General features: G+C 37.4%; 1 pseudogene across 1 annotated transcript; it reads right to left on the reverse strand.

Moving 5' to 3' along the window:
• Positions 1-3,466: 3,466 nt before the first annotated feature.
• On the reverse strand, positions 3,467-95,266 carry LOC308610846 (coiled-coil domain-containing protein 150-like; annotated as a pseudogene). Its single transcript has 13 exons — positions 95,109-95,266; positions 93,554-93,773; positions 93,254-93,432; positions 91,358-91,426; positions 85,956-86,072; positions 84,791-84,910; positions 81,952-81,995; positions 80,358-80,450; positions 75,307-75,429; positions 74,886-75,063; positions 74,264-74,332; positions 12,750-12,833; positions 3,467-3,481 (listed from the first exon to the last, which is right to left on the reverse strand). The product of its transcript is annotated as a coiled-coil domain-containing protein 150-like (transcript).
• Positions 95,267-144,179: the final 48,913 nt, after the last annotated feature.

The raw sequence follows: 144,179 nt of genomic DNA on the forward strand, positions 1-144,179 counted from the left end.
ATAGAGATTCTCGATGCTTTCATCATGATGATGTCCCCTATGCATGCTCACAATACAATCTATTTTGTTTCTGAAAGGCATAACCTTCTATTCTATAATAAAGTCTGCCGAGTACATTCCTAATCCTGCAATTAGAGCATGCAAGTTGAATGTCCCAATACTGCTTCAGGCATCTTTATGAACTCTTCTGTGGTTGAGTGGAACCTTGTACATCGAGGGTGTTTAAAATATTTTTGATAAATTGAGTCAAGTGAGAGAATATTCATCTTTCTGGGATCATACGGTGAGGTGGGGAGAAAGTCACCAATTTCTTAAAAGCTAATTAAAACAACATAGAAGCAATCTGTTTTATAGCTATTAATCACACCTGAGCATATTTGCCCTCTAGTGCCTTATTCAACTTGCGTAGATGGTTGTTCTGTGAACTGGTTTCAGTAAAAGGATGTAGTTGTTCTTCTAGCTCCTTAACTTTTGTCTAGAGGGAAAACAGAAGAATAAAAAAACAAGTCTCATTAAAGAAATATATATATATATACACACACACACACACACACACACACACACACGCCAAAACAGAAAAAAAAAGATGTCACAAGTTTTGCAGAAAAAAATCACAGAAAATCCTTAAAACTTGTAAAAAGCGATCCTGTTTTTCTAATGATGCTATTTCAACTAAAATAGCTATTTCAACAAATAAAATAGGCTATAGCCCTATACATGTACTGAGATAATTCATTTGGTTTATAGCATTTATGGAAACTCCAAATTAACATGACTCATGAATATAACAGTGAGACTTTGTGGGTAAAATATTTCAATTTTAAAGAAATTGTGGTATCTAGTATTCAAAACCCTTTCTGAGTACGGATGATTAGAATTGTCAATATGTAAGGAGACAAGAGTCTTGTGTTTACCCACAGAGAATTACACAAGTTGAATTAACAGAATTCTTATAGGCTGGATTATATTTGAAAACTAACTCATAAAGCTGACTACTCACATCTTTCACTTTAAAGAAAAGATGATTTGGGGGAATAAAATCATTAATATTTACTCACAAATCTCCAAATTGTGTGTTTTTCTACATTTTCTTCCTCTTATTCCCAACCCTCTCAATACAAATCGACACTTAACATTACTGAGCTTATCTCTGAATCAGAAAAAAAATTCATCCAAAATTTTTAATTTAAATCAACCTTTTCCTCTCTCAGTATCTTTTCTTGTTTCCCACCTCTGAAGGGCAAACTCCTCTTGGTTGTAGCTACTGATTGTTTTCAAGAACTGTTAAAATTTGAGTGCTAATACTTCATTTTTTTTAGAAAGGCTACATGAAAACACATTTTGTCTTAGCAAATCTCTCTTGTTCCATCAGCAGAATCCTTTTTCTCATCTTTGCCTGTTTCTGGTGCTCTTTTCCACAGTGTACAGTATAAAACATGTTCCGTGGCTCCCCCTTAAGTGTATTCACTTAAGGTTCAGAATTAGAATGGCTGCCTCTAAAGAGAGGTATTGATGCAACACTTATTCTCATTTTAAACGTAAGCAAACTGCTGTTAACCTTAGAACTCAGTGGAAAATACTGATGAACACTCAAGAATTTTCGATTTGCCTCTCTTCAAACAAAACACAGAATATCCTTGTTCCACAATATTTCTCAGGTAACTTACGCTACCCCCAGCCTCAGAGTACTCAATAAAATGCCCTGAAACTTGTCAGATGGCATGTTCTCATCTATAAAGCACTTTACTTTTTATACTGGGTTTCTTTTTTGGAAGAATTTCTAATTCAGGACACTGGAATGGGGAAGAACACAGAAGCAAATAAACCCTGCTGCCCTCAGAGATCTGATGTTCCTGTGTCATTAAAATCCAAGTAGCTTCCACAGCTAGCTTACCAGGCAGTCTCGGAAATACCAGTATTTAGGTCAAGGTCATATCCTCCTACTGTTTCAAATGATCTAAATATATATAGATACATATTTTTAAAAATTGAGGTAGAGTTGATTTATAATATTATGTAAGTTTCAACTATACAACATAGGGATTCACAATTTTTAAAGATTATACTCCATTTACAGTTATTATAAAATATAAGCTATATTCCATGTAATGTACAATATATCTTTGTAGCTTATTTTATACACAGTAGTCTGTACTTCTTAATCTCCTACCCTAATATTGCCCCTTACATATATTTTCTAGTATAAAACTATAAAAGCATAACACTATAGAAACTGTGAGACACCTAAGAAATGGATGAAAAGGAACTGTGTGTGTGTGTGTGTGTGTGTGTGTGTGTGGTACGCGTGCCTCTCAATGTTGTGGCCTCTCCCATTGCGGAGCACAGGCTCCGGACACGCAGGCTCAGCGGCCATGGCTCACGGGCCCAGCCGCTCCGTGGCACGTGGGATCTTCCCGGACCGGGGCACGAACCTGCGTCCCATGCATCGGTAGGCGGACTCTCAACCACTGCACCACCAGGGAAGCCCTTCACCATTTTTTTTAACCTGCATTCATCTGTGTATGCACACATGCACATAGCTCTATGTAACTGGACCCCATGCACATATTCCTGTGATCACGACAACCAAGACACAGAACTGCTCCACTGCCGCAAACAACTCACTTGTGCTACTTCTCTGTGTTCACACCCTCCCCCAAACTCATCCCATGCCCCTGGCAACCAGTAAAAAGTTCTCTATCGCTACTGTTTTTCTCGTTTCAAGAATGTTATTTTAAACATTTAAAAATAATTAATTTTAGTATAATACATTCACATTTTTAAAACAGCCTTACTGAGATATAGTTGAAATACAATAAGCTATGTATATTTAAAGTGTACAATTTTGATATATGTATAAACCATAATCATGATAATGAACACTTCCATTATCCCAAAAGTTCCCTTATGCCTTTTTGTAATTTCCCCCACTTCTATATCTCCCTGTTCCTACACATCCACCCAAGGCTACCACTGACCTGTTTTTCTGTCACAATCAATTCACTTTTATTTCCTAGAATTTTATAGAAATGAAATCATATTTGATGTACTCATTTTTGAATGATTTTCCACTCAGCACAATTATTGTGAGATTCACTCACTCTTCTTTATATATCAATACTTCTTCCTTTCTGTTGCTGAACAGTGTTCTGCTGAACACTGGAGTTGTTCCAGTTTTAAGCTGTTACAAGTAGAGCTGCTCTGGGCAGTTGTATACAGATCTTCGTGTAGATATATGCTTTCATTTATCTTTGGTGAATGCATAGGAGTGGACTGGCTGGGTTGTATGGTAGTAGTATGTCTCACTTTTAAAGAAACTACCAAACTATTTTCCAGAGTGGCCGAGTGATTTTACATTCCCTTCAGCAATGTATGAGAGTTCCTCCACATCTTCACTAACACTTGGGGTAATCAGTTTTTCAATCTTAGACATTCTAATAGCGTGTGGTAGTACCTCACTGCAGTTTTAATTTGCATTTCCCTAATGGCTGATGTTTAACGTCTTTTCAGGTGCTTATTTATCATCCATATATCTTTTTTGGTGAAACGTGTGTTCACCAAATAAATAAAATACTTTGCGCCTTTTTTTCCCAGATTGTTTTTCCTTCTTAGTGAGTTTTGAGAGTTTTTAATAAACTGTGGAGACAAGACCTTTATCAGATATGTGATTTGAAAATGTTTTCTTCCCCCAGCCTGTAGCTTTTCATTTTCTTAACAATGTCTTTGAAGAGCATACGTTGTCAATGTTCCATTTTTTTCCTTTATGGATCATGCTTTTGATGTCAAATCTAAGAAATCTTAGTGTAATCCAAGATCACAATGGTTTCATCCTATGTTTCAGAAGTTTTACAGTGTTAAGTTTTACCTTTAGGGCTTTCATCCATTTTGAGTTAATTTTTATATATGGTAAGAGGTATGGATCAAAGGTATTTTGTTGTTGTTTTTTGTTTGTTTCTGCATATGATACCCAATTGCTTTAGCACATTTGTTGAAAAGACCATCCTTTCTCTACTTTTACTTCTGTTGAAACTAAAATGTTCATAAAATTTTTCTGGATGGGTAGCACATTCACATTACTCTTAAGGTACAAAAGGATAAAGTGAAAAATCTCCCAGCCACCCAGGTTCCTTCCTCGAAAATAATGTTGCCAATTTATTACGATTCATTTTAGAGAGACTCTATTCAAAAGTGAATACATATGTATACTTCATCGCCCCAACCCTTTTGCACACAAATAGTAAAATACTCTGTATGCTCTTCTGAACCTTGACTGTTTTAACCTAATAATAGATATGTTATGATTAAGATAAATATATCTTCAAACAGTATTCCAAACTATGGATATACCATGATTTATTTAGCCAGCCTCTTACTGATGGACTTTTGGTTGTTTCTAGTCTTTTGCTAATAACAAACAATACTTCAGAAAGTAACCTTGTAAACATGTCTTATGTACAAGCTAGTGTATCTGTAGGAAAGAGTACAACTGTGGGTGTAAAGTGATAAACAAAGCCAAATTGTCCTCCACAGGAAAAGGGCACTCCAAACAGCAGCAAAGAAGAATGCCTTTTCCCCACATCTTCCTCAATATTATACTTCCTTATAACTTTTAACCTGTAACGTTAAAAATACTTTAACGTCTTCTGTAAGGATTCAAGAATAGTACAAAAGATGCTAACTTATAAGGTTTTGAAAACCTATTGGATTTTGTTCTAGAAAAGCACATTAGGAAGAATATAGTTTGTATAATTTTACCAGTGCTTATAAATTATTTATAAAAATGAAAAGGCCACTAGCAAAAGTGCTTACAGGAAGGGTCTAAATTGTAGTTAACTCTGGAAGACAAGCTATAGTACTTTCTATTTTTAAATACCAAACAAAGATGGATGCTCTAGTCAGTTTTCTTTGGGAAGTATTTTCCAGTGTTCAAGTTCTCAGGGCTTCTATTTATGTATTTCTACTTGAAAATCAGGCTTTCCCCATTTTACTGTAAATGTTAAGACTATTAGCATTAATTTTTAAAGTGAAAATTAGATTAAAAATCTCAATGGTTACTCTTAAGCCAAATATGACATTTCTGTGTCCAAATCAAAAACTAAGTATGCAATAGCCAGAATGATGGTTTTGATCTACATCATCAGTTTTTGCTGTTTGTGAAGAAGTTCTTTCCTTGTTGTTACTCACACCTCCGAACGTTATCTTTCTAGATGTTACTACTTTTCTTCATTGTCGTATAAATCTGAAATTTCCTTATGATTTAATTTGTGGCCTTCACTTACCGAATCCCGGTGAAGAAAATTTGGGGACTCATCATTTTTTAATGGTCTTGAGGCAAGAATGTCTATTTTACCTTCCAGTCTTCCCTCCATGGTTTTAATGGCATTCAAAAGAGTCTTTAGAGAGATCCCAGAGTCTCCAATCTCCTGAGAAGACCTCACAGAAGTCAGGGTAGGTGCAAAGGTCACATGGTGTGTAGGGTTTGGCCTAACACTGGGCAAAACAACTGATGAACTTCGTTCCTTTACAGTGTTGACACGGGGCCTATGGCTTTAAAGTAATTTTGAAGATGCAGGCCTCTCTGGAGACTTCCTCCTTCTTGGAAGCATCAGCAATTTAAAAAGACAAAATCAACTAAACCTAGAATTATTTTTCAGTGAGTGCCCCCTTTACTATGAGACACAACACAACGTTCTAAATGAAGCTGGGATGGAAAATATACTTTAAAATGTGTTCCTTTGCTTTCAGAATGAAGAAAATACTAGTGTAAAGTATGTCCTCATGAAGAAACAAAGCAGATCTAATGAGGTCCCCTTTACCAGTATAGTCAGATTGTTAGAACCCATTTGAAGACACATTCTAGTTGCTTGGTTACCAAGGGTATACATACACAAACGTTATAGTTAAAGAAGTTACACATGCTTACACTGTTAAAAATTCAGAATAAATAATGTCATAAATTTGTAAATCATTGTTAATAGTCTCAGTAGTCTCAGTCTCAATAGCCACCATGCTAACAAGTAAGCACCTTCACTACTAATACCTCCTTCAAGTGCACTATTGCAAGTATATCTTGTTGGCAATGAGTTCTGCATTCGCCTGTAATTAAAAACCCCAAGATACTTGTTCCTCACCTCTGCCAAAAGTTTTAAGGTTCAAATTAAAAAAACACTTCCTCTATGATAGAGATTCTCGATGCGTTCATCATGATGATGTCCCCTATGCATGCTCACAATACAATCTATTTTGTTTCTGAAAGGCATAACCTTCTATTCTATAATAAAGTCTGCCGAGTACATTCCTAATCCTGCAATTAGAGCATGCAAGTTGAATGTCCCAATACTGCTTCAGGCATCTTTATGAACTCTTCTGTGGTTGAGTGGAACCTTGTACATCGAGGGTGTTTAAAATATTTTTGATAAATTGAGTCAAGTGAGAGAATATTCATCTTTCTGGGATCATACGGTGAGGTGGGGAGAAAGTCACCAATTTCTTAAAAGCTAATTAAAACAACATAGAAGCAATCTGTTTTATAGCTATTAATCACACCTGAGCATATTTGCCCTCTAGTGCCTTATTCAACTTGCGTAGATGGTTGTTCTGTGAACTGGTTTCAGTAAAAGGATGTAGTTGTTCTTCTAGCTCCTTAACTTTTGTCTAGAGGGAAAACAGAAGAATAAAAAAACAAGTCTCATTAAAGAAATATATATATATATATACACACACACACACACACACACACACACACGCCAAAACAGAAAAAAAAAGATGTCACAAGTTTTGCAGAAAAAAATCACAGAAAATCCTTAAAACTTGTAAAAAGCGATCCTGTTTTTCTAATGATGCTATTTCAACTAAAATAGCTATTTCAACAAATAAAATAGGCTATAGCCCTATACATGTACTGAGATAATTCATTTGGTTTATAGCATTTATGGAAACTCCAAATTAACATGACTCATGAATATAACAGTGAGACTTTGTGGGTAAAATATTTCAATTTTAAAGAAATTGTGGTATCTAGTATTCAAAACCCTTTCTGAGTACGGATGATTAGAATTGTCAATATGTAAGGAGACAAGAGTCTTGTGTTTACCCACAGAGAATTACACAAGTTGAATTAACAGAATTCTTATAGGCTGGATTATATTTGAAAACTAACTCATAAAGCTGACTACTCACATCTTTCACTTTAAAGAAAAGATGATTTGGGGGAATAAAATCATTAATATTTACTCACAAATCTCCAAATTGTGTGTTTTTCTACATTTTCTTCCTCTTATTCCCAACCCTCTCAATACAAATCGACACTTAACATTACTGAGCTTATCTCTGAATCAGAAAAAAAATTCATCCAAAATTTTTAATTTAAATCAACCTTTTCCTCTCTCAGTATCTTTTCTTGTTTCCCACCTCTGAAGGGCAAACTCCTCTTGGTTGTAGCTACTGATTGTTTTCAAGAACTGTTAAAATTTGAGTGCTAATACTTCATTTTTTTTAGAAAGGCTACATGAAAACACATTTTGTCTTAGCAAATCTCTCTTGTTCCATCAGCAGAATCCTTTTTCTCATCTTTGCCTGTTTCTGGTGCTCTTTTCCACAGTGTACAGTATAAAACATGTTCCGTGGCTCCCCCTTAAGTGTATTCACTTAAGGTTCAGAATTAGAATGGCTGCCTCTAAAGAGAGGTATTGATGCAACACTTATTCTCATTTTAAACGTAAGCAAACTGCTGTTAACCTTAGAACTCAGTGGAAAATACTGATGAACACTCAAGAATTTTCGATTTGCCTCTCTTCAAACAAAACACAGAATATCCTTGTTCCACAATATTTCTCAGGTAACTTACACTACCCCCAGCCTCAGAGTACTCAATAAAATGCCCTGAAACTTGTCAGATGGCATGTTCTCATCTATAAAGCACTTTACTTTTTATACTGGGTTTCTTTTTTGGAAGAATTTCTAATTCAGGACACTGGAATGGGGAAGAACACAGAAGCAAATAAACCCTGCTGCCCTCAGAGATCTGATGTTCCTGTGTCATTAAAATCCAAGTAGCTTCCACAGCTAGCTTACCAGGCAGTCTCGGAAATACCAGTATTTAGGACAAGGTCATATCCTCCTACTGTTTCAAATGATCTAAATATATATAGATACATATTTTTAAAAATTGAGGTAGAGTTGATTTATAATATTATGTAAGTTTCAACTATACAACATAGGGATTCACAATTTTTAAAGATTATACTCCATTTACAGTTATTATAAAATATAAGCTATATTCCATGTAATGTACAATATATCTTTGTAGCTTATTTTATACACAGTAGTCTGTACTTCTTAATCTCCTACCCTAATATTGCCCCTTACATATATTTTCTAGTATAAAACTATAAAAGCATAACACTATAGAAACTGTGAGACACCTAAGAAATGGATGAAAAGGAACTGTGTGTGTGTGTGTGTGTGTGTGTGTGTGTGGTACGCGTGCCTCTCAATGTTGTGGCCTCTCCCATTGCGGAGCACAGGCTCCGGACACGCAGGCTCAGCGGCCATGGCTCACGGGCCCAGCCGCTCCGTGGCACGTGGGATCTTCCCGGACCGGGGCACGAACCTGCGTCCCATGCATCGGTAGGCGGACTCTCAACCACTGCGCCACCAGGGAAGCCCTTCACCATTTTTTTTAACCTGCATTCATCTGTGTATGCACACATGCACATAGCTCTATGTAACTGGACCCCATGCACATATTCCTGTGATCACGACAACCAAGACACAGAACTGCTCCACTGCCGCAAACAACTCACTTGTGCTACTTCTCTGTGTTCACACCCTCCCCCAAACTCATCCCATGCCCCTGGCAACCAGTAAAAAGTTCTCTATCGCTACTGTTTTTCTCGTTTCAAGAATGTTATTTTAAACATTTAAAAATAATTAATTTTAGTATAATACATTCACATTTTTAAAACAGCCTTACTGAGATATAGTTGAAATACAATAAGCTATGTATATTTAAAGTGTACAATTTTGATATATGTATAAACCATAATCATGATAATGAACACTTCCATTATCCCAAAAGTTCCCTTATGCCTTTTTGTAATTTCCCCCACTTCTATATCTCCCTGTTCCTACACATCCACCCAAGGCTACCACTGACCTGTTTTTCTGTCACAATCAATTCACTTTTATTTCCTAGAATTTTATAGAAATGAAATCATATTTGATGTACTCATTTTTGAATGATTTTCCACTCAGCACAATTATTGTGAGATTCACTCACTCTTCTTTATATATCAATACTTCTTCCTTTCTGTTGCTGAACAGTGTTCTGCTGAACACTGGAGTTGTTCCAGTTTTAAGCTGTTACAAGTAGAGCTGCTCTGGGCAGTTGTATACAGATCTTCGTGTAGATATATGCTTTCATTTATCTTTGGTGAATGCATAGGAGTGGACTGGCTGGGTTGTATGGTAGTAGTATGTCTCACTTTTAAAGAAACTACCAAACTATTTTCCAGAGTGGCCGAGTGATTTGACATTCCCTTCAGCAATGTATGAGAGTTCCTCCACATCTTCACTAACACTTGGGGTAATCAGTTTTTCAATCTTAGACATTCTAATAGTGTGTGGTAGTACCTCACTGCAGTTTTAATTTGCATTTCCCTAATGACTGATGTTTAACATCTTTTCAGGTGCTTATTTATCATCCATATATCTTTTTTGGTGAAACGTGTGTTCACCAAATAAATAAAATACTTTGCGCCTTTTTTTCCCAGATTGTTTTTCCTTCTTAGTGAGTTTTGAGAGTTTTTAATAAACTGTGGAGACAAGACCTTTATCAGATATGTGATTTGAAAATGTTTTCTTCCCCCAGCCTGTAGCTTTTCATTTTCTTAACAATGTCTTTGAAGAGCATACGTTGTCAATGTTACATTTTTTTCCTTTATGGATCATGCTTTTGATGTCAAATCTAAGAAATCTTAGTGTAATCCAAGATCACAATGGTTTCATCCTATGTTTCAGAAGTTTTACAGTGTTAAGTTTTACCTTTAGGGCTTTCATCCATTTTGAGTTAATTTTTATATATGGTAAGAGGTATGGATCAAAGGTATTTTGTTGTTGTTTTTTGTTTGTTTCTGCATATGATACCCAATTGCTTTACCACATTTGTTGAAAAGACCATCCTTTCTCTACTTTTACTTCTGTTGAAAATAAAATGTTCATAAAATTTTTCTGGATGGGTAGCACATTCACATTACTCTTAAGGTACAAAAGGATAAAGTGAAAAATCTCCCAGCCACCCAGCGTTCTTCCTCGAAAATAATGTTGCCAATTTATTACGATTCATTTTAGAGAGACTCTATTCAAAAGTGAATACATATGTATACTTCATCGCCCCAACCCTTTTGCACACAAATAGTAAAATACTCTGTATGCTCTTCTGAACCTTGACTGTTTTAACCTAATAATAGATATGTTATGATTAAGATAAATATATCTTCAAACAGTATTCCAAACTATGGATATACCATGATTTATTTAGCCAGCCTCTTACTGATGGACTTTTGGTTGTTTCTAGTCTTTTGCTAATAACAAACAATACTTCAGAAAGTAACCTTGTAAACATGTCTTATGTACAAGCTAGTGTATCTGTAGGAAAGAGTAGAACTGTGGGTGTAAAGTGATAAACAAAGCCAAATTGTCCTCCACAGGAAAAGGGCACTCCAAACAGCAGCAAAGAAGAATGCCTTTTCCCTACATCTTCCTCAATATTATACTTCCTTATAACTTTTAACCTGTAACGTTAAAAATACTTTAACGTCTTCTGTAAGGATTCAAGAATAGTACAAAAGATGCTAACTTATAAGGTTTTGAAAACCTATTGGATTTTGTTCTAGAAAAGCACATTAGGAAGAATATAGTTTTTATAATTTTACCAGTGCTTATAAATTATTTATAAAAATGAAAAGGCCACTAGCAAAAGTGCTTACAGAAAGGGTCTAAATTGTAGTTAACTCTGGAAGACAAGCTATAGTACTTTCTATTTTTAAATACCAAACAAAGATGGATGCTCTAGTCAGTTTTCTTTGGGAAGTATTTTCCAGTGTTCAAGTTCTCAGGGTTTCTATTTATGTATTTCTACTTGAAAATCAGGCTTTCCCCATTTTACTGTAAATGTTAAGACTATTAGCATTAATTTTTAAAGTGAAAATTAGATTAAAAATCTCAATGGTTACTCTTAAGCCAAATATGACATTTCTGTGTCCAAATCAAAAACTAAGTATGCAATAGCCAGAATGATGGTTTTGATCTACATCATCAGTTTTTGCTGTTTGTGAAGAAGTTCTTTCCTTGTTGTTACTCACACCTCCGAACGTTATCTTTCTAGATGTTACTACTTTTCTTCATTGTCGTATAAATCTGAAATTTCCTTATGATTTAATTTGTGGCCTTCACTTACCGAATCGCGGTGAAGAAAATTTGGGGACTCATCATTTTTTAATGGTCTTGAGGCAAGAATGTCTATTTTACCTTCCAGTCTTCCCTCCATGGTTTTAATGGCATTCAAAAGAGTCTTTAGAGAGATCCCAGAGTCTCCAATCTCCTGAGAAGACCTCACAGAAGTCAGGGTAGGTGCAAAGGTCACATGGTGTGTAGGGTTTGGCCTAACACTGGGCAAAACAACTGATGAACTTCGTTCCTTTACAGTGTTGACACGGGGCCTATGGCTTTAAAGTAATTTTGAAGATGCAGGCCCCTCTGGAGACTTCCTCCTTCTTGGAAGCATCAGCAATTTAAAAAGACAAAATCAACTAAACCTAGAATTATTTTTCAGTGAGTGCCCCCTTTACTATGAGACACAACACAACGTTCTAAATGAAGCTGGGATGGAAAATATACTTTAAAATGTGTTCCTTTGCTTTCAGAATGAAGAAAATACTAGTGTAAAGTATGTCCTCATGAAGAAACAAAGCAGATCTAATGAGGTCCCCTTTACCAGTATAGTCAGATTGTTAGAACCCATTTGAAGACACATTCTAGTTGCTTGGTTACCAAGGGTATACATACACAAACGTTATAGTTAAAGAAGTTACACATGCTTACACTGTTAAAAATTCAGAATAAATAATGTGATAAATTTGTAAATCATTGTTAATAGTCTCAGTAGTCTCAGTCTCAATAGCCACCATGCTAACAAGTAAGCACCTTCACTACTAATACCTCCTTCAAGTGCACTATTGCAAGTATATCTTGTTGGCAATGAGTTCTGCATTCGCCTGTAATTAAAAACCCCAAGATACTTGTTCCTCACCTCTGCCAAAAGTTTTAAGGTTCAAATTAAAAAAACACTTCCTCTATGATAGAGATTCTCGATGCTTTCATCATGATGATGTCCCCTATGCATGCTCACAATACAATCTATTTTGTTTCTGAAAGGCATAACCTTCTATTCTATAATAAAGTCTGCCGAGTACATTCCTAATCCTGCAATTAGAGCATGCAAGTTGAATGTCCCAATACTGCTTCAGGCATCTTTATGAACTCTTCTGTGGTTGAGTGGAACCTTGTACATCGAGGGTGTTTAAAATATTTTTGATAAATTGAGTCAAGTGAGAGAATATTCATCTTTCTGGGATCATACGGTGAGGTGGGGAGAAAGTCACCAATTTCTTAAAAGCTAATTAAAACAACATAGAAGCAATCTGTTTTATAGCTATTAATCACACCTGAGCATATTTGCCCTCTAGTGCCTTATTCAACTTGTGTAGATGGTTGTTCTGTGAACTGGTTTCAGTAAAAGGATGTAGTTGTTCTTCTAGCTGCTTAACTTTTGTCTAGAGGGAAAACAGAAGAATAAAAAACAAGTCTCATTAAAGAAATATATATATACACACACACACACACACACACACACACACACACACGCCAAAACAGAAAAAAAAAGATGTCACAAGTTTTGCAGAAAAAAATCACAGAAAATCCTTAAAACTTGTAAAAAGCGATCCTGTTTTTCTAATGATGCTATTTCAACTAAAATAGCTATTTCAACAAATAAAATAGGCTATAGCCCTATACATGTACTGAGATAATTCATTTGGTTTATAGCATTTATGGAAACTCCAAATTAACATGACTCATGAATATAACAGTGAGACTTTGTGGGTAAAATATTTCAATTTTAAAGAAATTGTGGTATCTAGTGTTCAAAACCCTTTCTGAGTACGGATGATTAGAATTGTCAATATGTAAGGAGACAAGAGTCTTGTGTTTACCCACAGAGAATTACGCAAGTTGAATTAACAGAATTCTTAGAGGCTGGATTATATTTGAAAACTAACTCATAAAGCTGACTACTCACATCTTTCACTTTAAAGAAAAGATGATTTGGGGGAATAAAATCATTAATATTTACTCACAAATCTCCAAATTGTGTGTTTTTCTACATTTTCTTCCTCTTATTCCCAACCCTCTCAATACAAATCGACACTTAACATTACTGAGCTTATCTCTGAATCAGAAAAAAAATTCATCCAAAATTTTTAATTTAAATCAACCTTTTCCTCTCTCAGTATCTTTTCTTGTTTCCCACCTCTGAAGGGCAAACTCCTCTTGGTTGTAGCTACTGATTGTTTTCAAGAACTGTTAAAATTTGAGTGCTAATACTTCATTTTTTTTAGAAAGGCTACATGAAAACACATTTTTGTCTTAGCAAATCTCTCTTGTTCCATCAGCAGAATCCTTTTTCTCATCTTTGCCTGTTTCTGGTGCTCTTTTCCACAGTGTACAGTATAAAACATGTTCCGTGGCTCCCCCTTAAGTGTATTCACTTAAGGTTCAGAATTAGAATGGCTGCCTCTAAAGAGAGGTATTGATGCAACACTTATTCTCATTTTAAACGTAAGCAAACTGCTGTTAACCTTAGAACTCAGTGGAAAATACTGATGAACACTCAAGAATTTTCGATTTGCCTCTCTTCAAACAAAACACAGAATATCCTTGTTCCACAATATTTCTCAGGTAACTTACGCTACCCCCAGCCTCAGAGTACTCAATAAAATGCCCTGAAACTTGTCAGATGGCATGTTCTCATCTATAAAGCACTTTACTTTTTATACTGGGTTTCTTTTTTGGAAGAATTTCTAATTCAGGACACTGAAATGGGGAAGAACACAGAAGCAAATAAATCCTGCTGCCCTCAGAGATCTGATGTTCCTGTGTCATTAAAATCCAAGTAGCTTCCACAGCTAGCTTACCAGGCAGTCTCGGAAATACCAGTATTTAGGACAAGGTCATATCCTCCTACTGTTTCAAATGATCTAAATATATAGATACATATTTTTTAAAAAATGAGGTAGAGTTGATTTATAATATTATGTAAGTTTCAACTATACAACATAGGGATTCACAATTTTTAAAGATTATACTACATTTATAGTTATTATAAAATATCGGCTATAGTCCATGTAATGTACAATATATCTTTGTAGCTTATTTTATACACAGTAGTCTGTACTTCTTAATCTCCTACCCTAATATTGCCCCTTACATATATTTTCTAGTATAAAACTATAAAAACATAACACTATAGAAACTGTGAGACACCTAAGAAATGGATGAAAAGGAACTTTGTGTGTGTGTGTGTGTGTGTGTGTGTGTGTGTGTGTGTGTGTGTGGTTTGCGGGCCTCTCACTGTTGTGGCCTCTCCCATTGCAGAGCACAGGCTCCGGACACGCAGGCTCAGCGGCCATGGCTCACGGGCCCAGCCGCTCCGTGGCACGTGGGATCTTCCCGGACCGGGGCACGAACCCGCGTCCCATGCATCGGTAGGCGGACTCTCAACCACTGCGCCACCAGGGAAGCCCTTCACCATTTTTTTTAACCTGCATTCATCTGTGTATGCACACATGCACATAGCTCTATGTAACTGGACCCCATGCACATATTCCTGTGATCACGACAACCAAGACACAGAACTGCTCCACTGCCGCAAACAACTCACTTGTGCTACTTCTCTGTGTTCACACCCTCCCCCAAACTCATCCCATGCCCCTGGCAACCAGTTATTTGTTCTCTATCGCTACTGTTTTTGTCATTTCAAGAATGTTATTTTAAACATTTAAAAATAATTAATTTTAGTATAATACATTCACATTTTTTAAAACAGCCTTACTGAGATATAGTTGAAATACAATAAGCTATGTATATTTAAAGTGTACAATTTTGATATATGTATAAACCATAATCATGATAATGAACACTTCCATTATCCCAAAAGTTCCCTTATGCCTTTTTGTAATTTCCCCCACTTCTATATCTCCCTGTTCCTACACATCCACCCAAGGCTACCACTGACCTGTTTTTCTGTCACAATCAATTCACTTTTATTTCCTAGAATTTTATAGAAATGAAATCATATTTGATGTACTCATTTTTGAATTATTTTCCACTCAGCACAATTATTGTGAGATTCACTCACTCTTCTTTATATATCAATACTTCTTCCTTTCTGTTGCTGAACAGTGTTCTGCTGAACACTGGAGTTGTTCCAGTTTTAAGCTGTTACAAGTAGAGCTGCTCTGGGCAGTTGTATACAGATCTTCGTGTAGATATATGCTTTCATTTATCTTTGGTGAATGCATAGGAGTGGACTGGCTGGGTTGTATGGTAGTAGTATGTCTCACTTTTAAAGAAACTACCAAACTATTTTCCAGAGTGGCCGAGCGATTTTACATTCCCTTCAGCAATGTATGAGAGTTCCTCCACATCTTCACTAACACTTGGGGTAATCAGTTTTTCAATCTTAGACATTCTAATAGTGTGTGGTAGTACCTCACTGCAGTTTTAATTTGCATTTCCCTAATGACTGATGTTTAACATCTTTTCAGGTGCTTATTTATCATCCGTATATCTTTTTTGGTGAAACGTGTGTTCACCAAATAAATAAAATACTTTGCGCCTTTATTTCCCAGATTGTTTTTCCTTCTTAGTGAGTTCTGAGAGTTTTTAATAAACTGTGGAGACAAGACCTTTATCAGATATGTGATTTGAAAATGTTTTCTTCCCCCAGCCTGTAGCTTTTCATTTTCTTAACAATGTCTTTGAAGAGCATACGTTGTCAATGTTCCATTTTTTTCCTTTATGGATCATGCTTTTGATGTCAAATCTAAGAAATCTTAGTGTAATCCAAGATCACAATGGTTTCATCCTATGTTTCAGAAGTTTTACAGTGTTAAGTTTTACCTTTAGGGCTTTCATCCATTTTGAGTTAATTTTTATATATGGTAAGAGGTATGGATCAAAGGTATTTTGTTGTTGTTTTTTGTTTGTTTCTGCATATGATACCCAATTGCTTTAGCACATTTGTTGAAAAGACCATCCTTTCTCTACTTTTACTTCTGTTGAAACTAAAATGTTCATAAAATTTTTCTGGATGGGTAGCACATTCACATTACTCTTAAGGTACAAAAGGATAAAGTGAAAAATCTCCCAGCCACCCAGGTTCCTTCCTCGAAAATAATGTTGCCAATTTATTACGATTCATTTTAGAGAGACTCTATTCAAAAGTGAATACATATGTATACTTCATCGCCCCAACCCTTTTGCACACAAATAGTAAAATACTCTGTATGCTCTTCTGAACCTTGACTGTTTTAACCTAATAATAGATATGTTATGATTAAGATAAATATATCTTCAAACAGTATTCCAAACTATGGATATACCATGATTTATTTAGCCAGCCTCTTACTGATGGACTTTTGGTTGTTTCTAGTCTTTTGCTAATAACAAACAATACTTCAGAAAGTAACCTTGTAAACATGTCTTATGTACAAGCTAGTGTATCTGTAGGAAAGAGTACAACTGTGGGTGTAAAGTGATAAACAAAGCCAAATTGTCCTCCACAGGAAAAGGGCACTCCAAACAGCAGCAAAGAAGAATGCCTTTTCCCCACATCTTCCTCAATATTATACTTCCTTATAACTTTTAACCTGTAACGTTAAAAATACTTTAACGTCTTCTGTAAGGATTCAAGAATAGTACAAAAGATGCTAACTTATAAGGTTTTGAAAACCTATTGGATTTTGTTCTAGAAAAGCACATTAGGAAGAATATAGTTTGTATAATTTTACCAGTGCTTATAAATTATTTATAAAAATGAAAAGGCCACTAGCAAAAGTGCTTACAGGAAGGGTCTAAATTGTAGTTAACTCTGGAAGACAAGCTATAGTACTTTCTATTTTTAAATAACAAACAAAGATGGATGCTCTAGTCAGTTTTCTTTGGGAAGTATTTTCCAGTGTTCAAGTTCTCAGGGCTTCTATTTATGTATTTCTACTTGAAAATCAGGCTTTACCCATTTTACTGTAAATGTTAAGACTATTAGCATTAATTTTTAAAGTGAAAATTAGATTAAAAATCTCAATGGTTACTCTTAAGCCAAATATGACATTTCTGTGTCCAAATCAAAAACTAAGTATGCAATAGCCAGAATGATGGTTTTGATCTACATCATCAGTTTTTGCTGTTTGTGAAGAAGTTCTTTCCTTGTTGTTACTCACACCTCCGAACGTTATCTTTCTAGATGTTACTACTTTTCTTCATTGTCGTATAAATCTGAAATTTCCTTATGATTTAATTTGTGGCCTTCACTTACCGAATCCCGGTGAAGAAAATTTGGGGACTCATCATTTTTTAATGGTCTTGAGGCAAGAATGTCTATTTTACCTTCCAGTCTTCCCTCCATGGTTTTAATGGCATTCAAAAGAGTCTTTAGAGAGATCCCAGAGTCTCCAATCTCCTGAGAAGACCTCACAGAAGTCAGGGTAGGTGCAAAGGTCACATGGTGTGTAGGGTTTGGCCTAACACTGGGCAAAACAACTGATGAACTTCGTTCCTTTACAGTGTTGACACGGGGCCTATGGCTTTAAAGTAATTTTGAAGATGCAGGCCTCTCTGGAGACTTCCTCCTTCTTGGAAGCATCAGCAATTTAAAAAGACAAAATCAACTAAACCTAGAATTATTTTTCAGTGAGTGCCCCCTTTACTATGAGACACAACACAACGTTCTAAATGAAGCTGGGATGGAAAATATACTTTAAAATGTGTTCCTTTGCTTTCAGAATGAAGAAAATACTAGTGTAAAGTATGTCCTCATGAAGAAACAAAGCAGATCTAATGAGGTCCCCTTTACCAGTATAGTCAGATTGTTAGAACCCATTTGAAGACACATTCTAGTTGCTTGGTTACCAAGGGTATACATACACAAACGTTATAGTTAAAGAAGTTACACATGCTTACACTGTTAAAAATTCAGAATAAATAATGTGATAAATTTGTAAATCATTGTTAATAGTCTCAGTAGTCTCAGTCTCAATAGCCACCATGCTAACAAGTAAGCACCTTCACTACTAATACCTCCTTCAAGTGCACTATTGCAAGTATATCTTGTTGGCAATGAGTTCTGCATTCGCCTGTAATTAAAAACCCCAAGATACTTGTTCCTCACCTCTGCCAAAAGTTTTAAGGTTCAAATTAAAAAAACACTTCCTCTATGATAGAGATTCTCGATGCTTTCATCATGATGATGTCCCCTATGCATGCTCACAATACAATCTATTTTGTTTCTGAAAGGCATAACCTTCTATTCTATAATAAAGTCTGCCGAGTACATTCCTAATCCTGCAATTAGAGCATGCAAGTTGAATGTCCCAATACTGCTTCAGGCATCTTTATGAACTCTTCTGTGGTTGAGTGGAACCTTGTACATCGAGGGTGTTTAAAATATTTTTGATAAATTGAGTCAAGTGAGAGAATATTCATCTTTCTGGGATCATATGGTGAGGTGGGGAGAAAGTCACCAATTTCTTAAAAGCTAATTAAAACAACATAGAAGCAATCTGTTTTATAGCTATTAATCACACCTGAGCATATTTGCCCTCTAGTGCCTTATTCAACTTGCGTAGATGGTTGTTCTGTGAACTGGTTTCAGTAAAAGGATGTAGTTGTTCTTCTAGCTCCTTAACTTTTGTCTAGAGGGAAAACAGAAGAATAAAAAAACAAATCTCATTAAAGAAATATATATATATATACACACACACACACACACACACACACGCCAAAACAGAAAAAAAAAGATGTCACAAGTTTTGCAGAAAAAAATCACAGAAAATCCTTAAAACTTGTAAAAAGCGATCCTGTTTTTCTAATGATGCTATTTCAACTAAAATAGCTATTTCAACAAATAAAATAGGCTATAGCCCTATACGTGTACTGAGATAATTCATTTGGTTTATAGCATTTATGGAAACTCCAAATTAACATGACTCATGAATATAACAGTGAGACTTTGTGGGTAAAATATTTCAATTTTAAAGAAATTGTGGTATCTAGTATTCAAAACCCTTTCTGAGTACGGATGATTAGAATTGTCAATATGTAAGGAGACAAGAGTCTTGTGTTTACCCACAGAGAATTACGCAAGTTGAATTAACAGAATTCTTAGAGGCTGGATTATATTTGAAAACTAACTCATAAAGCTGACTACTCACATCTTTCACTTTAAAGAAAAGATGATTTGGGGGAATAAAATCATTAATATTTACTCACAAATCTCCAAATTGTGTGTTTTTCTACATTTTCTTCCTCTTATTCCCAACCCTCTCAATACAAATCGACACTTAACATTACTGAGCTTATCTCTGAATCAGAAAAAAAATTCATCCAAAATTTTTAATTTAAATCAACCTTTTCCTCTCTCAGTATCTTTTCTTGTTTCCCACCTCTGAAGGGCAAACTCCTCTTGGTTGTAGCTACTGATTGTTTTCAAGAACTGTTAAAATTTGAGTGCTAATACTTCGTTTTTTTTAGAAAGGCTACATGAAAACACATTTTGTCTTAGGAAATCTCTCTTGTTCCATCAGCAGAATCCTTTTTCTCATCTTTGCCTGTTTCTGGTGCTCTTTTCCACAGTGTACAGTATAAAACATGTTCTGTGGCTCCCCCTTAAGTGTATTCTCTTAAGGTTCAGAATTAGAATGGCTGCCTCTAAAGAGAGGTATTGATGCAACACTTATTCTCATTTTAAACGTAAGCAAACTGCTGTTAACCTTAGAACTCAGTGGAAAATACTGATGAACACTCAAGAATTTTCGATTTGCCTCTCTTCAAACAAAACACAGAATATCCTTGTTCCACAATATTTCTCAGGTAACTTACGCTACCCCCAGCCTCAGAGTACTCAATAAAATGCCCTGACACTTGTCAGATGTCATGTTCTCATCTATAAAGCACTTTACTTTTTATACTGGGTTTCTTTTTTGGAAGAATTTCTAATTCAGGACACTGAAATGGGGAAGAACACAGAAGCAAATAAATCCTGCTGCCCTCAGAGATCTGATGTTCCTGTGTCATTAAAATCCAAGTAGCTTCCACAGCTAGCTTACCAGGCAGTCTCGGAAATACCAGTATTTAGGTCAAGGTCATATCCTCCTACTGTTTCAAATGATCTAAATATATATAGATACATATTTTTAAAAAACTGAGGTAGAGTTGATTTATAATATTATGTAAGTTTCAACTATACAACATAGGGATTCACAATTTTTAAAGATTATACTCCATTTATAGTTATTATATCGGCTATAGTCCATGTAATGTACAATATATCTTTGTAGCTTATTTTATACACAGTAGTCTGTACTTCTTAATCTCCTACCCTAATATTGCCCCTTACATATATTTTCTAGTATAAAACTATAAAAACATAACACTATAGAAACTGTGAGACACCTAAGAAATGGATGAAAAGGAACTTTGTGTGTGTGTGTGTGTGTGTGTGTGTGTGTGTGTGTGTGTGGTTTGCGGGCCTCTCACTGTTGTGGCCTCTCCCATTGCGGAGCACAGGCTCCGGACACGCAGGCTCAGCGGCCATGGCTCACGGGCCCAGCCGCTCCGTGGCACGTGGGATCTTCCCGGACCGGGGCACGAACCCGCGTCCCATGCATCGGTAGGCGGACTCTCAACCACTGCGCCACCAGGGAAGCCCTTCACCATTTTTTTTAACCTGCATTCATCTGTGTATGCACACATGCACATAGCTCTATGTAACTGGACCCCATGCACATATTCCTGTGATCACGACAACCAAGACACAGAACTGCTCCACTGCCGCAAACAACTCACTTGTGCTACTTCTCTGTGTTCACACCCTCCCCCAAACTCATCCCATGCCCCTGGCAACCAGTTATTTGTTCTCTATCGCTACTGTTTTTGTCATTTCAAGAATGTTATTTTAAACATTTAAAAATAATTAATTTTAGTATAATACATTCACATTTTTTAAAACAGCCTTACTGAGATATAGTTGAAATACAATAAGCTATGTATATTTAAAGTGTACAATTTTGATATATGTATAAACCATAATCATGATAATGAACACTTCCATTATCCCAAAAGTTCCCTTATGCCTTTTTGTAATTTCCCCCACTTCTATATCTCCCTGTTCCTACACATCCACCCAAGGCTACCACTGACCTGTTTTTCTGTCACAATCAATTCACTTTTATTTCCTAGAATTTTATAGAAATGAAATCATATTTGATGTACTCATTTTTGAATTATTTTCCACTCAGCACAATTATTGTGAGATTCACTCACTCTTCTTTATATATCAATACTTCTTCCTTTCTGTTGCTGAACAGTGTTCTGCTGAACACTGGAGTTGTTCCAGTTTTAAGCTGTTACAAGTAGAGCTGCTCTGGGCAGTTGTATACAGATCTTCGTGTAGATATATGCTTTCATTTATCTTTGGTGAATGCATAGGTGTGGACTGGCTGGGTCGTATGGTAGTAGTATGTCTCACTTTTAAAGAAACTACCAAACTATTTTCCAGAGTGGCCGAGTGATTTTACATTCCCTTCAGCAATGTATGAGAGTTCCTCCACATCTTCACTAACACTTGGGGTAATCAGTTTTTCAATCTTAGACATTCTAATAGTGTGTGGTAGTACCTCACTGCAGTTTTAATTTGCATTTCCCTAATGACTGATGTTTAACATCTTTTCAGGTGCTTATTTATCATCCGTATATCTTTTTTGGTGAAACGTGTGTTCACCAAATAAATAAAATACTTTGCGCCTTTATTTCCCAGATTGTTTTTCCTTCTTAGTGAGTTTTGAGAGTTTTTAATAAACTGTGGAGACAAGACCTTTATCAGATATGTGATTTGAAAATGTTTTCTTCCCCCAGCCTGTAGCTTTTCATTTTCTTAACAATGTCTTTGAAGAGCATACGTTGTCAATGTTCCATTTTTTTCCTTTATGGATCATGCTTTTGATGTCAAATCTAAGAAATCTTAGTGTAATCCAAGATCACAATGGTTTCATCCTATGTTTCAGAAGTTTTACAGTGTTAAGTTTTACCTTTAGGGCTTTCATCCATTTTGAGTTAATTTTTATATATGGTAAGAGGTATGGATCAAAGGTATTTTGTTGTTGTTTTTTGTTTGTTTCTGCATATGATACCCAATTGCTTTAGCACATTTGTTGAAAAGACCATCCTTTCTCTACTTTTACTTCTGTTGAAACTAAAATGTTCATAAAATTTTTCTGGATGGGTAGCACATTCACATTACTCTTAAGGTACAAAAGGATAAAGTGAAAAATCTCCCAGCCACCCAGGTTCCTTCCTCGAAAATAATGTTGCCAATTTATTACGATTCATTTTAGAGAGACTCTATTCTAAAGTGAATACATATGTATACTTCATCGCCCCAACCCTTTTGCACACAAATAGTAAAATATTCTGTATGCTCTTCTGAACCTTGACTGTTTTAACCTAATAATAGATATGTTATGATTAAGATAAATATATCTTCAAACAGTATTCCAAACTATGGATATACCATGATTTATTTAGCCAGCCTCTTACTGATGGACTTTTGGTTGTTTCTAGTCTTTTGCTAATAACAAACAATACTTCAGAAAGTAACCTTGTAAACATGTCTTATGTACAAGCTAGTGTATCTGTAGGAAAGAGTACAACTGTGGGTGTAAAGTGATAAACAAAGCCAAATTGTCCTCCACAGGAAAAGGGCACTCCAAACAGCAGCAAAGAAGAATGCCTTTTCCCCACATCTTCCTCAATATTATACTTCCTTATAACTTTTAACCTGTAACGTTAAAAATACTTTAACGTCTTCTGTAAGGATTCAAGAATAGTACAAAAGATGCTAACTTATAAGGTTTTGAAAACCTATTGGATTTTGTTCTAGAAAAGCACATTAGGAAGAATATAGTTTGTATAATTTTACCAGTGCTTATAAATTATTTATAAAAATGAAAAGGCCACTAGCAAAAGTGCTTACAGGAAGGGTCTAAATTGTAGTTAACTCTGGAAGACAAGCTATAGTACTTTCTATTTTTAAATACCAAACAAAGATGGATGCTCTAGTCAGTTTTCTTTGGGAAGTATTTTCCAGTGTTCAAGTTCTCAGGGCTTCTATTTATGTATTTCTACTTGAAAATCAGGCTTTACCCATTTTACTGTAAATGTTAAGACTATTAGCATTAATTTTTAAAGTGAAAATTAGATTAAAAATCTCAATGGTTACTCTTAAGCCAAATATGACATTTCTGTGTCCAAATCAAAAACTAAGTATGCAATAGCCAGAATGATGGTTTTGATCTACATCATCAGTTTTTGCTGTTTGTGAAGAAGTTCTTTCCTTGTTGTTACTCACACCTCCGAACGTTATCTTTCTAGATGTTACTACTTTTCTTCATTGTCGTATAAATCTGAAATTTCCTTATGATTTAATTTGTGGCCTTCACTTACCGAATCCCGGTGAAGAAAATTTGGGGACTCATCATTTTTTAATGGTCTTGAGGCAAGAATGTCTATTTTACCTTCCAGTCTTCCCTCCATGGTTTTAATGGCATTCAAAAGAGTCTTTAGAGAGATCCCAGAGTCTCCAATCTCCTGAGAAGACCTCACAGAAGTCAGGGTAGGTGCATAGGTCACATGGTGTGTAGGGTTTGGCCTAACACTGGGCAAAACAACTGATGAACTTCGTTCCTTTACAGTGTTGACACGGGGCCTATGGCTTTAAAGTAATTTTGAAGATGCAGGCCTCTCTGGAGACTTCCTCCTTCTTGGAAGCATCAGCAATTTAAAAAGACAAAATCAACTAAACCTAGAATTATTTTTCAGTGAGTGCCCCCTTTACTATGAGACACAACACAACGTTCTAAATGAAGCTGGGATGGAAAATATACTTTAAAATGTGTTCCTTTGCTTTCAGAATGAAGAAAATACTAGTGTAAAGTATGTCCTCATGAAGAAACAAAGCAGATCTAATGAGGTCCCCTTTACCAGTATAGTCAGATTGTTAGAACCCATTTGAAGACACATTCTAGTTGCTTGGTTACCAAGGGTATACATACACAAACGTTATAGTTAAAGAAGTTACACATGCTTACACTGTTAAAAATTCAGAATAAATAATGTGATAAATTTGTAAATCATTGTTAATAGTCTCAGTAGTCTCAGTCTCAATAGCCACCATGCTAACAAGTAAGCACCTTCACTACTAATACTTCCTTCAAGTGCACTATTACAAGTATATCTTGTTGGCAATGAGTTCTGCATTCGCCTGTAATTAAAAACCCCAAGATACTTGTTCCTCACCTCTGCCAAAAGTTTTAAGGTTCAAATTAAAAAAACACTTCCTCTATGATAGAGATTCTCGATGCTTTCATCATGATGATGTCCCCTATGCATGCTCACAATACAATCTATTTTGTTTCTGAAAGGCATAACCTTCTATTCTATAATAAAGTCTGCCGAGTACATTCCTAATCCTGCAATTAGAGCATGCAAGTTGAATGTCCCAATACTGCTTCAGGCATCTTTATGAACTCTTCTGTGGTTGAGTGGAACCTTGTACATCGAGGGTGTTTAAAATATTTTTGATAAATTGAGTCAAGTGAGAGAATATTCATCTTTCTGGGATCATACGGTGAGGTGGGGAGAAAGTCACCAATTTCTTAAAAGCTAATTAAAACAACATAGAAGCAATCTGTTTTATAGCTATTAATCACACCTGAGCATATTTGCCCTCTAGTGCCTTATTCAACTTGCGTAGATGGTTGTTCTGTGAACTGGTTTCAGTAAAAGGATGTAGTTGTTCTTCTAGCTCCTTAACTTTTGTCTAGAGGGAAAACAGAAGAATAAGAAAACAAGTCTCATTAAAGAAATATATATATATATATACACACACACACACACACACACACACACACGCCAAAACAGAAAAAAAAAGATGTCACAAGTTTTGCAGAAAAAAATCACAGAAAATCCTTAAAACTTGTAAAAAGCGATCCTGTTTTTCTAATGATGCTATTTCAACTAAAATAGCTATTTCAACAAATAAAATAGGCTATAGCCCTATACATGTACTGAGATAATTCATTTGGTTTATAGCATTTATGGAAACTCCAAATTAACATGACTCATGAATATAACAGTGAGACTTTGTGGGTAAAATATTTCAATTTTAAAGAAATTGTGGTATCTAGTATTCAAAACCCTTTCTGAGTACGGATGATTAGAATTGTCAATATGTAAGGAGACAAGAGTCTTGTGTTTACCCACAGAGAATTACGCAAGTTGAATTAACAGAATTCTTAGAGGCTGGATTATATTTGAAAACTAACTCATAAAGCTGACTACTCACATCTTTCACTTTAAAGAAAAGATGATTTGGGGGAATAAAATCATTAATATTTACTCACAAATCTCCAAATTGTGTGTTTTTCTACATTTTCTTCCTCTTATTCCCAACCCTCTCAATACAAATCGACACTTAACATTACTGAGCTTATCTCTGAATCAGAAAAAAAATTCATCCAAAATTTTTAATTTAAATCAACCTTTTCCTCTCTCAGTATCTTTTCTTGTTTCCCACCTCTGAAGGGCAAACTCCTCTTGGTTGTAGCTACTGATTGTTTTCAAGAACTGTTAAAATTTGAGTGCTAATACTTCATTTTTTTTAGAAAGGCTACATGAAAACACATTTTGTCTTAGGAAATCTCTCTTGTTCCATCAGCAGAATCCTTTTTCTCATCTTTGCCTGTTTCTGGTGCTCTTTTCCACAGTGTACAGTATAAAACATGTTCCGTGGCTCCCCCTTAAGTGTATTCACTTAAGGTTCAGAATTAGAATGGCTGCCTCTAAAGAGAGGTATTGATGCAACACTTATTCTCATTTTAAACGTAAGCAAACTGCTGTTAACCTTAGAACTCAGTGGAAAATACTGATGAACACTCAAGAATTTTCGATTTGCCTCTCTTCAAACAAAACACAGAATATCCTTGTTCCACAATATTTCTCAGGTAACTTACGCTACCCCCAGCCTCAGAGTACTCAATAAAATGCCCTGAAACTTGTCAGATGGCATGTTCTCATCTATAAAGCACTTTACTTTTTATACTGGGTTTCTTTTTTGGAAGAATTTCTAATTCAGGACACTGAAATGGGGAAGAACACAGAAGCAAATAAATCCTGCTGCCCTCAGAGATCTGATGTTCCTGTGTCATTAAAATCCAAGTAGCTTCCACAGCTAGCTTACCAGGCAGTCTCGGAAATACCAGTATTTAGGTCAAGGTCATATCCTCCTACTGTTTCAAATGATCTAAATATATATAGATACATATTTTTAAAAAACTGAGGTAGAGTTGATTTATAATATTATGTAAGTTTCAACTATACAACATAGGGATTCACAATTTTTAAAGATTATACTCCATTTATAGTTATTATATCGGCTATAGTCCATGTAATGTACAATATATCTTTGTAGCTTATTTTATACACAGTAGTCTGTACTTCTTAATCTCCTACCCTAATATTGCCCCTTACATATATTTTCTAGTATAAAACTATAAAAACATAACACTATAGAAACTGTGAGACACCTAAGAAATGGATGAAAAGGAACTTTGTGTGTGTGTGTGTGTGTGTGTGTGTGTGTGTGTGTGTGTGTGTGGTTTGCGGGCCTCTCACTGTTGTGGCCTCTCCCATTGCGGAGCACAGGCTCCGGACACGCAGGCTCAGCGGCCATGGCTCACGGGCCCAGCCGCTCCGTGGCACGTGGGATCTTCCCGGACCGGGGCACGAACCCGCGTCCCATGCATCGGTAGGCGGACTCTCAACCACTGCGCCACCAGGGAAGCCCTTCACCATTTTTTTTAACCTGCATTCATCTGTGTATGCACACATGCACATAGCTCTATGTAACTGGACCCCATGCACATATTCCTGTGATCACGACAACCAAGACACAGAACTGCTCCACTGCCGCAAACAACTCACTTGTGCTACTTCTCTGTGTTCACACCCTCCCCCAAACTCATCCCATGCCCCTGGCAACCAGTTATTTGTTCTCTATCGCTACTGTTTTTGTCATTTCAAGAATGTTATTTTAAACATTTAAAAATAATTAATTTTAGTATAATACATTCACATTTTTTAAAACAGCCTTACTGAGATATAGTTGAAATACAATAAGCTATGTATATTTAAAGTGTACAATTTTGATATATGTATAAACCATAATCATGATAATGAACACTTCCATTATCCCAAAAGTTCCCTTATGCCTTTTTGTAATTTCCCCCACTTCTATATCTCCCTGTTCCTACACATCCACCCAAGGCTACCACTGACCTGTTTTTCTGTCACAATCAATTCACTTTTATTTCCTAGAATTTTATAGAAATGAAATCATATTTGATGTACCCATTTTTGAATGATTTTCCACTCAGCACAATTATTGTGAGATTCACTCACTCTTCTTTATATATCAATACTTCTTCCTTTCTGTTGCTGAACAGTGTTCTGCTGAACACTGGAGTTGTTCCAGTTTTAAGCTGTTACAAGTAGAGCTGCTCTGGGCAGTTGTATACAGATCTTCGTGTAGATATATGCTTTCATTTATCTTTGGTGAATGCATAGGAGTGGACTGGCTGGGTCGTATGGTAGTAGTATGTCTCACTTTTAAAGAAACTACCAAACTATTTTCCAGAGTGGCCGAGTGATTTTACATTCCCTTCAGCAATGTATGAGAGTTCCTCCACATCTTCACTAACACTTGGGGTAATCAGTTTTTCAATCTTAGACATTCTAATAGTGTGTGGTAGTACCTCACTGCAGTTTTAATTTGCATTTCCCTAATGACTGATGTTTAACATCTTTTCAGGTGCTTATTTATCATCCGTATATCTTTTTTGGTGAAACGTGTGTTCACCAAATAAATAAAATACTTTGCGCCTTTTTTTCCCAGATTGTTTTTCCTTCTTAGTGAGTTTTGAGAGTTTTTAATAAACTGTGGAGACAAGACCTTTATCAGATATGTGATTTGAAAATGTTTTCTTCCCCCAGCCTGTAGCTTTTCATTTTCTTAACAATGTCTTTGAAGAGCATACGTTGTCAATGTTCCATTTTTTTCCTTTATGGATCATGCTTTTGATGTCAAATCTAAGAAATCTTAGTGTAATCCAAGATCACAATGGTTTCATCCTATGTTTCAGAAGTTTTACAGTGTTAAGTTTTACCTTTAGGGCTTTCATCCATTTTGAGTTAATTTTTATATATGGTAAGAGGTATGGATCAAAGGTATTTTGTTGTTGTTTTTTGTTTGTTTCTCCATATGATACCCAATTGCTTTAGCACATTTGTTGAAAAGACCATCCTTTCTCTACTTTTACTTCTGTTGAAACTAAAATGTTCATAAAATTTTTCTGGATGGGTAGCACATTCACATTACTCTTAAGGTACAAAAGGATAAAGTGAAAAATCTCCCAGCCACCCAGGTTCCTTCCTCGAAAATAATGTTGCCAATTTATTACGATTCATTTTAGAGAGACTCTATTCAAAAGTGAATACATATGTATACTTCATCGCCCCAACCCTTTTGCACACAAATAGTAAAATACTCTGTATGCTCTTCTGAACCTTGACTGTTTTAACCTAATAATAGATATGTTATGATTAAGATAAATATATCTTCAAACAGTATTCCAAACTATGGATATACCATGATTTATTTAGCCAGCCTCTTACTGATGGACTTTTGGTTGTTTCTAGTCTTTTGCTAATAACAAACAATACTTCAGAAAGTAACCTTGTAAACATGTCTTATGTACAAGCTAGTGTATCTGTAGGAAAGAGTACAACTGTGGGTGTAAAGTGATAAACAAAGCCAAATTGTCCTCCACAGGAAAAGGGCACTCCAAACAGCAGCAAAGAAGAATGCCTTTTCCCCACATCTTCCTCAATATTATACTTCCTTATAACTTTTAACCTGTAACGTTAAAAATACTTTAACGTCTTCTGTAAGGATTCAAGAATAGTACAAAAGATGCTAACTTATAAGGTTTTGAAAACCTATTGGATTTTGTTCTAGAAAAGCACATTAGGAAGAATATAGTTTGTATAATTTTACCAGTGCTTATAAATTATTTATAAAAATGAAAAGGCCACTAGCAAAAGTGCTTACAGGAAGGGTCTAAATTGTAGTTAACTCTGGAAGACAAGCTATAGTACTTTCTATTTTTAAATACCAAACAAAGATGGATGCTCTAGTCAGTTTTCTTTGGGAAGTATTTTCCAGTGTTCAAGTTCTCAGGGCTTCTATTTATGTATTTCTACTTGAAAATCAGGCTTTCCCCATTTTACTGTAAATGTTAAGACTATTAGCATTAATTTTTAAAGTGAAAATTAGATTAAAAATCTCAATGGTTACTCTTAAGCCAAATATGACATTTCTGTGTCCAAATCAAAAACTAAGTATGCAATAGCCAGAATGATGGTTTTGATCTACATCATCAGTTTTTGCTGTTTGTGAAGAAGTTCTTTCCTTGTTGTTACTCACACCTCCGAACGTTATCTTTCTAGATGTTACTACTTTTCTTCATTGTCATATAAATCTGAAATTTCCTTATGATTTAATTTGTGGCCTTCACTTACCGAATCCCGGTGAAGAAAATTTGGGGACTCATCATTTTTTAATGGTCTTGAGGCAAGAATGTCTATTTTACCTTCCAGTCTTCCCTCCATGGTTTTAATGGCATTCAAAGGAGTCTTTAGAGAGATCCCAGAGTCTCCAATCTCCTGAGAAGACCTCACAGAAGTCAGGGTAGGTGCATAGGTCACATGGTGTGTAGGGTTTGGCCTAACACTGGGCAAAACAACTGATGAACTTCGTTCCTTTACAGTGTTGACACGGGGCCTATGGCTTTAAAGTAATTTTGAAGATGCAGGCCTCTCTGGAGACTTCCTCCTTCTTGGAAGCATCAGCAATTTAAAAAGACAAAATCAACTAAACCTAGAATTATTTTTCAGTGAGTGCCCCCTTTACTATGAGACACAACACAACGTTCTAAATGAAGCTGGGATGGAAAATATACTTTAAAATGTGTTCCTTTGCTTTCAGAATGAAGAAAATACTAGTGTAAAGTATGTCCTCATGAAGAAACAAAGCAGATCTAATGAGGTCCCCTTTACCAGTATAGTCAGATTGTTAGAACCCATTTGAAGACACATTCTAGTTGCTTGGTTACCAAAGGTATACATACACAAACGTTATAGTTAAAGAAGTTACACATGCTTACACTGTTAAAAATTCAGAATAAATAATGTGATAAATTTGTAAATCATTGTTAATAGTCTCAGTAGTCTCAGTCTCAATAGCCACCATGCTAACAAGTAAGCACCTTCACTACTAATACTTCCTTCAAGTGCACTATTACAAGTATATCTTGTTGGCAATGAGTTCTGCATTCGCCTGTAATTAAAAACCCCAAGATACTTGTTCCTCACCTCTGCCAAAAGTTTTAAGGTTCAAATTAAAAAAACACTTCCTCTATGATAGAGATTCTCGATGCTTTCATCATGATGATGTCCCCTATGCATGCTCACAATACAATCTATTTTGTTTCTGAAAGGCATAACCTTCTATTCTATAATAAAGTCTGCCGAGTACATTCCTAATCCTGCAATTAGAGCATGCAAGTTGAATGTCCCAATACTGCTTCAGGCATCTTTATGAACTCTTCTGTGGTTGAGTGGAACCTTGTACATCGAGGGTGTTTAACATATTTTTGATAAATTGAGTCCAGTGAGAGAATATTCATCTTTCTGGGATCATACGGTGAGGTGGGGAGAAAGTCACCAATTTCTTAAAAGCTAATTAAAACAACATAGAAGCAATCTGTTTTATAGCTATTAATCACACCTGAGCATATTTGCCCTCTAGTGCCTTATTCAACTTGCGTAGATGGTTGTTCTGTGAACTGGTTTCAGTAAAAGGATGTAGTTGTTCTTCTAGCTCCTTAACTTTTGTCTAGAGGGAAAACAGAAGAATAAAAAAACAAGTCTCATTAAAGAAATATATATATATATATATATACACACACACACACACACACGCCAAAACAGAAAAAAAAAGATGTCACAAGTTTTGCAGAAAAAAATCACAGAAAATCCTTAAAACTTGTAAAAAGCGATCCTGTTTTTCTAATGATGCTATTTCAACTAAAATAGCTATTTCAACAAATAAAATAGGCTATAGCCCTATACATGTACTGAGATAATTCATTTGGTTTATAGCATTTATGGAAACTCCAAATTAACATGACTCATGAATATAACAGTGAGACTTTGTGGGTAAAATATTTCAATTTTAAAGAAATTGTGGTATCTAGTATTCAAAACCCTTTCTGAGTACGGATGATTAGAATTGTCAATATGTAAGGAGACAAGAGTCTTGTGTTTACCCACAGAGAATTACGCAAGTTGAATTAACAGAATTCTTAGAGGCTGGATTATATTTGAAAACTAACTCATAAAGCTGACTACTCACATCTTTCACTTTAAAGAAAAGATGATTTGGGGGAATAAAATCATTAATATTTACTCACAAATCTCCAAATTGTGTGTTTTTCTACATTTTCTTCCTCTTATTCCCAACCCTCTCAATACAAATCGACACTTAACATTACTGAGCTTATCTCTGAATCAGAAAAAAAATTCATCCACAATTTTTAATTTAGATCAACCTTTTCCTCTCTCAGTATCTTTTCTTGTTTCCCACCTCTGAAGGGCAAACTCCTCTTGGTTGTAGCTACTGATTGTTTTCAAGAACTGTTAAAATTTGAGTGCTAATACTTCATTTTTTTTAGAAAGGCTACATGAAAACACATTTTGTCTTAGCAAATCTCTCTTGTTCCATCAGCAGAATCCTTTTTCTCATCTTTGCCTGTTTCTGGTGCTCTTTTCCACAGTGTACAGTATAAAACATGTTCCGTGGCTCCCCCTTAAGTGTATTCACTTAAGGTTCAGAATTAGAATGGCTGCCTCTAAAGAGAGGTATTGATGCAACACTTATTCTCATTTTAAACGTAAGCAAACTGCTGTTAACCTTAGAACTCAGTGGAAAATACTGATGAACACTCAAGAATTTTCGATTTGCCTCTCTTCAAACAAAACACAGAATATCCTTGTTCCACAATATTTCTCAGGTAACTTACGCTACCCCCAGCCTCAGAGTACTCAATAAAATGCCCTGAAACTTGTCAGATGGCATGTTCTCATCTATAAAGCACTTTACTTTTTATACTGGGTTTCTTTTTTGGAAGAATTTCTAATTCAGGACACTGGAATGGGGAAAAACACAGAAGCAAATAAATCCTGCTGCCCTCAGAGATCTGATGTTCCTGTGTCATTAAAATCCAAGTAGCTTCCACAGCTAGCTTACCAGGCAGTCTCGGAAATACCAGTATTTAGGACAAGGTCATATCCTCTTACTGTTTCAAATGATCTAAATATATATAGATACATATTTTTAAAAAACGGAGGTAGAGTTGATTTATAATATTATGTAAGTTTCAACTATACAACATAGGGATTCACAATTTTTAAAGAGTATACTCCATTTATAGTTATTATAAAATATCGGCTATAGTCCATGTAATGTACAATATATCTTTGTAGCTTATTTTATACACAGTAGTCTGTACTTCTTAATCTCCTACCCTAATATTGCCCCTTACATATATTTTCTAGTATAAAACTATAAAAACATAACACTATAGAAACTGTGAGACACCTAAGAAATGGATGAAAAGGAACTTTGTGTGTGTGTGTGTGTGTGTGTGTGTGTGTGTGTGTGTGTGTGTGTGTGTGGTATGCGGGCCTCTCACTGTTGTGGCCTCTCCCATTGCGGAGCACAGGCTCCGGACACGCAGGCTCAGCGGCCATGGCTCACGGGCCCAGCCGCTCCGTGGCACGTGGGATCTTCCCGGACCGGGGCACGAACCCGCGTCCCATGCATCGGTAGGCGGACTCTCAACCACTGCGCCACCAGGGAAGCCCTTCTCCATTTTTTTTAACCTGCATTCATCTGTGTATGCACACATGCACATAGCTCTATGTAACTGGACCCCATGCACATATTCCTGTGATCACGACAACCAAGATACAGAACTGCTCCACTGCCGCAAACAACTCACTTGTGCTACTTCTCTGTGTTCACACCCTCCCCCAAACTCATCCCATGCCCCTGGCAACCAGTTATTTGTTCTCTATCGCTACTGTTTTTGTCATTTCAAGAATGTTATTTTAAACATTTAAAAATAATTAATTTTAGTATAATACATTCACATTTTTTAAAACAGCCTTACTGAGATATAGTTGAAATACAATAAGCTATGTATATTTAAAGTGTACAATTTTGATATATGTATAAACCATAATCATGATAATGAACACTTCCATTATCCCAAAAGTTCCCTTATGCCTTTTTGTAATTTCCCCCACTTCTATATCTCCCTGTTCCTACACATCCACCCAAGGCTACCACTGACCTGTTTTTCTGTCACAATCAATTCACTTTTATTTCCTAGAATTTTATAGAAATGAAATCATATTTGATGTACTCATTTTTGAATGATTTTCCACTCAGCACAATTATTGTGAGATTCACTCACTCTTCTTTATATATCAATACTTCTTCCTTTCTGTTGCTGAACAGTGTTCTGCTGAACACTGGAGTTGTTCCAGTTTTAAGCTGTTACAAGTAGAGCTGCTCTGGGCAGTTGTATACAGATCTTCGTGTAGATATATGCTTTCATTTATCTTTGGTGAATGCATAGGAGTGGACTGGCTGGGTTGTATGGTAGTAGTATGTCTCACTTTTAAAGAAACTACCAAACTATTTTCCAGAGTGGCCGAGCGATTTTACATTCCCTTCAGCAATGTATGAGAGTTCCTCCACATCTTCACTAACACTTGGGGTAATCAGTTTTTCAATCTTAGACATTCTAATAGTGTGTGGTAGTACCTCACTGCAGTTTTAATTTGCATTTCCCTAATGACTGATGTTTAACATCTTTTCAGGTGCTTATTTATCATCCGTATATCTTTTTTGGTGAAACGTGTGTTCACCAAATAAATAAAATACTTTGCGCCTTTATTTCCCAGATTGTTTTTCCTTCTTAGTGAGTTTTGAGAGTTTTTAATAAACTGTGGAGACAAGACCTTTATCAGATATGTGATTTGAAAATGTTTTCTTCCCCCAGCCTGTAGCTTTTCATTTTCTTAACAATGTCTTTGAAGAGCATACGTTGTCAATGTTCCATTTTTTTCCTTTATGGATCATGCTTTTGATGTCAAATCTAAGAAATCTTAGTGTAATCCAAGATCACAATGGTTTCATCCTATGTTTCAGAAGTTTTACAGTGTTAAGTTTTACCTTTAGGGCTTTCATCCATTTTGAGTTAATTTTTATATATGGTAAGAGGTATGGATCAAAGGTATTTTGTTGTTGTTTTTTGTTTGTTTCTGCATATGATACCCAATTGCTTTAGCACATTTGTTGAAAAGACCATCCTTTCTCTACTTTTACTTCTGTTGAAACTAAAATGTTCATAAAATTTTTCTGGATGGGTAGCACATTCACATTACTCTTAAGGTACAAAAGGATAAAGTGAAAAATCTCCCAGCCACCCAGCTTCCTTCCTCGAAAATAATGTTGCCAATTTATTACGATTCATTTTAGAGAGACTCTATTCAAAAGTGAATACATATGTATACTTCATCGCCCCAACCCTTTTGCACACAAATAGTAAAATACTCTGTATGCTCTTCTGAACCTTGACTGTTTTAACCTAATAATAGATATGTTATGATTAAGATAAATATATCTTCAAACAGTATTCCAAACTATGGATATACCATGATTTATTTAGCCAGCCTCTTACTGATGGACTTTTGGTTGTTTCTAGTCTTTTGCTAATAACAAACAATACTTCAGAAAGTAACCTTGTAAACATGTCTTATGTACAAGCTAGTGTATCTGTAGGAAAGAGTACAACTGTGGGTGTAAAGTGATAAACAAAGCCAAATTGTCCTCCACAGGAAAAGGGCACTCCAAACAGCAGCAAAGAAGAATGCCTTTTCCCCACATCTTCCTCAATATTATACTTCCTTATAACTTTTAACCTGTAACGTTAAAAATACTTTAACGTCTTCTGTAAGGATTCAAGAATAGTACAAAAGATGCTAACTTATAAGGTTTTGAAAACCTATTGGATTTTGTTCTAGAAAAGCACATTAGGAAGAATATAGTTTGTATAATTTTACCAGTGCTTATAAATTATTTATAAAAATGAAAAGGCCACTAGCAAAAGTGCTTACAGGAAGGGTCTAAATTGTAGTTAACTCTGGAAGACAAGCTATAGTACTTTCTATTTTTAAATAACAAACAAAGATGGATGCTCTAGTCAGTTTTCTTTGGGAAGTATTTTCCAGTGTTCAAGTTCTCAGGGCTTCTATTTATGTATTTCTACTTGAAAATCAGGCTTTACCCATTTTACTGTAAATGTTAAGACTATTAGCATTAATTTTTAAAGTGAAAATTAGATTAAAAATCTCAATGGTTACTCTTAAGCCAAATATGACATTTCTGTGTCCAAATCAAAAACTAAGTATGCAATAGCCAGAATGATGGTTTTGATCTACATCATCAGTTTTTGCTGTTTGTGAAGAAGTTCTTTCCTTGTTGTTACTCACACCTCCGAACGTTATCTTTCTAGATGTTACTACTTTTCTTCATTGTCGTATAAATCTGAAATTTCCTTATGATTTAATTTGTGGCCTTCACTTACCGAATCCCGGTGAAGAAAATTTGGGGACTCATCATTTTTTAATGGTCTTGAGGCAAGAATGTCTATTTTACCTTCCAGTCTTCCCTCCATGGTTTTAATGGCATTCAAAAGAGTCTTTAGAGAGATCCCAGAGTCTCCAATCTCCTGAGAAGACCTCACAGAAGTCAGGGTAGGTGCAAAGGTCACATGGTGTGTAGGGTTTGGCCTAACACTGGGCAAAACAACTGATGAACTTCATTCCTTTACAGTGTTGACACGGGGCCTATGGCTTTAAAGTAATTTTGAAGATGCAGGCCTCTCTGGAGACTTCCTCCTTCTTGGAAGCATCAGCAATTTAAAAAGACAAAATCAACTAAACCTAGAATTATTTTTCAGTGAGTGCCCCCTTTACTATGAGACACAACACAACGTTCTAAATGAAGCTGGGATGGAAAATATACTTTAAAATGTGTTCCTTTGCTTTCAGAATGAAGAAAATACTAGTGTAAAGTATGTCCTCATGAAGAAACAAAGCAGATCTAATGAGGTCCCCTTTACCAGTATAGTCAGATTGTTAGAACCCATTTGAAGACACATTCTAGTTGCTTGGTTACCAAGGGTATACATACACAAACGTTATAGTTAAAGAAGTTACACATGCTTACACTGTTAAAAACTCAGAATAAATAATGTGATAAATTTGTAAATCATTGTTAATAGTCTCAGTAGTCTCAGTCTCAATAGCCACCATGCTAACAAGTAAGCACCTTCACTACTAATACCTCCTTCAAGTGCACTATTGCAAGTATATCTTGTTGGCAATGAGTTCTGCATTCGCCTGTAATTAAAAACCCCAAGATACTTGTTCCTCACCTCTGCCAAAAGTTTTAAGGTTCAAATTAAAAAAACACTTCCTCTATGATAGAGATTCTCGATGCTTTCATCATGATGATGTCCCCTATGCATGCTCACAATACAATCTATTTTGTTTCTGAAAGGCATAACCTTCTATTCTATAATAAAGTCTGCCGAGTACATTCCTAATCCTGCAATTAGAGCATGCAAGTTGAATGTCCCAATACTGCTTCAGGCATCTTTATGAACTCTTCTGTGGTTGAGTGGAACCTTGTACATCGAGGGTGTTTAAAATATTTTTGATAAATTGAGTCAAGTGAGAGAATATTCATCTTTCTGGGATCATACGGTGAGGTGGGGAGAAAGTCACCAATTTCTTAAAAGCTAATTAAAACAACATAGAAGCAATCTGTTTTATAGCTATTAATCACACCTGAGCATATTTGCCCTCTAGTGCCTTATTCAACTTGCGTAGATGGTTGTTCTGTGAACTGGTTTCAGTAAAAGGATGTAGTTGTTCTTCTAGCTCCTTAACTTTTGTCTAGAGGGAAAACAGAAGAATAAAAAAACAAGTCTCATTAAAGAAATATATATATACACACACACACACACACACACACACACACACACGCCAAAACAGAAAAAAAAAGATGTCACAAGTTTTGCAGAAAACAATCACAGAAAATCCTTAAAACTTGTAAAAAGCGATCCTGTTTTTCTAATGATGCTATTTCAACTAAAATAGCTATTTCAACAAATAAAATAGGCTATAGCCCTATACATGTACTGAGATAATTCATTTGGTTTATAGCATTTATGGAAACTCCAAATTAACATGACTCATGAATATAACAGTGAGACTTTGTGGGTAAAATATTTCAATTTTAAAGAAATTGTGGTATCTAGTATTCAAAACCCTTTCTGAGTACGGATGATTAGAATTGTCAATATGTAAGGAGACAAGAGTCTTGTGTTTACCCACAGAGAATTACACAAGTTGAATTAACAGAATTCTTAGAGGCTGGATTATATTTGAAAACTAACTCATAAAGCTGACTACTCACATCTTTCACTTTAAAGAAAAGATGATTTGGGGGAATAAAATCATTAATATTTACTCACAAACCTCCAAATTGTGTGTTTTTCTACATTTTCTTCCTCTTATTCCCAACCCTCTCAATACAAATCGACACTTAACATTACTGAGCTTATCTCTGAATCAGAAAAAAAATTCATCCAAAATTTTTAATTTAAATCAACCTTTTCCTCTCTCAGTATCTTTTCTTGTTTCCCACCTCTGAAGGGCAAACTCCTCTTGGTTGTAGCTACTGATTGTTTTCAAGAACTGTTAAAATTTGAGTGCTAATACTTCATTTTTTTTAGAAAGGCTACATGAAAACACATTTTGTCTTAGGAAATCTCTCTTGTTCCATCAGCAGAATCCTTTTTCTCATCTTTGCCTGTTTCTGGTGCTCTTTTCCACAGTGTACAGTATAAAACATGTTCCGTGGCTCCCCCTTAAGTGTATTCACTTAAGGTTCAGAATTAGAATGGCTGCCTCTAAAGAGAGGTATTGATGCAACACTTATTCTCATTTTAAACGTAAGCAAACTGCTGTTAACCTTAGAACTCAGTGGAAAATACTGATGAACACTCAAGAATTTTCGATTTGCCTCTCTTCAAACAAAACACAGAATATCCTTGTTCCACAATGTTTCTCAGGTAACTTACGCTACCCCCAGCCTCAGAGTACTCAATAAAATGCCCTGAAACTTGTCAGATGGCATGTTCTCATCTATAAAGCACTTTACTTTTTATACTGGGTTTCTTTTTTGGAAGAATTTCTAATTCAGGACACTGGAATGGGGAAGAACACAGAAGCAAATAAACCCTGCTGCCCTCAGAGATCTGATGTTCCTGTGTCATTAAAATCCAAGTAGCTTCCACAGCTAGCTTACCAGGCAGTCTCGGAAATACCAGTATTTAGGACAAGGTCATATCCTCCTACTGTTTCAAATGATCTAAATATATATAGATACATATTTTTAAAAATTGAGGTAGAGTTGATTTATAATATTATGTAAGTTTCAACTATACAACATAGGGATTCACAATTTTTAAAGATTATACTCCATTTACAGTTATTATAAAATATAAGCTATATTCCATGTAATGTACAATATATCTTTGTAGCTTATTTTATACACAGTAGTCTGTACTTCTTAATCTCCTACCCTAATATTGCCCCTTACATATATTTTCTAGTATAAAACTATAAAAGCATAACACTATAGAAACTGTGAGACACCTAAGAAATGGATGAAAAGGAACTGTGTGTGTGTGTGTGTGTGTGTGTGTGTGTGTGGTACGCGTGCCTCTCAATGTTGTGGCCTCTCCCATTGCGGAGCACAGGCTCCGGACACGCAGGCTCAGCGGCCATGGCTCACGGGCCCAGCCGCTCCGTGGCACGTGGGATCTTCCCGGACCGGGGCACGAACCCGCGTCCCATGCATCGGTAGGCGGACTCTCAACCACTGCGCCACCAGGGAAGCCCTTCACCATTTTTTTTAACCTGCATTCATCTGTGTATGCACACATGCACATAGCTCTATGTAACTGGACCCCATGCACATATTCCTGTGATCACGACAACCAAGACACAGAACTGCTCCACTGCCGCAAACAACTCACTTGTGCTACTTCTCTGTGTTCACACCCTCCCCCAAACTCATCCCATGCCCCTGGCAACCAGTAATATGTTCTGTATCGCTACTGTTTTTGTCGTTTCAAGAATGTTATTTTAAACATTTAAAAATAATTAATTTTAGTATAATACATTCACATTTTTAAAACAGCCTTACTGAGATATAGTTGAAATACAATAAGCTATGTATATTTAAAGTGTACAATTTTGATATATGTATAAACCATAATCATGATAATGAACACTTCCATTATCCCAAAAGTTCCCTTATGCCTTTTTGTAATTTCCCCCACTTCTATATCTCCCTGTTCCTACACATCCACCCAAGGCTACCACTGACCTGTTTTTCTGTCACAATCAATTCACTTTTATTTCCTAGAATTTTATAGAAATGAAATCATATTTGATGTACTCATTTTTGAATGATTTTCCACTCAGCACAATTATTGTGAGATTCACTCACTCTTCTTTATATATCAATACTTCTTCCTTTCTGTTGCTGAACAGTGTTCTGCTGAACACTGGAGTTGTTCCAGTTTTAAGCTGTTACAAGTAGAGCTGCTCTGGGCAGTTGTATACAGATCTTCGTGTAGATATATGCTTTCATTTATCTTTGGTGAATGCATAGGAGTGGACTGGCTGGGTTGTATGGTAGTAGTATGTCTCACTTTTAAAGAAACTACCAAACTATTTTCCAGAGTGGCCGAGCGATTTTACATTCCCTTCAGCAATGTATGAGAGTTCCTCCACATCTTCACTAACACTTGGGGTAATCAGTTTTTCAATCTTAGACATTCTAATAGTGTGTGGTAGTACCTCACTGCAGTTTTAATTTGCATTTCCCTAATGACTGATGTTTAACATCATTTCAGGTGCTTATTTATCATCCGTATATCTTTTTTGGTGAAACGTGTGTTCACCAAATAAATAAAATACTTTGCGCCTTTTTTTCCCAGATTGTTTTTCCTTCTTAGTGAGTTTTGAGAGTTTTTAATAAACTGTGGAGACAAGACCTTTATCAGATATGTGATTTGAAAATGTTTTCTTCCCCCAGCCTGTAGCTTTTCATTTTCTTAACAATGTCTTTGAAGAGCATACGTTGTCAATGTTACATTTTTTTCCTTTATGGATCATGCTTATGATGTCAAATCTAAGAAATCTTAGTGTAATCCAAGATCACAATGGTTTCATCCTATGTTTCAGAAGTTTTACAGTGTTAAGTTTTACCTTTAGGGCTTTCATCCATTTTGAGTTAATTTTTATATATGGTAAGAGGTATGGATCAAAGGTATTTTGTTGTTGTTTTTTGTTTGTTTCTGCATATGATACCCAATTGCTTTAGCACATTTGTTGAAAAGACCATCCTTTCTCTACTTTTACTTCTGTTGAAACTAAAATGTTCATAAAATTTTTCTGGATGGGTAGCACATTCACATTACTCTTAAGGTACAAAAAGATAAAGTGAAAAATCTCCCAGCCACCCAGGTTCCTTCCTCGAAAATAATGTTGCCAATTTATTACGATTCATTTTAGAGAGACTCTATTCAAAAGTGAATACATATGTATACTTCATCGCCCCAACCCTTTTGCACACAAATAGTAAAATACTCTGTATGCTCTTCTGAACCTTGACTGTTTTAACCTAATAATAGATATGTTATGATTAAGATAAATATATCTTCAAACAGTATTCCAAACTATGGATATACCATGATTTATTTAGCCAGCCTCTTACTGATGGACTTTTGGTTGTTTCTAGTCTTTTGCTAATAACAAACAATACTTCAGAAAGTAACCTTGTAAACATGTCTTATGTACAAGCTAGTGTATCTGTAGGAAAGAGTACAACTGTGGGTGTAAAGTGATAAACAAAGCCAAATTGTCCTCCACAGGAAAAGGGCACTCCAAACAGCAGCAAAGAAGAATGCCTTTTCCCCACATCTTCCTCAATATTATACTTCCTTATAACTTTTAACCTGTAACGTTAAAAATACTTTAACGTCTTCTGTAAGGATTCAAGAATAGTACAAAAGATGCTAACTTATAAGGTTTTGAAAACCTATTGGATTTTGTTCTAGAAAAGCACATTAGGAAGAATATAGTTTGTATAATTTTACCAGTGCTTATAAATTATTTATAAAAATGAAAAGGCCACTAGCAAAAGTGCTTACAGGAAGGGTCTAAATTGTAGTTAACTCTGGAAGACAAGCTATAGTACTTTCTATTTTTAAATAACAAACAAAGATGGATGCTCTAGTCAGTTTTCTTTGGGAAGTATTTTCCAGTGTTCAAGTTCTCAGGGCTTCTATTTATGTATTTCTACTTGAAAATCAGGCTTTACCCATTTTACTGTAAATGTTAAGACTATTAGCATTAATTTTTAAAGTGAAAATTAGATTAAAAATCTCAATGGTTACTCTTAAGCCAAATATGACATTTCTGTGTCCAAATCAAAAACTAAGTATGCAATAGCCAGAATGATGGTTTTGATCTACATCATCAGTTTCTGCTGTTTGTGAAGAAGTTCTTTCCTTGTTGTTACTCACACCTCCGAACGTTATCTTTCTAGATGTTACTACTTTTCTTCATTGTCGTATAAATCTGAAATTTCCTTATGATTTAATTTGTGGCCTTCACTTACCGAATCCCGGTGAAGAAAATTTGGGGACTCATCATTTTTTAATGGTCTTGAGGCAAGAATGTCTATTTTACCTTCCAGTCTTCCCTCCATGGTTTTAATGGCATTCAAAAGAGTCTTTAGAGAGATCCCAGAGTCTCCAATCTCCTGAGAAGACCTCACAGAAGTCAGGGTAGGTGCAAAGGTCACATGGTGTGTAGGGTTTGGCCTAACACTGGGCAAAACAACTGATGAACTTCGTTCCTTTACAGTGTTGACACGGGGCCTATGGCTTTAAAGTAATTTTGAAGATGCAGGCCTCTCTGGAGACTTCCTCCTTCTTGGAAGCATCAGCAATTTAAAAAGACAAAATCAACTAAACCTAGAATTATTTTTCAGTGAGTGCCCCCTTTACTATGAGACACAACACAACGTTCTAAATGAAGCTGGGATGGAAAATATACTTTAAAATGTGTTCCTTTGCTTTCAGAATGAAGAAAATACTAGTGTAAAGTATGTCCTCATGAAGAAACAAAGCAGATCTAATGAGGTCCCCTTTACCAGTATAGTCAGATTGTTAGAACCCATTTGAAGACACATTCTAGTTGCTTGGTTACCAAGGGTATACATACACAAACGTTATAGTTAAAGAAGTTACACATGCTTACACTGTTAAAAATTCAGAATAAATAATGTGATAAATTTGTAAATCATTGTTAATAGTCTCAGTAGTCTCAGTCTCAATAGCCACCATGCTAACAAGTAAGCACCTTCACTACTAATACCTCCTTCAAGTGCACTATTGCAAGTATATCTTGTTGGCAATGAGTTCTGCATTCGCCTGTAATTAAAAACCCCAAGATACTTGTTCCTCACCTCTGCCAAAAGTTTTAAGGTTCAAATTAAAAAAACACTTCCTCTATGATAGAGATTCTCGATGCTTTCATCATGATGATGTCCCCTATGCATGCTCACAATACAATCTATTTTGTTTCTGAAAGGCATAACCTTCTATTCTATAATAAAGTCTGCCGAGTACATTCCTAATCCTGCAATTAGAGCATGCAAGTTGAATGTCCCAATACTGCTTCAGGCATCTTTATGAACTCTTCTGTGGTTGAGTGGAACCTTGTACATCGAGGGTGTTTAACATATTTTTGATAAATTGAGTCCAGTGAGAGAATATTCATCTTTCTGGGATCATACGGTGAGGTGGGGAGAAAGTCACCAATTTCTTAAAAGCTAATTAAAACAACATAGAAGCAATCTGTTTTATAGCTATTAATCACACCTGAGCATATTTGCCCTCTAGTGCCTTATTCAACTTGCGTAGATGGTCCTTCTGTGAACTGGTTTCAGTAAAAGGATGTAGTTGTTCTTCTAGCTCCTTAACTTTTGTCTAGAGGGAAAACAGAAGAATAAAAAAACAAGTCTCATTAAATAAATATATATATATATATATATACACACACACACACACACACGCCAAAACAGAAAAAAAAAGATGTCACAAGTTTTGCAGAAAAAAATCACAGAAAATCCTTAAAACTTGTAAAAAGCGATCCTGTTTTTCTAATGATGCTATTTCAACTAAAATAGCTATTTCAACAAATAAAATAGGCTATAGCCCTATACATGTACTGAGATAATTCATTTGGTTTATAGCATTTATGGAAACTCCAAATTAACATGACTCATGAATATAACAGTGAGACTTTGTGGGTAAAATATTTCAATTTTAAAGAAATTGTGGTATCTAGTGTTCAAAACCCTTTCTGAGTACGGATGATTAGAATTGTCAATATGTAAGGAGACAAGAGTCTTGTGTTTACCCACAGAGAATTACGCAAGTTGAATTAACAGAATTCTTAGAGGCTGGATTATATTTGAAAACTAACTCATAAAGCTGACTACTCACATCTTTCACTTTAAAGAAAAGATGATTTGGGGGAATAAAATCATTAATATTTACTCACAAATCTCCAAATTGTGTGTTTTTCTACATTTTCTTCCTCTTATTCCCAACCCTCTCAATACAAATCGACACTTAACATTACTGAGCTTATCTCTGAATCAGAAAAAAAATTCATCCACAATTTTTAATTTAGATCAACCTTTTCCTCTCTCAGTATCTTTTCTTGTTTCCCACCTCTGAAGGGCAAACTCCTCTTGGTTGTAGCTACTGATTGTTTTCAAGAACTGTTAAAATTTGAGTGCTAATACTTCATTTTTTTTAGAAAGGCTACATGAAAACACATTTTGTCTTAGCAAATCTCTCTTGTTCCATCAGCAGAATCCTTTTTCTCATCTTTGCCTGTTTCTGGTGCTCTTTTCCACAGTGTACAGTATAAAACATGTTCCGTGGCTCCCCCTTAAGTGTATTCACTTAAGGTTCAGAATTAGAATGGCTGCCTCTAAAGAGAGGTATTGATGCAACACTTATTCTCATTTTAAACGTAAGCAAACTGCTGTTAACCTTAGAACTCAGTGGAAAATACTGATGAACACTCAAGAATTTTCGATTTGCCTCTCTTCAAACAAAACACAGAATATCCTTGTTCCACAATATTTCTCAGGTAACTTACGCTACCCCCAGCCTCAGAGTACTCAATAAAATGCCCTGAAACTTGTCAGATGGCATGTTCTCATCTATAAAGCACTTTACTTTTTATACTGGGTTTCTTTTTTGGAAGAATTTCTAATTCAGGACACTGGAATGGGGAAAAACACAGAAGCAAATAAATCCTGCTGCCCTCAGAGATCTGATGTTCCTGTGTCATTAAAATCCAAGTAGCTTCCACAGCTAGCTTACCAGGCAGTCTCGGAAATACCAGTATTTAGGACAAGGTCATATCCTCTTACTGTTTCAAATGATCTAAATATATATAGATACATATTTTTAAAAAACGGAGGTAGAGTTGATTTATAATATTATGTAAGTTTCAACTATACAACATAGGGATTCACAATTTTTAAAGAGTATACTCAATTTATAGTTATTATAAAATATCGGCTATAGTCCATGTAATGTACAATATATCTTTGTAGCTTATTTTATACACAGTAGTCTGTACTTCTTAATCTCCTACCCTAATATTGCCCCTTACATATATTTTCTAGTATAAAACTATAAAAACATAACACTATAGAAACTGTGAGACACCTAAGAAATGGATGAAAAGGAACTTTGTGTGTGTGTGTGTGTGTGTGTGTGTGTGTGTGTGTGTGTGTGGTATGCGGGCCTCTCACTGTTGTGGCCTCTCCCATTGCGGAGCACAGGCTCCGGACACGCAGGCTCAGCGGCCATGGCTCACGGGCCCAGCCGCTCCGTGGCACGTGGGATCTTCCCGGACCGGGGCACGAACCCACGTCCCATGCATCGGTAGGCGGACTCTCAACCACTGCGCCACCAGGGAAGCCCTTCACCATTTTTTTTAACCTGCATTCATCTGTGTATGCACACATGCACATAGCTCTATGTAACTGGACCCCATGCACATATTCCTGTGATCACGACAACCAAGATACAGAACTGCTCCACTGCCGCAAACAACTCACTTGTGCTACTTCTCTGTGTTCATACCCTCCCCCAAACTCATCCCATGCCCCTGGCAACCAGTTATTTGTTCTCTATCGCTACTGTTTTTGTCATTTCAAGAATGTTATTTTAAACATTTAAAAATAATTAATTTTAGTATAATACATTCACATTTTTTAAAACAGCCTTACTGAGATATAGTTGAAATACAATAAGCTATGTATATTTAAAGTGTACAATTTTGATATATGTATAAACCATAATCATGATAATGAACACTTCCATTATCCCAAAAGTTCCCTTATGCCTTTTTGTAATTTCCCCCACTTCTATATCTCCCTGTTCCTACACATCCACCCAAGGCTACCACTGACCTGTTTTTCTGTCACAATCAATTCACTTTTATTTCCTAGAATTTTATAGAAATGAAATCATATTTGATGTACTCATTTTTGAATGATTTTCCACTCAGCACAATTATTGTGAGATTCACTCACTCTTCTTTATATATCAATACTTCTTCCTTTCTGTTGCTGAACAGTGTTCTGCTGAACACTGGAGTTGTTCCAGTTTTAAGCTGTTACAAGTAGAGCTGCTCTGGGCAGTTGTATACAGATCTTCGTGTAGATATATGCTTTCATTTATCTTTGGTGAATGCATAGGAGTGGACTGGCTGGGTTGTATGGTAGTAGTATGTCTCACTTTTAAAGAAACTACCAAACTATTTTCCAGAGTGGCCGAGCGATTTTACATTCCCTTCAGCAATGTATGAGAGTTCCTCCACATCTTCACTAACAATTGGGGTAATCAGTTTTTCAATCTTAGACATTCTAATAGTGTGTGGTAGTACCTCACTGCAGTTTTAATTTGCATTTCCCTAATGACTGATGTTTAACATCTTTTCAGGTGCTTATTTATCATCCGTATATCTTTTTTGGGGAAACGTGTGTTCACCAAATAAATAAAATACTTTGCGCCTTTATTTCCCAGATTGTTTTTCCTTCTTAGTGAGTTTTGAGAGTTTTTAATAAACTGTGGAGACAAGACCTTTATCAGATATGTGATTTGAAAATGTTTTCTTCCCCCAGCCTGTAGCTTTTCATTTTCTTAACAATGTCTTTGAAGAGCATACGTTGTCAATGTTCCATTTTTTTCCTTTATGGATCATGCTTTTGATGTCAAATCTAAGAAATCTTAGTGTAATCCAAGATCACAATGGTTTCATCCTATGTTTCAGAAGTTTTACAGTGTTAAGTTTTACCTTTAGGGCTTTCATCCATTTTGAGTTAATTTTTATATATGGTAAGAGGTATGGATCAAAGGTATTTTGTTGTTGTTTTTTGTTTGTTTCTGCATATGATACCCAATTGCTTTACCACATTTGTTGAAAAGACCATCCTTTCTCTACTTTTACTTCTGTTGAAACTAAAATGTTCATAAAATTTTTCTGGATGGGTAGCACATTCACATTACTCTTAAGGTACAAAAGGATAAAGTGAAAAATCTCCCAGCCACCCAGCTTCCTTCCTCGAAAATAATGTTGCCAATTTATTACGATTCATTTTAGAGAGACTCTATTCAAAAGTGAATACATATGTATACTTCATCGCCCCAACCCTTTTGCACACAAATAGTAAAATACTCTGTATGCTCTTCTGAACCTTGACTGTTTTAACCTAATAATAGATATGTTATGATTAAGATAAATATATCTTCAAACAGTATTCCAAACTATGGATATACCATGATTTATTTAGCCAGCCTCTTACTGATGGACTTTTGGTTGTTTCTAGTCTTTTGCTAATAACAAACAATACTTCAGAAAGTAACCTTGTAAACATGTCTTATGTACAAGCTAGTGTATCTGTAGGAAAGAGTACAACTGTGGGTGTAAAGTGATAAACAAAGCCAAATTGTCCTCCACAGGAAAAGGGCACTCCAAACAGCAGCAAAGAAGAATGCCTTTTCCCCACATCTTCCTCAATATTATACTTCCTTATAACTTTTAACCTGTAACGTTAAAAATACTTTAACGTCTTCTGTAAGGATTCAAGAATAGTACAAAAGATGCTAACTTATAAGGTTTTGAAAACCTATTGGATTTTGTTCTAGAAAAGCACATTAGGAAGAATATAGTTTGTATAATTTTACCAGTGCTTATAAATTATTTATAAAAATGAAAAGGCCACTAGCAAAAGTGCTTACAGGAAGGGTCTAAATTGTAGTTAACTCTGGAAGACAAGCTATAGTACTTTCTATTTTTAAATACCAAACAAAGATGGATGCTCTAGTCAGTTTTCTTTGGGAAGTATTTTCCAGTGTTCAAGTTCTCAGGGCTTCTATTTATGTATTTCTACTTGAAAATCAGGCTTTACCCATTTTACTGTAAATGTTAAGACTATTAGCATTAATTTTTAAAGTGAAAATTAGATTAAAAATCTCAATGGTTACTCTTAAGCCAAATATGACATTTCTGTGTCCAAATCAAAAACTAAGTATGCAATAGCCAGAATGATGGTTTTGATCTACATCATCAGTTTTTGCTGTTTGTGAAGAAGTTCTTTCCTTGTTGTTACTCACACCTCCGAACGTTATCTTTCTAGATGTTACTACTTTTCTTCATTGTCGTATAAATCTGAAATTTCCTTATGATTTAATTTGTGGCCTTCACTTACCGAATCCCGGTGAAGAAAATTTGGGGACTCATCATTTTTTAATGCTCTTGAGGCAAGAATGTCTATTTTACCTTCCAGTCTTCCCTCCATGGTTTTAATGGCATTCAAAAGAGTCTTTAGAGAGATCCCAGAGTCTCCAATCTCCTGAGAAGACCTCACAGAAGTCAGGGTAGGTGCAAAGGTCACATGGTGTGTAGGGTTTGGCCTAACACTGGGCAAAACAACTGATGAACTTCGTTCCTTTACAGTGTTGACACGGGGCCTATGGCTTTAAAGTAATTTTGAAGATGCAGGCCTCTCTGGAGACTTCCTCCTTCTTGGAAGCATCAGCAATTTAAAAAGACAAAATCAACTAAACCTAGAATTATTTTTCAGTGAGTGCCCCCTTTACTATGAGACACAACACAACGTTCTAAATGAAGCTGGGATGGAAAATATACTTTAAAATGTGTTCCTTTGCTTTCAGAATGAAGAAAATACTAGTGTAAAGTATGTCCTCATGAAGAAACAAAGCAGATCTAATGAGGTCCCCTTTACCAGTATAGTCAGATTGTTAGAACCCATTTGAAGACACATTCTAGTTGCTTGGTTACCAAGGGTATACATACACAAACGTTATAGTTAAAGAAGTTACACATGCTTACACTGTTAAAAATTCAGAATAAATAATGTGATAAATTTGTAAATCATTGTTAATAGTCTCAGTAGTCTCAGTCTCAATAGCCACCATGCTAACAAGTAAGCACCTTCACTACTAATACCTCCTTCAAGTGCACTATTGCAAGTATATCTTGTTGGCAATGAGTTCTGCATTCGCCTGTAATTAAAAACCCCAAGATACTTGTTCCTCACCTCTGCCAAAAGTTTTAAGGTTCAAATTAAAAAAACACTTCCTCTATGATAGAGATTCTCGATGCTTTCATCATGATGATGTCCCCTATGCATGCTCACAATACAATCTATTTTGTTTCTGAAAGGCATAACCTTCTATTCTATAATAAAGTCTGCCGAGTACATTCCTAATCCTGCAATTAGAGCATGCAAGTTGAATGTCCCAATACTGCTTCAGGCATCTTTATGAACTCTTCTGTGGTTGAGTGGAACCTTGTACATCGAGGGTGTTTAACATATTTTTGATAAATTGAGTCCAGTGAGAGAATATTCATCTTTCTGGGATCATACGGTGAGGTGGGGAGAAAGTCACCAATTTCTTAAAAGCTAATTAAAACAACATAGAAGCAATCTGTTTTATAGCTATTAATCACACCTGAGCATATTTGCCCTCTAGTGCCTTATTCAACTTGCGTAGATGGTTGTTCTGTGAACTGGTTTCAGTAAAAGGATGTAGTTGTTCTTCTAGCTCCTTAACTTTTGTCTAGAGGGAAAACAGAAGAATAAAAAAACAAGTCTCATTAAAGAAATATATATATATATATACACACACACACACACACACGCCAAAACAGAAAAAAAAAGATGTCACAAGTTTTGCAGAAAAAAATCACAGAAAATCCTTAAAACTTGTAAAAAGCGATCCTGTTTTTCTAATGATGCTATTTCAACTAAAATAGCTATTTCAACAAATAAAATAGGCTATAGCCCTATACATGTACTGAGATAATTCATTTGGTTTATAGCATTTATGGAAACTCCAAATTAACATGACTCATGAATATAACAGTGAGACTTTGTGGGTAAAATATTTCAATTTTAAAGAAATTGTGGTATCTAGTATTCAAAACCCTTTCTGAGTACGGATGATTAGAATTGTCAATATGTAAGGAGACAAGAGTCTTGTGTTTACCCACAGAGAATTACGCAAGTTGAATTAACAGAATTCTTAGAGGCTGGATTATATTTGAAAACTAACTCATAAAGCTGACTACTCACATCTTTCACTTTAAAGAAAAGATGATTTGGGGGAATAAAATCATTAATATTTACTCACAAATCTCCAAATTGTGTGTTTTTCTACATTTTCTTCCTCTTATTCCCAACCCTCTCAATACAAATCGACAATTAACATTACTGAGCTTATCTCTGAATCGGAAAAAAATTCATCCAAAATTTTTAATTTAAATCAACCTTTTCCTCTCTCAGTATCTTTTCTTGTTTCCCACCTCTGAAGGGCAAACTCCTCTTGGTTGTAGCTACTGATTGTTTTCAAGAACTGTTAAAATTTGAGTGCTAATACTTCATTTTTTTTAGAAAGGCTACATGAAAACACATTTTGTCTTAGCAAATCTCTCTTGTTCCATCAGCAGAATCCTTTTTCTCATCTTTGCCTGTTTCTGGTGCTCTTTTCCACAGTGTACAGTATAAAACATGTTCCGTGGCTCCCCCTTAAGTGTATTCACTTAAGGTTCAGAATTAGAATGGCTGCCTCTAAAGAGAGGTATTGATGCAACACTTATTCTCATTTTAAACGTAAGCAAACTGCTGTTAACCTTAGAACTCAGTGGAAAATACTGATGAACACTCAAGAATTTTCGATTTGCCTCTCTTCAAACAAAACACAGAATATCCTTGTTCCACAATATTTCTCAGGTAACTTACGCTACCCCCAGCCTCAGAGTACTCAATAAAATGCCCTGAAACTTGTCAGATGGCATGTTCTCATCTATAAAGCACTTTACTTTTTATACTGGGTTTCTTTTTTGGAAGAATTTCTAATTCAGGACACTGGAATGGGGAAGAACACAGAAGCAAATAAATCCTGCTGCCCTCAGAGATCTGATGTTCCTGTGTCATTAAAATCCAAGTAGCTTCCACAGCTAGCTTACCAGGCAGTCTCGGAAATACCAGTATTTAGGTCAAGGTCATATCCTCCTACTGTTTCAAATGATCTAAATATATATAGATACATATTTTTAAAAAACTGAGGTAGAGTTGATTTATAATATTATGTAAGTTTCAACTATACAACATAGGGATTCACAATTTTTAAAGATTATACTCCATTTATAGTTATTATAAAATATCGGCTATAGTCCATGTAATGTACAATATATCTTTGTAGCTTATTTTATACACAGTAGTCTGTACTTCTTAATCTCCTACCCTAATATTGCCCCTTACATATATTTTCTAGTATAAAACTATAAAAACATAACACTATAGAAACTGTGAGACACCTAAGAAATGGATGAAAAGGAACTTTTTTTTTTGATACACGGGCCTCTCACTGTTGTGGCCTCTCCCGTTGCAGAGCACAGCCTCCGGACATGCAGGCTCAGCGGCCATGGATTATGGGCCCAGCCGCTCCGCGGCATGTGGGATCTTCCCAGACCGGGGCACGAACCCGTGTTCCCTGCATCGGCCGGCAGACTCTCAACCACTGCACCACCAGGGAAGCCCAGCTTTATCGTTTTACTGGACAATATACTGTTTAACAACCATGATTTATCTACTGCCTTTCAGATCACCTGCCATTTCTGGCCTGGATTTTGTCTGCTAACCCTATGGTAATTCCCTTGGGAAAATGAGATTAGATTAACACTGAGGTGTTCGGCAAATCTCTAGGGAGATTACTTTTTCAGTCAGCTCTATAGCTGCCAAGCCTAACCAGACTTCACTTCATACCATTCAGTCCAGTTTTGCTCAACTATGGGTGCACATTGGAATCAACGGGGATTAAAAAGTATTGAAGCCTATGACTTATTTCCTGAGATTCTGATTTAAGTGCTCTGGGGTGCAAGCCCGGTCATGGGGAGTTTTCCCTTTATATTTTATTATGAAAGAATTTAAATATACAGAAAAATTGAAATGTGCATACACCTGCCTTTCAAATTCAACCATTAAGATTTTTATACTTATTTATCATATATCCATCCATCATTTTCTGTATCGATCTACCAAACTATTTTCTTTTTTCTTTTTTTAATGTTTCATTTCAAAGTAAATGGCAGACATCATATACTTCCTAGCATGAAGATTTTTTAAAATTCCCCATGGGAGCCTACTGTGCAGCTAAGTCTGAGAACCACTAATTTAGACTTCAGTGTTTCTACTGAAGTTGGTTTAAGGCAGGTCTAGCCTTATTAGTGGCAAGCTTCCTGCTCTGAGGACACTTTAGGGACAAAACTCACATGGAGTGAAAGAACAGTATCATCTCATGCACAAGTCAATTCTATTGCCTTGCATCTCAATTTCCAGGGTTACTTCTTTTTAGGAATGTTATAAAATTCTGCAAAAAGGAAAACGTATGCAATGGAGGGAATCAAGATGGTGGAGTAGGATGATGCTGAGCTCACCTAACCCTACAAACAAATCAAAAACACATCTATATCTGTAGCAGCTCTCAGTGAAAACAAACTGGAGACTGGCAGGAAGATGTCTACAACCAAGGCTGCAAAGAAAGATCCACAGAGTTTGGTAGGAAGGGAGAAGTGATCAGGTCGGGACCTATGTCCCTAGTAGGGATACAGAAGAAGAGGGGATATCACAGGTTCAGAGATCCTCCCTGGGGATTTTGGGGCTTGAACCACATATTAGGAACCCCAGTCCTGGGGACCAACAATGGAAAGATGTATCCCACTAGCTGGTTTGAAAATCAGTGGGACATACCAGAGAGCTGTAAGAACCTGAGACTCCGCTCCTGAAGAGTGCACACACGCTTGCTTACTCCCAGGAACAATGGAGAGGAAACAGATTAAAATGGTCTGGGGCTCTGGCCGGTTTCCCAAGACCACCATAACAGCTGCCCTAGCCTGTACGGAAGCCAGCTCCAGCCCCTCTTGCTCTGGAGCAGCTCTGCACTAGGTAAAGGCTGCCACAGTCAAGGAGGATAAACACTTGTGGGAGATGGAGCAGTTCAGACTGGGCCCTGCATCTGAATAGGGTGAGGGCAATCATTACCAGTGTGTGCAGAAGTGGTGGGGCAGGAGAAACCTGAAACCCCTACTGATGTGCTGGGACCATCCCAGTTCATACCCCAGCCCACGCCAGGCACCTCCTCTGCACCCTTTTGCTCCTATGCAGCTGCCCACTAGGGCGAAGGCTGCCATTGCTGGACGGGAGAGGGAGTGCACACTTAAGAGGGAAAAAAGCCAGCCTGGACCTAACCCTTAGGGCTTCTGCTCCATCACCTTGATACCTGGCTCTACACCTGATAGGGTGGCTATAGCCATTAAGCAGAGGAGAAATGCCAGCTCACACCTGGCTCTGGCTCTATCCCCTCCGTCTCTGGCCCTACCTGCCACCAAGGTGGTAACTGCCAGCACACCCTGGGGGAAGATGTAACCTGTGCTCACTTCAGATTCAGCTCTCCCAACAAAGCCACTGGACACGAGCAGACTGCACAGGGACACTCCCACACAAGGACACCCCTTTAAGTTTGGGATAAGTAACTTTTACCTAGAGATACAGAAAGTAAAGCAAAATGAGAGATAAAAGAATGTATTTGAAACAAAAGAACAAAAAACAACCCTGAAAAAAACAACTAATGAAATAGAGATAAATGATTTACCAGATATAGAGGTCCAAGCATTAGTAATAAGAATGCTAACTGAACTTGGGAAAAGAATAGATGAACAGAGTAAGAATTTTAACAAGGGACTAGAAAATATAAAAAAGAACCTGTTGGAGCTGAAAATCATAATAACTGAAATGAAAAGTACACTAAAGGGCTTCCCTGGTGGCGCAGTGGTTAAGAGTCTGCCTGCCGATTCAGGGGACACGGGTTCGTGCCCCGGTCCGGGAGGATCCCACATGCGGCGGAGTGGATGGTTCCGTGGGCCATGGCCACTGGGCCTGCGCGTCCGGAGCCTGTGCTCAGCAGCAGGACTGGCCACAACAGTGAGAGGCCCACGTATCGCAAAAAAAAAAAAAAGTACACTAAAAGGAATTAACAACAGACTAGGAGATACAGAAGAATGCATAAGTAATCAGGAAGATACAATATTGGAAAGCACCAATTCAGAAGAGCAAAAAGGAAAACAAATTTTAAAAAATGAGGCTAGTTGAAGGAACCTCTGGGACAACATTCCCATTTTAGGGGTCCTAGAAGGAGAAGAGCAAGAGAAGAAGGTTAAAAATGAATTTGATGAAATTATGGCTGAAAAAATTTATTCCTGAGGATGAAGAAAGAAACAGATTTCTAGGTATAGGAAGTACAAAGAGTTCCAAATAAGATGAACCTAAAAAGACCCACACCAAGACATATAATTAAAATGGCAAAAGTTAACAAGAGAATTTTAAAGGCAGCAAGAAAAAAAAATAAAGAGTAACATACAAAGGAACCTCCGTAAGGCTATCAGCGGATTTTTCCATAGAAACTTGGCAGGTCAGAAGGGAGTGGCATGATATATTTAAAGTATTGAAAGGGAAAAACCCACAAGCCAGAATACTCTACCCAGCAAAATTATTATTCAGAATTGAAATAGAGATGAACAACTTCTCAGAGAAGCAAAAACTAAGAGAGCTCATCTAACTGATGTTACAAGTGTTAAAGGGTCTTCTCTAAGTGGAAAAGGCTACAAGAAGAATTTATAGGAAAGGAAAATCCCACTAGTAAAGGCAAATATAAGATAAAGGTTGTGGATCAACTACTTAAGTAAGCTAGTACAAGATTAAGAGACAAAAATTATAAAATCAACCATAACTACAATAAATAGTTAAGGGATAGACATGAATATGTAAAATATGACATTGAAAACACAAAATGTGGGGGGAGGGAATAAAAAATGTAGCCTTTTAAAAGTGTATAAATGTATCTGAACTTAAATGACTATCGGTTTAAAATAAGCACATAAAGTTCTAGGTCAACATATATGAACTCCACAGTAACCACAAATAAAAAACCTACAATAGATACACAGAAACTAGAGAAAAGAATACAAGCACACCACTAAAGAAAATCATCAAACCACAAGGGAAGGAAGTAAAAGAAGAAGATAACAGAGAAGAACTATAAAAACAACCAGAAAACTAGTGACAAAATGGCAATAAGTACACACTTATCAATAATCACTTTAAATATCAATGGGCTAAATGCTCCAGTCAAAAGACATAGGGTGGCTGACTGGATAAAAATGAAGACCTATCTATATGCTGCCTGCAAGAGACACATCTCAGAGACACACACACAGCCTGAAAGTGAGGGGCTGGAAAAAGATAGTTCATGTAAATGGAAGAGGAAAAAAATGCTGATGTAGCAATACTCATAGCAGACAAAGTAGACTTTAAAATAAAGTCTATAATAAAAGACAACAAACAGCATTATATAATAATAAAGGGATCTGTAAAAGAATAGGATTAACTTTCATTAACATATATGTACATAAAACAGGTGAACCTAATCAGGAGCATCTAAACATATAGAGCAAATATTAACAGACATAAAGGGAGAAAATGACAACAATACAATAATAGTACGGGACTTTAACACTCCACTTGTATCGATGGACAGAAAATCAATAAGGAAACAGTGGTCTTAAATGGCACATTAGACCAGTTGGACTTAATAGATATCTACAGGACTTTCGTCCAAAAACAGAAGAATACACATTCTTTTTATATGCATATGGGGGATACCCTGGTGGCACAGTGGTTGGGAGTCCACCTGCCAATGCAGGGGACACAGGTTCGAGCCCTGGCCTGGGAAGATCCCACATGTCATGGAGCAACTAAGCCCATGCGCCACAACTGCTGAGCCTGTGCTCTGGAGCTCGTGCGCCACAACTACTGAAGGCTGTGCACCTAGAGCCTGTGCTCCACAACAAGAGAAGCCACTGCAATGAGAAGCCTGCACACCGCAATGAAGAACAACCCCTGCGTGCCACAACCAGCGAAAGCCTGCACACAGCAATGAAGACCCAATGCAGCCAAAAATTTTAAAAAATAAAAAATAAATAAAATTTAAATGCATATGGAATGTTTTCCAGGATAGATCACATGCTAGGCCATAAAACAAGTCTCAAGAAACTGAAGAGAACAGAAATTATATCAAGCATTTTTTTATGAACACAATGGTATGTAACTAGAAATCAACTACAGGAAGAAAAATGGGAAAACCACAAACATGTGGAGCCTACACAACATGCTATTACAATCTATGGGTAGGTAAAGAAATCAAAGAGGAAATCAGAAAATACCTTGAAACAAATGAAAATAAAAACACAACTTTCCAAAATAAATGAGATGCAGCAGAAACAGTCCTAAGAGGGAAGTTTATGGCGACACAGGACTACCTCAAGAAAAAAGAAAAATTTCAAATGAACAACCTAACATACCATCTAAAGGAATTAGAAAAAGAACAAAGCCCAAAGTCGGCAAAAGGAAGGAAATAATAAAGATCAGAGAGGAAATAAATGAAAAGGAGACTAAAAAAAACCACCAATAGAAAGGATCAATGAAACTAAGAGCTGTTTTTTTTAAAAGATAAATAAAATCAATAAGCCTTCAGCCAGGCACTTTAAGAAAAAAAGACAGAGGACACAAATGAACAAAATAATAACTGAAAGAGGAGAAATTACAACTGATATCACAGAGGTACAGAAAAACATCAGAAGAGAATACTATGAACAGCTATATGTCAACAAATTGGACAACGTAGAAGAAATGGATAAATTTCTAGAAACATACAATCTTCCAAGACTGAATGAGGAAGAAAGAGATAATCTGAACAGACTAATCACTAGTAGTGGAATTGAATTAGTAATCAAAAAACTCCCAGCAAACAAAAGTCCAGGACCTGACAGCTTCACAGGGAAATTCTATCAATAACAAACATATAAGAAGAGCTGATACCTATCCTTCTCAAACTACTCCAAAAAAACTGAACAGGAGGGAACACTCCCAAATTCATTCTATGAGCCTACGATTATCCTGATACCAAAATCAGACAAAGACACCACAAAAAAAGAGAAAATTACAGACCAACATCTCTGATTAATATACTTGCAAAAATCCTCAACAAAATATTAGAAAACTGAATTCAACAATTATAAAAAGGATTATATACCGTGATCAAGCGGGATTTATGCCAGGGATTCAAGGATGGTTTAATACCTACAAATTAATCAATGTGATACACCACATTAACAAAAGAAAGGATAAAAATCACATGATCATCTCAACAGATGTAGAAAAAGCATTTGACAAACTTCAATAAACATTCATAATACAAACTTTCATCAAAGTTGGTATAGATGAAACATATCTCAACATAAATAAAGGCCACTTATGGCAAACCAACAGCTAACATCATACACAGTGTTGGAAAGCTGAAAGCTTTTCCTCTAAAATCAGAAACAAGGCAAGGATGCCTACTCTTCCCATTTATATTTTACACAGTATTGGAAATCCTAGACACAGGAATCAGACAAGAAAAAGAAATAAAAGGCATCAAACTGGAAGGGAAAAGGTAAATCTGTCACTATTTGCAGATGACATTATACTTATATATAAAACCCTAAAGTCTCCACCAAAAAACTATTAGAATAAATTAATTCAGTAAAGTTGCAGGATACAAGATTAATATACAGAAGTCTGTTGCTTTTCTATACTCTTACAATGAACAATCACAAAGAGAAAGCAAAACAATCCTGTTTAAAATCACACCAAAAGAATAAAATACCTAGGAATTATCTTAACCAAGAAGGTGAAAGACCTATACTCTCCAAAACAATAAAACACTGGTGAAGGAAATTTAAGATGATATAAGGAAAGGGAAAGATATCCCATGTTCACAGAAATTTTGGTAAAATGTCTATACTACACAAAACAATCTACAGATTTAATGCAATCCCGATCAAAAACCCATGGCATTTTTCACAGAACCAGAATAATCATAAAATTTATATTGAACGACAAAAGATCTTGAATAGCCAAAGCAATCTTGAGAAAAATGAACAAAGTTGGAGTTAGCATATGCTCCCTGACTTCAGACTATACTACAAAGCTACAGTAATCATAATAGTATGGTACTGGAATAAAAAGAGACACATAGATCAATGGAACAAAACAGAGAGTCCAGAAAGAAACCCACACATATATGGTCAATTATTTTACAACAAAGGAACCAAGAATATACAATGTTCCGGAAAAAGGTAGTCTCTTCAATAAACTGTGTTGGGGAAAGTGGACAGGCACTTGACAAAGAAAGAAAATGGACCACTAACTTATACCATTTAAAAAATTAGTTTGAAATGGATTAAAGACTTGAACGTAAGACCTGAAACCACAAGACTCCTAGAAGAAAACAGAGAACACTCTTTGACATACATTGTAGCAATCTTTCTTTGGTTCTTTCTCCTAAGGCAAAGGAAACAAAAGCAAAAATAAAACAAATGGGACCTAATTAAGCTTAAAACCTTTTTGCACAGCAAAGAAAACCATTGACAAAATGAAAAGACAACCTACTGAGTGGGAGAAAATGTTTGCAAATGGAATGACTGATAAGGGGTTAATATCCAAACTACATAAACAGCTAATACAACTCAATATCAAAAAACCCAAACACCCCAATTAAAAAAATGGTCAGAAAACCTGAATAGACATTTCTTCAAAGAAGATGTACAGAGGGCCAACATGCACATGAAAAGATGCTCAACACTGCTTATCATCAGGGAAATGCAAATCAAAACCACGATGATATATCACCTCACACCTGTCAGCATGGCTATCATCAAAAAGACCACAAATAACAAACATTGGCAAGGATATGGAGAAAAGGGAACCCTAGTGCAATGTAGGTGGGAATGTAAATTGTTGCAGCCATATGGAAAACAGTATGGAGGTTCCTCAAAAAACTAAAAATAGAACTACCATATAATCCAGCAATTTCTCCCAAGTATATATCTGAAGAAAATGAAAATACTAATTCAAAAACCCCAATGTTCAATAATAGTGGGGGACTTTAACACCTCACTTACACCAATGGACAGATCATCCAAACAGAAAATTAATAAGGAAACACAAGCATTAAATGACACAATAAACCAGATAGATTTAATTGATATTTATAGGACATTTGATCCAAAAACAGCAGATTACTCTTTCTTCTCAAGTGCGCATGGAACAGTCTTCAGGATAGATCACATCTTGGTTCACAAATCGAGCCTCAGTAAATCTGAGAAAATTGAAATCAGATCAAGCATCTTTTCTGAGCAAAATGCTATGAGATTAGACATCAATTACAGGGAAAATTACATAAAAAAACAAAAACATATGGAGGCTAAACAATACGTTACTAAATAACCAAGAGATTACTGAAGAAATCAAAGAGGAAATCAAAAAATACTTAGAGAAAATGACAATGAAAACATGATGATCCAAAACCTATGGGATGCAGCAAAAGCAGTTCTAAGAGGGAAGTTTATAGCTATACAAGCCTACCTCAAGAAACAGGAAAAATCTCAAATAAACAATCTAACCTTACACCTAAAGGAACTAGACAAAGAACAACAAACAAAACCCAAAGTTAGCAGAAGGAAAGAATTCATGAAGCTCAGAGCAGAAATAAATGAAATAGAAACAAAGAACACAATAGCAAAGATCAATAAAACTAAAAGCTGGTTCTTTGAAAAGATAAACAAAATTGATAAACCATTGGCCAGACTCATCAAGAAAAGGAGGGAGAGGACTCAAATCAATAAGATTAGAAATGAAAAAGGAGAAGTTAGTTACAACAGACACCGCAGAAATACAAAGTATCCTAAGAAACTACTACAAGCAACTCTATGCCAATAAAATGGACAACCTGGAAGAAATGGACAAATTCTTCGAAAGGTATAACCTTCCAAGCCTGAACCAGGAAGAAATAGAAAATATGAACAGACCAATCACAAGTAATGAAATTGAAACTGTGATTAAAAATCTTCCAACAAACAAAAGTCCAGGACCAGATGGCTTCACAGGTGAATTCTATCAAACATGTAGAGAAGAGCTAACACACATCCTTCTCAAACTCTTCCAAAAATTGCAGAGGAAGGAACACTCCCAAACTCATTCTATGAGGCCACCATCACCACGATAACAAAACCAGACAAAGATACTACAAAAAAAAAGAAAATTTCAGACTAATATCACTGATGAATATAGATGCAAAAATCCTCAACAAAATACTAGCAAACAGAATCCAACAACACATTAAAAGAATCATACACCATGATCAAATGGGATTTATCCCAGGGATGAAAGGATTCTTCAATATACGCAAATCAATCAATGTGATACACCATAGTAAAAATTTGAAGAATAAAAACCATATGATCACCTCAATAGATTCAGAAAAAGCTTCTGACAAAATTCAACACCCATTTATGATAAAAACTCTCCAGAAAGTGGGCATAGAGGGAACTTTCCTCAACATAATAAAAGCCATATATGACAAACCCACAGCAAACATCATTCTCAGTGGTGAAAAACTGAAAGCATTTCCTCTAAGATCAGGAACAAGGATGCCCACTCTCATCACTATTATTCAACATAGTTTTGGAAGTCCTAGCCACAACAATCAGAGAAGAAAAAGAAATAAAAGGAATAAAAATTGGAAAAGAAATAAAACTGTCACTGTTTGCAGATGACATGATACTCTATAGAGAGAATCCTAAAGATGCCAGCAGAAAACTACTACAGCCAATCAATGAATTTGGTAAAGTTCCAGGATACAAAATTAATGCACAGAAATCTCTTGCATTGATGGAAAATCTGAAAGACAAATTAAGAAAACACTCCCATTTACCACTGCAACAAAAAGAATAAAATACCTAGGAATAAATCTACCTAGGGAGACAAAAGACCTGTATGCAGAAAACTATTAAGACACTGATGAAAGAAATTAAAGATGATACAAACAGATGGAGAGATATACCATGTTCTTGGATTGGAAGAATCAATATTGTGAAAATGACTATGCAACACAAAGCAATCTACAGATTCAATGCTATCACTATCAAATTACCAATGACATTTTTTACAGTGGGATTGCTGGATCATATGGTAATTCTATTTTTAGTTTTTTAAGGAACCTCCATACTGTTCTCCATAGTGGCTGTATCAATTTGCATTCCCACCAACAGTGCAAGAGGGTTCCCTTTTCTCCACACCCTCTCCAGCATTTGTTGTTTGTAGATTTTCTGATGATGCCCATTCTAACTGGTGTGAGGTGATATGTCATTGTAGTTTTGTGTGTGTGTGTGGTATGCGGGCCTTTCACTGTTGTGGCCTCTCTCATTGTGGATTCACGGTTGTTCTTTGTTTCCTAATTCTGTTTTTGTTACGTCAAGTATTCCTTTGTAGTTGCAACCTAACCCAGATGTGGGGTGGTTTTATCAGTGGTTGCAGATATGCAGTTTGATGATTATATGCAGTCAGCCCTCTGTATCCACAGGTTCCACATCCACTGGTTAAACCAAATGTGGATCAAAAATATTCAGGAAAAATTAATTTCCAGTAAGTTCCAAAAAGCAAAACTTGAATTTGCCACACACGGGCAACAGACAACTATTTAAATAACATTACATTGTGTTAGGTATTATAAGTAATCTAGAGATGATTTAAAGTATATGGAAGGATTGTGCATAGATTATATGCAAATATCACACCATTTTATATAAGGGACTTGAGCATCCACAGATTTTGGTATCTGGGGGGTCCTGGAACCAATCCCCCACAGATACTGAGGGATGATTGTAGTTATTTAAGACAATGGGAGCTACAAATGATCACAACCATTTGGTCAATAGCAGACACCTCAGTTACCATAGTAAAAGGCAGTAAAAAAAAGGAAAAAAAAACTGAAGAAAAAGAAACGTTTGTTGGAAACTCCAACATTGTTTGATCAAGTACTCAACATAATGTTATCTAGGACACACATTACTGAAGTCTCTATATTTCATGAAATTACATATTTAATCATTCAAACAGCCTTTAATAATGTGGGTTTTTTGTTTGTTTGTTTTGGGGTATGCAGGCCTCTCACTGTGGTGGCCTCTCCCGTTGTGGAGCACAGGCTCTGGATGCTCAGGCTCAGCAGCCATGGCTCACGGTCCCAGCCACTCCACAGCATGTGGGATCGTCCTGGACTGGGGCACGAACCCGTATCCCCTGCATCGGCAGGCGGACTCTCAACCACTGCGCCACAAGGGAAACCCTGGGACTATGTTTAGATCAAGCCTTCAGCAGAAAATATATGACAAGGATGGCCAATAATGCTACAAAAACAAAGAACACCATAACCATAAAAGCTGAATTATTTAAACCTTAAAATTCAGTACCAAGTCCTATAAATCAAGGTGCCCAATGTGCTGCAAAATGTAGGTACAGCTTATAAAAAGTGAAGAGCCAGATTTAACCAAAAATATGCTAGCTATTACAAAGAAAAACACGCAAAAATAACTTTGCTTGCCTTTTTGGAATGTGGAAGGCTTTTTATTTTTTTAAATAACTTGGATAGTCTGGGTCTCTTATAAAATGTGTCCGAGAATTTTTCAAATAATGGCACTTTTTACTCATGGAACATTCTCCAGGATAGAGTTACCATCATATTAAAAAGAATAAAACACCTAGGAATAAACTTACCTAAGGAGGCAAAAGACCATTATTCTGAAAACTGTAAGATGCTGATGAAAGAAAGCAAAGATGGCACAGATGGAAAGATATACCATGTTCTTGGATTGGAAGAAGCAATACTGTCAAAATGACTATACTACCCAAGACAATCTACAGATTCAATGAAATCCCTGCCAAATTACCAATGGCATTTTTCACAGAACTAGAACAAAAAATCTTAATATCTGTATGGAGACACAAAAGACCCTGAATAGCCAAAGCACTCTTGAGAAAGAAAAATGAAGCTGGAGGAATCAGGCTCCCTGAGTTCAGACCATACTACAAAGCTACAGTAATCAAAACAGTATCATACTGGCACAAAAACAGAAATATAATTCAATGGAACAGGATAAAAAGCCCAGAAATAAACCACCCACCTATCATCAATTAATCTACAATAAAGGAGGTAAGACTATACAATGGAGGAAAGATAGCCTCTTCAATAAGTGGTGCTGGGAAAACTGGAGAGCTACATGTAAAAGAATGAAATCAGAACACTCCCTAACACCATACAGAAAAATAAACTCAAAATGGATTAAAGACCTAAATGTAATACTGGACACTATAAAACTCTTAGAGGAAAACATGGGAAAAACACTCTTTGACATAAACCACAGCAAGATCTTTTTTGACCCACCTACTAGAGTAATGAAAATAAAAACAAAAATAAACAAATGGGACCAAATTAAACTCAAAAGCTTTTGAACAGCAAAAGAAACCATAAACAAAATGAAGACAACCCACAGAATGGGAGAAAATATTTGTAAACGATGCAACCGACAAGGGATTATTCTTCAAAACATACCAACAGCTCATGCGGCTCAATAACAAAAAAACGATCCAATCAAAAACTGGGCAGAAGACCTAAATAGACATTCCTCCAAAGAAGACATACAGATGGCCAAGAGGTACACGAAAAGATGCTCAACGCTGTTAATTATTAGAGAAATGCAACTCAAAACTACAATGAGATATCCCCTCACACAAGTCAGAATGGCCATTATCAAAAAGTCTACAAAAAATAAATGCTAAAGAGGGTGTGGAGAAAAGGGAACCCTCCTACACTGCTGGTGGAAATGTAAGTTGGTGCAGCCACTGTGGAGAACAATACGGAGGTTCCTCAAAAAACTAAAATTAGAACTACTATATGATCTAGGAATCCCACTCTTGGGCACATATCTGCAAAAAAACATGGTTTGACAGGATACATGCACCCCAATGTTCACTGCAGCGCTGTTTACAAGAGCCAAGACATGGAAGCAACCTAAATGTCCATTCAGAGGAGTGGATAAAGAAGATGAGGTACATAAATATAATGGAATATTACTCAGCCATTGAAAAGAATGAAATAATCCTATTTTCAGCAACATGGATGGAGTTGGAGATTATTATACTAAGTGAAGTAAGTCAGACAGAGAAAGACAAATATCATGATATCGCTTATATGTGGAATGTAAAATAAAAAGACACAAATGAACTTATTTACAAAACAGAAACAGACTCACAGACTTAGAGAATGATCTTATGGTTACAGGGGGAAGGGGAGGGGAGGGGAGGGATTGGGAGTTTGGGACTGACATGTACACACTGCAATATTTAAAACAGATAACCAACAAGGACCTACTGTATAGCACAGGAAACTGTTCAATATTCTGTAATAACCTAAATGGAAAAAGAATATGAAAAAGAATAGGTACATGCATAACTTAATCACTTATCTGTACACCTGAAACTAACACAACATTGTTAATCAACTATACTCCGATATAAAAACAAAACAAAACAAAAAGGTGTAAATCTTTGTGACCTTGGATCAAGCAACAGTTTCTCAGATGTGACACGTAAAGGACAGGCAAACAAAGAAAAAATTGGTAAACTGGACTTTATAAAAATATAAAAATTTAAACAGAACCCACAGAATGGGAGAAAAATATCTGCAAGTCACATATCTGATAAGAGTCTACCATTCAAAATATATAAAGAACTCTTACAACTCAACAATTAAAAGACATTAAATAACCCACCTTAAAAATTGGTAAAGGATCTGAGTGGACAGCTCTCGAAAGAAGATATACAAATGGCCAATAAACACATAATAAGATGCTCAACATTATTAGCCATTAAGTAAATGCAAATCAAAACCAAAATGAGGTACACTTTCACATTTACTAGGATGGCTATTATCAAAAAACAAAAAATAGGTGCTTCCCTGATGGTGCAGTCATTAAGAATCTGCATGCTATCCAAGGAGAAACACACTAAGACACATTAATCGAACTGTCGAAAATTAAATACAAAGAAAACATATTAAAAGCAGCAAGGGAAAAACAACAAATAACACACAAGGGAATCCCCATAAGGTTAACAGCTGATCTTTCAGCAGAAACTCTGCAAGCCAGAAGGGACTGGCAGGACATATTTAAAGTGATGAAGGAGAAAAACCTACAACCAAGATTACTCTACCTAGCAAGGATCTCATTCAGATTTGATGGAGAAATTAAAACATTTACAGACAGTCAAAAGCTGAGAGTTCCGCACCACCAAACCAGCTTTACAGCAAAAGCTAAAGGAACTTCTCTAGGCAAGAAACACAAGAGAAGGAAAAGACCTACAATAACAAACCCAAAACAATTAAGAAAATGGGAATAGAAACATACATATGGATAATTACCTTAAACGTAAATGGATTAAATGCTCCCACCAAAAGACACAGACTGGCTGAATGGATACAAAAACAAGACCCATATATATGCTGTCTACAAGAGACCCACTTCAGACCTAGAGACACATACAGACTGATAGGGGATGGAAAAAGATATTTCAGGCAAATGGAAATCAAAAGAAAGCTGGAGTAGCAATTCTCATATCAGACAAAATAGACTTTAAAATAAAGGCTATTACAAGAGACAAGGAAGGACACGACATAATGATCAAGGGATTGATCCAAGAAGAAGATATGAGAATTGTAAATATTTATGCACGCAACATAGGAGCACCTCAATACATAAGGCAAATAGTAACAGCCATAAAAGGAGAAATCGACAGTAACACAATCATAGTAGGGAACTTTAACACCCCACTTTCACCAATGGACAGATCATCCAAAATGAAAGTAAACAAGGAAACACAAGCTTTAAATGATACATTCAACAAGATGGACTTAATTGATATTTATAGGACATTCCATCACAAAAAAACAGAATACACATTTTTCTCAAGTGCTCATGGAACATTCTCCAGGATAGATCATATCATGGGTCACAAATCAAGCCTTGGTAAATTTAAGAAAATTGAAATTGTATCAAGTATCTTTTCCGACCACAACGCTACGAGACTAGATATCAATTACAGGAAAAGAGCTGTAAAAAATACAAACACATGGAGTTTAAACAATACACTACTTAATAACGAAGTGATCACTGAAGAAATCATAGAGGAAATAAAAAAATACCTAGAAACAAATGACAATGGAAACACAACGACCAAAAACCTATGGGATGCAGCAAAAGCTGTTCTAAGAGGGAAGTTTATAGCAATACAATCCCATCTTAAGAAACAGGAAACATCTCGAATAAACAACCTAACCTTGGACCTAAAGCAATTAGAGAAAGAAGAACAAAAAACCCCAAAGGTTAGCAGAAGGAAAGAAATCATAAAGATCAGATCAGAAATAAATGAAAAGGAAATGAAGGAAACGATAGCAAAGATCAATAAAACTAAAAGCTGGTTCTTTGAGAAGATAAACAAAATTGATAAACCATTGGCCAGACTCATCAAGAAAAAAAGGGAGAAGATTCAAATCAATAGAATTAGAAATGAAAAAGGAGAAGTAACAACTGACACTGCAGAAATACAAAAGATCATGAGAGATTACTATAAGCAACTCTGTGCCAATAAAATGGACAACCTGGAAGAAATGTACAAATTATTAGAAATGCACAACCTGCCAAGATGAAATCAGGAAGAAACAGAAAATATGAACAGACCAATCACAAGCACTGAAATTGAAACTGTGATTAAAAATCTTCCAACAAACAAAAGCCCAGGACCAGATGGCTTCACAGGCGAATTCTATCAAACATTTAGAGAAGAGCTAACACCTATCCTTCTCAAACTCTTCCAAACCATAGCAGAGGGAGGAACACTTCCAAACTCATTCTACGTGGCCACCATCACCCTGATACCAAAACCAGACAAGCATGTCACAAAGAAGGAAAACTACAGGCCAATATCACTGATGAACATAGATGCAAAAATCCTCAACAAAATACTAGCAAACAGAATCCAACAGCATATTAAGAGGATCATACACCATGATCAAGTGGGGTTTATTCCAGGAATGCAAGGATTCTTCAATATACACAAATCAATCAATGTAATACACCATATTAACAAACTGAAGGAGAAAAACCATATGGTCATCTCAATAGATGCAGAGAAAGCTTTTGTCAAAATTCAACACCCATTTATGATAAAAACCCTCCAGAAAGTAGGCACAGAGGGAACTTTCCTCACATAATAAAGGCCATATATGACAAACCCACAGCCAACATTGTCCTCAATGGTGAAAAACTGAAACCATTTCCACTAAGATCAGGAACAAGACAAGGTTGCCCACTCTCACCACTCTTATTCAACGTAGTTTTGGAAGTTTTAGGCACAGCAATCAGAGAAGAAAAGGAAATAAAAGGAATGCAAATCGGAAAAGAAGAAGTATAGCTGTCACTGTTTGCAGATGACATGATACTATACATAGAGAATCCTAAAGATGCTACCAGAAAACTACTAGAGCTAATCAATGAATTCGGTAAAGGAGCAGGATACAAAATTAATGCACAGATATCTCTGGCATTCCTACATACTAATGATGAAAAACTGAAAGTGAAATCAAGAAAACACTCCCATTTACCATTGCAACAAAAAGAATAAAATATCTAGGAATAAACCTACCTAAGGAGACAAAAGACCTGTATGCAGAAAATTATAAGACACCGATGAAAGAAATTAAAGATGATACAAATAGATGGAGAGATATATCATGTTCTTGGATTGGAAGAATCAACATTGTGAAAATGACTCTACTACCCACAGCAATCTACAGATTCAATGCAATCCCTATCAAACTACCACTGGCATTTTTCACAGAACTAGAACAAAAAATTTCACAATTTGTATGGAAAGACAAAAGACCCCGAAGAGCCAAAGCAATCTTGAGAATGAAAAACGGAGCTGGAGGAAACAGGCTCCCTGACTTCAGACTATACTACAAAGCTACAGTAATCAAGACAGTATGGTACTGGCACAAAAACAGACAGATAGATCAATGGAACAGGATAGAAAGCCCAGAGATAAACCCACGGACATATGGTCACCTTATCTTTGATAAAGGAGGCAGGAATGTACAGTGGAGAAAGGAGAGCCTCTTCAATAAGTGGTGCTGGGAAAACTGGACAGGTACATGTAAAAGTATCAGATTAGATCACTCCCTAACACCATATATAAAAGTAAGCTCAAAATGGATTAAAGACCTAAATGTAAGGCTAGAAACTATCAAACTCTTAGAGGAAAACAAAGGCAGAACACTCTATGACATAAATCACAGCAAGATCCTTTTGGACCCACCTCCTAGAGAAATGGAAATAAAAGCAAAAATAAACAAATGGGACCTAATGAAACTGCAAAGCTTTTGCACAGCAAAGGAAACCATAAACAAGACGAAAAGACAACCCTCAGAATGAGAGAAAATATTTGCAAATGACGCAACTGACAAAGGATTAATCTCCAAAATTTAGAAGCAGCTCATGCAGCTCAATATCAAAAAAAACAAACAACCCAATCCAAAAATGGGCAGAAGATCTAAATAGACATTTCTCCAAAGAAGATATACAGACTGCCAACAAACACATGAAAGAATTCTCAACATCATTAATCATTAGAGAAATGCAAATCAAAACTACAATGAGATATCATCTCACACCAGTCAGAATGGCCATCATCAAAAAATCTAGAAACAATAAATGCTGGAGAGGGTGTGGAGAAAAGGGAACACTCTTGCACTGCTGGTGGGAATGTGAATTGGTACAGCCACTATGGAGAACAGTATGGAGGTTCCTTAAAAAACTAAAAATAAAACTACCATATGACCCAGCAATCCCACTACTGGGCATATACCCTGAGAAAACCATAATTCAAAAAGAGACATGTACCAAAATGTTCATTGCAGCTCTACTTACAATAGCCCGGAGATGGAAACAACCTAAGTGTCCATCATCGGATGAGTGAATAAAGATGTGGCACATATATACAATGGAATATTACTCAGCCATAAAAAGAAACAAAATTGAGCTATTTGTAATGAGGTGGATAGACCTAGAGTCTGTCATACAGAGTGAAGTAAGTCAGAAAGAGAAAGACAAATACCGTATGCTAACACATATATATGGAATTTAAGAAAAAAAATGTCATGAAGAACCTAGGGGTAAGACAGGAATAAAGACACAGACCTACTAGAGAATGGACTTGAGGATGTGGGGAGGGGGAAGCTGTGACAAACTGAGAGAGTGGCATGGACATATATACACTACCAAATGTAAAATAGATAGGTAGTGGGAAGCAGCCGCATAGCACAGGGAGATCAGCTCGGTGCTTTGTGACCATCTAGAGGGGTGGGAGAGGGAGGGTGGGAGGGTGGGAGAGGGAGGGTGGGAGGGAGGGAGACACAAGAGGGAAGAGATATGGGAACATATGCATATGTATAACTGATTCACTTTGTTATAAAGCAGAAACTAACACATCATTGTAAAGCAATTATACTCCAATAAAGATGTAAAAAAAAAAGAATCTGCCTGCTGATGCAGGGGCCATGGGTTCGAGCCCTGGTCCAGGAAGATCTCACATGCTGTGGAGCAACTGGGCCCGTGTGCCACAACTACTGAGCCTGCGCTCTAGATCCCACGTGCCACAACTACTGAAGCCCGCAACCCTAGAGCCTGCGCTCCACCACAAGGGAGGCCACTGCAATGAGAAGCCCGCGCACTGCAAGGAAGAGTAGCCCCCGTTCGATGCAACTAGAGAGAGCCCATGTGCAGCAACAAAGACCCAACACAGCCAAAAGTAAAATAAATTAAATAAATAAATAAATAAATAAATAAATAACGTGTTGGTGAGAATGTGGAGCAACTGGACCCCTTGTACACTGCTGGTGGGAAGAAAATGTGGTTCAGCACTGTGGAAAACAGTCTGGTGGTTCTTCAGAAAGTTAAACATAAAATTACCATATGACCCTGCAATTCCACTCATAGCTATATATCTCAAAGATATGAAAACAGGTACTTACAAATACACATACAAGTGTTTATAGCAGCACTAATCACAACAGCCAAAAGGCAGAAACAATGAAAACATCCATCAACAGATAAACAGATAAAGAAATTGTGGTATGTGTGTGTGTACATATATATACGTGTGTGTGTGTGCATGTATACACACACACATACATATATTGGGTTGGCCAAGAAATTCGTTTGGGTTTTCGGTAAAATCTTACCAAAAACCCAAACGAACTTTTTAGCCAACTCAACACACACACACACACACACACACACACACACACACAAAATGAATATTACTCAACCATAAAAAGGAATGAGGTACTGATACATACTGATACAAAAACATGGATGACCCTCAAAAACATTATGCTAAGTGAAAGAAGCCACATACAAAAGATCCTATATTGTATCGTTATATTCATATGAAATATCCATAATAGGTAAATCCATAGAGACAGAATGCAGAGTAGTGGTTGTCAGGGGCTGGGGGAAGGAGGGAATAAGGAGTGATTGCTTAATGGGTATGGAGTTTCCTTTCGGGGTACTGAAATGTTTTGGAACTAGACAGAGGTGGTGGTTGCACAATATTGTGAATATTGTACTAAATGCCACTGAATTGTTCACTTTTAAATGGCTGATTTTATAGTATGTGAATTTCACCTCAGTTAAAAAAAAGAACCGCAATGAGATACTTCACACCTACTAGGATGGGTGTAATTTTTTTTAAAGTTTTTTTAAACAAGTTTAGGTGAGGACGCAGATAGTGGAATGCTCATACATTGCTAGTGGGATTGTAAAATGGTGCAACCACCTTACTTGTGAAACAGTTTGGCAGTTTCTCAAAATGATAAACAGAGTTATCACATGACCCAGTAGTTTTGCTCCTGGAGAACTGAAAACATATGCTCACAAAAAGAACTGTAGACAAATGTTCATAGCATTATTCTTAATAGCCAAAAAATGGAAACGGCTTAAATGTCTATCAACTGATGAATGGATAAATGAAGTGTGTTATATTCATGCAATATTATTCAGCCATAAAAGAAACGAAGTACTTATATACACTACAAAATGGACAAACTTTGAAATCATCATGCTAGGAAGCCAGACCCAAAAGGCCACATACTATTTGATTCTATTTACATGACATGTCCAGAACAGACAAATCCACTGAGGTAGAAAGTAGAATAGTAGTTGCCAGAGGTGGGCAGGGGTAAATAGGGAGTGACTCCTAATGGGTACTGGGTTTCTTTTTAGGATGATATAAAAGGTTCTAGAATAAGATAGTGGTGGTATTTGTGCAAACTTGTGAATATACTAAGAAATCACTAACTTGTATATTTTAAGAAGGTGAATTTATGGTATATTAATTATATCTCAATAATAAAAGGTACTAAAGCAATCAGATGATCCACCTAAGAATAAATGAACCTTGGACTACATCTTGCATGATATACAAAAATTAACTTGAAGTGGATCATACACCTCATATTGAACAAAAAAGTTCTAGAGAACAAAGGAGAAAATCTATGTAATCTTAGATTAGGCAAAAATTTCTTAGCTACAACACAAAAAGTATCATCCATAAAAGTTGAAGAATTGATAAACTGGACTTAATCAAAATATAAAACTTCTGCTCTTTAAAAGAGCATGAAAAGGCATAATACAGAAGAAAAGTAGGTAAAGCACATAGAAAATTTGTTTATATACAAATAGTAATAACTATTACATGAGGATTAATAGGACACTATTTTTAAAGCTCTGAAATATAAATTATAAGAAAACAAACAACTGAATTAAAAATGGTTAAAAGATTTGAAGAGACACTTTAAGTTGTTGATGGCAAATAAGCAGATGAAAAGGTACTCAATGTTACTAGTCACTGGAGAAAAGCAAAGTACACCACAATGACATACCCCTACACACCAATCAGAATGGCTGAAACTGAAAGAACTGACAATGCCAAGTGTTGGTGAGAGTGTAGAGAAACTGGAACTCATATATTCCTGGTAGGAATGCAAGATGGCACACATCCTTTGGAAGACAGTTGAACATATATTTACTGTAGGATCTAGAAGTCCAATTCCTGATATGTATCCAAGAGAAATAAAAATACATGTTCACATATGAATATTTATACAGGTTTTTTCATACCTGCCAAAATCTGGAAGCAATCCAAATGTTCTTCAATTGGCAAATGGGTAAAGAAACTGTGATATAACAGAACATAAACTACTGATACATACAGTAACATGCATGAATCTCAAATCTCAAATGCTTTATGCTAAATAAAAGAAGCCAGACTTATAATGCTACATATTGTATGATACAATTTATACAATATTCTGGAAAAGGTATAACTACAGGGATAGAAAAACAGAGCAGTGGTTGCCAGGGGATGGGGATGGAGGAAGAGGCTGACTACTAAAAGGCACAAGGGAACTTTCCGGGGTGATAGAAATGTTCTATATTTTGATTGTTGTGGTGGTGGTTACATGATTGTGTTTATCAAAGCTCACAGAACTGTACAGTAAAAAAAGGGTGAATTTCACTCTAAATTATAACTCAATAAGCCTGACTTTAAGAAAACATAGCTTTACAATGAGTACACATGTAAAAAATATCAAGTTAGACCAAAAACCGGAACTCTAGAAGCACTGTCATTTGGCTTAATAGAACCTCTCTAACGAGCAAGTATCTTTCAGCCCCATGAACATACACTTAGTCTACATTAAAACAAATGAAATCAGACAAGCAAAATAATAATACCATGTTTTAATCACAAATAGCATTTGCCTTAGCCATGAAATATTCACTAGCATTTTAAAGCAAAAAGTATTAATGAATTTAATAGTATCCACCAAATTCCCAAATTTTAAAAAACATATTTGAGGCCATATTGACACCAGCAAAGTCCTTACCACAGGAAGTCAGCTTTATTTGAAAGATTTTTTGGGTGGATTGTTTTCAAATCACTAGATATGAGTGACTAAACCACAGAAGGTACCTGCCAGCTTAGTGAACTGTCTTTGAGCTCCAGCTCAGAATTTAGCTTTTCTTCTCTCCCCAGTTCTTAAACTAAAAGTTCACATATATGGTACTAAGAATGCTATTTAGCTGAGCCAAGAAACAGTCAAGGCTTGATGACTATATCTGACACCTGTTGCTGGGTTTATTGAATGCGGATGGGCTGACAGTCCTTGATGCTCCAGATATATTCTCTAGATGATAGTGATACATAATCTTTACCCTGTTCAAATTTTGAAATGCAAACAGCAATGTCTGAAAGATTTTTTTTGGTTTGAATAAGGATTGTATTTGTTTCTCTGGCCATTCTACCTTCATAGAACCCAGAAAGGGGTATCTCACAAATAAAGTGGCAAGTGCTAACAAGTTAGGAAGCTTAGTTAAAACAAACAAACAAACAAACAAACAAACAAACAAACACCAGCATTGTCAGCAATCATCCCTTTGCAGCCCACAGGCCCATTAGCTCACTCTCAAGGGACTCCGTGGCTAAACTACTCGGTGAACACTAGGGTCTGAGGCAGTGATGACTCACTGGCAAACATGAGATGCTCAACAAGCAAACATTCCCCAGACGCAGCCTTATGCTGAAGTGACTGGAGTGCTCCAAGTGCATCCAGCTTCGCGGCTTCTCTATTTCCCCCACGTTTTGGTATTCAACAAAATAACCCATCTCCTCATTCAGATAAGCTGATAAAGGAGGCAGCAATACAGAAGGAATTAAATATAATGACATAACAACAAATAAAATGTGGAATACCTTGCTTTTAGCTAATTCCTTTTCCAAGTTGCATTTTTCTTCTGCTATTTCTTTCTCAGTTTTATTAACCTGCCCAAGAGAAGGGAAAAAAAAGAAATGGGTCATTTTCAAAACAGCAGACAGGCTCTACTATAGCAGATACACCCTGCATGTCAATTAATACCTACACTGCAGAGATAGCACATCCTCTCAGAAAAGGGGCCCCTCGGGGAGTCTCTGAGGCAGAGCAGACTTCACAAATAGCCCTGAAATTAGAAAGACACGTCTGCATGTCAGACTCTGCCGGTTCTTTCCTAACTAGGAAGACAGGGCTGTTTCTCCTTACATTGTTTCCACTACACTCTCCCACTTCTACTGGGAAAATTGAGTTTTAAATCTGACTCCTTAACTAACATGAGGATGTGTGAATGGTTAACATTCACTCACGCTATATAAGGGCATCTATTTGGCACAGTGCACTCACATGCTAAAAGACACAGATTAGCCACCCAAAGGTTTCTTTCATGGGCAACTCAGACAAACTGCCTCTGGGTTGTATTTCTTGTCTTTTGCACTTACAAGAAAATTTTAAAACAAGATCAGCACCACAACCAGGAGGTAACATAAATCTGCCTCTACCTACCTCTCCCTGAAGTCCTTCTTTCTCCTCTAGCAGAGAGGTCTTCTCTTGCATTGATGCCTCCAGTTCACCTCGCAATCTTGCAATAGTTGATTCTAGCAGCTCTTTTTGCACAGCTGCCCTCTTCTCAGCATCCTGTGCTTTCTGGATACACTGGTTATGCTCAAGGACTAAATGGTCCCTGCAGGAAGAGAACAAGGAGATATGAAAGCTGAACGAGAGTTCTTCCTTAACAGAAAGACTAAATGTTCTTACAGAACATATCTCCTGCCTGAGAGCAGTTACCAAAATGCTCTAACAAAACTAGTTCCTTTAGGGCAGAGTCTTTATTTTTGTGACTGGCCCAGCAAATGCAGAATTAAACATTTTCATTAAAGATAAGAAATACAAATGCAAAAACAAAAGTTGCCCACAGTTTACTTACAGATGCATTTGGAGTTGTGTCTTCTCATTCTGAACAGTCTGAAGCTCACTTGTGATACTGGCATGGGCTGCATCCAGCAGTAAGTTTTGTTCTTGAAATGTGTGTCATCATTTTCTGTTCTTCCTGAGTGTTAGAAGCAATATTAAAAGTTGAGATGCCAGGGGCCTCCCTGGTGGCGCAGTGGTTGAGAGTCCGCCTGCCGATGCAGGGGATACGGGTTCGTGCCCCGGTCTGGGAGGATCCCATATGCTGCGGAGCGGCTGGGCCCGTGAGCCGTGGCCGCTGGGCCTGCGCGTCCGGAGCCTGTGCTCCGCAACAGGAGAGGCCACAACAGTGAGAGGCCCGCATACCACAAAAAGAAAAAGAAAAAAAAAAAAAAAGTTGAGATGCCAGAAGTCATTTGATAGGGTATCACTCTAAACAACTGATCAAAGATACTGATACTTACAAAGGTCAAATTTAATTTATATAAATAAACCCCTTTTTAAAAGAATTTATCTTAATCCAGCTTGCTCTTTGTACCTACCCTGGCCTGACCACAATTCTATCATTTTATAGCTCTTCTAGCCAATAATCAAGAGGCATTATTTATCCAGCTTGATGCAAAATTTATAAAACTCCTAACATGAACAAATTTTTAGATACCATGTATAAAATAGACAACTGATAGGAACATACTGTATAGCACAGGGAACTCTACCTAATGCACTGTGGTAACCTAAATGGGAGGGAAGTCCAAGAGGGAGGGGATATCTGTATGTGTACGGCTGATTCATTTTGTTGTGCAGTGGAGGCTAACACAACATTGTAAAGCAACCATACTCCAAAAAAGATGAAAAAAAAACTATATTAAGTATATTTTGGTACTTCAAAATTTCAACACGATACTATATTTTAAAAAGTAAAACAATATCAACGTATATAAAGTAAAATGATCGCTCCACCTCTATCTCCCCCACATCTCTTCCAAATAATTCCATTCTCCAGGGACAATCATATTTCATAGTTTAAATTCTTTTGACAGTATCTGAAATTGCACTCAGACACTGCTACAGCAGACGTCTATAACTGTTCTGCACAATTTCCTCTTGCTTACTATTTTCAATTATCAAAACAGCATTTTTTGGGCTTCCCTGGTGGCGCAGTGGTTGAGAGTCCGCCTGCCGATGCAGGGGACACGGGTTCGTGCTCCCGTCCGGGAAGATCCCACATGCCGCGGAGCGGCTGGGCCCGTGAGCCATGGCCGCTGAGCCTGTGCGTCTGGAGCCTGTGCTCCACAACGGGAGAGGCCACAACAGTGAGAGGCCCGCGTACCACCAAAAAAAAAAAACAGCATTTTTATGCACACTTCCTCTACCTACAATTTACAAAGCTTTTGTAAATATAGTACATATTAATAATTATATTTGTAAACATATTTTAAAACACTTCTTTTTGAACAATATTTGATTGCAAGGTAAACCTTCACACCTTCATACTTGGTAAAATGGGATCTCACTTGTGTCATATTCCAAGGTTTTAAAATGTTTGTGAAAGTGTTACATACATAAGTCACATTCTTCAGTCTACTAAATTGTAAGTTCCATGAAAGTAGGGACTTGTCTTGTTCACTGCCATAATTCTATCTAGATCTAGCAACATACTTGCATGAGGTAAACACTAAATGCTTGCTGAATAAAAAATATTTATTGAGTACCTGTTATGTGCAAAACACGCTTAGCCCTATAGGTAATAACAAAGGTATGTAAGACAATGTCCTAGGAATGTAGTACAGGAAATGAGCCATGCACATAAACTACTACTATAGAATGCAGAACAAGAGAAGCAACATAACATAAATGATTAAAAACACTGAGTCTGGAGTCGAGTCTAGATTGAAATCTGGCTCCACCCTATACTAGCTGGGTGATTTTGGGCAAGTTGATTAACTTCTCTAAATCTTATTTTTATTATCTGTAAAACGAGGGTGATAAATATCCCTTTATGTAACTGCTAGGATTAAAGGAGGTAATATATGTAAAATCCTTAGCACAATGCTTGGTATATAGTAAGTACGCTCAAAAAAGAAAAAAAAGAGAGAGCCTTATTATTACAGCCTATTTAGTGTCCTAGAAGTAGAAATTAAAAGACAAAACTGATTTTTTCTGATCGGAGTGATCAAGCTTCTGGGTGAAAGTGAGTCTTAAAGAATGAACACAATCTCAAACAGTTGAAAATGAAGTAAAGACCATTCTCAGCAGAGGGAATGGCATAAGCAAAATGGGAAAGCACAGGTCTTTGGGGAAAAGATAAATACTTTAGGGTCAGTCATAAGTATTCTCCATAATTCTATCAGTACTGGGACAGGTAATTACTTTTCCTAAAGTAAAGATATTTGAGAAGAAACCATTAAGAAAGCTCTGAGTGTAAGGCCAAATGACCCCTCTGATGAAAACAGAAAGCAACTAATTAAAAAATAAAATAATTCAGAAAAATCCTTGAAATTAATTGCTAAAATATTTTATGTATCCAGTTGGCTATTTGTATTTCCTGATCTCTTAGCCAAGGAGGCTTCCTGATGATTCTACCAGAAATTGACTAGTGTTAAAAATGAATACGGGCCTCCCTGGTGGCGCAGTGGTTGAGAGTCCGCCTGCCGATGCAGGGGATACGGGTTCGTGCCCCGGTCTGGGAGGATCCCATATGCCGCGGAGCGGCTGGGCCCGTGAGCCATGGCCGCTGGGCCTGCGCGTCCGGAGCCTGTGCTCCGCAACGGGAGAGGCCACAACAGTGAGAGGCCCGCATACCGCAAAAAGAAAAAAAAAAAAAAATGAATACCTGCAGAATGGCTTGGTGGTCAGCAATGATTCTGGTATTTTCCATTCTAACAGTCTGAAGCATTCTGTTCAGCTCTGAACACTTTCTAGTCAGTTGGTCATTCAAAACCTAAGACAACATATACAGCAAAGCACAGATCTCTCCAATAAATAAGTCTTTTTACTTATGTATCATCATTTTTAACAATGGCATAGTATTTCACCATACATGTGAACTTAATTTATTTAACCTAATCTCAATTGATATTTCATTAGATTATAAAATACTTTCAAATATTTGGAGTCATCATCCTAAACAACTGTAAATTAAAAGGGGAAATTTGGTGATACAGTGGAACAACTGAAGCATTTGGCAGTTTACCAATCTTACATTCTTCATAATTTTGAATGCTGGTCAATTACAGCAAGACATCTACAGAATGGAATTTACAATGTAGATGCATGGCCCATGTTATAGAAATCCATTCTCAAAACTGGATGATGAGCTTTCAGAACTGTTTAGCTGATAACAAAATATCTAAGCTCCTTCATCACCAATGACAGTATTCAAAAAAGCAAAATACAGATCACTGTGCCATTTCACAAGATTAACCTTCCAAAATAAAACAAAAATCTTTTCTGTAACATACATGTAGTTAGTTTATAATTCTCTTGTCCTTTTGGTATTTTGAAATTTGTATTCCTGTGGAAAATATTTATCTTAATTCTCAGTTATTTTTGCAAAGTATATTTGGTAAGGATCTCATGTTTTAATGTATAAACTCTTTAAGGATGGGGCAAATAACTCTGAAGCGTTAATAGAAAAATCCCTCAAAAAATAGTAACAAGAAAGGAGAGATAAAGATTACCTGGACAGCATCAGAAGTGGGACAGCATCATAAGACAGGAATACATTCATGGGCATTTTAAAGTTATAACCAGATGCACAAACTACTTATCAAGGAATACTTGGGGGTAAGAGGAGAACTCTTGCTCCTTGAAAAGAAATAGCTAATTTTCTTTACAGCTAGATTGCTGGGCTCAAATTCCAACTGCGTCACTTACTAGCTATATATATATATATATTTTAAAATTTATTTTTGGCTGCGTTGGGTCATCATTGTTGCACGCTGGTTTTCTCTAGTTGCGGTGAGCAGGGGCTACTCTTCATTGCAGTGTGTGGGCCTCTCATTGCGGTGGCTTCTCTTGTTGCAGAGCACGGGCTCTAGGCTCGAGGGCTTCAGTAGTTGTGGCTCGCAGGCTCTAGAGAGTAGGCTCAGTAGTTGTGGCGCACAGGCTTAGCTGCTCTGCAGCATGTGGGATCCTCCCAGACCAGGGCTTGAACCCTGTTCCTTGCATTGGCAGGCGGATTCTTAACCACTGTGCCACCAGGGAAGCCCTAGCTATATTATTAAACTTCTCTGTATATCAACTTTCTTATCTTTAAAATGGGAATAATAATAGTTCTAAAGAAGTCCTATTGAGAGGATTACAATTTGTTAGTAACATGAAGTGCTTAGAATTGTGCCATGACTGTAGTATGGATTCAGTAAATGTTAACTATCATTTATAGTAAGAGTAGTAGTAGTTACTGTTATCATTATTTTATGAAAGATCACATTTTGTATTTTCTTTATCATAAAGACAGCATAACAACACTATGATCCTAACATTGAAATAATCAAATTGTACTAACAAAAAGTTCTTTTAAACGATCGATACTATTTCTTTGGGCCCTATGAGAAATAACTCGGTTGCTTGCATATGTGGTGACTCCTTTCCATATACATGCATATAGAGAAAACATCAGCTGAATTTGGGAACCACCATCCCACGTAAAATGATTACACATAACTCCAAAATCAGCAAGTATTTATTCGGTTCCTACTGTGCTTTGCCATAGAAGATACAAAGAAAGTATAAGATAGCCCTTGGCATTGAACTGCTTAGAGTTTCATAGGGGGAAATAAAAGGTATACATTTAGTGAGTAAATTAGAAAGCAAACAAGGCAAAGTTTAAACTAGTGCATGGTTTAGCAGTATATCTCAAATACCTATGTATCACAGGAATTTAGAGGGTGAAATGGGAAATGTGGTTAATTTGATGATGTTTCACAAATGAAGTAAATCTTATGGAAATAAAAATTTTGGATGATGGCAATGGTATGAATTCATGTAACCAGGATTAATCTTGGTTCTTGGTTCTTTAACTGAACAAAATTAACATCTAAACACTAGAGAAATGGGAAGATTTACCTGTGCTTTTTCTGATGCTTCCTGAAGGGATATTATTTCAGACCTCAAATATGCATTTTCTTCATGTTCCTTGTTGAAAGACAACTGTATATCCTACAGGAAAAAAAAGAATTTCTCTTTTTCTACATGTAAGAGCTATTACATGTATCTCTATCAAAAATACCTGTTCTGTATTGTGGCTAGTACCAATTCAAGTTCTAATATACATAGATAAGTGTCTTATAAAGGATTTTTTAAAATCTTGATATACCCAACCCCCAAACTTCTCTTAATTTATACATTATTTATCAAAACTATTTATTAAAAATATTCTCATACTGGGACTCCAATTAGAAAGAATTTGCCTAAAAACAAACCTTGATATTTACCTGGTATCCTTATGTCAAAAAAATTCTACTAAGATGAAATATTTTTAGTTTATGTTACATACACGTTTCTTCCTATTAGTAGTATGAGCTTATTATTTCAAAGAAACACATGCAAGGATCTTTGAAAATTATAAGTAGGGGAAGAGATTTTCATCAAGGAATACCTGAGGGTGGAGCAGAAGAAAGCACCTTTGCTCTGTGAAAAAAAAATGTTCTCTTTGAGATGAGGGAAAGGTGATAGGGATGTGAGTTTTGGGCTGGGTTTTACCTAATAGGTACTTAGTCAAATGGGGAAGAACAAAGTCTAAGTCCTCTTCCTTCAGAGAGAGAACCACTTTTCTAGCTTTCCAGAAGAAGCATCTCAAGAAAAGTTAACATCATATAACATCTACACCATGAGATTGATTTAGAAATGTCTTGATATAAAAGTAGTAACATTTATCCTATTTTTTATTTTTTATTGTGGTAAAATACACATAACAAAATTTATCATTTTAACCATTTTTAAGTCTTTTTAATGAAATGTCTTTTTTATTGAAGTATAGTTGACTTACAATATTGTGTTAGTTTCAGGTGTACAGCACAGTGATTCAGTTATATATAATAATAATACTATTAATATTATATACAAATATACATTATACTATTATATAATTACATATAACAATATGTATTCTTTTTCAGATTCTTTTCCCCTGTAGGGGAAAGGGGAGGGGAAGGATAAATTAGGAGGTTGGGATTAACATATACACACTACTCTATATAAAATAGATAACCAGCAAGGGCCTACTGTATAGCACTACACTCATTTTAACTATTTCTAAGAGTACATTTCACTTAAAACTATTTAAGTATTAAGTGTTAAATTCAGTGGTAGTAAGTACATACATTCATGTTGTTGATAAACCATCACCAAAAATAGTTAATATTTCTTACATTTCATAAAAAAAGCTTCACAGCAATTCATTTGCAATAGGTATAAAATGCAAATAAGTCTCAGTAGTTTTGCCAACTCACCTTTTTTCAAACTATACTAACCTGCATGAAATGATTTATTTCCTAATACCCAGTTGACAACAGTTCTGGATATACACTCATTTACACTGAAACTTTTTTTCATAAAGATTTTAGGAGAATCAGAAGGACTGTAAACCAACATGAGTAAGGAAATACTATTTAGTGAAGAGATGAAAGAAAACCTCTGTACTCAAAACCTCAAAACCTACCTTATTTTCTTCAACCAACTTGGAAATGAGGTCATCTCTAGAAACTAAAAACAAAGAAAGTCCACATAACTATGATGATAATAATTTACAAGTACATTGAAATCACATGGTATTTTCCCTGAGAAACTTTGATTAAAAAAATTGTTTTCGTCTGTAGTTTGCAGAAATAAGGAGAACGCAAGCATTTCTACCATATTTTTATAGACTGGAAACTAAATTAATTCCTGAACTAATATTAACTAATTCCTGAAATTATCAAGAAACTAGTCCACAGTCACGTACAATGGTAAATGAGGTCACGTTTTACTCAATGCACAGATGATGATGAGTCTGAGGGATTTCAAGACAGAGAGGCACACAATCAAAAAGATCAAAAAGCCTTTTGTTAGATTACTCTGACAAAGGCTCAATAAAGACAGGGAGATCAGTTCAGTAGCTGTTGGAGTAACCCAAGTGTAAAACAATGAGAGCTGGCTCTGAGGTAATGATGCAGAAGGAAAAGACTTGTGAAAAGCAAGCAGGGAGAACTGTCAGGACTTGGTGACTGACCAGTGGTGTAAAGGCAATAGATGAGTCAAGGAAAATATCTAGTGTACAGACCTGGACAGTGGGGGTGGTTGGTGGATTCTAACAGGGAATTCAGGGTAAGGAGCAGGTTTGGGGGATATAATGAGTAAAAATGACTGCAACACTTAAGCTTTCATCATGTGTTTTGAGGTATCTGCAAAGCATCTAAATATAGATGATTAGTTGGCAGTAAGATACCATCTGGAGCTCAGGGGGATGATTTGGTGTAGGAAAAAAAAAGATTTGAAACCACTCAGAGTATGTATATACAGTGAAAATAAAACCAAAGGCAGAAATAGAACAGTTTGGCACTGTATACTAGTAGACAAGAGATATAAACTTTTCTGAGGTTAATGTTTGGCTTCATAGAAAATTCATAAAGATCTATTAGTTTTGTTTCACTTAAAAATTCTAAAGCCAGAAAATTATAAAACATATAAAAACTCATTTTATTTAGGATATACTCAGAAAAACTGTACTTCTTGAAAATGAGTCCAAGACTCATTTTAAGTCAATTCTAATTTAACATATGTGAAGGATCAAAAAGATAAACTACATGATCTATTTTGAAAATTCCACTAGCCAAGGAAAGACTAAAAGGGGAATGTTTATCCTACTTTGGAGAACAATTTAATCACTTTAATTAATGTGTGTGTAATACACACACATATACACACACATATATACATATAATGTTTATTGCTAATAAATAAACAATTATTAATAAATAAGTACATTTTAAAATTCATTGAAGCAAATATCTAAAGGCATTCCTTTTATTAATATAGTTAGAATAACTATTTGTACCTTAAAGTAATAAAATTGCATGCATGTAAAGCATCTATTCTTCACTATGAAGCATATAGCTGGTATTCAGACAGGCTTCCTTTTTTATGTTAATTTGAATTACTGTTATTCTAATCTCAATGTTTTTAACGGTCTTCCATATATTCTTACAAAATTCAAAAAGCATTAATCCATTAAGAAAGTAACATTTTAAAAAATCACTTAATCAGAAGGACAACTAATATAATAGAAAGATCTGTGTTTAGTCCCAGCTATTCTATTTACTGTGGGTCGTTCACTATAGATCTTTTCATCCTTTTGTAGAATGGGGTACATTTTCTTATCTTTCTCACTAGTTTGCTGTTAGGCTCAAATGGGATAATGTGGTAGTACAATAAAATGTAACATGTATTTTTGTAGGCATGCAGTCACAGGAAGACAGAAAATTATTTAGGGACATTATCAGAGAGAACTTCACAGAATAAGTCATTACTCAACAACTATATGGAAAAAGAATACTTTCTGCTAAAAGCAGTAAGTAAAAGCATTGAATGGGTTACCCTTTATGGTTTCTTTTTTCTAATTTTCATTTCCCTTTTGGTATTCCCTGTCCTCATTACAGCCACAGAGCAGGCGGGCCACAGTGGCAAGAACATTGGGTTTGGAGTTAGAAGATCCAGGTTGAGGCCTCACTTCACCATTTATTCATTTTGTAACTTTAGGAATTACAGATAGTTTTGTGTGTTACATGAGATAACGTATGTGAAAGCCCTGTGTAAACCATGAAGTGTTATTCATGCGTAAAGCACTGCACTGGAACTCTGTGTGATCTCTATAGTGAGATCTACCTGAACACTGCTGTTACAATTATATATTAACAAACAGTCGTCTGATAAGGGCTGTTGGGTTGGAAGAAGCATGTCTCTGAGCAGCCTGGGATCAAGTCTAGACACTTCCATTTCCTAGCTCTGTCACCTTTTAGGACTATTTTTTAAAACAGACGTTTTTTCCTCCTCAAACGAGTAGTTAATCTAACCTCTCTCTATGGTACCTTACAACTATCCTTTACTACAAATACCAGTTGACCAAAATAGGTCGATAACCTGAAGAATGGAGAGTCTGACATGATAAATCGTTAGAATCAGTAGGATAGCAACGATTAATGACCTCATTTCCGTATTAGCATTCTATTATCCAATATTCAATCTAGATTTATAGAACCCAAATGTTCCCAAGTCCACAGTTAAATAAACATGAAAAAAATCTACATAAGTTTACAATTAAGAGGGTCAAATTCTATTTTATTACCAACATTCTCTGTCTTTCTCAGTGCCACAGATAAAAAGGAAATCAGCAACTTTTTACATTCAGGTCTGTGGGAAATACCAGTAACACTGGCCACTTCGAGAATTTGGAATCTTAAGAGTTTTCACATGAAATCTCAAAAATCTAACAAAAGTGTAATTTCTAGCATCTGTTTTCATACCTAGATCAGACTTGAGCTGTGAGGTAGTGGTCTCCAACTCTCCTTTCTGTTGTCGCTCCTGTGCCAGTAGTTCTTGGGTGGTCTGAAATCAGCAACACAGTTTTGCTGCAAAATTTGCACCTGAAATCGTATAAGAAAAACTCCTTTTCTGTAAGGTAAAGATTTCTACTAAGCTAACTTATAGCACAGGTGTAAGGCAGATTTTTCTGATCTTAATGTTCCTGGAGGAAGAAGCGGTGTTTATGTGTTACAGTTAAAAGATCTCAACAGAGTGCAGTGTCTTACAGCAGTGCTGTCCAGGAGAACTTTCTGTGCACTCTTCAACAGCACTCAAAATGTGGCCAGAGTGAGCGAGGAACTGAATCTTTAATTTTGTTTAATTTTAACAAATAAAATTAATTTTCATTTAAATAGCCACATGTGGCTAGTGCCTACTATATTGGCAGTATAAAGTATAGCAATAAAGGATCAGTTGCAAATTCTTTAAGTAGAATCCTCTTTATTCTACTTAAGGACATTGTAGAAGGACAGCACTCATTAAAATAATAAAAATTATGTACTCTAATAATAGGTATTATGATTTGAAACTACTAATTGCCTCAGTACTTAGAATTTAAAATATTCTAAATTACATATAGATATTTCAAATAACAACTTTGATGAAAGCAAAAATATTATGCTAAAATAATGAGACTTGAAAACAGCAATGTAAACACATTCCTGATTATCTTATTCCTTGCTTCAAATGTCAGCTCAGTTTAATCTTTCTTTTCTATGCACATCATACACAATACATATAGCATGAGACTAGGTCAGTGCCTTCCAAAATCAACTCTTGTAACAGAGATTATATGGTGTAGAGGGAAGGATTCCTTCCCAGGAACTAAGAGTTCACTTCTGTAAAGCCTGAGACAAAATAACCTCTCTGTCCTTAGCTCCCTCATTCATAAATTGAGAGCGCTGGACTAAATGGCATCAGAGTCCTTTCTTATTTTGCACTAAAATTTTTAAAATTGTAGTAAGAATGTTAATAGAGGAATACTAAAGAAAGAAATTTAATAAATCTAGAGGAAATAAGCAAAACTATAGGTTTGTAGGTAAAACATTGGCTTTTCCCTTTTGGTTTCACTTTCCCAGCATAAACAAGGGGAGAAAATCTCTCTACTTGTTTCCGTTCCACCTCCACTGTTGATCCCATTTCTTGAATTTTGAATAGCATGGCTGATCCAGATTTCTCAAGAGATTCCCTTAGGTGCTTCTCTTGAGACAGTTGTCTCCTTAGCTATAGAGCAACACTGCAGTTAGGCAAGACCAAGGGAACTTCATAGCAGTTTCACAAAGATCAAAGTCACCATAAAAAGTTTACCAGACACGCCATCTCACCCCCATTCTTTGTTCATTTATGACTACTCAGAAACATGCTTTTGTTTCTCCCTAACGGATAACCTTCTAGGAAATGCAGAGTCAAATTTGTTACCCTCATCTTCCTACTGTGTAAGTCTGTTTTCCAAACTGTGGGTCAAGACGCATTAGTAAGTTGCAAGAAGCACTTGAAAAAGGGGGGAGAAAAGAATACAAAGAAAATATCAGAGCACATAGCAAGTAATAAGGAAGGGTAAGTACTGCTTCATGAAATGTTTGTGTATATGCATGTATGTATGGTGTTGCAGTGTAAAATATGTCTTACAATGTATTGCTGTCAAAAGAAGTTTGAAAAACACTAATATGTCTTAGTATATGTATTTTCTGTGTTTCTCTATTTTCTAACTTTATTTTTTAACTCTTTATTTTCCTGTATTTTGATTTCTTCACCTATATATATATATATCTATATATATATCTATATATATAGATATATATATCTTTTTTATCCCATAGTATTATAAACATTCCTCTGAAAGCTGTTTCAATTATGTACTGGAATTTTTTTTTTCATGTATTGGAACTTAAAGATCAAAACAAATAATGAAGTAGTTGCTAAGCAGCAGACAAAAACAACACTCAAGAATTTGGGTACACTGACCTTATTTCTATCAGTAAATGACTATAAAATGAGTCAGATAAAGATACAAAGAAGGTTAAGAGTCTCTTTTATCATGAAGTAAAGAAATCCTTTCTAATTTAAATGGGAACTGAAAAATGCTGTTCCTTTTATGAAGTGACGTTAAATTGAAAGAATTTCTTTTTTAATTTATTTACTTATTTATTTATTTTTGGCTGCATTGGGTCTTCGTTGCTGCATGTGGGCTTTTTCTAGTTGCGGTGAGTGGGGGCTACTCTTCATTGTGGTGCGTGGGTTTCTTGTTGTGGTGGCTTCTCTTGTTGTGGAGGCTTCTCTTGTTGTGGAGCATGGGCTCTAGGTGAGTGGATTTCAGTAGTTGTGGCACATGGGCTTAGTTGCTCCATAGCATGTCGGATCTTCTCAGACCAGGGCTCGAACCCATGACTCCTGCATTGGCAGGCGGATTCTTAACCACTGCGCCATGAGGGAAGTTCCAGAAATTCTATTTTTAAACCCCAGTAAACATGACGTAAGAGTACACTTTATAACTCTTCTCTACATTGTACATATGCACTTTATATGTGCTTTCTTGAAGGATGATATACTTAACAATTTAAGAAGTTTTTAAAAAGTGAAATGAGATGAAAAATATGTTCACACGAAATAGTTACAAGATAGCCCATTTTGGAAATGTTCTATGATTTTCTTAACCGTACACCTAATATTGAACATTTGGATATTTCCAGTGTTTTGCTATTCTAAATACTGTTCTGCTGAACATGCTTGTGAATAAATCTTTCACTGAATTTCTGACTATTTCCTTGGGATAAATCCTACAAAAGAAATCACTAGGTTAAAGGTATAAACATTTTTTAGACTTTTGATACATTTTGTAATTCTCCTTCCAATTTTACCTTATCAGTAGTATTTGAATAAATCTCATCGGCACTACAGATTATCACTTTCTTAAATCTTTGCTAATAAATGAAAAACAACACCTTAATATTTTTGCATTTCTTTGGTTCCTAGTGAGATTAAACAGTTTCTAATATGGTTATTAGTTCTTTATATATTTTCTGAACTGTTCTTATCCTTTGCCCTCTGTTTTTTTAAGTCAGTTTAAGTTCTTTAAAAGGGAAGATTATTAACTGTCTAGTTTTGTTATGTTGTATTAGTTTTGCTTTTTTATACATATATAAGATTTTAATTTTTATATGGTCAAACTTATCAAGCTTTTTATAATCCTGTTCCTTCTTTTCAAGCTTAGAAATTCCTTCCTTATCCAATAATCAGTTAAATATTAATATTAGAATCTTATTTAAGAATGAGCTATAGTTTTTGTTTTGGGCTATATTTTTCAGGTTTTATTTTAGTATCAGATTATAATCACTTTATAATTTAGAGTAGCATAATATACTTTTCTAAGCTCTACATCGAATTATATAGTATAATTTGCTCAAGATATAATTTAAGTGCCTTCTAAAGGGAATCTTTATTTGATAACTATACTACTAAGATATTCATCCCTAAAGCATTATGAAGGGCTATCAGTTAATCTATTTCATGTTCATCAGAACCAGATTTCATATATATATATATATATATATATATATATATTTCTTATCTCTTAGAAAGATATATACTGCATTTACTTTATCTTTGTATAGTCCTTTGTTATGGGCTGAACTGCATCCCTCTGAAGTCCATATGTTGAAGCCCTAAACCCCAGTATCTCAAAATATGACTGTGTTTGGAGATAGGGCCTTTAAAGAGTTGTTTCAGTTATGAGGCCGCTGGGGTGGGCCCTAATCCAACATGACTGTTGTCCTTATAAGAAGAGGAAATTTGTACTCAAAGAGACACCAGGGATGTGTACACAGAGAAAAGACCATGTGAGGATACAGAAAAAAAGGCAGCCATCTGCAAGCCAAGGAGAAAGGACTCAGGAAAAAACCAAACCTGCTGATGATATTTTGATCTTGAACTTTTCACCTCCAGAATGGTGAGACATAAATTTCTGTTGTTAAAGCCACCAGTCTGTGGTACTTTGTTATGGCAGCCCCAGCGGACTAATACATCCTTCCTGCCTCACATACCCTCAAAATGTCCCTATTTGACTAGCACAGTCCTTCTACAGGTCCTTGACAAGTTCCATGAAAATTCAACATTTTACTACAGCGCCAAGAATTAAGACTTCCCCAATAAAAAAATAGTGTTAAGTGGCAATCCAAAGGATAGTCTTTTCAACAAATGGTGCTGGAACAACTAGACATACACATATACAAACTCACCCAAAGAATCTAGATACAGACCTCACACCTTTCACAAAAAATAATTCAAAACCTAAATGTAAAATGCAAGCTATAAAACTTCTAAAAGATAACATAGAAAAATCTAGGTGACCTTGGGTTTGGCAATGATATTTTATTAATAGATATAATACCAAAAGTACAATCCAGGAAAAAAAATGGGTAAGTTATACTTCATTAAAATTAAAAGCATCTGGGGCTTCCCTGGTGGTGCAGTGGTTGAGAGTCCGCCAGCCGATGCGGGGAACACAGGTTCATGCCCCGGTCCGGGAAGATCCCACGTGCCACAGAGCGGCTGGGCCCGTGAGCCATGGCCACTGAGCCTGCACGTCCGGAGCCTGTGCTCCACAACGGGAGAGGCCACAACAGTGAGAGGCCTGCGTACCGCAAAAAAAAAAAAAAAATTGAAAGTGTCTGCTCTGCAAAAGACACTGTTAAGAGAATGAAAAGATAAGCTAAAGATTGGGAGAAAATATTTGTAAAACACATACTGGATAAAGCATTGGTATCCAAAATATAAAAAGAACTCTAAAAACTCAACAATAAGAAAAAAAAACCCAGCTGCAAAGTGAGCAAATGATCTAAGATACCTCACCAAAGAAGATAGACAGATGGCAAATAAGCATATGAAAAGATGCTCAATATCACGTCCGTAGAAAACTGCAAATTAAAACAAGATACTGTACATACGCCTATAAATTTGGCAAAAATTCAAAACACTGACAACACAAAATGCTGGTGAGGATGTGGAACAACAGGAACACTCATTCACTGCTGGTGCGAACACAACATGGCATAGCCACTGCAACAGGTTGGCAATTTCTTGGAAAGCTAAACATAAGCTTATCATATGATAAGTATGAATCGTACTCCTAGGTGTTTATCCAAAGGAGTTGAAAACTTATGTTCATATTAAAAACTGCATATGAATGTTTACAGTAGCTTTATTCATAGTTGCCAAACTTGGAAGCAACTAAGATGTCCTTCAGTAGGTGAATGGATAAACTATGGTACATCCAGACAATAGATTATCGTTCACTGATAAAAAGAAATGAGCTATCAAACCATGAAAAGACATGGAGGATTAAATGCATATGCTAAGCGAAAGAAGCCAGTCCAAAAAGGCTACATGCTGTATGATTCCAACTAGAGAGACAGTGAAAAGATCAGTGGTTGCCAGGGGCTTGGGGAAAGACAGGGGTGGGGGAGAGAGGCGCGGGGTGATGTGTATGTAGAGCACAGGGCATTTTTAGGGCAGTGAAGCTATTCTGTATACTGTGATGACCAAAAAGTAAAACTTAATCTAAACTGTGAATTTAGTAATCATGTATCAAAACTGGTTCATCACAGACTAATACAGAATGTGAACAACAGAGGAAGCTCTGGGGGTGGGGAGAAAGGATATATGGGAACTCTGTTTCTGTACAGTTTTTCTAAAAACTTAAAACTGCTCTAAAAAGAATCTATTAAAATAGCCAAAATATTTTTTAAAGCATGAAACAATATACTCCAACTAACAATGAACAATCATGCTTTTATCAGTAACTATTGGCAAAAAAATACTCTACGTGAGAGAATGTCCCAAATAGCTACACTTACCACCCTAAACACACTGAAATTCATAATTTTTAAAATAGTGTATCTATTTCTGTTTTGTATAACAGAATATTTTAAATACAACTTGATCCTTTTGGTTTGGACTAATGTCAACTATTATTCTGTCAGGGAATATTGAGGTTTTTAGGCCACTGTCAAGGTGTATTGAACTGGTAATTCTTCTGACTCTTCCGCTGCTTTCAGCTGCAAATTTTTAGTCCAACAACTTTTAGCAGCCACCTACTCCATAATTCCAATCTGTTATCTACTGAAATTTAGACTGAAATGAAAGTTTTACGGTAAAATTAGTTGAGCAGACTTATTAAAAGCTTTTTATTTTAAACACAACTTTAGTGTAAAAGGCCTTTTTATGTCCACTTAACTCTAGTATATGGGCAACTCCATTAGTTTCACGGTAACTGTTTCCCTCCTGGCTCAGAGAGCATTTATTTTTTATTTCTGGTTTTGTGGCAGTACTGAGGTGAAAGGAAGTCTTAATGTCACATACGGGCAGGTATAACATCATGTGGCATATTTTTAAAATCTTCCGAATAAACAGCCACATATTTTCTTCTTCAATGGTTTCTTTTCATTTTATCCACTACCTTGACTTCCCCCTCTGCAATTCCAATGCCTCCTTCACCTTCCTTTTTATCTTACCTCCTGAATTTTAAGGTTCATTTTACGTTTTGTGGTCTTCAGTTCCTCTTCAATAATGGCTGCATTCTTCTAAAAATAGGAGAAAAGGTTCTAAATGATCTGAAATGACAGGAAGAAACTGTCTATGGTATATCACAGTTCAAATCTAGACTTTTTTGGGGCAACCTATAAATGCTAATCTGAATACAGTTATAAACACTTCTTATTATTAGTCTAAGTAATTATTACAATGAGATATTTAAAGTTATTTTATTACTTTCATTCATGACTTCTATCATTTTCCCTTTCAGATAATTAAAAAAATGATTAGTCACATGTACCTCCTATGTAAAATTCAATAATCAGAGGAAAACCTGGTAATTGCTAGACATTTTTCTTACAGGGTATAGTCCTATTTTTTTAAGTACTCCATTTTTTCTAGCCTCAAATATTATCTATGCTTAGGAGTTGAGGATGAAAAACACAGCTTTCACTATTCATCCTCTTTTATATTATTATTAATGGCACTATAATCTAAGATGTAAAAACTCAAAGCTGTCCTTGCCTTCTTCTCTACCTTCAGCCCCTATCCAATACCACATTCTAACAAATCTTTCCTCTCAAAATGCCACAACCGTAGTTCAGACCTAATAAGGTCTATGTCTCAAATAAGGCAATGGATTCCTAATGGGTTTTCCTATCTCCAATCTCTTCTCCTGTAATTGATACTCTACACTACTGCTAGATTAGTCTTCTCGTTTTCAATTATGTCACTTTCTTATCAAAAATTTAATCACTCCCCATAGGATCAAGCCCAACTGCTTAATTATTGATTTTGAGATCCTCTATGACGTTATCCGTTGCCAATTTCCAACTTATTTTACACAAACAAATCCTCACTCCTGTCCAGCTAGTTTATGCATTGCCTCCTAACTGCACCCAAGGGAAAGATCTAGGTTCAAATCTGAGTTACAGGAAGAAAACAGGCAAGTGTGATCTCAGAGAGATGACTTCTCTCTGAGCCCCAGTACACTCATCATTGAAATAGAGACAGTAGGGCTTCCCTGGTGGCGCAGTGGTTGAGAGTCCGCCTGCCGATGCAGGGGACACGGGTTCGTGCCCCGGTCCGGGAAGATCCCACATGCCGCGGAGTGGCTGGGCCCGTGAGCCATGGCCGCTGAGCCTGCGTGTCCGGAGCCTGTGCTCCGCAACGGGAGAGGCCACAACAGTGAGAGGCCCGTGTACCGCAAAAAAAAAAAAAAAAAAGAGAGAGAGACAACAATATCCTCCATCTTGAGGTTTTGCAGAGATTAAACAAAACATGTTTTAAACAAAATAACATCTGTTACACTGCCTGGCCTGTGAAGAGAAAACAAAATCATTAGTTTTTTTTCCCTAGTCTTATTTTTTGCTGCCTCTGTGTGAGGTCTTTTAAATGTCCTCACCTCACTGCTTTGCCTTCTAAAGGCTCATCTCAAGTCCCATGTCTTCCTTGAAGCCTAGCCTAATCTGTTCTAGACAGGACACACGTACCTTCTCAAACCCACCTGAATACAGAACACTTAGTTGGCAATATTTGCTTATTGTCCTACACTGTCCTTTAATATTTCTTATACCCTTCTTTTCTCTCTTTTCTCCTGCTGTGCCTTGTGCTCCCAGCTAGCATACAAGCTCTTGTAGAGCACAGACTCCCTCATATCTCTGGATCCACACAGTCACAGGTAGAGGGTAGGAATCTATAAATACTCAATTACCGACAGCACACAATGTTATAGGCTATCGATGTAGATAAATTTCAGATGTCAAGAATCCTCACACCAACATCACCTATTTTTAAAAGTCAGCTTTATGGGTCTGTTGCCTCCTCCAGCTAACACATTAACAGTGAGTTTGTATTCCAGAACTCTGGACTCAAACCTTTGTCTCTGAGGCAAGCTGCAGAGTCACAGTCAACCTTTGCACCTCATCTTGTGCCGTGTCTTCTTTCTCTTTTACATCTCTTAGTTGCTGGCACAAATTCATCACTTCCAGTTGCAATAGCTTCAGATCCTTGGAATGCTCCTCCTGTGTGGTATTCAGTCTTTCCTTCAGAAAATCTATCAGACAGGACAGGAGGGTCATCAAGCAGTTTAAAGAAGGTCAGGAAAGGAAAAGAATCATGAACTCATCAAGCACCCACACAGGACCGAATTTCTGATGACTCTCTTCTCTCTATACCTGTTTTCTGTGGGTTCAAATCTTTTTCAGTTTGCAGATGAAGATGTTCATCTTCAAGGACTGGATGAGGCTTTCCACACGGCACATTCGATTTACCAGAAACTCACAGTTCTTCCATAAAATATCTGTTTTTCCTGAACAAATTATTTCATTCTGGATAGGGCTAATGATGTTCTGGCTCACAGGCTCTTCTAAATATTTTGGAGTTTCCAAGTGGCCTCTGGACAAAGATCCCAATATAACAATATTATCCCAACCATCGAATCAATGTAACACTTCTACTGAGTATAAAAACTATAGTCTTTAGTTAACCAGTATCTGATAGCCCCTGCAAATTTAAACATAGAGAGCACTATTAGGTAAAGAGGACGAGACCAATGTGGGATGGGTAAAGACCACTGATTTTTTTTTTTTTTGCGGTATGCGGGCCTCTCACTGTTGTGGCCTCTCCCGTTGCTGAGCACAGGCTCCGGACATGCAGGCTCAGTGGCCATGGCTCACGGGCCCAGCCACTCCGCGGCATGTGGGATCTTCCCAGACCGGGGGACGAACCTGTGTCTCCTGCATCGGCAGGTGGACTATCAACCACTGCACCAGCAGGGAAGCCCAAGACCACTGATTTTTTAACGGTTATTTTAATCGGAATTTTTTGTAAACTTATTTTGTATGTAAAAGCAAGTGATATATAAAACAGGTTAAATGCTAATTCTATAATGGTAAACTAAGAATTAAAGTTAGCATGGAGGCAGTATTTCACATCCTTTTTAGAAAATTTTTAAACAAGGTGATAATAAATATTCCCATTTTGTTCTAACATACTCAACACTGGTACAAATTTAATCTTTGCTGAAGAGTTATTTATTCTATGTGTGCTATAATACCAACTATACCAATTTTAGGTCTTCATAAGAGACACTCAGGAAATACATACGTAATTTTAAAGACAATCACACCAGTAAATTCAACATTGGCCACTTAAGCACCCAGATTCCTCAAGGCCTTTTGACAATCTAACTTTTAATGGCAATAACTTCTTCAGGAGCACAAAGGAAAAACACAGTTCTTCTTTTGAGTACTTCATTCTAAACTATGAATTTTTTTAAGACTTATAACCTTTCTTTTAATTTACAACAAATTTGGAGAAAGAAAATACAGACCATATTAATGGCATGAATCAAGTTGTAGATGTTCACCTTAACTAATATCAAAGTCTATTTTTATTTTTAAAAAAGGCCCCAATTTTTTTCTAATTATGTAAAAAATTACATTTGTTTTTAATCAAGTATTGAGGGAGAATAGGATATCAAGGTTTGTGCACCTAATTAACACACTTTAAAAATCTGTTTAGAATAGTGGTAGTAGCTCCATTACAGGAGGACAACTCTTTATCTTGCAAATATTTCCTAATTAGTATTCTAATGTTATTTCTCAATTCTTTTCTAAGTACTTATTTCACCTGCCAAACCACCCACACTGTGACTCCTTATTAGTAACCAGTGAGGCAAAATTTCTTCAACCTACAAAGATATTGTAACACAATTTTTTTATTTGTTACCTTTTTTCACCAAAGTCCAACATTATTAGGTCATCTCTCAGAGAACTGGTCTGTTTGTCAACTATTCTCATCCTTTGCTGAAGTACCGTAAATGTTTCAGAAGCTGTAACATTGAAGCGGGCTGGAGAGAAGACTGCTCTGGACATTGTAGTTTCCATATGTACCTGAGATTAAAGTCACAATATTAGTGTAGTCGGTTCTATTATTGTTCAGAATAGCCACTGCCCCTTCCTGTGGAGGATTATACATCCCTGTCCTGTTGAGCTTGGAAATGGCCATGTGTCCTGCCTTGCTCAGTTAAATGTGGGTAGAAGCTTTAAGAGCCAACTTGTCATTCATCATCTCTTTTCCCTTCTCCATGCGATGAGCAACATCCCAGATAGGGCCTGCTCCATGTGCCAAGATCCCAGAGTAAAGATTACATGAGCAGAGCCATGGCCCATCCTTGACATACAGTGTGAGTGAGCAAGAAACTAATGTTGTTATAAGCCACAGATGGTTAGGTAGTTTGTTACTGCAGCACAGTCTAGTCTAACCTGTCTGCTACTATTAGACATACACTAGGACCTATGACTTGGCTGAAGAAGTTATTACCTCTTTTCATTGCCAGCCATTTTCATTTTAACATATTCCCATCCAACCATTCTGAAAACAAAACAAAACAACACTCTACAGTACTTGGATCTCTGAGCAGTTGTCATAAAATAGGTTTACCAACTACCTTGAAGCAGTGACTTTTAAAAAGAACTTGCAAACATAACTTCATAGCAAAGACTCTTTTACACTTACTGACATCAAATTTCCAGACTCCTCCCGCAAGACCACATGAGAGTAAATGGGAGTAGTGAGACTACTCTTTCAGGTATTAGTGACAGAAGCAGAATCAGCTTATAAGAAGTCCCAACATTTAAACGAATCATGTGCTCAAAGTTCAATGACAAGATCATTGGTGGAAACTTTAAGGACATTTTCCTGCAACTCTATCCTGTACAGACAGTTCTATACTAATCAAACCATAAACCTTAAGCATCACTAGCAATGGTGTATCTGTGGGAATGTGTTCACAAAGGCCCCACCTGGGATATTCGTAATACAACTTTCTCTCCCACTTGCTGTGTGATTAGATGCCTCCCCGAGGTATCCCAGGCAATGGAAGTGGGGACTCCCTTAGGTTCAAGTCACTGAAGGTGGTCCCCAGGACCCAGGGAAGGAATTAAACAAGTGTTAAAACTGGTGGCAGGATTTAAGGGGGCACCAGCGGAAAGGCTGAGCGTCTTGCCAATGGAACACTGTTACAGCCACCGAGGACAGCTCTCTAACCACCTTCTGTCTTTCCCCCACTGGTCCCAGAGAACGGCCTGTTTCTCTCTTTTTACTTAAAACAAAACAAAACAAACCCCAAAAAAACAAACAAATACTTTACTGAGGAATAGTTGAAAAATATAATTGTATACATTTAAAGTGTACAGAGAAATACAGCTACACGTGGAACAACTCCTAGAGAACACCTACTGAACGCTGGCAGAAGACCCCAGACCTCCCAAAAGGCAAGAAACTCCCCACATACCTGGGTAGGGCAAAGTGGAGAGATCCCCGCACAGAGGATCAGTGCCGAGCGGCACTCACCAGCCCGAGAGGCTTGTCTGCTCGCCCGCCGGGGCGCACAGTGCTGGAAGCTGAGGCTCGGGCTTCGGTCAGAGCGCAGGGAGAGGACTGGGGCTGGCGACGAGAACTCAGCGTGAAGGGGGCTAATGTGCCACAGCTAGCTGGCAGGGAGTCTGGGAAAACTCTGGAGCTGCCGAAGAGGCAAGAGACTTTTTCTTCCCTCTTGGTTTCCTGGTGCGTGAGGAGAGGGGATTAAGAGCACTGCTTAAAGGGGCTCCACAGACGGGCGCGAGTCGCGACTGAAAGCAAGGAGCCCAGTGACGGGCGTGGGACGCTGGGGCTGCTGCTGCTGCCGCCAAGAAGCCTCTGTGCGAGCGCAGGTCACTGCCCACACTGCCCTTCCGGGAGCCTGTGCAGCCCGCCACTGCCGGGGTCCCGGGATCCAGGGGCGGCTTCCCTGGGAGAACGCACGACGCGCCTCGGGCTGGTGCAACGTCACGCCGACCTCTGCCACTGCAGGCTCGCCCCGCACTCCGTGCCCCTCCCTCCCCTCTGCCTGAGTGAGCCAGAGTCCCCGAATCAGCGGCTCCTTTAACCCTGTCCTGTCTGAACGAAGAACAGACGCCCTCCGGCGACCTACACGCAGAGGCGGGGCCAAATCCAAAGCTGAGACCCAGGAGCTGTGAGAACAAAGAAGAGAAAGGGAAACCTCTCCCAGCAGCCTCAGAAGTAGCGGATTAAAGCTCCATAATCAACTTGATGTACCCTGCATCTGTGGAATACATGAATAGATAACACATCATCCCAAATTGAGGAGCCAGGAGTCAGTGCTGTGCCTCTGAGGTGGGAGAGCCAAATTCAGGACACTGGTCCACAAGAGACCTCCCAGCTCCACATAATATCAAACGGAAAAAATCTTTCAGAGATCTCCATCTCAACACCAGCACCCAGCTTCACTCAACGACCAGCAAGCTACAGTGCTGGACACCCTATGCCAAACAACTAGCAAGACAGGAACACAACGCCACCCATTAGCAGAGAGGTGGCCTAAAATCATAAAAAGTCCGCAGACACCCCAAAACACACCACCAGACGTGGACCTGCCCACCAGAAAGACAAGATCCAGCCTCATCCACCAGAACACAGGCACTAGTCCCCTCCACCAGGAAGCCTACACAACCCACTAAACCAACCTTAGCCACTGGGGACAGACACCAAAAACAACGGGAACTACGAACCGGCAGCCTGCAAAAAGGAGACCCCAAACAGAGTAACATAAGCAAAATGAGAAGACAAAAACACACAGCAGGAGAAGGAGCAAGATAAAAACCCACAAGATCTAACAAATGAAGAGGTAATAGGCAGTCTACCTGAAAAAGAATTCAGAATAATGATGGTAAAGATGATCCAAGATTCTATTTCCCAGATCCAAAATCTTGGAAATAGAATAGACAAAATGCAAGAAACAGTTAACAAGGACCTAGAAGAACTAAAGATGAATCAAGCATCGATTAAAACCACAATACATGAAATAAAAAATACTCTAGATGGGATCAATAGCAGAATAACTGAGGCAGAAGAACGGATAAGTGAGGTGGAAGATAAAATAGTGGAAATAACTGCTGCAGAGCAAAATAAAGAAAAAAGAATGAAAAGAACAGAGGACAGTCTCAGAGACCTCTGGGACAACATTAAACGCACCAACATTCGAATTATAGGGGTTCCAGAAGAAGAAGAGAAAAAGAAAGGGACTGAGAAAATATTTGAAGAGATTATAGTTGAAAATTTCCCTAATATGGGAAAGGAAATAGTTAATCAAGTCCAGGAGGCACAGAGAGCCCCATATAGAATAAATCCAAGGAGAAATACACCAAGACACATATTAATCAAACTGTCAAAAATTAAACACAAAGAAACCATATTAAATGCAGCAAGGCAAAAACAACAAATAACACACAAGGGAATCCCCATCAGGATAACAGCTGATCTCTCAGCAGAAACTCTACAAGCCAGAAGGGAGTGGCAGGACATAATTAAAGTGATGAAGGAGAAAAACCTGCAACCAAGATTACTCTACCCAGCAAGGATCTCATTCAGATTTGATGGAGAAATTAAAACCTTCACAGACAAGCAAAAGCTGAGAGAGTTCAGCACCACCAAACCAGCTTTACAACAAATGCTAAAGGAACTTCTCTAGGCAAGAAACACAACAGAAGTAAAAGACCTACAAAAACGAACCAAAAACAATTAAGAAAATGGGAATAGGAACATACATATCGATAATTACCTTAAATGTAAATGGACTAAATGCTCCCACCAAAAGACACAGATTGGCTGAATGGATACAAAACAAGACCCATATATATGCTGTCTACAAGAGACCCACTTGAGACCTAGAGACACATACAGACTGAAAGTAAGGGGATGGAAAAAGATATTCCATGCAAATGGAAATCAAAAGAAAGCTGGAGTAGCAATTCTCATATCAGACAAAATAGACTTTAAAATAAAGACTACTAGAAGAGACAAAGAAGGACACTACATAATGATCAAGGGATCGATCCAAGAAGAAGATATAACAATTGTAAATATTTATGCACCCAACATAGGAGCACCTCAATACATAAGGCAAATACTAACAGCCATAAAAGGAGAAATCGACAGTAACACCATCATAGTAGGGGACTTTAACACCCCACTTTCACCAATGGACAGATCATCCAAAATGAAAATAAATAAGGAAACACAAGCTTTAAATGATACATTAAACAAGATGGACTTAATTGATATTTATAGGACATTCCATCCAAAAACAACAGAATACACATTTTTCTCAAGTGCTCATGGAACATTCTCCAGGATAGATCATATCTTGGGTCACAAAACAAGCCTTGGTAAATTTAAGAAAATTGAAATTGTATCAAGTATCTTTTCCGACCACAGTGCTATGAGACTTGATATCAATTACAGGAAAAGAGCTGTAAAAAATACAAACACATGGAGGCTAAACAATACACTACTTAATAACGAAGTGATCACTGAAGAAATCAAAGAGGAAATTAAAAAATACCTAGAAACAAATGACAATGGAGACACGACGACCCAAAACCAATGGGATGCAGCAAAAGCAGTTCTAAGAGGGAAGTTTATAGCAATACAATCCCACCTTAAGAAACAGGAAACATCTAGAATAAACAACCTAACCTTGCACCTAAAGCAATTAGAGAAAGAAGAACAAAAACATCCCAAAGTTAGCAGAAGGAAAGAAATCATAAAAATCAGATCAGAAATAAATGAAAAAGAAATGAAGGAAACGATAGCAAAGATCAATAAAACTAAAAGCTGGTTCTTTGAGAAGATAAACATAATTGATAAACCATTAGCCAGACTCATCAAGAAAAAAAGGGAGAAGACTCAAATCAATAGAATTAGAAATGAAAAAGGAGAAGTAACAACTGACACTGCAGAAATACAAAAGATCATGAGAGATTACTATAAGCAACTCTATGCCAATAAAATGGACAACCTGGAAGAAATGGACAAATTATTAGAAATGCACAACCTGCCAAGATGAAATCAGGAAGAAACAGAAAATATGAACAGACCAATCACAAGCACTGAAATTGAAACTGTGATAAAAAATCTTCCAACAAACAAAAGCCCAGGACCAGATGGCTTCACAGGTGAATTCTATCAAGCATTTAGAGAAGAGCTAACACCTATCCTTCTCAAACTCTTCCAAAATATAGCAGAGGGAGGAACACTCCCAAACTCATTCTACGAGGCCACCATCACCTTGATACCAAAACCAGACAAGGATGTCACAAAGAAAGAAAACTACAGGCCAATATCACTGATGAACATAGATGCAAAAATCCTCAACAAAATACTAGCAAACAGAATCCAACAGCACATTAAAAGGATCATACACCATGATCAAGTGGGGTTTATTCCAGGAATGCAAGGATTCTTCAATATATGCAAATCAATCAACGTGATATACCATATTAACAAATTGAAGGAGAAAAACCATATGATCATCTCAATAGATGCAGAGAAAGCTTTTGACAAAATTCCACACCCATTTATGATAAAAACCCTGCAGAAAGTAGGCATAGAGGGAACTTTCCTCAACATAATAAAGGCCATATATGACAAACCCACAGCCAGCATCGTCCTCAATGGTGAAAAACTGAAACCATTTCCACTAAGATCAGGAACAAGACAAGGTTGCCCACTCTCACCACTCTTATTCAACCTAGTTTTGGAAGTTTTAGCCACAGCAATCAGAGAAGAAAAGGAAATAAAAGGAATCCAAATTGGAAAAGAAGAAGTAAAGCTGTCACTGTTTGCAGATGAAATGATACTATACATAGAGAATCCTAAAGATGCTACCAGAAAACTACTAGAGCTAATCAATGAATTTGGTAAAGTTGCAGGATACAAAATTAATGCACAGAAATCTCTGGCATTCCTATATACTAATGATGAAAAATCTGAAAGTGAAATCAAGGAAACACTCCCATTTACCATTGCAACAAAAAGAATAAAATATCTAGGAATAAACCTACCTAAGGAGACAAAAGACCTGTATGCAGAAAATTATAAGACACTGATGAAAGAAATTAAAGATGATACAAATAGATGGAGAGATGTACCATGTTCTTGGATTGGAAGAATCAACATTGTGAAAATGACTCTACTACCCAAAGCAATCTACACATTCAATGCAATCCCTATCAAACTACCACTGGCATTTTTCACAGAACTAGAACAAAAAATTTCACAATTTGTATGGAAACACAAAAGACCCCGAATAGCCAAAGCAATCTTGAGAACGAAAAATCTAGCTGGAGGAATCAGGCTCCCTGACTTCAGACTATACTACAAAGCTAGAGTAATCAAGACAGTTTGGTACTGGCACAAAAACAGAAAGATAGATCAATGGAACAGGATAGAAAGCCCAGAGTTAAACACACGGACATATGGTCACCTTATCTTTGATAAAGGAGGCAGGAATGTACAGTGGAGAAAGGACAGTCTCTTCAATAAGTGGTGCTGGGAAAACTGGATAGGGACATGTAAAAGTATGAGATTAGATCATTCCCTAACACCATACACAAAAATAAGCTCAAAATGGATTAAAGACCTAAATGTAAGGCCAGACACTATCAAACTCTTAGAGGAAAACATAGGCAGAACACTCTATGACATAAATCACAGCAAGATCCTTTTTGACCCACCTCCTAGAGAAATGGAAATAAAGACAAAAATAAATACATGGGACCTAATGAAACTTAAAAGCTTTTGCACAGCAAAGGAAACCATAAACAAGACCAAAAGACAACCCTCAGAATGGGAGAAAATATTTGCAAATGAAGCAACTGACAAAGGCTTAATCTCCAAAATTTAGAAGCAGCTCATGCAGCTCAATAACAAAAAAACAAACAACCCAATCCAAAAATGGGCAGAAGACCTAAATAGACATTTCTCCACAGAAGATATACGGACTGCCAACAAACACATGAAAGGATGCTCAACATCTTTACTCATTATAGAAATGCAAATCAAAACTACAATGCGATATCACCTCACACCAGTCAGAATGGCCATCATCAAAAAATCTAGAAACAATAAATGCTGGAGAGGGTGTGGAAAAAAGGGAACACTCTTGCACTGCTGGTGGGAATGTGAATTGGTACAGCCGCTATGGAGAACGGTATGGAGGTTCCTTAAAAAAGTACAAATAGAACTACCATATGACCCAGCAATCCCACTACTAGGCATATACCCTGAGAAAACCATAATTCAAAAAGAGACATGTACCAAAATGTTCATAGCAGCCCTATTTACAATAGCCCGGAGGTGGAAACAACCTAAGTGTCCATCATCGGATGAATGGATAAAGAAGATGTGGCACATATATACAATGGAATATTACTCAGCCATAAAAAGAAATGAAATTGAGCTATTTGTAATGAGGTGGATAGACCTAGAGTCTGTCATACAGAGTGAAGTCAGTCAGAAAGAGAAAGACAAATACTGTATGCTAACACATATATATGGAATTTAAGAAAAAATAATGTCATGAAGAACATAGGGGTAAGACAGGAAGAAAGACACAGACCTACTAGAGAATGGACTTGAGGATATGGGGAGGGGGAAGGGTAAGCTGTGACAAAGTGAAAGAGCAGCATGGACATATATACACTACCAAACGTAAGGTAGATAGCTAGTGGGAAGCAGCCGCATAGCACAGGGAGATCAGCTCGGTGCTTTGTGACCGCCTGGAGGGGTGGGATAGGGAGGGTGGGAGGGAGACGCAAAAGGGAGGGGGTATGGACACATATGTATATGTATAACTGATTAAATTTGTTATAAAGCAAAAAATAAAAGGAAGAAAAATAAAAATAAAGTGAGAAAAAAAAATAAAGTGTACAACATGATGATTTTATATACATATACCTTGCAGGATGGTTACCAAGATCAAAATAATTAACACATCCACATAATTAACAACCTCACATAGTTGACGTAAGTAACTTTTTTTCTTTGTGGTAAGAATACTTAAAGATCTACTCTCAGCAACTTTCAAGTATACAATACCATATTATTAACTATAGTCACCATGTTATACATTTGATCCTCAGAATGTCTTATTTGAAAAGGCAACCTGCAGAATGGGAGAAAATATTCGCAAACCATATATCTGATAAAGGGTTAATATCCAAAATATATAAAGAATTCATACAACTCAGTAGCAAAGGAAGAAATAATCCAATTAAAAAATGGGCAGAGGGCCTAAATAGGCATTTTTCTAAAGAAAATATACAGGTGGCCAACAGGTACATGAAACGATGCTCAGCATCACCAATCATCAGGGAAATGCAAATCGAAATCACAAGATAGTAGCTCACACCTGTTAGAATGGCTAGTTTTAAAAGACAGATAACAAACGTTGGCAAGGATGTGGAGGAAAGGGAACCTTATGTACTGTTGGTGGGAATGTAAACTGGTACAGCCATAATGGAAAACAGTATGGAGGTTTCTCAAAATATTAAAACTTGAACTACCATATGATCCAGCAACCCCACTCCTGGGTATATATCTGAAGGAACTAAAATCAATATCTTGAGATATCTGCATACCCATGTTCACTGCACCATTATTCACAATAGCCAAGAGATGGAAACAACCTAAACGTCCTTCAGTGGATGAACAGATAAAGATGTGATTTACATATATATATATATATATATATATGGAATGTTATTCAGCCACATGAGGGGAAATCCTGCCATTTGCAGGATGAATCTGGAGGGCATTATGCTAAGTGAAATAAGCTGGGCAGAGGAAAAACAGTGTGTGGTTATCACTTATATATGGACTCTAAAAACCAAACAAACAAAAAAATCTGATTTCATAGAAACAGAGAATAGAATGGTGGTTGCCAGGGGCTGGAAGATAGGGGAAATGGAATGATGTAGGTCAAAGGGTACACATTTTCTTTTTATTCTTATTTTGTGCTCCTGACCAAGATTTCTCTCCTTTGTGCTGCTCTATAAAACAGAATGCATTTCCGACACACATAACCTTTTGGAATTCTTTAGATTTTCTGTTAACAAACAGCTTAAGGACAGGGGGTAAAGAAGTTCTCTTCTATTAACTGCTTTTCATGCTTTCCAGTCGTTCTTGAAGGGAATGACAAAAGTAGACACAGATATTAATAGAGTCTCTGGATACACAAAGATGTGAAGCAAGGTTCAGCTACTTTCTGAAAAAAGCCAGGTTTGGAGTTTCCTGCTCAGGTGACCACATGGGCCAGGACAGTGTGCCTCAGGTAACAGAAAGGAGAGCCTCGAAGACAAACCTTAGGGCTGGTTCTACTGCCATGAAACCAGGGCTAGGGTTGGGGGAACCACCAATAGTGTGGGGTGGGAAGAAAAGAGAGAGGTAACAGTGAAGAAACACCAGATGGGTTTACCCTCCATTCCATTTTCTGTCACCTGCTGTCTGGCTACTGCCAACATAGAAAGAAACCAGGCCTGGGGTTGGGAGAAAAAGGATGGAAAGGGTGTTTAATGGGGTTTGTGACAGGCAGTTGGCTCCTTTGTCCTCCCTCCAAAAGAAGTTGAAAAGTTCATGTCTCCACCCTCCCTTACAGCTGGAACATCCATGTCACATATCCTGGCCAGTGAGACTTTAGGCAGAAGTTTGCAAGAAGCTTCTGGGAAGACTTTTTTTTCTGATAAAAAGAACAGAAATGATGGCACCTGTCCTTTCCTTCCCCTGTATGATGCCCGGAACTCTGAGGGCTCTCTTTAAGTCAGCCATACAGTACCTCACTGTTAAACGTAAACAAAGAGTTGGGGATCACCAGCATCTGAGAAACAAGGAAAAGGCCAGAGAAGCTCAGATTAACCTGACTTTTTGAAATAAAACTAGTAACCTGCAAACTTTGCTTATGTGAGAAATATAAACTTCTGTTCAGTCACACTTTCCTGTTGCTTGCAACAAAAGCAGTCCTGGAATACATAGTAGTCCCAGATAATAGTTGGTAGAGAAATAGGAAGAAGGAGGAGGTAAAGAAAATGACAAGCGGTGCCGGAGGTGGGAGGGGAGGGCAATTTCTGTGGCAACTTGTTAGGCCCAGGGAGCTGGTTATAATATAAAGGACTGTCTAATTAATTTATGTCAGAAGTCAGATACATAATACTAACACAAATATAAAAGTTCATTTTTGGAAAGAAAATACAGAAAATGGAGTACAAGTTTCCCACATATTTTTAATAAGATGCAGATTCCCACCTAAATTTTTTTCGTGTAATCGTCCAAATGTCATAATTTTGCTGTTATTTCCCCAAGGTACCCAAAATAGATATAAAAGGCTTACATAACCTTACAAGGTATGTGTGTGCATTCAGCCATAAAAACAAGATGGAAAACAACACAAATTAAATGGCTTCATTTTCTCAGAAAAGAGAAAGTAAGTCTATATGTGTTTAGGTAAGAATTTGATTGGCATCATCACTCACACCCACCTGAACCTGGTCTATACTGGAGCGTCTCAGGCTTCTGGAGAGAAAAAATACTCTCAAGCAAAAAGGAAGAAGAAACTTGGCCCCCAGCCTCTGAGGGAGAGGAGGTTTATAGAAAATTCATCCTAAGGAGGGAGAGATCGAGGTGCCTGGGACACTGACTGACGGTGGGCAGAGGATAAAGCTTTTGAGTGAAATACATGGTGTTGTCCTTGAAATATCCTCTTAGTCAGTCAGTGAGGTTCAGGTCATCAAAGAAGTGGATTCAAAAACGAAACAAGACAATCTACCCTTTGAGGATTTATTACAAACAGGTCTCAGGGTTAGTTGAAAATTCTTCCCTACCCCCTCTCCACATGGGGAGAAAAACAATGTCAAGGTCAGGAGAGCCCTCAGAAACAAAAATGGAAGCAATGGTGGCCCAGTAGCGAGAGCAGGACAGCCTTAATATCCACCAGGAAGTCCCTGAGTACCTGCGAGCCTGTTAAAGGAAGAGTAAAGTAAGAACTTGGGATCCAGTGAATCCGTTGAGTTGAGGTTTAGAGTCAGGAGAGATTCTCATTTTCGTTGCAGTTGCTCATACCCCTGCCTCTCCTCCCTCATCCGGCAGGTCCAAGCAAGGGTAACAGAAACACCATGCCTCCACACACAATCCACAGGCCACCTGGAGGTCAGTGGCCGTAACTCTATGACTTCCATGCTTAGTAGACTTATAACTCTATATGTTATTAAGAAGTTACAGACTTTCAACTCTATCTATAACTTATGGGGATAGAAGCCATAACTCTTCTTACAAGAAGAGAACTTAGCTCTAATTGCTAATATTCCAGCAAAGAGACTATAGCTTGAACATATCTGTGCTTTGCTGTTTTTGAAAGGGAGTAAATATCATTGAATGCAGCCTTGAACCTAAGCCCTGATGCTTGATAGCAACGAGAATAAAAATACGAAGATATAAGCTTTTATTTTTAAAAAAGTTAATTCACAATTACTTTCCTAAATATATCATTATCAAATTAATACAGTGCTGTCTCTATGTTTAGGGAAAGTATTTCCAGAGAGCTCAGGTTACCTCACTGAAAGCATGGCATGAATAAGACAAATGTCATAAGTAATATACTAGTAAAAGCCAGGTGGCTTTGAAAAGGCAACACTTGCTTCTGTAGGCACAGGCTCCATTCTTATATCTGGCAATAGCTACAACTAGATGCTCTTGGTTCCAAAGTAACAGGCCAGGAACTCAGTGTTGCTTACCACAATCACTGGTAAATAATTTGGTCAGAAATATTTTCTTCATTCACTCATATGTCCAATAAACGTTTCCTGAACGCCTACCATGAGCCAGAAACTGTTTTGACACCAGGCAATACAGCAATGATAGAAAGAGACTAACTCCCTGCCCTCCTGGAGCTTATATTCCAGTTGAAGAAATAAGTAAAATATATAGTTTGTTCACTGGTGATAAGTACAATGGAGAAAAAGCAGGAAAGAGGATGGGAGGGAGGCTGTGGTGCAGGCTTCCATTTTAAACAGAGCGGTCAAAGGAAACCTCCCTGAGATGATATTTAAGCAAAGACCTGGGAAGGAGGTACAGGAGTGACATCTGGATGGGACAGAAAGGTCCAGACAGAGTGAACAGAGAGTGCAAGTCAGAAGGCCTGATGGGTCCACAAACAGTAAGGAGGTCAGTTTGACTGGGAAGCACAAAGTGAAGGAGAGAATAGTGGGAGATAAGGTCAGAGAGTAATAACAGGACAGGTTACATAGAGCCTTAAAGGCTATTGTAAAGGTCTGCCTTTACTTTCAGAGCTATTGGAGGGTTTAGAGTGGAGAAGTGTTGTGATCTACCTTAACTTTTAACTGGATCAGCCTGCCTAGATGGTAGCCAGGCAGAGATGGTAGAAAGACAACAGCAAAGTAGGAAGACCACTTGTAAAGCTACTACGATAACCCAAGGGAGATGCCGCTGGCTAGGACCAGGGTGCTAGCAATGGAACAGTAAGAAGTGGTCAGAGTCCAGACATATGTTAAAGATAGGTTTGGTTGATAGATTAGATGAGAAAGGATGCATTGGAAGGATGCATTGGATGCCATTAACTGAGACAATGAAAGCCTTTAGGAAGAACAAGTTTCAGGAGGAAAGATCAAGAGTTGTTTTGGAAATGTTAAATTTAAAACACGAAAGATGCCCAATACCTGACTGAACTTGTAGATTTGGAGTCAGGGGAGAACTTTCTCCCCTGATTCCAAATAAGGGATATAAATTCTGAAGTTGTCAATATATACATGGCTTTTAAAGCCACGGAGACTGGATAACAGAGAACAGAAAAGATTCAAGGACCCAGTCCTGGGCGCTCCAAGATCAGTGTGGAGCATTCAAGCCAGACTAACCCGAGCTTCACCTCAGTAAGGTCAGATTCTTAATCATTTTCTATCTTCAGAGCCCAGACAGTACATGGGACATTGTGGGTGGCCAACAGCGGTAGAGTCCAACAAAAACTTAACTTTGTTCCAGCCTAATTGGTAGGAGCTGGGGAAACAGCAATGAACGAATGTATTCTAACGAGTGGGCCAGGGAAGATAACCGGTGGCAAAACCATAAAATTAACGAAATGGCTTTCCCAGGAACCTATAACGCCAACCTAACATATAAATAAAGAAAAGTCGGACTGGGGCTTATGCGCGGCCCTCTCCGGTGGCTATCCTTCCCCCGCTGGAGCCAGGTCAATGCAAACCTCGCTCCTAAACGGTTTTCATCGGCATCCAGCGCAGAAGCGCCATTAATCAGGGTCCTCAGGTCCAGAGGGCAAGAGTAAACTCCGCCAGCTAGGGGAGAGGGCGGCAGGGAGAGATGACTGGGACCTTATCTGAACTGCCGACCCGCCCCCGCGGACTCCGGACCTCCCAGGGCCCCGCAGCCTCACCCCACAGTCCATCGGTCCGCCTGTGGCTCTGTCCTGCAGCAGGTGGGCTGGTTTCTATGGAACTAAGACAGCGCTTAAACCTACCCGCTCTTCCGCGCGGTAGCTCCCGTACGCAGGCGCACCCGTGGCAGGGCATGCCGGGAATCACAGTTTTCCCGGCCCTGGAGGGCCCTCCGCCCTGGGCGGGACCCAGGCCGCTACCCGGGGACGCGCACGGAGCGCGCAGCCCCGTGACCCGGACGACTACAGATCTTCGTTGTGCTCGCGAGCGGGGCACGCCGGGATAGGTAGTTTCAGCCCACTCACGTCCCGGAGATCCTGCAGCGTCCGCTTTGCGGAATTACCCGTCCCATGCCGGTGAGCGTGCGGCGTTTGGGTCATTTGACACATACCCTGCATCCGGTCAGAGTCCAAGAGAAGAAAATGTTTTGAGTTTTAGAAGGATGAAAGTATCAAGTAACTTATGAACGACAGGAAAATAAGATTTTGTTAATGAGCATAAAAAATGGTAAAAATACCGAGCTCAAACATTCTCATTGAAGAAAAAAACAAGCCCCTCTTCATCCTCATTCATCATGGCCAGACCGAAAGTAAAACACATGTCTGCTCCCCGGTTTTTTGTCTCTTCAGCATAACTTATTTCTTGCTTTGTCTACAGGTGAGTAGGTATTTCTGTTTGACTGTAAATAGCTGCGAAACGAGAGAGAGCACCGAGAGTAAAACTGCAGTCGTTTCTGAGTTTTGCTGTAAGACTGGGAATTCACACTTACCAGGAAGTCTTCTACAGTGAAAAGGCAACACGGCTTTGCTTTAGGTAGCTGGACAGAACACCTTTTACAAGCACCAGAGCAATTAATGTATTCTTCTCATCTCTCTGGGGTTGCAGCTGAGAACTTTAGCCCTCAAGTGAATGCAGTCAGATCCGAGATGAGTCCTCCTTTGCTTAGCGAGTGGCTGGCTGAATTGATCTGGCAATTCTTACTCTGATAGATGAGACTCACGTGAGATGGAGAGAATGTCCAAACCACAGCTGTAAGGCATATTCATCAAACTGTAGGGCCATTCGGTGAAGGAGAAACGAGCACCGCAAACGTCATTCAGGTGAAGGGGCCAAGTAAAGCTTTTAATATGAAAAGTGGGAGAGTATTTTAGAGCGTCAATACAAAGAGCCAATTACTCGTAAGTTTTCTCTTGCAGTGACCTCTGATTTATGGATGAAGATGGGGGATATGTGTATGCACCTGGTAGATAATCTGCACACTTCAGTGTAATGAGAGTTTTCACCTTCTCCTTGACTCTCCATATTAAACAGCAGTCAGGGAGCCAAACTGATTAAATTTAGTGTTTTTAATTTATTTTCCTCTGTCTACCATTTGGTAAACCACATTAGAACTTAAGTCAGGCAATTACAGAGTTAAAGAATCTGAAGTCGTCAATAAACTAATTCATCTGTTAGAGAAGGGGTTTCTGGACACCTGAGAATTTACTCTATTAAAAGTCTGGGGTTTTTTTGTGTGTGTGTGGTATGCGGGCCTCTCACTGTTGTGGTCTCTCCCGTTGAGGAGCACAGGCTCCAGACGCGCAGGCTCAGCGGCCATGGCTCACGGGCCCAGCCACTCCGCAGCACGTGGGATCCTCCCGTACCGGGGCATGAACCCGTGCCCCCTGCGTCGGCAGGCGGACCCTCAACCACTGCGCCACCAGGGAAGCCCTAAAAGTCTGTTTTTATTCTAAGTGCCTGAACATATTGATTTTTTTTTCTGATTTCCCTCTTGATTTTCAATTGATAAATAGTTTCACACTTGTTGACCCCACTCAAAAACAAGGTCTTTTCAGCCATGGAAATCCTAGGGATTCCATGAGGACCATCCTCTCTCATGACTACTATGATAGCCTTCTAACTGGTTTTCTGATCACTCTTCCCAAAGCATCCTTCATATAGCTACTAAAATGATCTTTTGAGAAAGTAAATCTGATTATCTTATTCCTTTGCTTAAAAACATTTAATAGTTCCCCACTTGAACTTTTAGTTTCCCATTGAACAGTATGAAGCCCAAGTTTCTAATGGCTTCAGCCTAATCCACCAGCCTCATCTGCATCTGGCCCCGCAAGGGAACCTTGAATTCAAGCCTACAGGCACGTCTTTGTGCTTGCAGGCTCTGCGCCCTCCGCCAGGCATGCCCTGCCTCTTATCAGTGTGGTGAATTCAACAGAAATGTAACCTCTTCTGTAGAGCCATTCTGTTCCCTCCTAAAGTGTTTATTGTACAGCATAATTGTCAGTGTGCCTTACCTCCCCTTGATTAGGCTGTAAGCTACTTGAGGACAGGACCTTTGTTCTCTTTATTTTGATTTTTAAATTTTCAACAGCAAGCACAATGCCTGGCAGACAGTAGAGGCTTGGTAAGTTCTTGTTTAGTGAATGAATTAATGAATACATTTTGAATGCTTCTACAGAGGTTATGTCTCACTCTCCTGACTAATCTTATATAATCATGGTACAGTGATCAAAACTAAGAAATTAGTACTGGTATGATACAGTTAAGGAAACAACAAACTGCATTTGGAATTCATCAGTTTACCCACTAATGTCTTTTTTCTGTTTCAGGATGCAATCCAGGAGCCTACATTGCATTTACTTGTCCTGTCTCCTTCCTCAGCCTTTGTCTTTCATGACCTTAGGATCTTTGAAGACTACTGGTCAGTTATTTTGTAAAATGTCCCTCAATTTGGGTTTGTCATGATTTCTCATGACTAGATCGAGGTTATGCAATTTGGGAAAAATACCACAGAAGTGATATTGTGTACTTCTCGGTGCCTCATATTCGGGGGGACATGATATGCCTGCCTTATTACTGTTTAAGTTAATATTCATCCCTTGCTTAGGGTGATGCCTGTTAGATTTCTCCAGTAATCTTACTGTGTTCTTCTCTGTAACTAATAAGTATTTGGGGAGAGGCACTTCAAGCCTGTGCAAATATCCTGTTTCTCCTTAAACTTTCACCCACTAAATTTAGCTGGTTTTTCTTGCTAACAGCTTTTATGGTGTGTTAATGGTGGCTTTCTATTTTCCTCATTTAATAGTTTGAGTTCTTTTATAGAGACAAGTTGTATGTTTTCTCCCATTTATTGATTTATTCAGTTATTTACATCAGTATGAGCTTATGGATATTTATTTTATTCTTTCTTTATTTATTTTATTCTTTCAATACCATTATTCTTTTATTTCTGAAATTGTTCCAGCTTTGGCCATTCAGAGACCATTAAGGAGCCACTGTGTCTCATTTTTTTTCTTTAAGCACTACTCTACTTTCTATCATTGCAAATTTCTAGGCTCATCTTTTATTTTCCTGGCCCAGCCCTAGATTCAACCACTTCTCCAAGGAGCCCTGTTTCTTTTTATTAAAGAATGGTATTTAAAATCTGAATGCTAGGCTATCACTGCTTCTAGTTCCTCTCAGAAGACAGAGATAGGAAATATATATATAAATACCACCCCATGCATATACATTAATATATCTATATTTCTGTATCTATCTGTGTATATATATATGTTTTACATGTATGTAAATGCATGGATATATAAACAAGACATGAGTTCATACTGATATTCCCACTCAAATCCAGCACCACAGTTTATTCTAACTTTTGTCCTTTTCTTTTAACTTCTTTCTGTGACTGTGGGAAACCTGGCTCTCATTATCCACAATACATCTACTTGTTTGTTCAACCCTAGTACACATATAAAGCAGTTTTAAAAATTGCTAATCCATACCGGAAAAGAAACACATTTAAAACTAGAGCATGTTGCTTGGGCACAGATCTTTTTGTCTTTAGCCTTATAGCACCCAGTCCAAACACCATTTTCCAAAGTTACTTGGGTCACTCCTTTCTTCTCCACCTGCTTCAGGGTGGCCATTGGATTTATTTGGAATACAGTTAGATTTATATGTCCCAGTCTGCATTCCAGCTTGTGTTCTGTCCAAATCCTGGTTGGTTTTATCTAATTTCCATATGGTAAAATGTACTATTTGTGGTGTCCAGTCCAATGAGTTTCAACAAATTATTAGAGTTTTCTATTTCCCACCACAGTTGTATACAGAAGTTTCCTCACCCTCAAAATTCCATCATTCTACCCCTTAATAGTCAATCCCTCCCCCCCACCTCCCAGCCTCTGACAACTACTGATATGTTTTCCATACCCATAATTTTGCTTTTCCAAAATGTCATGTTAATGCAGTCATACCCTTTGGGTCTGGCCTCTTTCATTTAGAAAATGCATTTAAGATTTATCCACGTTGTTGCATGAATCAATAATTCATTTTTGGGCTTCCCTGGTGGCGCAGTGGTTGAGAGTCCGCCTGCCAATGCAGGGGACACGGGTTCGTGCCCCGGTCCGGGAAGATCCCACATGCCGCAGAGCAGCTAAGCCCGTGAGCCATGGCCACTGAGCCTGCGCGTCCGGAGCCTGTGCTCCCCAACGGGGGAGGCCACAACAGTGAGAGGCCCGTGTACCATAAAAAAAAATCATTTTTATAGCTGACTAGCATTCCACTGTATTGATATATCAGATTGCTTATTCATTCACTGGTTGAAGGACATCTCAGTTGTTTCCAGTTTGGGGAGGTGGTTGTTAATAAAGCTTCTATAAATATTTGCATAGAAGTTTTTGTGTAAAAATAAATTTTTCATTTCTCTTGGATTAAACACTTAGGAGTGGGATTTCTGGATTATATAGTAGGTACATGTTTAAATTTGTAAGGCACTGCCAAACTGCTTTCCACAGTGGCTCTACCATCTTGCATATACATCAACAATGTATGGCATTCCCAGTTGCTTCTCATCCTTGTCCACACTTGATAGTGTCAGTATTTTTTTTTTCTTTAGCCATTCTAGTAAGTGTGTAGTAGTATCTTGTGGTTTAGTTCACATCTCCTCAGTGACTAATGATGTTGAACATATTTTCATATGTTTATTTGACATGAATGTATCTTTTATAATAATTTGTCTGTTCATACCTTTTGCCCATTTTAAAAATGGGGTGTTTTTTTTCTGATCAATTTTTTGAGATACAAGTCCTTTATCAAAATATGATTTGACAACATTTTCTCTTAGTCTGTGGCTTGTCTTTTCATTCTCTGAATGGTGTTTTGCAGAGCAAAAGTTTTTAATTTTGATAGAACCAACTTACCAGTTTTTTTTTTCTTTTATGTATTGCTCTTTAGGTGTCATACCTAAAAATTCCTTGCCTAACCCTAGGTCATGCATATTTTTTCCTATGATTTCTTCTGGAAGTTGTACCATTTGGTGTTTTACTTTTAGGTCTATGATCTAGAGTTATCTTTTAAAATTAGGTATGAGGTATAAGTTGTTTTGATTTTGGTTATGGACATCCAATTATTCTAGCACTATTGTTGGAAAGATTATCCATCCTTTCTTCTAGTGCAACACTGTCTTTGGTTAGTGTAGTTTACAGTATTTCTTGAAATCAGAAAGCGTAGTCTTCCAACTTTGTTCTTCTTTTTCAACTTTATTTTGGCTATTCTAATTCTTTTGCCTTTCCCTAGAAATTTAAAAATCAACTTGTTGATACCTACAAAAAATTCTGCTAAGGTTTTGATGGGGAATATGCTGAATCTGTATATCAAGTTGGGGAGAATTTAGGATTAATATTATTGAGTCTATCAATCCACGAACATGATATATCTCTCTACTTATTTAAGTCTTCTTTGATTTATTTTATCAGTATTTTGTAGTTTTCAGCATATAGATCCTATTCATAGTTTGATTTATATCTATGTTTTCTTTTTTTGGTGCTATTGTAAATATTGTTTTAAAAATTTTTAAATCCAAGTTAGTTTATAGAAATGTAATTGACTTTTGTATTTATCTCTTATCCTGTGACTTTGGTAAATTCACTTACTAGTTTTAGGAACTGTTTTTGCTCTATTTGGGGGGATTTTCTATGTAAAAATCCTGTCATCTGTATATAGAGTATTTTCCCCCCTTACAATCTGAAATGACTTTATTTTTCTCACCTTTTTGCACTGGCTAGGACATTCACTGTGGTGTTGAGTAGGAGTGGTGAAAGGAGATTATCTTTACCATGTTCCCATTAAGTTTGATATTAGTTGTAGGTGTTTTATGGTTATCCTTTATCAGGTTAAGGAATTTTCCTTCCATTTTTGTTTGTGGAGAGTTTTTATTATGAAGAGGTGTTGAACTTTGTCAAATGCTATTGAGATAATCATGTGTTGTTTTGTTTTTTTTTTTCTTCTTTAGTCTGGTAATGTGGTGAATTACACTGCATTTTCAGAAGTTGAACCAACCTTGTATTCATCGGTTTTGCCTGACTTGGTCAGTCTATATTATTTTTGTTATATATGCCTAGATTTGATTTGCTAATCGTTTTTCTTTTAATTTTTATTTTATATTGGACTATAGTTGATTTACAATGTTGTGTTACTTTCAGGTGTACACAAAGTGATTCAGTTATACGTATACGTATATTTATTCTTTTTCAGATTCTTTTCCCATATAGGTTATTACAGAATATTGAGTAGAGTTCCCTGTGCTATACAGTGGGTCCTTATTGATTATCTATTTTTTTTTGTTTTTGTTTTGTTCTGTTTTGTTTGCGGTATGCGGACCTCTCACTGTTGTGGCCTCTCCCACTGTGGAGCACAGGCTCTGGACGCTCAGGCCCAGTGGCCATAGCTCATGGGCCCAGCCTCTCTGCGGCATGTGGGATGTTCCTGGACTGGGGCACGAACCAGTATCCCCTGCATCGGCAGGTGGACTCTCAACCACTGTGCCACCAGGGAAGCCCTGATTATCTATTTTATATTTAGTAGTGTGTATATGTTAATCCCAACCTCCTAATTTATCCCTCCCTGGAACCTTTTCCCTTTGGTAACCATAAGTTTGTTTTCTAAGTCTGTGAGTGTTTCTGTTTTGTAAATAAGTTCATTTGTATCATCTTTTCACATTCCACATATAAGTGATATCATATGATATTTGTCTTTCTCTGTCTGACTTACTTCACTTAGTATGATAATCTTTAGGCCCATGCAGGTTGCTGCAAATGGCATTATTTCGTTCATTTTTATGGCTGAGTAATATTCCATTTATATATGTACCATTCTTATTGCTAATAGTTTATTGAGGATTTTTATATCTATGTTTGTAGGGGGGATACTGGTATTTATTTTCAGTTTATTATAATGTGTTTGGTTGTGATATTAGGATAATCCTAGCAGTATAAAATACATGAGAAGTGTTTCCTCTTCTTATATTTTCTGAAAGGGATTATTTAGAATTGATATTATTTCTTCCTTAAGTGTTTTTTAGAATTTGCCAGTGAACATTTGGGCCTGGAGTTTTCTCTGTTGAAAGGTTTTGAACTACAAATTCAGTTTCTTTTATAGCTATAGGACTGGGTTTTTTTCTTTTTTCTTTCTTTTTTTTCTTGGTATTGCAGTGTTTTTTTTAGTGAGTTTAAGTAATTTTTGTCTTTTAATAATTGGTCTCTTTTATCTGAGTTGATTTATAGGCATAGAGTTGTTTGCAGTCTTCTTTTATTATCCTTTTATTCTCTATAGGATCTGTTGTGATAGTTCCTCTCTCATTCCTAATATTGGCAATTTTTGTCTTCTGTCTGTTTTCTTGGTCAATATGGCTAGAGGTTTATCAATTTTATTGATTTTTTTTCAAAGAACAAGCTTTTGGTTTCATGATTCTCTCTATTGATTTTCTGTTTTCAAATTTATTGATTTTTTTCTCTCATGTTTATTATTTAAACCAGAACATTTTCAAGAATAAAAAGGGGGTACTATTAATAATTAAACCAAGATAAAAAGCACAAACTGGAAATGTTCCAGGAAAACCAGGGTGTATGGTCACTCTGCCTATAGGATACGTGGGATGGGGAAAATGGTAGCTGGGAACCTCTGTGGGAATAAAACTTTACAGTGTATACCTTTTAGTATTATTTTCATTTTTAATCATTTGAATGTATAACCTATTAAAAATAAAATAAATGTACTTCTTTAAATATCTGGCATAAAGTAAGATCTCAGTGTATGCTGTTGAATAAACGAATGAATCAGTCAATTAGTTATCATTGGTGATTACCCGAGTTTCATTGGAGAAAATGGGATAATCATTATATATCCAACTCTGAACGTCTACAACATATGTATCAGAATTGAATGATTAGTTTGCTCTGTATTCCTAACCTGCAGGTTTGGTGACATGAATATTATTATCTCAGACTTGGTTATATTGTTCTCATTATTTATATCTTTCTTTGCCTGCTTTTTGATTTATTTGAAGCATCTTACATATGAGGAAAGAGTAAACTGCAACTTACTGTAGAAAATCGGGAGAAAAGAAAGGGGCATCATTGAGGTCCTGCAGAGGGCATCATTGAGGGTTTCCTCAGCGCTGTTCCTTTTCCTCAGAACCTGTGCCTCATCTCCAGGGTTACTGTGGGGATTTCCATTTTCATACTTTGTTCTGTATATATGTCTCCAGCACAGCCAGAGTCTTTTCCACATAATTTTTGGCCAAGAGAAGCTTCACAGTAACGGGAAAATTGATGAGAAATAAAATTTATAAAGTGGTTGTTTAGAATTCGATGGGTGAAATGTTATAACTGCAGCAAGGACCTTAGTTCAGTTGTTTCTGAAATTTAGCTGCATTATTGTATATTCAGTACCTCCTTGAGTTCCGTGAGTCAATAAATCATATGAATAGAATAAAAATTTTATTTATGGAATGAAAAAAGGTTCTTAAAGAACTGATCTGATAAGTTAAATGTAAGTAATGAATTCAGATAAGTGTTCCTATAAATAATAAGAATGCTCCTATTTTTAATAATCAAAGATTAACTCAGCCCTTCTAAACACAAGGCTCTGGAATAAGCTACAGGTCAGTATTACAACAAGAATGTGTCTCATCTAAAATATAGGAAATTTCAGGTGGGTGAAAAAGATGGAAATCAAAATAATGTTTTACCCAGACATTGAATTCTAAACAGTCAATTTATAGATATTATTTCTCAGAATCTGTTCCATTATTGCTAAGGTTCTATGATTCCTTTATAGACCTCTCATAATTATATTTGGACAGAGATGACACCTTGTTACAATAGTGATAATCCCTACAGAATATAAATATATGTATTCCACTAAAAACATTCAAATCGAGGTCAAGGTATCACTTGGATATCTCGGTGAAACAATGATCAAATGGTAAAAGGTTAAATCTTTATAAAACATTATTTAATAAGATTATATGACAAAGTAGAACTGTTTCTCCTCTGGCACTCAACAAACAGAAAAAATCCATATTCACATTGCTTTCTTCTTTGTTTCCTCCATAACAATCAGTACTGAAAACCCACAAAGATAGTAAATTCAGTCAAACATATTGATGATAAAATCAGGCTTCTATATTAGCTCTGAAGTGCATACTGTCTCTTGAAACCTTTGACAGCTTGGCTGGTTTCATTTTCTACCCCCGTGTATTCTCTTCCTGGAAAGCGTCCTGGCTTCTTAAAATAACTGTTCGTGGAAAACATTCTCTCTAGATACAGTGCTATGAAGATATAATATTTTTCCTTATATAACCTCAACAGCTTAATGAAGTCAAAAGGACTACTATTTAATATGATAATGAAGAAATTGAGTTCATATATTCCTTATTCTAGGATTACAGTATTAAAGATTTTTCTTAAACAGAAATCTATCTTTGTTCTAGAAATATTAACCAATATGCCTGACTCTTTAGCTGTATGATCTTGGGAAAGTTACTAGACTCTCCATACTTTAGTTTCCATATTTGTAAAGTAGAGAGGATTAAGTAAGTTTATAATACCACCAGGATACAATTATCTCTAGGTCTCTCACATTTCTCTATGACTTTTGAAGAAAGGCGCTGATTGCCCTTTCTCTGGACTCTCTTTCCAAGAATATTTTTAGAGGGAAAATAGATATAGAGTCTGCCTCTAGAGCAAAGGGAAGGCTTGCTTACCGTCCATTATAAAAGATTTGGATTCCCAAAGCTCAGGGATCCCTTCCTGTAACACCATCCACTTCATATGCAATGAGGCCCCTCTGGTAATTTGAGGAAAAGGGAACTAATGCAAACATGCTGATCCTTATGCTGCTTGCTGTGTCCAGAGTAACAAAGTCCTTTGTCTCTTACCCAGGAGTCTCGTGTCTCTGTCAGCATCCATGAAACTGTGGCAGAATAACTTGTTAGCTTGAAAGTAGGGTAAAATCTGAGACCCTTTACAGTTTTTGGCACATATGACAGTCTTGGAGTCTGGAATGTAGAAAATGTTCAACAAATCTTAATATTTATCACCATCAACATTATTTAGCATCAAAAATACTAAGATTTGACCTAGCAATTTTACTTCTGGGAATCTGTCAGGCTGAAAGTTGTGAGATATGTGTCAAGTGCTAGATATTAATTGTAAATTTTTAATAAAAATTAGAATAAACATAAATGACCATCCTATAAACATGCTATCACCACAGTAATACCATCAAACACAGCCATTCTAAAACTCAGTGTCATAAAGCCAAGCATTTATTTTCACACTCGTGATGTCTGTAAGTTGGCTGGGAAAACTCTGCTCCATGTGTCCCCTTCTGGGGCCCAGGCAAAAGGGGGCAGTGACTATCTGGGGCATACTCTTCTTGGGAATGACGGAAGAACAAGAAGGCAAGCCCAATTGCACAAGCACGTTTCAAGCCTCTGCTTGTGTCACATCTGATAATATCCTAATGGTCAAAGCAAGTAACACAGCCAAGCCCGAAGTCAAGACATGGGAAATTATGCCAAGACCACCCCAAAGCCATGGTAAGGATGTTCAATGTACTATAGAAGAGTGAAGGATTGGAATCCACAATTTACTCTACCATAATCAATAGGAAAGTGGCTAACTAAATACAGTGTATTCATACTAAGCAGCCATCTGAAAGAATGAGTGAATCTGAATGTTCTAAAATGGAAAATGTATACAATACATTACTGAATGAAAAGAACAAATTGTGAGATATGCATATGATCCTATTTTCATTTAAAAGAGAAACCTTTGGGAGTAAGACGCGGAGATCACCTTCCTCCCCACGGATACACCAGAAATACAGCTACACGTGGAACAACTCCTACAGAACACCTACTGAACGCTAACAGAAGATCCCAGACCTCCCAAAAGGCAAGAAACTCCCCACATACCTGGGTAGGGCAAAGCAGAGAGATCCCCGCACAGAGGATCGGTGCCGAGCGGCACTCACCAGCCCGAGAGGCTTGTCTGCTCGCCCGCCGGGCGGGCAGCACTGGAAGCTGAGGCTCGGGCTTCGGTCAGAGCGCAGGGAGAAGACTGGGGCTGGCGGCGAGAACTCAGCCTGAAGGGGGCTAATGTGTCACAGCTAGCCTGGAGGGAGCCCGGGAAAACTCTGGAGCTGCCGAAGAGGCAAGAGACATTTTCTTCCCTCTTGGTTTCCTGGTGCACGAGGAGAGGGGATTAAGAGCACTGCTTAAAGGGGATCCACAGACAGGCGCGAGTCACGACTGAAAGTGCGGAGCCCAGTGATGGGAGTGGGACGCTGGGGCTGCTGCTGCCGCAGCCAAGAAGCCTGTGTGTGAATACAGGTCACTGTCCACACCGCCCTTCCGGGAGCCTGTGCAGCCCGCCACTGCCGGGGTCCCAGGATCCAGGGGCGGCTTCCCTGGGAGAACGCACGGCGCGCCTCGGGCTGGTGTAACGTCACGCCGACCTCTGCCACTGCAGGCTCACCCCGCACTCCGTGCCCCTCCCTCCCGCCCGGCCTGAGTGAGCCAGTGTCCCCGAAGAGGCTGCTCCTTTAACCCTGTCCTGTCTGATCGAAGAACAGACGCCCTCCGGCGACCTACACGCAGAGGCGGGGCCCAATCCAAAGCTGAGACCCAGGAGCTGTGAGAACAAAGAAGAGAAAGGGAAACCTCTCCCAGCAGCCTCAGAAGCAGCGGATTAAAGCTCCACAATCAACTTGATGTACCCTGCATCTGTGGAATACATGAATAGACAACAAATCACCTCAAATTGAGGAGCCAGGTGTCAGTGCTGTGCCTCTGAGGTGGGAGAGCCAACTTCAGGACACTGGTCCACAAGAGACCTCCCAGCTCCACATAATATCAAACGGCGAAAATCTTCCAGAGATCTCCATCTCAACACCAGCACCCAGCTTCACTCAACGACCAGCAAGCTACAGTGCAGGACACCCTATGCCAAACAACTAGCAAGACAGGAACACAACGCCACCCATTAGCAGAGAGGTGGCCTAAAATCATAAAAAGTCCGCAGACACCCCAAAACACACCACCAGACGTGGACCTGCCCACCAGAAAGACAAGATACAGCCTCATCCACCAGAACACAGGCACTAGTCCCCTCCACCAGGAAGCCTACACAACCCACTAAACCAACCTTAGCCACTGGGGACAGACACCAAAAACAACGGGAACTACGAACCTGCAGCCTGCAAAAAGGAGACCCCAAACACAGTAACATAAGCAAAATGAGAAGACAGAAAAACACACAGCAGGGAAGGAGCAAGATAAAAACCCACCAAACCTAACAAATGAAGAGGTAATAGGCAGTCTACCTGAAAAAGAATTCAGAATAATGATGGTAAAGATGATCCAAGATTCTATTTCCAAGATCCATAATCTTGGAAATAGAATAGACAAAATGCAAGAAACAGTTAACAAGGACCTAGAAGAACTAAAGATGAATCAAGCATCGATTAAAAACACAATAAATGAAATAAAAAATACTCTAGATGGGATCAATAGCAGAATAACTGAGGCAGAAGAACGGATAAGTGAGGTGGAAGATAAAATAGTGGAAATAACTGCTGCAGAGCAAAATAAAGAAAAAAGAATGAAAAGAACAGAGGACAGTCTCAGAGACTTCTGGGACAACATTAAACACACCAACATTCGAATTATAGGGGTTCCAGAAGAAGAAGAGAAAAAGAAAGGGCCTGAGAAAATATTTGAAGAGATTATAGTTGAAAACTTCCCTAATATGGGAAAGGAAATAGTTAATCAAGTCCAGGAGGCACAGAGAGTCCCATATAGAATAAGTCCAAGGAGAAATACACCAAGACACATATTAATCAAACTGTCAAAAATTAAACACAAACAAATCATATTAAATGCAGCAAGGCAAAAACAACAAATAACACACAAGGGAATCCCCATCAGGATAACAGCTGATCTCTCAGCAGAAACTCTACAAGCCAGAAGGGAGTGGCAGGACATAATTAAAGTGATGAAGGAGAAAAACCTGCAACCAAGATTACTCTACCCAGCAAGGATCTCATTCAGATTTGATGGAGAAATTAAAACCTTCACAGACAAGCAAAAGCTGAGAGAGTTCAGCACCACCAAACCAGCTTTACAACAAATGCTAAAGGAACTTCTCTAGGCAAGAAACACAACAGAAGGAAAAGACCTACAATAACGAACCCAAAACAATTAAGAAAATGGGAATAGGAACATACATATCGATAATTACCTTAAATGTAAATGGACTAAATGCTCCCACCAAAAGACACAGATTGGCTGAATGGATACAAAAACAAGACCCATATATATGCTGTCTACAAGAGACCCACTTGAGACCTAGAGACACATACAGACTGAAAGTAAGGGGATGGAAAAAGATATTCCATGCAAATGGAAACCAAAAGAAAGCTGGAGTAGCAATTCTCATATCAGACAAAATAGACTTTAAAATAAAGACTACTAGAAGAGACAAAGAAGGACACTACATAATGATCAAGGGATCGATCCAAGATGATATAACAATTGTAAATATTTATGCACCAAACATATGAGCACCTCAATACATAAGGCAAATACTAACAGCCATAAAAGGAGAAATCGACAGTAACACAATCATAGTAGGGGACTTTAACACCCCACTTTCACCAATGGACAGATCATCCAAAATGAAAATAAATAAGGAAACACAAGCTTTAAATGATACATTAAACAAGATGGACTTAGTTGATATTTATAGGACATTCCATCCAAAAACAACAGAATACACATTTTTCTCAAGTGCTCATGGAACATTCTCCAGGATAGACCATATCTTGGGTCACAAATCAAGCCTTGGTAAATTTACGAAAATTGAAATTGTATCAAGTATCGTTTCCGACCACAATGCTATGAGACTAGATATCAATTACAGGAAAAGATCTGTAAAAAATACAAACACATGGAGGCTAAATAATACACTACTTAATAACGTAGTGATCACTGAAGAAATCAAAGAGGAAATTAAAAAATACCTAGAAACAAATGACAATGGAGACACGACGACCCAAAACCTATGGGACGCAACAAAAGCAGTTCTAAGAGGGAATTTTATAGCAATACAATCCCACCTTAAGAAACAGGAAACATCTCGAATAAACAACCTAACCTTGCACCTAAAGCAATTAGAGAAAAAAGAACAAAAACATCCCAAAGTTAGCAGAAGGAAAGAAATCATAAAAATCAGATCAGAAATAAATGAAAAAGAAATGAAGGAAACGATAGCAAAGATCAATAAAACTAAAAGCTGGTTCTTTGAGAAGATAAACAAAATTGATAAACCATTAGCCAGACTCATCAAGAAAAAAAGGGAGAAGACTCAAATCAATAGAATTAGAAATGAAAAAGGAGAAGTAACAACTGACACTGCAGAAATACAAAAGATCATGAGAGATTACTATAAGCAACTCTATGCCAATAAAATGGACAACCTGGAAGAAATGGACAAATTATTAGAAATGCACAACCTGCCAAGACTGAATCAGGAAGAAATAGAAAATATGAACAGACCAGTCACAAGCACTGAAATTGAAACTGTGATAAAAAATCTTCCAACAAACAAAAGCCCAGGACCAGATGGCTTCACAGGCGAATTCTATCAAGCATTTAGAGAAGAGCTAACACCTATCCTTCTCAAACTCTTCCAAAATATAGCAGAGGGAGGAACACTCCCAAACTCATTCTACGAGGCCACCATCACCTTGATATCCAAACCAGACAAGGATGTCACAAAGAAAGAAAACTACAGGCCAATATCACTGATGAACATAGATGCAAAAATCCTCAACAAAATACTAGCAAACAGAATCCAAGAGCACATTAAAAGGATCATACACCATGATCAAGTGGGGTTTATTCCAGGAATGCCAGGATTCTTCAATATACGCAAATCAATCAACGTGATACACCATATTAACAAATTGAAGGAGAAAAACCATATGATCATCTCAATAGATGCAGAGAAAGCTTTCGAGAAAATTCAATACCCATTTATGATAAAAACCCTGCAGAAAGTAGGCATAGAGGGAACTTTCCTCAACATAATAAAGGCCATATATGACAAACCCACAAAAAAAAAAAGAAATAAGTTGGTCAAAAGGAACTAATCCATTCATTCAGTCATTCAGCAAGTATATATTAACCAGGTACTTCTCTAGAAGTCATCTTACCAGAATCAAGATTAACCTATTATTATAATTAAGTATAGAATAATGTTCTGTAACAAGGGGGAAAGAGAAATGTGTTATACTACAAAGTTTGCATTTTCTAATAAGTTAAAACTATAAACTTCACACCAGAGATAAAATATTCCCAGAAGAAAAATCAAGTAGATGAGTCTTATGGATCTTTATAGAAAGGGCATGAGTAACCTAGGGGAGAAAATCAAAACTACCATTTTGCAAAGGACAAGACATGCCGTCCAAATGGACAACTCTTGAATCAATCTTCCGTACGCTTATGCTTTATAGGACTTATAGGCTTAGTCATCAAACAGCATGGATCAATAACTGGCACCGAGAAGCACTTCTGAAGCATCAGACAATAGTACAAATTTCCAGTCCTCGTGCTACACAGGGAAAAATATCTTCACCCTAGAAAATTTGTTTTTCAACAGTGAATTCAATAAAAAATGATACTAATCACCTAAAAAAAAAGAAAAACCTTTGAATACATGTATTTATTTTATATGGACAATAAAGAGCTTGCATAGATACACAAACCGTTAGTATTTATCTTCAGGATTGGAATTGGGAGATGAGGGATAAATTCCTTCCACTTTATGCTTTATGCACTTTTGTATTATTAGAAAAAATGTTTTATAAATATGTTTTACTTTTGTAATAAAAAACTTGATAAAGATAAGACAAAAAATACTAAAAGAAAATGACAAAAATGTTTTTAGCTTCCAGGTATTTTTTAGTTGATGACTCATTTTCCATTCCCTTTCCCCAGTAGACATAAGAATAAAATAATTCTAATACCTAGAAGATTTTGGTCTCAGATCCTGCCCCTACAAAACTTCATTCTGCTTCAGAAATGATTGGTTTCATTCCACATAAGCACCTTTAGACTTATGTGATACATTTTGATATTGTTGGGTCTCTCGGTAGAGCAGAGAATTCCTAATAATATTTAAGGATTTTCTGAGTTTCTTGACATTTATTTCAGATATGTAGTTTTTCTGTTTTAAAATTCCCATTTGGTTCTTTTTTATAATTACTATAGTTTCTATTTCTTTATTTTTTTAAATAAATTTCTTTATTTCATTCTTTATTTTTGGCTGTGATGGGTCTTCGTTGCTGCACCCGGGCTTTCTCTAGCTGTAGCGAGTGGGGGGGCTACTCTTCGTTGCAGTGCATGTGCTTCTCGTTGCGGTGGCTTCTCTTGTTGCAGAGCATGGGCTCTAGGCGCACGTGCTTCAGTAGTGGTAGCACGTGGCCTCAATACTTGAGGCTCATGGGCTCTAGAGCTCAGGCTCAGTAGCTGTGGGGCACGGACTTAGTTTCCACACGGCATGTGGGATCTTCCCGGACCAGGGCCCGAACCCGTGGCCCAAACCCATGTCCCCTGCATAGGCAGGAGGATTCTTAACAACTGCGCCACCGGGGAAACCCTAGTTTCTATTTCTTAGTTGAGAAGATCTCTATCTTTTCATCCATTTCAAGTATTTACCTTTACCATATGGCGTATTGTTAAAATAGCTACTTTAGAATCTTTGTCTGATGTTTCCACCATCTGTATCAAGAGCCAGCAAGCTACAGCCTGTAAACCAAATCCAACCTATTGTCTGGTATTGTTTGGTTCATGAGCAAAGAATTGTTTTCACACTACAGTTTTAACCAAAGCTAAACTTTTAAATGGTTGGGAAAATTTTTTTTTAAAGGCTAATATTTTGTGATGTGAAAATTACATGTAATTAAAATTTCACTTTCCATAAAGACAAATTTATTGGAACACAGCCATGCTTATTCATCTACATATTGTATGTGACTGCTTTTGTACCACAATGACAGAGCTGAGTTGTTGTGACACACATCATATGGCCCAAATAACCGAAAATATTCCTTCCATTTGGCTGTTTACATAAAAAGTTTGCACCTGATCTGGGTTATCTCGGGCTTTGCATCTGTTGAGTGTCTTTTCCATTAAGAATTGGCCACGTGTTCCTAGTTTTTTGTATGTTGAGTAATTTTGGATTGTGCTCTGGACATTTTGAATAATATATAGTGAGACTCTGGGACCTGTTAAAGTCCTCTGGAGAATGTTGATTACTTTTTGATTTAACAGAAATCCACCTAGTTAGGTTCACACTTTAAGCTCTGTCTCAATTTCTGTGGGAGTGGCTCCAATATCATTTCAATTTTTGAAGGCTTTTCAATGCTACTTTACATTTATTCCATGTGTGTACAGCTCGGTGGTGAGCTTGTGACTTATGTTGGTTCATACACAGAACCAAAGGATCTCCTTTAGCTCTGTCCTCTCTGATATTTCCATCATTTTCTCCAACTTTTTAGGGCCCCTTTTCCCAGTCTTCCGACTAGAAAGATGGTATTTCTCTCAGAGTTATAGTTGCCCATGGTACTACACAGTTACACACAACTGGAGTTTTCCTTAGGTTAACGCCATCAGATAAAAGAGAAAAAAAAAGAAGAAGAAAGGAAAATTAACCCCTGCACAGGCCATTCTTCAAATTTTGAGTCCTCTCCATGGTCCACCTGTTATTTTTCTCCCTGAAGTCCCCAGGTAGTTGCTATTCATATACTGTCCATGGTTTATATTTGTATAAGGTTTTAGCTCCTGCATGGAATTAAGGCGTTGAGATTTCCAGGGCATAAACACATCCTAAGCAATATCTTAATAATCCATATAGCACTGTTTGGTAATAATTTTGCTCTAAAATTTTGGACTTTGTGGGATTCAGAATATGCAAAAGGCAATATCATGTTTGATTTACCCAAGACCATCAATCCTCATGAATCCTGAGAATTTATACTAGAATGTAACAGGTGAATGAATTCCCATGATGAATCCTCATGGACCTGGGTGAAGAGGTTTACAGACCATGATAAATCCACGTTGACTCAAACTATTTATTCTGTAAGATTTAATATGAGGAGTTTTGTGGTCAGTCAGTGAGGCCAGGACTCTTATTTGCAAGTGACAAGAGGAAGAGAAGAAGAAAATAATTTTTTACAAGTCCAGGGGGGATTTAGTGTGGTAGAAAGACCAATGGCCCCCCAAAGATGTCCACATCCTAATCCCCAGCACCTGTGAGTATGTTACCTTGCATGGCCAAAGGAACTTCACAGATGAAGATCTTGTCATGGAGAGATTCTCCTGGATTTTCTGGGTCCAAGTAATCACAAGGGACTTAAGGGAAAGAGGAAGGCAGGAATGTCAGAATGATAGAAGAAGATGACATAATGGAAGCAGGGGTCAGAGAGAGAGAGAGAGAGAGAGCTTTGAAAATGGAGGAAAGGGCCATGAGCCAAAGAATTCAGGTAGCCTCTAGAATCTGGAAAAAGCAAGGAACCAGATTCTCCTCTAGAGTCTCCAGAAGGAATAAATCCTGTCAATAACTTGACTTTAGCCCAGTGACACTGATTTTGGATTTCTGCCCTCCAGAACTGTAAGGTAATATATTATATTGTCTTAAGCCACTAAATTTGTAGCAATTTGTTATGGCAGTAATAGGAAACTAATACAGTTAGCTCAGCCACAAAATGGATCCACTGACTTAAATTATTCTTAGCAAGGCTAGGGCCCAACTCCTCCCTCTCTCTCCCTCCCTCCCCCCCAACTTCCACCAACTTACCCTTCCTTCTGTTTATCTCTACTTGACCTCACTTCTACTGCAGATACAGGCTTTTCCCACATGGTAAGGAACATGGCTGTAAGCAGCACCAATTTCACCTCTTTCTAGCCCTGTGTCTTTGGAGTCAAATGGGACTTTATGCCCTAGAGCCATTTAGAATCTCAGAGGAGGACTTTAATTGGCTTGGCTAGGGTCAGGCGCCCACCCATTGAACCAATTATCCCAATAAATGGAAGAGGGAATAATGATAAGCCAGAACTGCCTGAGTTACCTGCAGACCCCTCCCCCGCAACTATGTGGAAGGTAATGAAATGGCAGTCCCACTAGAAGCATGTGGAAAAAATAACAAATTCTCCGAAGGAGAAAGGGGTGCATTCAGACAAAGTGAACAAATGTCCATGACAACTAGTCATTTTACTAGCTAGACCCAGCAAGGATAATGTCAATACATAAACCTGAATTTCCATTGAGATTACCAACTAAGACCACAGTCCATATCCTTTTCTATCAACGTGGCTGCACTCACTTGCTCACATCCCCAGATGCTCAGTTAATGTTAGATTTTGCATTAAGTGACAGTAAACTGAAACTAACAGTGGCTTAAATAAGATGGTGTTGGGGGAGGGATTGTTTCTCGGTCATGTAAATGAAATCAGGAGGTGGACAGTTAAGGGCTGGCAGATGCTCCTTGGTGCCAGGGTTCTAAACATTTCTTGTCTACCATCCTTAAAAGGGACTTCCACGTTATGGTTCCAGATGGTTCCTCAGGCTCTAACCATCATTTTTGTACCACACAAGGCAGAAAAGAAGAAATAAAGAGGAGCACCTCTCCTTCCTAAAGATATTCCCTGGAAGTTAAACACATCCAGTTGATCAAAATATAGTCACATAGCCTCGTTCTCAAGCCACAGGCTTATTTCCTGAAAGCTACTGGAAAATATTTTTTTAACATCGTTATTGGAATATAATTGCTTTACTATGTTGTGTTAGTTTCTGCTGTATAACAAAGTGAATCAGTTACATGCATACATATATCCCCATATCCCCTCCCTCTTGCGCCTCCCTCCCACCCTCCCTATCCCAACCATCTAGGTGGTCCAAAAGCACCGACCTGATCTCCCTGTGCTATGCAGCTGCTTCCCACTAACTACTTTACATTTAGTAGTGTATAGATATCAATGCAACTCTTTCACTTCATCCCAGCTTACCCTTCCCCTCCCCATGTTCTCAAGTCCATTCTCTATGTCTGTCTTTATTCCTGTCCCGCCCCTAGGTTCATCAGAACCATTTTCTTTTTTAGATTCCATATATATGTGTTAGCATACGGTATCTGTTTGTTTTTTTAACTTTTTTGGAGTACAATTGCCCCAAAATGGTGCATTAGTTTCTGCTTTATAACAAAGTGAGTCATCTATACATATACACATATCCCCATATCTCCTCCCTCTTGCATCTCCCTCCCATTGTTTTTCTGTTTCTGACTTACTTTACTCTGTATGACAGACTCTAGATCCATCCACCTCACTACAAATAACTCAATTTCGTTTCCTTTTATGGCTGAGTAATATTCCATTGTATATATGTGCCACATTTTCTTTATCCATTCATCTGTTCATGGACATTTAGATTGCTTCCATGTCCTGGTTATTGTAAATAGTGCTGCAATGAACATTGTGGTACATGTCTCTCTTTTTTTAAAAAAAAATCTTTATTGGAGTATATTTGCTTTACATGTTGTGTTAGTTTCTGCTGTACAACAAAGTGCATCAGCTATATGCATACGTATACCCCCATATCCCCTCCCTCTTGTGTCTCCCTCCCACCCTCCTCATCCCACCCCTCTAGGTGGTCGCAAAGAACCAAGCTGATCTCCCTGTTCTATGCAGCTGCTTCCCACTACCTATCTGATTTACAGTTGGTAGGGTATATATGTCATTGCCACTCTCTCACTTCGGGTCAGCTTACCCTTCCCCCTCCCTGTCTCCTCAAGTCCATACTCTAGTAGGTCTGTGTCTTTATTCCCGTCTTGCCCCTAGGTTCTTCATGACCATTGTTTTGTTTTTGTGTTTTTAGCTTCCATATGTATGTGTTAGCATATGGTATTTCATTTTCTCTTTCTGACTTACTTCATGTTGTATGACAGACTCTAGGTCCATCCACCTCACTACAAATAACTCAATTTCGTTTCTTTTTATGGCTGAGTAATATTCCATTGTATTTATGTGCCACATCTTCTTTATCCATTCATCTGTCGATGGACACTTAGGTTTCTTCCATGTCCTGGCTATTATAAATAGAGATGCAATGAACATTGTGGTATATGACTCTTTTTGAATTATGGTTTCTCAGGGTATTTGCCCAGCAGTGGGATTGCTGGGTCATATGGTAGTTCTATTTTTATTTTTTTAAGGAACCTCCATACTGTTCTCCATAGTGGCTATGTCAATTTACATTCCCACCAACAGTGCAAGAGGGTTCCCTTTTCTCCACACCCTCTCCAGCATTTATTGTTTGTAAATTTTTTGATGATGGCCATTCTGACTGGTGTCAGGTGATACCTCATTGTAGTTTTGATTTGCATTTCTCTAATGATTAGTGATGTTGAGCATCTTTTCATCTGTTTGTTGTCCATCTGTATATCTTCTATGGAGAAATGTCTACTTAGGTCTTCTGCCCACTTTTGGATTGGGTGGTTTGTTTTTTTGATATTGAGCTGCATGAGCTGCTTGTATATTTTGGAGGTTAAGCCTTTGTCTGTTTCTTCGTTGGCAAATATTTTCTCCTATTCTGAGGGTGGTTTTTGTCTTGTTTAAGGTTTCCTTTGCTGTGCAAAAGCTTTGAAGTTTCATTAGGTCCCATTTGTTTATTTTTGTTTTTATTTCCACTTCCCTAGGAGGTGGGTCAAAAAGGGTCTTGCTGTGATGTGTGTCGTAGAGTGTTCTGCCTATGTTTTCCTCTAAGAGTTTGATAGTGTCTGGCCTTACATTTAGGTCTTTAATCCATTTTGAGTTTATTTTTGTGTATGGTGTTAGGGAGTGTTCTAATTTCATTCTTTGACATGTAGCTCTCCTGTTATCCCAGCACAACTTATTTAAGAGGCTATCTTTTATCCATTGTTTACTCTTGCCTCCTTTATCAAAAATGAGGTGACCATACGTGCTTGGGTTTATCTCTGGGCTTTCTATCCTGTTCCATTGATTTGTATTTCTGTTTTTGTGCCAGTACCATACTGTCTTGATTACTATAGCTTTGTAGTACAGTCTGAAGTCCAGGAGCCTGATTCCTCCAGCTCCATTTTTCTTTCTCAAGATTGCTTTGGCTATTTGGAGTCTTTTGTGTTTCCATACAAATTGTGAAATTTTTTGTTCTAGTTCTGTGAAAAATGCCATTGGTAGTTTGATAGGGATTGCATTGAATCTGTAGATTGCTTTGGTTAGTAGAGTCACGTTCACAGTGTTGATTCTTCCAATCCAAGAACATGGTATATCTCTCCATCTGTTTGTATCATCCTTAATTTCTGTCATCAGTGTCTTATAGATTTCTGCATACAGGTCTTTTGTCCCCTTAGGTAGGTTCATTCCTAGGTATTTTATTCTTTTTGTTGCAGTGGTAAATGGAAATGTTTCATTAATTTCTCTTTTATAATTTTCATCATTAGTGTATAGGAATGTATGAGATTTCTGTGCATTAATTTTGTATCCTGCTACTTTACCAAATTCACTGATTTGCTCTAGTAGTTTTCTGGTAGCATCTTTAGGATTCTGTACGTAGAGTATCATGTCATCTGCAAATAGTGACAGGTTTACTTCTTCTTTTCCCATTTGCATTCCTTTTATTTCTTTTTCTTCTCTGATTGCTGTGGCTAAAACTTCCAAAACTATGTTGAATAATAGTAGTGAGAGTGGGCAACCTTGTCTTGTTCCTGATCTTAGTGGAAATGGTTTCAGTTTTTCACCATTGAGGACGATGTTGGCTGTGGGTTTGTCATATATGTCCTTTATTATGTTGAGGTAAGTTCCCTCTATGCCTATTTTCTGGAGGGTTTTATCATAAATGGGTGTTGTATTTTGTCAAAAGCATTTTCTGCGTCTATTGAGATGATCATATGGTTTTTCTCCTTCAGTTTGTTAATATGTTTTATCACATTGATTGATTTGCGTATACTGAAGAAACCTTGCATTCCTGGGATAAACCCCACTTGATCCTGGTGTATGATTCTTTTAATGTGTTGTTGGATTCTGTTTGCTAGTATTTTGTTGAGGATTTTTCATCTATGTTCATCAGTGGTTTTGGCCTGTAGTTTTCTTTTTTATGACATCTTTGTCTGGTTTTGGTATCAGGGTGATGGTAGCCTTTTAGAATGAGTTTGGGAGTGTTCCTCCCTCTGCTGTATTTTGGAAGAGTTTGAGAAAGATAGGTGTTAGCTATTCTCTTGCCTTGCCGGAACACCAAGACCCTGACAGCCACATGGCTCAGAAGAAAAGGAAGGGACTTCTTAGTGTGTGGAAACTTTTCCCTCTTCACAGCTGCCTCCCAGAGGTACGGGTCCCATCCCTATTCTTTTGTCTCTGATTTTCTTTTTTCTTTTGCCCTACCCAGGTACATGGGGATTTTCTTGCCTTTTGAGAAGTACGAGGTCTTCTGCCGGCATTCAGTAGGTGTTCTATCAGAGTTGTTCCACATGTTGATGTATTTTTTATGTATTTATGAGGAGGAAGGTGATCTCCACGTCTTACTCCTCTGTCATCTTGAAGGTCTCCAGCTGGAAAATAATTGAACTTGAGGGAGAAAAACTTTCTAGATTTGTAACTTTGGGAAGTCATAATCTAAGTCTCAGTTTAAATTTGAGGGTGTGACAGTTAAACTAATTTTTAACTAAAAAAACACATTATTTCTCTTCGTTTGTAATGGAAAGATTGTTCTGAACTGATTGTTTTCCATTTCTCTTATCTCTCGTTAGATATTGTAATTGGGTGACTAGCTTCAATACTTTCCTGTAATGGCCATTTGAAAGGGCACTGTTGACCTCCATTTTGCAGAATCCCAATGGCTTTTATTTGCCACCATTCCTCCCGACCTCTGTGCAGATATGACCCCATTATCACCCTTATCCTTTTGGACATACTCTCTTCACTTGAATTTTAGAATAGAGCACTCCAAATCCAGCACAAACTTAAATCCTCAAAGCTGAGCTTGAAGCTAGACTCTATGCTGTAAAAAAAAAAGGCTTCACTGAAGACTCAGAGGATATGGAAGGGAAACCCAGTACAGACTACTGGCTACCTGGTGTGGCTGGTTTTGTAACCCTGGTTCATCCATACAGCTTCTCTTCTGCCTAGTTACCACATTGTTTCTGTGGCAGAGGCTGGTTTCCTTCTCCTCTTATGAATAGCTTCATGTACTTGGAACCCAGGCCTGGAGAAGGGGGGAAAATTCCCTTCTCACCCTATTTAAGGTCTTTATCTTCCAAAGATGATTGACATTGACAATAATCACACCCTTCATAACAGCTCGAATACCGTCCCTGACATGACAGCTCAATGCACAGTATCTGATATGAGTACGGGAGATGCACTCCCAGCAGCAGAGAAATTGCAACCTTAAATCCCCCACTTCCAAATAGCAGAGAGACAGATTTTTAAAAACATTTCTCAACCCTGTGTTATTATATTTTAAATAATATGCGTGGGACTGCAGCAATTCAGTCTGAGATGAGCTTTGTCAAACCCAGTCTAGTTTCTTTTATGACCTCTTCTCCAGTGTGAGATGAAAATATATGCACATGCTCCTGCCATTCTTAGGATTACGGGGTCTTATCTGTGATAACCACTCAAGTGAGAGCACAGCCATCTCATCAGAACCCAGCAACATTCTATAGGCACAGTGCAGTTTAAATCTACTCTCAGTAAACTTTTCTCCAAGAGGAACCAGATTGCAGAGATTCAGTTCTGGCTCAAGCAAAGAGACAAATCCATGATCACAAATTCAGTTCAGCTTTTTAGAACACACAAAGCAGACACTTGGGTGCCCCATGTCATATCCCATTAGCTCACGTGACTCCAGCACAGAGGTGGTGGACAATTCCAAGCACAGTGCCAGTGTCTAGTCTCAATGTGGGCAGTGAAATCTCTCCACCTTTCTAGCTCACGGTTTTCTCTGAAGCCACAGAAGGCCACTCAGAACAAGCAGGCTCAGCTGGAAAGTTGGGAGAGGGGATAGTTAACAGCCCTGTGGGCAACTATCAACCAATGGTGGAGGGAGGTGAGAGAATAACCAGCCCCCCTCCCGTTCTTTAATAAAATGATTCTGGAGCACATTCTACATGGTTCTTCAGAGGGTTTCCAGGGGGAATCAAACCCCAATTGCCCACAGGTCAATGAGGCACTCTTTGTTAGCTCTTCTCCTTTCTCTATTTCATTCTTTCCACCCTTTTATTTCAGCTTCCTGGGATCACCTCCTAAATAAACAACGTGCACCCAAGTCCTGATTCTGTTTCAGGTATTGGGAAGACCCAAACTAAAAATCACAGAACTCCAATTCTTCACCGTTTTACGTGTGCTCCAGTTTTCTTTTGTATATTTAAATGTTCTACTTGGGTGGCTTTTTTTCAAATTAAAAATAACTCGTATCAAAGCTGCATTCAATTCTCTATATCTTCCAATACTCAAAGACTGATTGTAGCTCTGAGATGACATTTTTCCCCATCCCCAGATTTCTACTATTTCCATCAGTGCCTCAAAGATCTTAGAAATGTGTTGAGCCAAGACTGAAGCTTAAAGAACCATGTTCAATACCCCTCCAGCTCTCTCTGCAAAGATGAAGTGCCTGTGAAGCACATGCCTTAGAAATGGGAACTTAACCTTGAGCTGAGGGCAGAGGAAAGGCTACTTTTCTCTTTCACATCTTGCTCCACGAGTCAATACCTTCTCACTGTGTAGTTAACTGCATTCTCTGCCAACTTCCATGTATCTTAAAGGTGCAAGCTTATTGATTCATTAATTAAACAACCATTTATTGCTTGGGTCAGACACAATGCTAACTACAGGGGGAACAGAAATTAATAAGACAAGAATCCAGAAGACAAGGGGATCACTATCTCATAAAAGAGACTGAAATGCAAAGAACCCATCTGCTGTGATCAAGCCTAATAAGGCCCAGAGAGTACATAGGAAAGGCATCTCAAGAGGACATCTCACATGGATCCAGGTAGTGAGGTCTGAGACAATTTTCTGGAGGAAATAATGCCAAGATTAAGTAAAAAGAGATGAGTAGGTGTTGTCCTGTTGACTTTAGGACAGAAAGGGAATTCCAGGATGGAAGAACAGTCTGTGCAAGTGTTTGTGGGGAAAAGTAAGATGTATATGGGAACTGAAAGTGCAGTGTGAGTAGAGCAGAAATGGTGAGAAATGAAACTAGACAAGGGTAGTTGGATCAAAGTTATGCTAAGGAATTTTGTCAGTAAATATGAAGTTATTGCCTAGGGAGCGGAATGGTTAGATTTACGATTTAGAAAGATAGATTTGTAGTTCTATGAGAACAGATTGGAAACAGGAAAGGATAGATATAGAGAAACTGATTAAAAGGCTATAGCAATATCCAGGCAAACGATTCTGAAGATCTGAATTTATATATGGCATACTTGATATATCACTGAAAAATTTTTGTGTGTGCAGTATCTACTTACAGTCCGTGGAACAGAGTTTTCGAATTGTTAAATTAAGAAGCTATTCAGGAGGCAGAAATGGTGGCCCACAGAGACTGGTTGAATGTATAGGTGAAGAGGGAAGAATTCAGGATGGCTTGGTCAACAGGGTAGAACATATAGCCATAAGGAGACAGAGGAAAGCGGAAGTGGATGAGATTCTTGGGTAGATTAGTTATCGCTGCTGTGTAACAAATTTCCATAAACTTAGTAGCTCAAAACAACACATTATCTCACAGTTTCTGTGAGCCAGAAATCTGGGCATGACTTAGTTGGGTCCTCTGCTTAATGTCTCACAATGCTGTAGTCAAGGTATTGGCCAAGTTTGCATTCTCATCTGGAGGGTCAACTGGGAAAGTATATGCTTCTAAGCCCACTCAGATTGTTGTCAAAATTCATGTCCTGTGATTGTTGAACTGAGGGCCCCAGCTTATTAATGACAGCTGGAGGCTGCCCTCAGCTCCTTGAGGCCCCTTGCAGTTTCTAGAGGCTGGCCACAGATCCTCACCACTTGGACCCTCCCAACAAGACTACTAACTTTTTTTTAGCCAACAAGGAGTCTCTAGAGGAAGTCTGCTAGCAAGACAGAATCTAGTATAAATTAACGCCACAGGAGTGCCATCCCACCAACTTTGTCGTATTCTACTGGTTAGAAGCAAGTCTCAGGCCCCATCCACTGTCAGGGGGGAAGGGTTACACAAAGGTGTGAACACTATGAGGCTGGAATCAAGGGCCACAGAGGGGAAAGATGAGTTCAGTCTGGACATGTTGAGTTTCATGTAACATCTAAGTAAAGATGTCCAGTGAGATATGTGAGTCTAGAACCAAAAGAGAAGCTTAGGGCTGAAGCTATAAACCCACAATCCATGTTGAATATAAATGGCAGGTAAAATGATGGAAATAGATGATGTTTTCCAGGAAGAGTGTATATGTAAGTGTCTGTGGAGATGGAGCTGAATTAATATCCTCTCTGTAAACTTGAGGACAGCCAAGTTTTTCCTCAGCCTTCTTCTTTTCAGAGTGAAACAATACTAAACACCCATTTCTAATTTCTCCGTACCTACTCATTTTTATAATCCTTTATTTCCTTTGTTCCCCTCTGGACATTCACTTGTTTTTGTATGATATGCTTAAATGAAGGAACTAAAACAAGAGGCAGTTCATTAATAAAGGTTATGATTAATCCCCAACAAAGCAGAACTACCTCCAAGGAATTTCAACGTCTTTTTTGTTTGTCCCCATTAATATAATTCAAAGATTTTAAATAATTTGTTGTATCCTAAAAGGTATTTCACTTACCAAAGACAATACTGAAAGAAGCAAAAAATAATTGAAGTCTCCTCAAAGTAATTAAAAACCTCAGAGCGTATCTAATAGTAATTTAAAGAGTAAGAAGGAACATATAGTTATTGACAGGTTTGATGGATTAATTTGGGCATCTGTGTTGAAGGGTAATAAATAAGGGAAGAATGTTAACAATGTTTCCAGTACATTCAATAGGTTACTATAATATATCTGGTCTAGTTCTTTAGATTTCTGGAGTCATAATTTACAGGAAAATTGTAGATTGTGTAAGTTAGGGAGTTGCATAAATTAGATAACAATATTACTTTTTGCAGTGTTACAGCAAGTGACCAAAGAGTTGAAAAAGAGAAAGTATTGGGGTGGTGGCTAAGGGGTGTGGACTTTCTATTTTGGATAATGAAAATGTTCTAAAATTGGTTGTGATGATGGATACACAACTCTATGAATATACAAAAATAATTGAATTGCACAATTTTAATGGGTGAATTGTATAGTATTTGTATTATATCTCAAAGGTTTTTGTTTGTTTGTTTTGTTTTTAAGATGGGATAATGGTGCTTATTTGCTTATGCATTTTTTCAGATGCTATATCTCTATTCTCCACTAGGGCAAGGTGAAGGGTAGAACCCGTAGTGATTCTGAAGATGCTCAGTTGACAGGAAATAAGAAACTTCTGTGCTCTTGCTGCTTCTCTAAGCCATCATAGAGGAAACATAAATCTATCCCTTTCTTCAACGCACTCTGGAATCGACCAACCTCTCTGTGTCCCATCCCTGCTCCCCAACCCCCTCTCATCCCCCCTCTCTTCACGCTCTCCACCTCAACCTCTTTTTCTCTTCTTTCTTTTTTTTTTTGATTATCAAATGCATACTGATGAATAACTGTAGTGCTCAGAGATAAAACTTGTAGTTCAGTAACTTGGTTTCTTATGGTTGAAGGAAACAGTTTATATATCATTTTAAAATTAGATTTATGTACTTTATGATAGTCTTTATGTTAACTTTTAAAATACAGAACCATTCTGTTATCTGTTTGACTTTCCAGATCGCATTTTCACCCTTCTATTCCCTGTTCTGTGCCACAGGAAACTGACCTTTATGGAGAGCATCAGACAAGCTATCTTGGCTTTTAGTTGGTTGTGGCCAATGGAAGGCACAGGCAAACGATCAGAGGAGGGAGGAAAGAGAGCCTGGTATTGATTTTCCCTAGAAGGCCTTGGTTTAGGCAACAACTGAGATCCTCTAATTCCTGTACTGCAGGTCAAAGCTCCATCAGACCCCTGTCCTAAACTGCAGCTCACACCAGGTTCTGGAAACATGACTCCCTCCCCTTGCCCTTTCAAATGCACAGGTGGTCAGGACTTCCCACCGTTGCTACTTCCTGGCTGCTTCACCACGTCTTGCTTTTCTTTATAACTGCCCATCCCTCCGTGAACAGTCCCTTTTTACCCTCCGTAACCTCTCTCTAATTACTCCTTTGAGTGTGCCATCTCCTTCTTGCTGGGATCCTAACTGATTTAACCATAGCATATCTTATTTCTGGATATACACACAGGGAGAAAAATGTTGCCAACCCCCTTAAAACAAAACAGAATGAGAATGATGTACATCAGCTTCAGGGTAGTGGTTATTTTTGAGGAAGAGAGGGAAGGAGGAAAGTGAGAGTTAGGGGTTTTATTTGTTTGTTTTGTTTGTTTTTAAGCTATTTCTAAACTGTCTTAGTTCTGAAACTAACACTTAACAATAACAACAAAAAAGTAAAATAAATATGGCAATTAATTAATGCTTGTTTAATCTCAGTCATGGACACATGGATGTCTTTTTTCTGTATTTTTGAAAAATAAGAAATGAAATAAACTTTACCTTATTTTAAATTTAACCTGTTTTTAAAAGAATCTACTCTGTATGACAGGTTGGATGTACACATGAATGCAGATTTGTGTTCATGGACTAAGGAAAGGGAAAACCATGCCTGAACATTTAAGGTCCTAGACTGGTTGAATTGCACACAAAAACTTAGCTGAGTCTATACACATAGTAACAAAGATAAGTTCCTATTGTTCCCGGGAGAAGTGATGACATTACCCATCTTAGAGTTCTCATGGAAACAGTATCTCAGGGCCACATAATCTCTTGAAAAATGTATATACAGATAAACTTGGAGCAGATTTAACCTTGAGGCTACTGCAAAGAGAAATCTTTACTGGCCCTGGCAGCTTCTGGTTTGGGGAGGAAAAGAGTCCATGAGCAATAGTATAAGCAGAATGGAAGACTGTGAGGATGGCCAGGGACTAGGAATTAAAGGTGTTTGCTGTAAATCCTCACTTTCTAACCTAGAAACATTTTTTGCTAATTATTATGTGGCTCAAATTCTTCTTCTAGGGCCTTGAAGAAGTCTCTGATGAAACTGGTGGGCTGACACACTAAGTCTTCTAGACTGCCTCTGAATACTCATTGTCTCTATAACATACACCCTCTCTTGTTCTCAGCCATATTGTATGTGGGGGATGGACCCCACTCCCAGCCATAAGGGCAGGTCCAGATTGGTATAAGCCAATTCAGTCAGATTATCCCAACCCTCAGTCCCCACAGCGACTGGCTCAGGAATATGCACATAATCTAAACAGAAGTAATGAGGCCTAATAAGACCTTGAGGGACTTCAAGAACAGAGAGGCTTTCACTCTTCCTCTGGGTTTAGGGAATTAAGGATACGAGGAAGATGGGATTGCTGCAGCCATTGTACCATCAGGAGAGGAACCAGATTGATGATGAAGCCCTGAGGAGGCAAAGCCAACATGGATCCTAGGGTTCTAGTTTGGCCTGAAGTCAGGCTGTGCCTGGTGCCAGCCCTAACTGAAGTTATGGGGGCTGACACATTTTTCTTTCCTTCCCTTCCCTGCACTTTCCTTCCTCCTTCCCTCCCTCCCTCCCTTCTTTCCTTCCTTCCCCGCTCCCTCTTCCTTCCTGCCTGCCTTTCTTCCTTCCTTCCTTTCTTTCTTTCCTTCATTTCTTCCTTTCTTTTCTTCCTTTCTTCCTTCCTTTCTTCCTTCCTTCCTTCCTTCCTTCCTTCCTTCCTTCCTTCCTTCTACATTTAGTTTGAAAGCCCTACTAATGTAGAGGCACATAGTGCAGTGTGACTCTTAACAAATACCCTCTGATCAACTGAAAAGGTAGATTTGCTGAATTATACAGGGAGTCAAATCAGGCAAGAATTGTATTTGGATGATAATAACAGACACAAATAGTAACTTGTGTACCCAAGAGTTTATTATCTCATGGACAGTAAGTCCAGAGTGTGACATTTCAAGCTGGTACAGTGACCCTGCAAAGGCTCAGGCTTATTCTACCTTTTTTGCTTCACTGCCCTAGTCATGGATTCCACTTCCAGTGTTAACCCTGGAGTCCATAGAAGCTGCTGAACTCCAGCCAACATATCTGTATTTGAGGCAGAAGATAGGAAGAAAAGAGGAAGAACAAAAGGAAGGGTACACCTTCCAGTTAAATCAACTTCCTTTAACCGTTCTTTCTGGAAGGCCCACTTATTACATTTCATTGGCCAAATTTTAATCTTATAATTGTATCTGGAAAAGAAGCTGGTAAGTATAATATTTTATCTGGAGCTATACGTTCCCATGGTAGACCAAATCATGGCCCCCTTAATCCCTCAAATCTGTGAACATGGAAAAAGTTACTTTGCTGATATGACTAAGATAAGGATCTTGAGACAGGAGGATTATCCTGAATTTTCCAGGTGGGTCTAATGTATTCACAAGGATCCTTATAAGAGGGAGGCAAGAGGGTTCAAGGTAGAAGAAGGAGATGGGACAATGGAAGGAGAGGTTGGAGTGATGAGCCTTGAAACTGGATGAGGGAGTCCCAAAACAGGGAGTACAGGCAGCCTCTAGAAGCTGGAAAAGGCAAGGACATAGATTTTTCCCGAGAGCCTCCAGAAGGTAGGCCTGATGATACCTTGACTTTTTGTCCAGTGAGACTGATTCCAGACTTCTGACCTCCAGAACTGCAAAATAATACATTTGTATTTTTTAAGACACTAAATTTGTGGTGATTTGTCATAGCAATGTTAAGAAACTAATACACTACTCCAGGTGAAGTCAGTGTTCTTTTACCAAGGAAATGTGCTCTATCAGTTTCTGCCGGAGTGGGAGGTAATATACATGTGGAGGGTTGTGCATCCCCAAACCTGTCGCTGCTTGGGTACAGCCAGTTTACAAGACAATTACCATTACATTCTTCTAAACATAAAAGCAGGCTCATCTAAAGAGAGTGCCTTAGTCGATGTACTTTAATTTGGAACCATAGTTAGCTGAAAAGAAGTCCCCACATTGTCATTTCATTAGGTCTTCAGTTCGTAAAAAGTAAGGGATTTTTTTGTTTGGTTTTGGTTTTGGTTTTGGTGGTGGGACCGGGTGTGGGGGAGTAATAGCACCTATATTTGCCACAGCTTTAGCTAGCCAAAGGAAAAAGAACATATTTGCAACTGGATTTCAAAAAGTAGATTAGAGTGCTTTATAATTGTATTAGAAAACTTCCCACTGGAAGTCTGGCTGTCATGAGCCAGGGGCTTCTTATGAAGGCCATGAAGGGATCCTGTTTCTTTTGACAGCTAGGTGGGTGAGATAAATCTTGTTATAAACAAACTAAACCAAAATAATAATCAAATGCCTAAAGTAATAAACTATTATTGTTATTAGAAACAATTATATGACAGAGCTCAAATAAAAATGATATTTTCTTTAGAGGAGTCAAGGCAAAATGGAATGAAATTCTTTATTGGAGGGTTTCTTTAATGCTCATGAGTGACATTTCTGAATGCTGTTTAAACAAAGTCCCTCTGGCATGGCAACTGTTGCCAGGTAGGGCTTAGCTTCCTAAGGAGTTCAATGAGATAAGAGGCTGCTTTTAATCAACAAGCCAGAGGAACCATATGTAGTCTGTAGGCTGAGCACCTAATGCTTCCTCCTACTAGTCAATGTCCAGAACAAATAAGCAAGAATAAAAATGGTACTGTACAAATCTCTATCTACATGCAAGGCTGTGGGTCACCCTGGCCTTCAAGTAGTGGGCTGCTGGTGCCATTAGATGGCCCTTGAGTTTGATTTTATTATCTTCCTCCAATAGTGTGAACCCTTAGTTTGTTTTGGCATAAAATAAGTTAAATAAGCCTCTAGGAGAGTGTTTTTTTTCTTTTTTTTTTTTTTGCGGTACGTGGGCCTCTCACTGTTGAGGCGTCTCCTGTTGCAGAGCACAGGCTCCAGACATGCAGGCTCAGCGGCCATGGCTCACAGGCCCAGCTGCTCTGCGGCATGTGGGATCTTCCCGGGCCGGGGCACGAACCCGCGTCCCCTGCATCGGCAGGCGGACTCTCAACCACTGCGCTGCCAGGAAGCCCAGGGAGAGTGTTTTTATTTGTGTGGTAAAATATATGTAACATAAAATTTACCATATTAGCCATTTTTGAGTGTACAGTTTAGTGGCATTAAATGCATTCACAGTGTTGTGCAGCCATCACCACCAATCATCTCCAGAACTTTTTCATCTTCCCAGGCAAACTCTGTACCCATTAAACACTAACTGTCCATCCGGACTCCCCCTAGTTCCTGGAAATCACCATTCCACTTTCTGTTTCTATGAATTTGACTACTCTAAGTACCTCATATAAGTGGAATGATACAATATTTGTCCTTTGGTGTCTGACTTAGCATAATGTCTTCATCCATGTTGTAGCATGTGTCAGAATTTCATTCTTTTTTAAGTCTGAATAATATTTCATGGCATGTATATACCAGATTTTGTTTATCCAATCATCTGGTCACAGAAGTTTGTTGTTTCTGCCTTTTTGCTATTGTGAATAATGTAGCTATGAACATTGATGTAGCCAATATCTGTCCAAATAAGAGAGCGGTTTTTAAATAGAGAAGTGCATCTGATTCATCCAGGACACATTTTCAAAATACATATGACAAGAAGGTGGGAGACTGTAGAGGCTTTGATTCAACAGGTGTGGGGTGAGATTCCAAGGCATACATCTGATTACAAATCACTGCTCTGGTGTATCAAGAAGGCACATAAAAATTGAGGTTAAAGTTTTAAAAGAGGTCAATGGAGGGCTTCCCTAGTGGTGCAGTGGTTGAGAGTCTGCCTGCCGATGCAGGGGACACGGGTTCGTGCCCCAGTCCGCGAAGATCCCACATGCCATGGAGTGGCTGGGCCTGTGAGCCATGGTTGCTGAGCCTGCACGTCCGGAGCCTGTGCTCCGCAACAGGAGAGGCCACAACAGTGAGAGGCCCGCATACTGTAAAAGAGGTCAATGGAACTCTCTCCAGAAATAGCCTAATCTAAGATATTATTTACAAGAATGTTTTGTGTGTAGAACAAAAGAGTTATCATTATGTTTCATCTGGAAGACATCCAGGAAGTATGAGGTGCTAATGTAAAATAGTTGTGATGTTAGACATTATTATTTGAGATAATGTCATGATAGAAGCTTTAGTACTGACAATGACTACCCCATCCGAAAAGCAAAACTGATGGTAGTTGGTCAGTGGATCTACAGTATTGTCCAATAGAGGGCAAGCTCCGTTTCTAGGAGTGGTACTGATAATTTTGAAAAACTTTATTGAAGTATAATATAAATACAAAAAGGTGCACCCCTATTATAAATGTATAACTTGATAAATTTTCACAAACTGATCCCCTTGTGTCACTAGCACCCAGATTATAAAAGAAAACATCACCAGCTTCCCAGAATCGCCCTCGAGACTTTCTTCCTGTCATAACCTCACACCCCACCCCAAGGTAATCACTGTCCTGACTTCTAAATGATATTAATTAATATATTATACAATCTATACTCTTTTGCGTCTGCCTTCTTTCACTCAACTTCATGTTTGTGAGAGTCACCCATATCGTTATTTGGTTGTAACTTGTTCATTCCCATTACTTTATAGTATTCCATGTGAATACTGTTTGTTTTTTGTTGTGCTTATGTAGGCAAATGCCTGAAGTGTATAAGAGCAATTCATTGTGTTGATGTAAATACATGGGAAAAGACCTTAAAAATATCTAATGCCTCTAATTCTAACTCTGTGCTCACCATGATGCAAACCTCTGATTTGTAATTTGAGACTCTACATGATATTATCCACCTAAAAGGAGAACCCTGAGCTGATGGTCTAACAGTTCTGGTGCCAGAGATTCCCTTCTGTAAGTTAATAAACAGAAGTCTAGAAATAGAACTCTGTGTCCTATGAGTTTATTTGGCATGAACAGATTCCCTATG

The sequence above is a fragment of the Mesoplodon bidens genome (assembly GCF_964165515.1).
Source record: "Mesoplodon bidens genome assembly, contig: HAP1_SCAFFOLD_39, whole genome shotgun sequence".
Classification (NCBI taxonomy): Eukaryota; Metazoa; Chordata; class Mammalia; order Artiodactyla; family Ziphiidae; genus Mesoplodon; species Mesoplodon bidens.